The sequence below is a fragment of the Trichomycterus rosablanca genome, chromosome 20, assembly GCF_030014385.1.
Source record: "Trichomycterus rosablanca isolate fTriRos1 chromosome 20, fTriRos1.hap1, whole genome shotgun sequence".
NCBI classification, from domain to species: domain Eukaryota; kingdom Metazoa; phylum Chordata; class Actinopteri; order Siluriformes; family Trichomycteridae; genus Trichomycterus; species Trichomycterus rosablanca.
In genome coordinates this window covers 26,164,662-26,294,876 of record NC_086007.1, presented here as the reverse complement: position 1 = coordinate 26,294,876, position 130,215 = coordinate 26,164,662, and the positions used below count along the sequence as shown (strand labels likewise).

At 38.3% G+C, this 130,215-nt stretch overlaps 13 protein-coding genes, 1 long non-coding RNA gene and 1 pseudogene across 17 annotated transcripts in view; 8 read left to right on the top strand and 7 right to left on the bottom strand.

Moving 5' to 3' along the window:
* inppl1a (inositol polyphosphate phosphatase-like 1a) overlaps positions 1 to 748 on the bottom strand; it is a 27,104-nt gene extending 26,356 nt beyond the window's left edge. Inside the window, exon 1 of the mRNA XM_063017138.1 lies at positions 260 to 748. Coding sequence (XP_062873208.1) covers positions 260 to 414 — 155 coding nt within the window. The 5' untranslated portion in view covers positions 415 to 748. The remainder of the gene's footprint in view (positions 1 to 259) is intronic.
* A 3,436-nt stretch (positions 749 to 4,184) lies between these two features.
* Positions 4,185 to 7,670, bottom strand: folr (folate receptor). Of its 2 annotated transcripts, none has more exons than XM_063017186.1 (6): positions 7,567 to 7,670; positions 7,376 to 7,486; positions 6,529 to 6,658; positions 5,225 to 5,413; positions 4,919 to 5,054; positions 4,185 to 4,480 (listed from the first exon to the last, which is right to left on the bottom strand). In XM_063017186.1, exons 2-6 carry the CDS (start codon positions 7,390 to 7,392, stop codon positions 4,206 to 4,208), a joined length of 747 nt encoding a protein of 248 aa, XP_062873256.1. In that variant the 5' UTR covers positions 7,393 to 7,486; positions 7,567 to 7,670; the 3' UTR covers positions 4,185 to 4,205. The 2 variants fall into 2 exon arrangements, with proteins under 2 accessions (XP_062873256.1, XP_062873257.1); XM_063017187.1 differs by having other exon boundaries at positions 7,381 to 7,486.
* A 4,099-nt stretch (positions 7,671 to 11,769) lies between these two features.
* On the top strand, positions 11,770 to 14,274 carry anapc15 (anaphase promoting complex subunit 15). The gene is made up of 5 exons (XM_063017197.1): positions 11,770 to 11,938; positions 12,751 to 12,872; positions 13,007 to 13,066; positions 13,551 to 13,688; positions 13,870 to 14,274. The coding sequence occupies exons 2-5, from the start codon at positions 12,753 to 12,755 to the stop codon at positions 13,915 to 13,917; spliced, it is 366 nt and encodes a 121-aa protein (XP_062873267.1). The 5' UTR covers positions 11,770 to 11,938; positions 12,751 to 12,752; the 3' UTR covers positions 13,918 to 14,274.
* Positions 14,275 to 15,258: 984 nt separating this feature from the next.
* tomt (transmembrane O-methyltransferase) lies at positions 15,259 to 16,562 on the bottom strand. Its single transcript, XM_063017188.1, has 3 exons — positions 16,301 to 16,562; positions 15,662 to 15,858; positions 15,259 to 15,579 (listed from the first exon to the last, which is right to left on the bottom strand). Exons 1-3 carry the CDS (start codon positions 16,560 to 16,562, stop codon positions 15,259 to 15,261), a joined length of 780 nt encoding a protein of 259 aa, XP_062873258.1.
* Positions 16,563 to 24,404: 7,842 nt separating this feature from the next.
* Positions 24,405 to 27,071, top strand: kbtbd3 (kelch repeat and BTB (POZ) domain containing 3). Its single transcript, XM_063017173.1, has 2 exons — positions 24,405 to 24,570; positions 25,531 to 27,071. Exons 1-2 carry the CDS (start codon positions 24,409 to 24,411, stop codon positions 26,983 to 26,985), a joined length of 1,617 nt encoding a protein of 538 aa, XP_062873243.1. The 5' UTR covers positions 24,405 to 24,408; the 3' UTR covers positions 26,986 to 27,071.
* A 4,585-nt stretch (positions 27,072 to 31,656) lies between these two features.
* Positions 31,657 to 36,771, bottom strand: wdr83 (WD repeat domain containing 83). Of its 3 annotated transcripts, XR_010015520.1 has the most exons (12): positions 36,449 to 36,771; positions 35,802 to 35,922; positions 35,575 to 35,680; positions 35,210 to 35,258; positions 34,634 to 34,760; positions 34,332 to 34,399; positions 34,108 to 34,216; positions 33,893 to 34,007; positions 33,629 to 33,781; positions 33,334 to 33,513; positions 32,105 to 32,390; positions 31,657 to 31,990 (listed from the first exon to the last, which is right to left on the bottom strand). XR_010015520.1 is itself a non-coding variant. In XM_063017179.1 (9 exons), the coding sequence occupies exons 1-9, from the start codon at positions 36,549 to 36,551 to the stop codon at positions 33,635 to 33,637; spliced, it is 945 nt and encodes a 314-aa protein (XP_062873249.1). In that variant the 5' UTR covers positions 36,552 to 36,770; the 3' UTR covers positions 33,559 to 33,634. The 3 variants fall into 3 exon arrangements, 1 of the variants encoding a protein (XP_062873249.1); XR_010015519.1 differs by having other exon boundaries at positions 32,105 to 33,513; XM_063017179.1 differs by lacking the exons at positions 31,657 to 31,990; positions 32,105 to 32,390; positions 33,334 to 33,513 and having other exon boundaries at positions 33,559 to 33,781; positions 36,449 to 36,770.
* A 952-nt stretch (positions 36,772 to 37,723) lies between these two features.
* sde2 (SDE2 telomere maintenance homolog (S. pombe)) lies at positions 37,724 to 42,885 on the bottom strand. The gene is made up of 7 exons (XM_063017171.1): positions 42,770 to 42,885; positions 41,728 to 41,845; positions 41,510 to 41,621; positions 41,008 to 41,177; positions 39,275 to 39,380; positions 38,355 to 38,793; positions 37,724 to 38,113 (listed from the first exon to the last, which is right to left on the bottom strand). Exons 1-7 carry the CDS (start codon positions 42,869 to 42,871, stop codon positions 37,895 to 37,897), a joined length of 1,266 nt encoding a protein of 421 aa, XP_062873241.1. The 5' UTR covers positions 42,872 to 42,885; the 3' UTR covers positions 37,724 to 37,894.
* A 954-nt stretch (positions 42,886 to 43,839) lies between these two features.
* mrps28 (mitochondrial ribosomal protein S28) lies at positions 43,840 to 45,524 on the top strand. The gene is made up of 2 exons (XM_063017194.1): positions 43,840 to 44,072; positions 45,040 to 45,524. The coding sequence occupies exons 1-2, from the start codon at positions 43,842 to 43,844 to the stop codon at positions 45,400 to 45,402; spliced, it is 594 nt and encodes a 197-aa protein (XP_062873264.1). The 5' UTR covers positions 43,840 to 43,841; the 3' UTR covers positions 45,403 to 45,524.
* Positions 45,525 to 49,158: 3,634 nt separating this feature from the next.
* Positions 49,159 to 56,977, top strand: LOC134334283 (calpain-2 catalytic subunit-like). Its single transcript, XM_063016523.1, has 13 exons — positions 49,159 to 49,180; positions 50,568 to 50,758; positions 51,044 to 51,122; positions 51,508 to 51,626; positions 52,207 to 52,340; positions 52,707 to 52,875; positions 52,964 to 53,047; positions 53,358 to 53,446; positions 53,946 to 54,020; positions 54,233 to 54,390; positions 54,710 to 54,867; positions 55,567 to 55,578; positions 56,780 to 56,977. The coding sequence occupies exons 1-13, from the start codon at positions 49,159 to 49,161 to the stop codon at positions 56,975 to 56,977; spliced, it is 1,488 nt and encodes a 495-aa protein (XP_062872593.1).
* Positions 56,978 to 61,938: 4,961 nt separating this feature from the next.
* On the top strand, positions 61,939 to 69,288 carry LOC134334282 (calpain-2 catalytic subunit-like; annotated as a pseudogene).
* Positions 69,289 to 73,459: 4,171 nt separating this feature from the next.
* On the top strand, positions 73,460 to 90,301 carry LOC134334752 (calpain-2 catalytic subunit-like). The gene is made up of 21 exons (XM_063017201.1): positions 73,460 to 73,866; positions 74,864 to 74,933; positions 80,043 to 80,161; positions 80,784 to 80,917; positions 81,956 to 82,124; positions 82,213 to 82,296; positions 82,384 to 82,469; positions 82,861 to 82,929; positions 83,246 to 83,406; positions 84,999 to 85,168; positions 85,688 to 85,699; positions 86,440 to 86,651; positions 86,829 to 86,865; positions 87,368 to 87,433; positions 87,665 to 87,722; positions 87,801 to 87,865; positions 88,335 to 88,403; positions 88,552 to 88,630; positions 88,968 to 89,084; positions 89,184 to 89,242; positions 89,617 to 90,301. Exons 1-21 carry the CDS (start codon positions 73,630 to 73,632, stop codon positions 89,638 to 89,640), a joined length of 2,097 nt encoding a protein of 698 aa, XP_062873271.1. The 5' UTR covers positions 73,460 to 73,629; the 3' UTR covers positions 89,641 to 90,301.
* Positions 85,512 to 87,116, bottom strand: LOC134334753 (uncharacterized). The gene is made up of 3 exons (XR_010015521.1): positions 87,052 to 87,116; positions 86,387 to 86,641; positions 85,512 to 86,283 (listed from the first exon to the last, which is right to left on the bottom strand). It is a non-coding gene; the product is annotated as an uncharacterized LOC134334753 (long non-coding RNA).
* A 6,196-nt stretch (positions 90,302 to 96,497) lies between the features above and the next one.
* Positions 96,498 to 109,300, top strand: LOC134334751 (calpain-1 catalytic subunit-like). Its single transcript, XM_063017200.1, has 22 exons — positions 96,498 to 97,136; positions 99,839 to 99,908; positions 101,627 to 101,745; positions 102,053 to 102,186; positions 102,288 to 102,456; positions 102,968 to 103,051; positions 103,568 to 103,653; positions 103,857 to 103,931; positions 104,187 to 104,347; positions 104,709 to 104,878; positions 105,197 to 105,208; positions 105,655 to 105,747; positions 105,831 to 105,949; positions 106,497 to 106,536; positions 107,030 to 107,092; positions 107,199 to 107,256; positions 107,398 to 107,462; positions 107,667 to 107,735; positions 107,818 to 107,896; positions 108,087 to 108,200; positions 108,300 to 108,358; positions 108,609 to 109,300. Exons 1-22 carry the CDS (start codon positions 96,891 to 96,893, stop codon positions 108,633 to 108,635), a joined length of 2,112 nt encoding a protein of 703 aa, XP_062873270.1. The 5' UTR covers positions 96,498 to 96,890; the 3' UTR covers positions 108,636 to 109,300.
* A 2,675-nt stretch (positions 109,301 to 111,975) lies between these two features.
* On the top strand, positions 111,976 to 115,966 carry tyr (tyrosinase). Its single transcript, XM_063017164.1, has 5 exons — positions 111,976 to 112,803; positions 114,312 to 114,528; positions 114,602 to 114,749; positions 114,856 to 115,037; positions 115,352 to 115,966. Exons 1-5 carry the CDS (start codon positions 111,976 to 111,978, stop codon positions 115,594 to 115,596), a joined length of 1,620 nt encoding a protein of 539 aa, XP_062873234.1. The 3' UTR covers positions 115,597 to 115,966.
* A 923-nt stretch (positions 115,967 to 116,889) lies between these two features.
* Positions 116,890 to 128,009, bottom strand: LOC134334723 (NADPH oxidase 4). The gene is made up of 18 exons (XM_063017162.1): positions 127,953 to 128,009; positions 127,120 to 127,215; positions 126,050 to 126,160; positions 125,501 to 125,585; positions 123,536 to 123,633; positions 122,654 to 122,681; positions 122,446 to 122,518; positions 121,284 to 121,364; positions 120,687 to 120,873; positions 120,429 to 120,593; positions 120,279 to 120,341; positions 119,240 to 119,300; positions 118,847 to 118,925; positions 118,321 to 118,440; positions 118,015 to 118,123; positions 117,824 to 117,892; positions 117,524 to 117,624; positions 116,890 to 117,276 (listed from the first exon to the last, which is right to left on the bottom strand). Exons 1-18 carry the CDS (start codon positions 128,007 to 128,009, stop codon positions 117,156 to 117,158), a joined length of 1,704 nt encoding a protein of 567 aa, XP_062873232.1. The 3' UTR covers positions 116,890 to 117,155.
* Positions 128,010 to 130,215: the final 2,206 nt, after the last annotated feature.

Below are 130,215 nucleotides of genomic sequence, written 5' to 3'. Positions count from 1 at the left end.
ATTGACACCAAAATGAGTCTGGGGTAAAATAAATAAATAAAAAACACAGAAAAGCAGACAATAATTTGAGAGTAAACAAATCTATATACTGTAAACTTTTACACAACGTGCTGTACAATCAGTTCCACTGAGAATGTGACATTGGATGTGTTGTGATTTGTTTTTCACACATAAAAAGACTTCATTCATGATACAGATAGATCAAATCAATCTATTTTATTATAAAATATGTTGTTAAAGTGGTAAGAATGGTACTCACAGCAGACAGAGGGCGTAGGCTCCGGACACACTTTCACTATCCCGGACTAGGAAGCTCCCGTCTCGGCCGGCGCGGGCCAGCAGCTCCTCCGCAGCAGCGCGGCTCAGATCCCGGTGATACCAGAGCGGAGGTGCCGCTCCTCCCCCGCCCGCCATCGGAATAGATCTAATCTATAATATATATAATCCCACAGCGGAGTGAAATTATCCCGGCTTTAATACACACAAGTAAACAGAGAGGAAAGTGACACCACACTTCCAATTTTCCCCTCACACTCTCCCATTAGCTACAGGCTAACCGACTCAGTCCTCATTCCACCTACACGAACAGTCATCAAACTCAGCTAAAAGTCACACCAAAAGTCGCTGGTGAGCGTTTAAAGGCGTCATTTCAGCGTTCCGCTCCGATCCAGCCGGTAAACTGTTAAATCAAATCAAACCATAAAACTTTCCTTCTTGTTCTGTCTGGACCTCAGACTTCACGTTAGCCACCGGCTAACGCTCTACTTTCCAGCGATGTGCCATTCGATTCATTCGGTTCCGATTCACTGATTCTTTATGTCAGATTTGATTCATGTTGTTATAAACACGCCACAGAATCGACTCCGACTGTTTAACACGAATTTCACCGGAGAATAAACGAATCGAATATGAATCGAATCGAATATACACTGTTTGTTTGTTTATTAGGATTTTAACGTCATGTTTTACACATTGGTTACATTCATGACAGGAACGGTAGTTATTCATTACACAAGGTTTATCAGTTCAAGTTTTTATATCAAGCACAGTGTTTTTTGACAATTTAGTGTCTTCAATTCACCTCACTTGCATGTCTTTGGACTGTGGGAGGAAACCGGAGCACCCGGAGTAAACCCACGCAGACACGGGGAGAACATGCAAACTCCACACAAAGGACCCGGACCGCCCCACCTGGGGTTCGAACCCAGGACCTTCTTGCTGTGAGGCGACAGTGCTACCCACTAAGCCACCGTGCCGCCGAATATACACTGTACAACCATTATCTGTTTACTGTTTTTAATATGTGCACCTTCATTTTTACTTATCTGGTCACTACTGCACTTTTTTTACTGTATTATATGTAAATAATCTCTATCTTGCACTTCTGGTTAGGTGCTACTGCATTTCGCTGGCTCTGTACTAGTACTCTGCACAATGACAATAAAGTTGAATCTAATCTAATCTAAACAGATTCAAATCATTCTTGAACGCACAAACAATCCAATAAACGCAGTACACCAAATTATTCTGCTTTAATAAAATATATACTTTAATTTTCAAGATTTTATTATTAGATATTATTTTTGTTTTACTGAACCAGTTGTATTGAACGGCAGTTGCTATATCTGATGAGAATACACATCTGACGAAAATCTTGCTATTGCTACTTTATTTATTTATTTATTTATTAGGATTTTAACGTCATGTTTTACACTTTTTGGTTACATTCATGACATCGCCTCACAGCAAGAAGGTCCTGGGTTCGATCCCCAGGTGGAGCGGTCCACACTTTCTGTGTGGAGTTTGCATGTTCTCCCCGTGTCCGCGTGGGTTTCCTCCGGGTGCTCCGGTTTCCCCCCACAGTCCAAAGACTGTAAGTGAGGTGAATTGGAGACACTAAATTGTCCAAGACTGTGTTCGATATAACCTTGTGAACTGATGAATCTTGTGTGATGAGTAACTACCGTTCCTGTCATGAATGTAACCAAAGTGTAAAACATGACGTTAAAATCATAATAAACAAACAAACAAACAAACATTCATGACAGAAACGGTAGTTACTTATCACTCAAGATTCATCAGTTCACAAGTTTTAATATCAAGCACAGTCATGGACAATTTTGTATCTCCAATTCACCTCACTGCACGTCTTTGGACTGTGGGAGGAAACCGGAGCTGCCGGAGGAAACCCACGCAGACACGGGGAGAACATGCAAACTCCATACAGAAAGGGCCCGGACCACTCTGCCTGGGGATCGAACCCAGGACCTTCTTGCTGTGAGGCGACAGTGCTACCCACCGAGCCAACAAACGTATTCCATAGTAATAAAAATACACTTGATTAATTTGTAGGGTTTATTATTAGATGTTGTTTCTGTCTTACTGAACCAGTTGTCTTGAACGGTAGTTGTTATATCTAACAAGGAAACACATCTGAGGAAAATCTTGCTATTGCTACTTTAGGCCCTTTATGAAATGTTATTTACGAACTATGCGCACATTAAAATACCACAAGCTTGCAATTACTAGCGGAAAACACATATTTTACTATAAACTTCAAGTTTATGAGTTGAAAGAGTCCCATTAAAAAGTCACGACAGCCACTGGTATGAATCTTGTGTTTACAGCAGACTAATGAATCACACATGTAGATTATATTGTAGTTTTTATTGTAAATTGGTTTTGTTTTTATTATTTAGCAATAAGACCAATGACACATCTCGCCTCTTTTGCTTGTGTTAATATAAACTGTAAATAAAAAAACATTTTAATGGTTTGAAATACATGCATATGAAAATAAGCATATTTAAAAACTCAACTTGTTTAACACTGGAGGAGTTTAATCCATAACACAAGCTAAATCTTTATTTCAACTTTAGGATAGTTTTGTGCACCGGGTTACTGTGGTGCTGGTAAGGTGTAGTTAATGTGGTTTGTTTGTTTATTAGGATTTTAACATCATGTTTAACATCACACTTTTGGTTACATTCATGACAGGAACGGTAGTTACTCAGTACACAAGATTCATCAGTTCACACACAAGGTTATATCGAACACAGTCATGGACAATGAAGTATTTCCAATTCACCTCACTTGCATGTCTTTGGACTGTGGGAGGAAACCGGAGCACCCGGAGTAAACCCACGCAGACACGGGGAGAACATGCAAACTCCACACAAAGGACCCGGACCGACCCGCCTGGGGATCGAACCCATGGACCTTCTTGCTGTGAGGCGACAGTGCTACCCACTCAGCCACCGTGCCGCCCAGTTAATGTGGTAAGCTGTAGTCTAGTGGTTAAGGTACTGGACCAGTGATCAGAGGGTCGCTGGTTCAAGCCCCGCCACCGCCAGGTTGCTGCTGTTGGGCCCTTGAGCAAGGCCCTTAACCTTCAATTGCTCAGACTATACACTGTAATGTAAGTCGCTTTGGATAAAGGCGTCTGCTAAATGCTGAAAATGTAAATGTTAATGTATTAAAAGTATTAAGCAGTAATACTTAAATCTTTATACATTTACTTTCAGGGCAGTGTGGCTTCACTGCAGGTAGTGTAGGTGCAGCACATCTTCAAGCTCCTGGCAACCTGGGTTCGACTTTTACCTCCAACCTTTGTACGCTTACTTTTGTAAACGCATTATTAATCTATCCAGGATGCATTTATGCCATGTGCCCAGTGATCCTGGCATGAGTTTCAGATTGGAACACGGCCTCGGCCTGATCAGAAAGCAGTACTGCACTGCCACCTACTGGAGCCTCACAACTACTGCGTTACATTCGCTTGTCTCAGGTCTAACACATTAGAAAGTTTAGTCATTCGGTTCGGTACACCCACTAGGGGCAATTTGGAGCAGGCAGCCAACCCACCTATTAGCATATTATTGCTGATATGAGGAGACCTAACTTCTCTGGAGGTTTACCCAGGTCCCTGGTGCCTTGGACTAGAGCAAAACCAACAATACCTGTTGTACCATAGAGTGGCCTTGCAATTACAGTACTCAATTTACATTCATTTTGAAATAACTGGGGATTTTTCCCCCGTAAATATTTAAAATGTTTCAGCGTCATGGTTTAACATTAGCTTTACATTTTTATAGGCTTTTTCATTCGTTTTAGTTATGGCACAGGGTTCTCAGATCACCACATTCTTGATCCTGACAGAACTGAACTGAAGAAGAAACAGCAACTGTTTTGTTTTGGTTTTTATTTTAGCTCCAGTGCAGGAACAGAAGCAGAGTGAGCGAAAGCACGATGCTGATTGTCGTAGCTGTGACAGTCTGAGTGCCGTGGTTCAGGTAGAACTCTGCGACTTTTCGGTTGGGGTTCGGCCCTGTGAACCACATCTGCATGCATCGGTCGCTGTTTTTGGTGTAGGTGGTGTACTTGTACGAGTTGCTCCAGATTTTCTCACACATGCTCTGAGCTGTGGGGAAAATGTCGGTCCATTTGTGGCACTGAGCGTCCTTAGGACACCGATTAGTCCCTAAAAAGACCAAATAAAAACAGTTCCATGTTATTAATGTAGAGGAAGCAGAATGTGATTCTGATTTACTGACCAGTACTGTTTATACAACATTAAATACATTTTACAAATACATACGGTAAAGCAGTCTATTCATTTCTAGTTTGCTCTTTGCTTTAATTATTTAAATATCAAATTATTTATAATCTATTTATGGATTTGTGTTTAAAACAAAAGTGTAAAACATTACAATAGCTTGTTTAATGTGTTTAAATGCAATTTATTACAAACGGTTTTAAAAAGTGTGGACTAAAGGAAGAGTGGGGTCAAAGCAGTGGTTAACAGAAAAAAATGATCTTAAAGCTTTGAAAGGGTAAGATCTGGTCCTGCCCTAAAGGCCTTATTAAAGTGTGTAGTGTAGTCCCTTTGTAGGGGTGCTACAAAGGGACCTGGTGTTACCTGAGCTCCAGTCCCAGCCCTTGTGCCAGTTTTCTTTACATGTGACGTCGTCCTTACAGTCGTTATACCAACTCTCACAGTCCTCCAAACACAGAGGAACATCAACAATACGCTCCTTCCTCCAGGAACTATCAGCCTGTACACACACATATACACACACACACACACACACACACACACACACACACACACACACACACACAATTACACAATCAAACCCTTTACACTTTTTTAGACTGACATTTCATTCAAACTAAGAAGATAAAAATAAATTATATCCAGTTTTGTTGTTAGGTACACGCGTACCTGTTGTATCCAAGGTCCCAGGTGAGGAGAACATTCATAGAAACAGGTATCCTGAATAAAATGGCTTTTACACTTGTCGCTCATGGTGCCGCAGTGGTTCCAGTTAAAGTTGTAGAGGTAGGAGTTATCCTCATGAGCTTCAGCTGAAGTGTTAGCAGTACAACATGCATTCTCATGCCACGGTGAACACTGAGAAAGAAAGAGAGAGTCAGGAACATCAGCAGCAACATTCAGGTCAGAGACAGTAAACTATTAATTCCTTGATCTCCACTGACTTAAAAGTCGTCCTCTTAAATAAGGGTGTCTGCTGGAGCAGCAGGCTGGGTGGTAGCTCAGGGACCTGATGTGAAATTATTTGGTTCTCTTTATATCATGCTCACTGCTGTGTGTCATTGCAGAGGTTTAAATCTGTTTTTCAAATGCATTGACTGAGACTGACGTTCATATCTGGTGTTACACTGTGGCCTTTGAGCACCACGTTCGGCCTTATCATTAGCTGGGTGTGCCATACTAGTGGGGGTGAAAGATGACATTGCAGACCTATACTTTGCTCTGCATGTGAGTTTGCTCTGCATGTGAGTTTTGGCCTAATCTGGACCCACTGAGCACCATTCTTAACTTTCTCTGTACTCGCTGATGCAGCTCCATCCAGGTCAGTGCGCAGAATAAAGGCAAAAATATGCTTAGAATTTTTCCCTTTAAAAAAAATTATTTTAAAGAATCGTAAATGTTAATAAAGTTCTTTAATAGGAACTCAATTATGACGATCCAATCTGTCATTTAGCAGCAGCACAATTTGGATAATCATTGCGTCAGATAATCAGAAGCTTGATCGTCTTCATATCAAATGTGAACGAAGAAAAGATCTGATGTGAGAAATATTGGGTGAAACATGATTGTTGGTAACAGACAGGCTGGTTTGAGGTTCTCAGAATCTGCTGCTGATCTCCTGGGAGCTACACATCCAGTGAGTGGCAATTTTGTTTGAAGATTTCAGTTTCCCAAATGACTTGAAGTAAATGTATTCAAGTTTACAATCACACATAAAACAGAATTTCATTCCAGGAATGTTTTTTGGTCTAAAACAGTTCTCAGAACATTCATCAACTTTATGTTCTAGGAACCACATGAACTGTGCTGGAACAGAAGAAGCTGTACACTCAGCAGGTTCTGGATCAGCTAAGCAATAATGATAATGATTAGCCAGGTGTGTTAGTGATACTGGTTAACCTTAAACCCATTGTATTACCACCTAAAACACATGACTAAGACATGAACCTTCACTCTCTTACAAAACAAGTTACCTGCTTATAAAGTTCTCCCTCTGGACCCGGCTCTGTCTTCTGGTGTTTGGCGGTCATACACATGTTAAGTTTATCCAGGCAGACAGAACTGAGGGGCATTGCTATCAGCAGAGCGAACGCTAACCACGACCTGCAGAAAGAAACACAGAAACTACTTTAAAAACAAGATCCCAAAAAAGAAGGAATAATTAACTGCAGTGTCCAAAGTGTAAGGACTGGCCCTGGCTTGTGATGAATGTATTTAAAAAATTTTATATTTAATGATGAAATATTCTAGAAACTTAAATATAAAATCATAAAAACATAATACAAGTATAAAACTGTCAATAACATGATGAGTCAACCTGAAATCTTTTCTTTAAAATATGTTTGAACCATAATATATATCTTTTCATCTTTAAGCCCAAAAATATCAAGTGAGGCAACATCTGACTACAAAAACCTTAACTGACATATATATAAATTCAATCATTTTACTTGATCTACATCTTTTAGAACAAGTATGTGTTAACAACCACATTCATCAAACCTGGTGTCAAATGAACTACAAATCAAAACCACTGTATTTTACATTGTAATTTTTCATTAATTTGCACGAATTGTAAGGGAAAAAAGATTTCTGCCTAAATATAGAATTTTATAAATACAATAAAACAATAAAAACTGCAGAATTTGTGAATCCTTAAAGTATTTCATGAATTACTTGTGATTTAAGGTATTAAAAAGAAATGAATGAAATTTGTTTTCTCATGAGGAGAATTTTAATTTACATTTAGAAGAAAACGTGAGGAAATCAGAAGAATCGAGTGTTTAAAGATCAGTTTGATGTGAGAATAAAGTTTTGTACCTAACTGTTCGCTCCATGGTGTTGATTAAAGTGTTGAATCCTCTCAGCAGTGTTGAAAGATCTAAAGTGTGTTGCTGGTTTTATGAGGCACCTTCTGGTTCTGTAGAAGATCTGATAGTAGAAAACACACCGATTATGTTCAGCAGTGGTGCAGGTCAGGAGGAACGTCACAATCTGCAGTAGTTTATTACCTGCTCTGGGTCGCAGTGACCTGATCATAGTGATACTAACACACCACGTGCTCTAATCACAATCATTATACATATTAAGTTTTAACAGATAGGCAGTTTTATATTGAAATGAATCACAGGCTGAAATTTACTGCAACATTCAATAAAAACAACAAAACAATCTTTACACGTTTAGTCTGAATAACTGTTTAGTCTCTTTACCAGACAGGAAGCACTACGAGAACACGTGAAATAAAAAAAGGCCCCCAGTAAAAAACTGTAGTCAAGCCAGCCTCCACTTCAAAACGCTCAGTCAAATCAGCCACCACGTTGTTTCTAAGGATGTGAGTATACTAAACATTACGGTAATAGCGTCTGGTAACACTGATAAAAACAACATTTATAAATATAGAAATATATCAGTTAAAATATATCAGTTAAAAATATATAAATATATCAGTTAAAATATATAAATATATCAGTTAAAAATATAAAAATACATCGGTTACAAATATAAAAATATATCAGTTAAAAATATATAAATATATCAGTTAAAAATATATAAATACATCAGTTAAAAATATAAAAATATATCGGTTATAAATATATATAAAAATATCACTTAAAAATATGAATATATCAGTTAAAATATATATAAAAATAGCACTTAAAATATGAATATATCAGTTAAAAACATATAAATGTATCAGTTAAAAATATATAAATATATCAGTTAAAAATTGAATAATTTAATAAACAATTTCTTCCTGCAAACTGTATTTGGGATACAATTTCAAGTTGCTAATAACCTGACATTATTATTTTACTTTACATTTAAAGTCAACTAAAATTTAATCTTAGCTCTTTATTTTTTATTGTTATTAAAAGGACTAAACTGTTATTAACACAACAATATCACTTCATAATGATAGTACACCATCTGCAGTTTACACTCAGTTAATATCAAGCAATTCTGATGTATCATTTTTAAATAAAGGCCATTATGTTGTCACATTTCTATTATTTTAACTCTAGACTGTTATTAAAAAGAATTCTCTAGTTTCCACAGAATAATTCCACTTCATAATGATAGTACACCATCTGTAGATGTCACTCAGTTAATATCAAGCAATTATGATGTGTCATTTCTAAATAAAGCCTTTTATATTGTCAAATTTCTATTATTTTCAATATAGACTGTTACTAAAAGGAATTCTCTAGTTTCCACACAACAATTCCACTTCATAATGATAGTACACCATCTGTAGTTCACACTCAGTTAATATCAAACCGTTCTGATGTGTCATTTTTAAATAAAGGCCTTTATTTAAAAATGACACATCAGAATTGCTTGATATAGCCTAGGACAGTGGTAGCCTAGTGGGTAGAGCTTTGGACTATCAACCGGAAGATTGGTGGTTCAAATCCAGGCTCTGCTATGCAGCCACTGTTGGGTCCTTGAGCAAGGCCCTTAACCCTGTCTGCTCCAGGGGCGCCGTACGATGGCTGACCCCAGCTTCCAAACACAAGCTTGGTTATGCGAAGAAAGAATTTCATTGTACTGTATATGTATATATGACAAATAAAGTATATCTTCTTCTTCATATTGGCACACTTTCACTTTCTCCCTTAGCAACACATTTTTTTAAAAATCCAATAGTTTTAAACAGATGTCAGCAACTGAGAAACAGCGGAGATACAGGGCTCGTCGGGATGCTGATCCTGCAAGGAGGGCAGCATATTTAGAGAAGCAAAGAGAGGCATGGCACAAGCTCAGATCACAAGAAAAGGTGAAAACAGTGGCATGAGTGAGAGAGAAAAAAAGAAGCAAGATGGCCTACTGGAGGAAAGCACAGCAGAGAAGCAGAGACAGAAAGTGCAGGCTTGACAACTTAGCTACACCAAGCCAAGCTGCAACAAGGAAGAGATTTATGATAGCAAGATAGAAAGAGGTTTATGTATTCAACAGAAAATTTGTGTAACAAAGTAAAAGGTCTCCATTCTTATAAACACATTACATTATCTGTAAATTATATTTTAATATATAATTAAATATATAATTATATTTAAATATTTCAGACAGAGAAAAGCTGGAAGAAAAAAGGTCAGGAGAGAAAACTCAAAATTATACAGAGAAATTCAAAAACTGAAATATTTGCTCAACAAACAAAAAAGAAGAACAGACAAACTATGCAAAAGACTCAAAAGATGCTGCACGGTCTCAGAATCCCAGGCATCAAAAACAAGGCGATTGCTACAAAATGTCCCTGTTTCTGGATTTTTTTTAAATTTAATTTTATTTATTTAATTTTGTACTCCTGCCCTGAAATAAATATAGTGCTTATGGTTAATAATGTGTCCAGTCAACTATGTTAATTGCGTCAGCTGAGTGACTTTCATTGTCAACTATGTTACACCTCATTTTTTCAAATTTAAAATAACTAAAATGCTGCTTCTGATACCTTTTAAAGTACACTGCACATCTATACTGTTTGGAGTTTTGCACAACATCTCTTAAAACTAACAAAATGACCTGTATGGTAGTTTTATTATAAAAAAATATTCCTGTCCTTAATGACAGTGCTGAACATATCACATGTATGTCTGAAAAAAAAAAATCAATTCTTAAAATTATTTTTAAAACATCATTTTATATATGGTAGAATAGACTCAAGAGCCCTTAAAATTGTAATTTACTTAAAGTGCAGGATTTAATCAAATATCTGTAATGACATGCAGTTTGTCTGTAACATAGTTGACACACTGAGTAGCAAAAACATCCTTTCCCTTTAAAAATAAAAATTAAAAAATTAATGTTTAAGCTTTGCAACTAGTGGATATGTTACACTGAAGGAATATATTAACTTGAACCACTGATTGTTCTATTGAGAGAGAACATTGTTTTTGTACTTTTTTGGTGATGTGAAATGTATCCCAAATTATAGAATGACCCTATGGGCTTGTTAAGTCTGACGTCACACGTGACGTTCGGACCATTTCCGGGTCCAAACGCAAACAACTATGATATGATAAGATAAGATAAGGCTGAACCTCTGAACCTTTTTATATATATTGTAAAAGCAATATTGCACTAATTGTAATTTTCTATGTTTATTGTCATAAATATTTCCTGTTTGGTTAAATAATACTTATTTGAAGTGGAGACTTGGTATTTTAACTATTGATCATTTTTCCTGGTAATCAATGTATGCTGTTATTCATTAGTCCTCTTTGGTTAGCCCTTAAGAGGGCAGAATTGTATTGGCTCTATATACGGAAAATATATATAAAATATACGGAAAGAAAGAGGACGCGGAGCAATAGATTTTTTACCGTAGTTTTGTTTGTTATACGCCAATTGCGAACATATTGAGTTTTTATTTTGTTTTTATAAGAAACTTGGATTAATGGATAAGCCAATTTAAGAAGAAAGTTAAAATAAATAATGTTTGTGGAAAACTTATGGAACTCTGTGTCGCTGTCATTGGAAATTGGGTTTACAAACACGAGTCATAAACTTCTAGTCCTTCTCAATAGCGATCTGGACGAGAAAAGGTCTTTTATATATATATATATATATATATATATATATATATATATATATATATATATATATATATATATATATATATATAGACAGACAAGATGTGCAGTACACTAGTTCATGTCATTATTTAATTTCATGTCAACTCATCAAGAGGTAAGCGGTCATATTTTTAATTCATTACATGAAAACTGACATTTCTGACTCTTTGGTTTTACTTTTAATCAGTAAAGCTTATAGCTTATAAAAATCAAAAATCCAGGATATCACATGTAAATTATATGAACATATTACATGTAAATTAAAAACAGCTCGAAACACGTGTAATGAATATACAATTTGACAGTTTACATTAAATTATGAACAAAAATATTACTTCATGATATCTAATTGCAAGAAAAGCGGTAGAAAGACAGTTGGGTAGTTTTTTTCCGACTCGGACACAGCACTGTGGTATATTGAAAATACGAGGGGTCTCAGCCAACTTGGACCCGGATGTGACGTTTCATAAGGTCGACACGTCACGACTTAACAAGCGGATAGTGTTTTATGTGTGGATTGAGACACAGCCCTCCTGCTAACCTGCTGGTCTAAATAAATGTAGATTTATTAACAGTTCTGTTTCTCTCTTTGATTAGTTATTTTTATTATTTATTGATTGTATATTAGATGAGAGAATGTTTTATGTAAAGACTAAGCTGATAGAGTTGCAGCGGTTCAGACGAATGTTTGACGGGAACTGCTGTGCGGAGTTCCGTTTCTCGTAGGAGGATTTTCTCACAGCACCGCTGTCGTCAAGTTGGAGAGTTTAAATTTTTGTGCTATTTTTGCAGATTTGTCGTCATTTAGGTGAGAATAATCATAATAGTTCATACATTTGTAATACGTTTTGATTAATAAATAATAGTAATATTATGTAAAGCTGTAGTATAGTTAATAAAGTGTATAATGTGTGTAAGCAAAATATTAGAAATAAACAGCTGTGTTTATTAAGTACCTTGGCCACTTTCAACGATACACATTAAACCTTTTTATTTATATTAATTCATCTTTATATACTTATTTTCTATATTATACTTATACTATCAGATTATCTATTATTATCAATATTGTGCTTGTGTTTAGAAAATGTTCTACATTTTCCTATATCTGCACTGTGGCTCACTTTATAATTCCACTTGACAATTCACTTTAAATTTACTTTATTCACTTTATAATTTATATTTTACAGCTGTTGTAACTTATAATATATACCAGCCTTGTAGTGTTAACCGAAATAAAATTTCCATTTGCATCCTCAGGTCCTGTTTGGTGTTGTGTGTTGTCTGAGTGTTGTTGTAGTTATATATACAGTATATATATAACTACAACAACACTCAGACAACACACAACACCAAACAGGACCTGAGGATGCAAATGTTATTATATATATATATATATATATATGTTGTTGTGAATCTCTGTTGTGTGGACTATTACTTTTGATTTATGTAACTTGCTACTGAGGCCTTAATTTCCTTCGGGATTAATAAAGTATCTATCTTATCTTATCTCATCTATCTATTAATGTTGTATAAGACGTTATGTGTGTTTGTGTTATTATTGTTTATGTGAGGCATCACTGGTTTAATTCCTTGTTTTGTTGTTCCTCTGTGTTACAGGAATGTCCACCTTGTTTCCTTCATTGTTGCCACGGGTTACAGAATCACTGTGGTTTAATCTGGACCGGCCGTGCGTGGATGAAGCAGAACTACATCAACAGGAACAGCAGCACCAGACCTGGGTCAGTTACTGCACACACACGCACACACACGCGCACACACACGCACACACACACACACACACACACACACACACACACACACACACACGCAGTGTAAACTTATTCGGGCTCTGTGTTTTTGTGTGTTTACTTAGTTACAGAACATTGCAGAGAAGGACAGTAACCTGATGCCCATTGGGCGACCCATCTTTGAGGTAATTATTTGTTCAATCATCACTGATTTTATAAAGTGATTATTATTATTTTAAACAAGGTGTTACCATTCATAGAACACAATGAAACAATATCAGCAGACTGAAAAAAAAAAAAAACATTTCACCTGCTATTCGTCTTATACAAGTCCTTCCCTCAACCATCATCTTTACTGCTCACAAATGAAAACATGGCAGACCATCACGCTACATGTTGCTTCTCCCTGAACTGATTTTGGTTTAGTTTTGGGTGAATTAATAGTCAGATAAAAACGTTTTAATCTTTTAATTATTAGCTGCTGAAACACTGGTGAAATAAATTGCATTAATTATTGATATTATATAATTAATGTTTACAACCATCAGGTTGTATGGTCCCTGTCTCCAAAGCATTACATATATTTGAGCATGTGTGTCAGTGAATGGGTGAATATAGTGTTTATGAACAAAATCACCAGTAATCTACATTCAGTGATGAACTTCCTAGACATTTGAGGAGGAGGAGGAAGAGGATGATGAAGATGAAGAAGACAGTGAGGAGGACTCAGAGGAAGATGAGGACATGCAGGACATTGATGACATGAATATTTATAACGAGTTTCCTGATGATGGAGAGATTAATGAGGTTAGAATTAAATAATCCTACACTTCCTGTACAGATCGAAGGCTAGTAAAGCTATTTTGGTGTGTTAATAGTTTCTCTACAGTTCAGTAAAACAAAAATACATGCACAACACATGCTTACCAGAATGTGACAGTAATTTAATGTTCCTGCTTTTTAACACAAGTTGATTGTGTTTGTTCAGGTGGATATGGAGGGAGCGGATCAGGATCAGGACCAGTGGATGATCTAAAACATTCAGATCTCAGTCAGATCGGCACTGAACCCAGAGCTGATCTGATCATCCTGCATCTCGTACATCTCAGATGTTTGAGCTGGTGATCGAGTTTACACTGTATGATGCTGTGGAACCATGCTGAGATCATTCAGGTGCTAGCAACCAACAATTTGTACTGTTCAGGAATAACCCACATATACAAAAACCCACACACACACACACACTTTTCATTGTGTTCATTTTACTTTATACCTGTAAATACAAACAACAATATTTATTTCTGATCATAACCTGCAGTGTGTGAGGAACATTGAGGAACATTTGATGTGATGGAAGTGATTACATAATAAATAAAGTGCTTTTATTCTCTCAGCCTCGACTCGAATTAAATCCTGGATGATTTGAGAACACACATGCATATTAAAGATGTTGTGATGATATGGGAAGATTTTCTGAGAGGGACTGCAACTGTTTTCTGAATTTTTGGCAGGAAGAATTCCAGTTTAGAGTTCTAGTGCTGCTCTACGTCACTGGTATCTCAGGTGTGGTTACCAAACAGGAGAAAAGGCCCAATAATCCAGCCCCTCTCCCTCTAGCACCCAGCCACCAACCATCATCTCTCTCATAATACATCAGTACATTTTTATTTAGGGTTCTTTAAAAAAAATGATGCTTACTTATAATTATAATATTTTAGTATCAGATTATTTAGTTCTGATGATTTATGTAGCAGGATCTAATAAGACCTGTGTAAAGATTTAATAGTGATATTACTGCGTGTTCATATCTATTTCAATGATCATATTTAAAATAACAGGTGACACTGTGGCTTGCCTCACAGCAAGAATGTCCTGGGTTCGATTCCCAGGTGGAGCGTTCTGGGTTCTTTCACTGTGGAGTTTGCATGTTCTCCCCATGTCTGTGTGGGTTTCCTCCCACAGTCCAAAGACGTGCAAGTGAGGTGAACCAGAGATACAAAATTGTCCATGACTGTTTGATATTAAAGACCTGAACTGATGAATCTTGTGTAACCAGTAACCACCTGTCCTGTCATGAATGTAACCAAAGTGTGTAAAATCCTAAATAACATAAAATTTAAAATAATAATAATTATTATCTTTATTATCAAATTCCCTCATGTTGATTTAGACTCCTGGCAACCAGATGATTAGTGTTTGTGATCAAAGTGTGTTCCACGTTCTGGAAGCACAAAAACATCAGTTTGTCTTTATATTGTAGCCAAATAAGATTCTTACATTTTTCTACTAAATTTTCCCTTTACGTTTTGATTTGAACATTTTGATTAGACCTTATTTCATAATTTAATGTCATACAATAATCAAAGCTGCACGTTTTTCACTTCACACCGCGGTAGATGAGTTCGGCCATGCCGTCCCGTATACCCCGGATGTACTCGAGGGCAGCCCGGTGCACACGGTGTTCATAAAGGCCTGAACGGCGTACGTGGCGCAGAAAGCTGGGAGCTCCGGGGAACAACACATTGTCAGCGAGAATCACAGAACCTTCTCCGAGCAACCCGGACCCCTCCAGAGCCTGCAGGTCCGGCAGGTAACAGCGCTTCCAGTGGTCCATAAAGACGAAATCCAGACGCTCAATACCATAATCCTCACGCAGTTTGGGAATGATTTCTTCTGAGGGCTGATTAATCAGTTCCACCTGTAGGAGAGGTTAGAGGTCAGAATCTAAATGATGTTAATTCAAGGTAACCTTTCTTTGTACAGAGATACTAATCCCTCACCGTATCGTCATCAAACCCGGCTAGCCTGATGATCTTCTCAGCCACTCGTGCATTTTTCTCATCCATTTCCACCGAGTAGAGGCGGGCACCGATGGAAAGTGCCCGGGCGATACGCACAGTTGTGTAACCGCAATGAGTTCCCAGTTCCAGTACTGTCAGTGGGCAGTGTTCCTTTAGCAACCGGTCCAGAATCAAACCTAAACATACACATGACATCTTTAAATGAGTTTACTGTTAATTAATTTTATGTAGGCCTTATGGCTGAGCTGTTGGTGCTTCTAGACATGTCTACATTATAAAAACGTGTAATTATAGCAGCTCTATAAGGACATTAAGTTCTTCAGTACCAATCAATCAGTTAGCAATGCATGTTTATGTACATTACTTGACTTTTCTATGCAAGCTAAATCAGTTAGTTAGGGGGGGGGTCCAGATAATTTTGCCATATTGATTAATGTTGATTTTTTACAGGAAGAGCCAAAAATCAGTTTGTTTTGAGGTTTTAAAATACCTTTATTATTGTATGTGTTATTCTGTACTTCTAAACTGGACTGTTGGTTTAGTACTGAAGAATAAAAGAATTTAGCTGTAGAGTGAGCAGCTTGTTTGTGTACATGATAGTAAAGTACCTGATTGTACCTTTCTTAGGTCCAATGTGGCTGATAAACTCTACTCTGTTGCACCAGTGGTCGAATGTCTCTAGAATGCTGTCGGGATCTCCGGGCGTGGCATGTGTTAAAACGTACTCGTACACCCGCTCCTCTCTGCTGATACCCGTCACAAAGTCCCGAACCCAGCGCACCAGCACAGCCCGGTACAGCAACACGAAGTAGTAGCGGTATCGAATGATCAGAGTCAGTAACAAGGGCAGGAACGCCAGGCCGATGGCTGGAAAAACCATGTTCCACTGATCCGATCTGAAAATACATAAAAAACATTCACTTTGTGTTTGGTATTGCATATTTGACACTAAAAGATTTTAGATCACTAAAGATGGAATTATGAATGTTTTTATTCTTATGTTTTAAGCCTCATCATGACTCCTTAATTTAAATGATAAATGGCAAATATGGGATTCGTGGAAGGGTAGCAAGAATAAAACCTCTGCAAACCAAGAGGAACATCAATGCTCAGACACCTAGACACAGATTATCTCCATACCTTTTAAGTTTAATATTCTATTATCTAAGTTTTTGGACAACAAGGGTCTGATTATATCTGGCAATAAAACACAATCCAGCATTTCAGAGTAAAATGAATGACATGCAACTGAGTTAGCAACTGTGAAACATGGTGGTGGTAGTATTATGATGTGGAGCTGTTTTGCTGCACCAAGATCTAATTCTTGATATAATTAAGTTCATACCATGTTGTCACCATGTTAGTAAACATTCTACAGCATTTCATCTTTAAATAAGGTAGCACAGCATGTCAGTTCCTTTTAAGAGTAAGTAGATGTAATCATTAAAAATTAAAAATTAAATAATTGTGGATTAAAATAAATAGTTAGTCTGAAACTGAAAAAAACTAAGAATAATCTCCAAAACTTTATTGATTAGTAAATGAAGTGAAAGTTTTCAAACTCACCTTGATTATGTCCCTCACTTGTGGTCCCTGTAGTGTAGAAATGTACCTGTGAAGGTTCTTCAGCTCCTCTAATGAAGAAATAGTGAATTTATGAAGAAAACAGAGGAACCATAGTAACTCTACCGGACCAAGTACCTTTCTGTATGAGGCTGTGGGGTAAAACTGGTAACATCACAGCCAATCAGCTTACAGATCTGAATTATTAATCGAACAGTTCTTCTCCTCTTACATACTGAGTACAGTGTGAGAACCACACACCTTAATATGCATTAGCTTTAGCTGCATCTGTTATTATTGACTACTACTGGTGACTTCTCTGTGTCCATATAAAAAGGGAAAGATTGGCATCATTTATTAAATAAAGTGTAATAATTTTATCTGATGCAGAAAATGAAATTAAAAACTTCATTCATAACTAAATCCCACAGAGTACAACTTCATTCACAAACTCCATTCTGTTCCAATCTCCAGTTTCAATCTGAACAAAGTCTATTGTTTTAATATCATTTATTAATTCATTAGTAAATGCTTGATCATGGTCAGTGTGGCACTGGATTTGGAGCCTGTCACAGAAACACTGAGCCCAAAACTGAGATGCATGTTATACAGGGTATAAATCACCCAGTGAAAATGTAGAGCAGCCAGCTCACCTACTGCCATGTTTTTGTAGTCAAAAAAGCGTGAGGCAGAGGTGGAGCGTAAAATTGAGACTGGTGCTCCTGATGAAACCTGTCACTGGATCTCAGGTTAAATTATACACTCACACACACACATAGACATTAATACACACTCATACCCTCACACGCATGCACACTAATACACTAACTTAACACTTAAACATTCACACACACACACACACACACCCAACACATAAACATTCATACACATAGAGACACATTACCATGCATACACAGTATTTGTATCAGTATCTTTATTTGTTTTATTTTACTTAAGTTTATTGTTAATTCTAACCTGCATTTCCACTTTAAGTTGTTAAAATGTGAACATTTTACTACAGTCCATAGTAATCCTATCTAAAGAATAAAATATGTTTGCATTACTTATTTAAATAATTTTGCCACCACCACAGTTTATCAGGTGGATGTGATTTGGAATTTTGGGTGATTTAGGGTTGAGGCCACTACATTGTGGCTATATTCTGATACCCCAATTAAATTGCTGTCAGATCCCAAGTGGCAAACAAAGCTTTTAATAAATGCACCTCACTGAGACATGGACAGGAGACCATGAGACACCAGTCCAGTGTGTAACCTCGTTACTGGGATGGGGAGTTTAGCCCCCTGTACTTTTGAAAGGATCTCTCAGGTGCAGCGTATTACCGCTGATGTGACCCACAGTCATCTGCACCTCCACGCTCCTTGCAGTCCATCAGTGGCAAAGCAGATAGACATGGTTCTGTAATCTAAGCCCACTGCTAAACTCGAGGTAGGTGACCCTGTTACAGCAATGTGTAAAGAACATTAAAACGTATATTCAAATTTAATTTTAAATGCAGTGGCAGATCTTTATGTTCCACCTTCCAAAATAAAACTAATCCTTTTCATGACACATCTAATTTATTTATTTTTATTATTATTTAAATATTATTCTAAATCAAGTAGGAGCTGCTGAAATTCAAACTAATAGTTAGATGTAGCTGGTTTAGCTACTGTCTGGCTCAGACTCAGCTCCTAGTCTTTGTTAGTCAGACTAACTACCACTGATTTAAACTGGTTCGTCTGGGAACGTATCAATGATGGACAAGGTCACTCAAGTGAAGGAAAAGTAAAGAAGTTCTTAAATGCAAATAAAATAAATCCTGAGCTCGGTGATTTGCATACATAGTGAGTGATTTGCCTCGATGTTTTGGTTGAAATTTTCTTCTCTGCTGATTTTAATTCCTTTCTTTTTTTGCACAGCACCATGTCAAGTAAAACACTTCAAAACAAAACATGTGCAGAAATTCTGTTTTCAGCACTTCTAAACTGAAACATGAACTTTTACTTTAATGCTTATGAATGTGTTTTGTTGGCTGAATTAATGAAGGACAGCATTGTAACCTACTGTATAAGCAGAAAATGTAAACAGAACATCAAAGTTCTACATTTCTGTTTAAAATCACATTAAATATTATAGTGTGGTCCTTACCAACTAAATACAAACTAATAAACACAGTGCCAACATTTATACATGAACCACACCCAACCAATCCCTCCCTGTGTGAGCTAATGTATACCGTGTGTTGCCTCTTTGCATCTTCCCCTCAGTGTCCTCTTTTTGGTAAAGCAAAATACAGTCATCCTATCTTTAAGAAGTCATGGTAAAAAGTCCTGACCTCCCTTATTGAGATGCTATTGTGGAGTTGTGCTTAAACAAGTGTTCTTAAATGTGAGTGAACTAAAGCAATAACAAAGTTCCTTCAAACGAGTAACTTCTACAAATTAGGGTTACTCCTACTTATTGTTGCTAAATGTGCTTTTACATTACTGAATTATAGAGTACACTTGATTTTCCCACCTGGTTTATGAATGTTGGTTTACCTTTAAAAAATGAGTAAAACTGTGTTATTTATAGAAGTTGGTGAAGACCACATGCTTAATATTGAGGACCTGATAAATACAAATAAAGAATTAAAGACGGGTGCACGTTTTCTCTTGACTGTTGACTTGATGTTTGTAGGTTTCAGTATGTGAGTATTTTACTGAATGTGATTTGTAATTACAAAAACACGCAAACAGAAAATGTAGTTTTCTCTTTTTTCCTTTATTCAAATATAATATTTTGTATTAATTTACAGTAATTAATTCATTACAGTAAAAGACTTTGAGTTTGATTATCTTAAAATGTTTTATATTTACAGTAAATGCTGTGCATAATGTGATATTTTTGTATCTGTGCAATATTCTAAATTAGAAATGGATTGACCAGTTTCAGCCATAGAAAAAATATAATAAAGTCTCTTAAATAAACGTATAATTTACTATATTCTTACTCTAACACAAGTTATCAACTGTAAAGTTCTAAAAAATTTTATAGAAGCGTTAATAATACAGATATACTCAATAACTGTAAAAGGATCCTTAATCTAATTCAAAATGTATTTAAAATTTCTTAACCACTTATCTAATCAGGGTCATGCTGGAGCCTATCCCAGCATTTCAATGGGAAATAGAAATAGAATTCACCTATAGAGCAATTCAGTGTCTCCAATTAACCTGGCTGCATGTTTTGAACTGTGGGAGGAAACCAGAACTTCAGGAGGAAACCCACGCAGACACGGGGAGAACATGCAAACTCCACACAGAAAGGACCCGGACCGCCCCACCTGGGGATCGAACCCAGGACCTTCTTGCTGTGAGGCGACAGCGCTACCCACAAAGCCACCATGCCAGGTCGTTTTTATAGTAAATGTTGTCCTGGGGCCCGGGATGTATTGGGGCACAGTCGTACCTCCTCGGTTCAGTTGTCTTAATTATTTAGATTTTATTTTTATATTATTGTTACACACATCCTTGTGAAAGAATTCCTTTGAGACATAAAACTACAAATTAAATTGTGATGCCTGGTGGTTCTTCCCTATTACTGATGTAATATTCTGTCACTTAGGTTTGCTAATATCTCATCGAGCTAAACTTCAAAAGTACAAATTACAGGTTTTCTCATCTTTACATTACATTACAACCCTGGCCAAGATCAGATCCACCTTCTCCAAAATTGATGCCTTTACTTCCGGATCATTAACATCTTCATTCGAGTCGATTTTGAGCCTAATCATTCGTCTTGTGATCACTACAAACAGAAATGTGCAGACACTTATGATTAAAGTTCTGTTCTGTAATTAAAGTGTAAATATGAAAGTGATCGTGAATTCACCTGAGTAACAGAAGAAAGGTCTCATATCGGAACACAGTGCATCAGCCACCTCACTATCTTCTAAATAAGCACAGGTTTCACCCCACATGGCATTATCAGGTTGCCCAGGCATCCATGTCATGTGAAATGTGTTGGACTTGTCCACCCACTTCCAGCCGTCTCTGAACAGGCCTATCCATGTCCAACCAGAGACCATTTCCAGGATTATTGAATATTCTGATGTGTTTCTTGTGCTGGCCAGATCTGTATGATACTTTATGCAGTAACTCTGAGCATTACGCCATGACTTTTGAACAGAATAGTAAACATATGTGCCGTTTCCTGAACGTTAATATAGGCTACTAAATCAAAATAACACTCACCTACAAAAATACATAAATTAAATTAAACATAATTGTGTTTTAAGTACAAGTAGCTTTAAAAGTATGTTACTAATTACAAGAAAATAAATATAACTTATAATCAATAATCCATTTTAATGCTTTGTGTTATATTAAAATATGGTATTTAATATATTATATAAAAATTTTTATCTCATTTATGCTATATATGTGTATATATGTATATGTATGTATATGCATATGTATACAGGTCCTTCTCAAAAAATTAGCATATTGTGATAAAGTTTATTATTTTCCATAATGTAATGATAAAAATTAAACTTTCATATATTTTAGATTCATTGCACACCAACTGAAATATTTCAGGTCTTTTATTGTTTTAATACTGATGATTTTGGCATACAGCTCATGAAAACCCAAAATTCCTATCTCAAAAAATTAGCATATTTCATCCGACCAATAAAAGAAAAGTGTTTTTAATACAAAAAAAGTCAACCTTCAAATAATTATGTTCAGTTATGCACTCAATACTTGGTCGGGAATCCTTTTGCAGAAATGACTGCTTCAATGCGGCGTGGCATGGAGGCAATCAGCCTGTGGCACTGCTGAGGTGTTATGGAGGCCCAGGATGCTTCGATAGCGGCCTTAAGCTCATCCAGAGTGTTGGGTCTTGTGTCTCTCAACTTTCTCTTCACAATATCCCACAGATTCTCTATGGGGTTCAGGTCAGGAGAGTTGGCAGGCCAATTGAGCACAGTAATACCATGGTCAGTAAACCATTCACCAGTGGTTTTGGCACTGGCAGGTGCCAGGTCGTGCTGAAAAATGAAATCTTCATCTCCATAAAGCTTTTCAGCAGATGGAAGCATGAAGTGCTCCAAAATCTCCTGATAGCTAGCTGCATTGACCCTGCCCTTGATAAAACACAGTGGACCAACACCAGCAGCTGACATGGCACCCCAGACCATCACTGACTGTGGGTACTTGACACTGGACTTCAGGCATTTTGGCATTTCCTTCTCCCCAGTCTTCCTCCAGACTCTGGCACCTTGATTTCCGAATGACATGCAAAATTTGCTTTAATCCGAAAACAGTACTTTGGACCACTGAGCAACAGTCCAGTGCTGCTGTTTCTGGTTCAAAAGTGGCTTGACCTGGGGAATGCGGCACCTGTAGCCCATTTCCTGCACACGCCTGTGCACGGTGGCTCTGGATGTTTCTACTCCAGACTCAGTCCACTGCTTCCGCAGGTCCCCCAAGGTCTGGAATCGGCCCTTCTCCACAATCTTCTTGAGGGTGTCAATGATGGCCTTCTGGACAGCAGTCAGGTCGGCAGTCTTACCCATGATTGCAGTTTTGAGTAATGAACCAGGCTGGGAGTTTTTAAAAGCCTCAGGAATCTTTTGCAGGTGTTTAGAGTTAATTCGTTGATTCAGATGATTAGGTTAATAGCTCGTTTAGAGAACCTTTTCATGATATGCTAATTTTTTGAGATAGGAATTTTGGGTTTTCATGAGCTGTATGCCAAAATCATCAGTATTAAAACAATAAAAGACCTGAAATATTTCAGTTGGTGTGCAATGAATCTAAAATATATGAAAGTTTAATTTTTATCATTACATTATGGAAAATAATGAACTTTATCACAATATGCAAATTTTTTGAGAAGGACCTGTATATCCATTTTTGTAAAGTATTACATTTGAGCTTTTATTTTGAAATAAAAGTCTGTATTATTGTTTAAGGACTCATCGTGCTGAGCGAGCTTATGCTGTCCGAGGTTCTGAAACACAACATCTGTTACGTTTATATTTATTTAACTCTTGTATAGCCAGTAAATTCATTTAATTATAGACATTTATATCCAATCAATATTATATTTACATTAACTTTCAAGCTGTACTCTGAGGAATCCTTAGAATCCTCACAGCTTGAGTGTCTTCCGACCAGCTCCTATTTATTTGGATTTCCCAGTGGTGAAGAGAAGTGGTTTACCTTGGTTTCCTACACACAGCTGAATTTGTGTTGTTGCCATCTTTGTGATCATCTTACTCTGACACCATCATATATCTCATATATCTCTGCTGCCCAGTATAGACGGTAGGTTTAGTCTGGCACCTCTGCCAAGACCCTTTTTTCTGGATTTTTCTCACTTTATATTCCAGTGTAGTCATTTCCAATTCCCAATTGTGAATCCTCTGCCAAGGAGAGCAACACCCCCATCCACGTGTCTAATCTGAAGCCACCTCTTATCACCTGCAAGTGTTGGGTTTCCATACAGAGCAGCTTGACATTTGGAGAGCTACGCTCAGCTCCATGTGACCCCCACCCCATATTTTTTCCATCATATTTTCTTAATGGCATCCACCATCCTCTATTGATAACAGGTAGACTAAATGTGCATGTTTATGAAGTGTATTTAAAACTAAAGTTAAACTTGAATGAATTCAGTATGTTTAACATTACAGAAATAATTGTTGTTATAATCACACAACATAAAATCATGGTATTAAAAACGCTCTTTATGTTTTGTTTTAGTCTGGGTGGAGATGGATGGATGTGATCAGATTGTACCTGAAAGTGGCGCTGTGATGGAGTCGTGTGGTGAATTAGAACAGATGTCTGTGCATTTTGTATCTGATGGTCATGCCAACCAGATCCTTAAAGTTCTGCGCGGGTTCCGTGATCGAGGCCTGTTTTTCGACTTCAACATCCAGGTTCAGGATGAAGTCTTGCCCTGCCATTGCTGTGTCCTTGCTGCCTGCAGTGACTTCTTTAGGTACAAAGTCTTATTTTTACTTACACAGAAGCAGTTTTTAAAACAATACAGGTACCTTCACCTAAAATGAACAACAAGAATTTGCAGCAGTTTAGGAAATTCTAACCTTTTCTGATGAAGCATCTTTCACCAGATTAATTTCTTTATTTTTATGTGTGTACAGGGTGATGTTGGAGGTGAACATGCGAGAACGTGACGATGGATCAGTTACACTGAATGAACTCTCTGTACCTGCTGTTCGCTGCTTCCTTGACTTTGCTTACTCTGGTGAGATGGAGATCACAGAGGAGAATGTCCACATGCTCTTCCAGCTGTCCTCCTTCCTACAGGTGTTACTACAGATAAAGACAATAGGCACTTGTTGAGAATTTTGGGTTTGTTAAGGTTGTTGCAGATTGACTATACACATTTTAAAGACCAAATTTATTCAATGTTAGTCAATGTTATCATACACTGTGAGTCAGGAAAAAAGGGACCTCTGTACATGTGCCCATAACAATATTATCTGCTTAAAGCTTAAAACAGTATGAATTTATTTGCTGAATGTCCAGGGAAAAACTGACAAAAAGGAGCACTAAACAATTGCTGCGTAATATCTGTGAAACTGGTTATAAAGGACAAAAGCAAAGCGGCTGACCAAGAAGCGTGTGTACCTTTGACAGAAAAGCACAAGTTTAAGAACTAGTGCTTAGGCAAGAGGACAAAACTCAAACCCATCGGTCAACATGTCAAATTTCTAAAGAAACTGGGCTTTGTCCAGTAAATTGTCAGTCAGAATTATGTATTGTGACTTGGCACTGCAACAGTGACAGTAAAAAAAAAAAAATATATATATATCTATCGCAGAGGTACAGAGGTACCTTATTTGACTCACAGAGTAGTTTTGATTTTTAAATTACTTGGTATTTTCTATATAAATTTTAGTTTTTACATAACAGCCCTTTTAGTTTTGATATACTGTGTAACTACAGACAAGTGACCGATTAAAGGAAAATGCTGTTGAATTAATGCCTAAAGAAACATTCGGTTTTGGTGGATTGTGCTAAAACTGAAAACAAACTTTTACTAAAATTAGTTTTTTGTTGTGTTTGACTTTTATTTGTCACCTATCTGTGTTTGTGACTTACAGCCACGCTACTGAATTTAAATTTACTGACCAATCAGAATTCAGATTTCAACAGTAATGTGCTGTAACCTTTAAGAAAAAAAGGAAATTAATATAAAGAGAAACTCATCAGCAATTCTCATGTTCAGTGCAGATGTTAATACATTATTTGAATATTTTGTAGGTGGATGTGATCTCTCAAGCTTGCAGTGATTTCCTGATCCAAACTCTGAACCTGTCCAACTGTATCCAGCTGCTGAATGTTGCTGAGGGATACGGCTCGACGAGTCTCATGCACCAGGCCACCCAGTTTGTCGTGGCTAATTTCCATGCTCTCAGCTCCATTCCAGACTTCCTGGAGATGCCCAGAAGAACCCTGCAGCACTGTCTGGAATCGGATTCCCTTAATGTACCCGATGAAGAAAGTGTCCTGCGAGCTCTGCTTTGCTGGACTCAACATGACCAGCAGACTCGGAGAGGTTCACTTCCTGAGCTGCTCTCACTTATCCGCCTACACCATCTTCCCCCTGCCACGCTGGAGGAAATAAGCCAGTCTGAGATGCTTCTGTTAGACAGTGCTGACTGTACCAAAATATTAAAGGAAGCACTGGCACAGGCAAAAGAATTTAGTGGGTTTTTCTCAGACGCCCGTCCGTCTACGACTTCCAGTTACATCTTTGTGCACAAGACAGAGGGAAATGGTGAGGTACACCACACATTCGGCTATGATGTAGAAGCTAATTACTGGCACTGGCTTCCTGTGTCTGATCTCATTGATCTCCCTGGTTCCTCTATTACCAGTTTCGGTGAGAAGATTTTTGTTATTGGAGGATGTCGGGGTAGATGTGACAGATCTTTGCGACTTCACTTTGCAGAGTCTGAACATGATGCAACAGATGAAGCATGGTGCTTCTGTCCCATAACTGGAAACATCATGCCAATCCCGCCAATGCATCACCCTCGCACCATGCACACTTCTGTTACTGCTCTGCATCGCATCTACGTAATTGGTGGCAAAACTAAAGGGAAAAAAACACCAGCTCTTCTAGATGTGGAATACTATGACCCTCTGAAGCGCACATGGACACTGGTGAGTCCACTGCCATGTCGGATCTACTTTCCCGAGGCTGCAGTCTGTGGTTCTATCATTTACACACTCGGCTCCGAGCTAGAGACGTCTGATGCTTTCAACCCATCACTGAACTGCTTCTTCCGCTTCAATGCCAAAACTAATCAGTGGTGCCAATTGGTGGCCGAGTTTGGTCAGCTTTTCCATGCAAGGCTGGTAAAAGCTGTGGGCGTTTATGAGATGCTCTACCTTTGTGACCTGTCAACATATAAACTGTACAGTTTCTGTGCCGATAGCACCGCATGGAAGAGCGAGGGATCGTTTGAATGTGCAGGATTTAATGCTGGTGCTGTTGGCATCAGGAATCTAATTTACATCCTGGGAGGAGATTATTCACCTGACGAGATAACGGACGAGGTGCAGGTGTATCACAGTGGGCGGAGAGAGTGGAAGGATGTGGCGCCCATGCCGTGCCCACTCACCGAGTTACACTGTCAGGTGATCAGTTTTAATCGTTGTAGAGATCCATGGAGATCTGAAGCTACTGGGGTGTCAAAAACACACAAATAATCAGGATCTGTATAAATAATACGGATGTATACAAATGTTCAAGGTGTATATAAATAATCCACAATCAAGATCTGTATAATAATGAAGAGCTGTATTGAATTATCCATATATTAATGATAACAATTTATAAAAAGTAGAAATAATCCAGTGGTCCACTAATCAGCAAAAATCTGTAAAAATTGCTGATAGTGAAGAGGATAAAAGGAATTTTAAATAAGGAGCACTAACAATTCATTTTGCTATGCCATGCTGTACCCTTTGGATGGAGGTTAATAGCCAACAGGACTCAAAGCACAGCTCTAAATTATGCAACACATATTTAACAAAGACGCAGCCAGCTGGCTAGCACAGTCAATGGATCTCAACACTGCTGAGCTGTTGTGGAAGCAGGTTGACCGTACGGTACAAAGAGCTTTGTGTAAAGAGCTTCAGGATGCATGCTGTGAAATGTCTGCAGATGATCTCAACAAACTGACATGTAAAAGTTCTACCATTCTGTACCTAATACAAATGAAGGATTCTTTGATGAAAGCTAAGTTTAAAGGACTTTATATTTTCAAGCATAAAACATTCTAATTTATTTAGTCAAAGTGTTCAGCATATTTTTATTCATTTGCAATTTATTTCAGAAATAAAAGTATCTAAAATTATTGCAGTTTAATGTTTTGGCTGACCAACATGGTTGTATTTTGTAAATACAAACACATATTGATGCCTCCAACAAACTTAAAAAAGTTGGGATAGGGAAAAATAAGATATATGTATATATAGATAGACAGACATAGATAGATATAAATATTTGTAGATGCTGTTCTTTAACAGTTAGTAAAGTTACATTTAACTGTAAAAACAAATTTAATAGACAAAATGTTTTTCCACAACATCAGGTTTATTGTTACCCTTCTGTTTTGCCTAAAATCAAGATTGTTTAACAAATGAAAAATGAAGATTATTTAACATGAAATTAAATACAATTGATTTTCATGCATGATGATGGTGGATGGAGTGGATGAAGTGAGGAGTAAGTTGAAGGGTAAAGAGGAGGTCGGTGGAGGAGGAACGCTCGCTATCCGCCACCCTTTTTTTCTACCAGGTCGAATTTACGAGGTAAACAGCAGCCGCACAGCGAGCTTCAGATTCCACACTAATTCCTACAAAATGCTTCCCATTACAGCTCCTGCATTCCTGCCCAAACCAGACGAACCCTATATGGACCACAAAGGGACCCACACCTTCCGGAACGATGAATGATCCGGGACCCAAGAACCATCATGGGTTTATGTCCATATAATTAGATTCTTTACGATCAATAGGTGATGATCATCTGTGAAAGGTTCGAATAAAAATGCGTCTTTGGATCTGTGTAAGAACTACACTTACCGAGCATTTTATTAGGAACACCCATCTGGTACATACATTCATTCATTAATATCTAAACTACCCCTACCATTCAGATGAATTTTGTGGGTACACAATAACTGACTGACTATTTCTTGATACTCAAATTCACCTTTCTAAAATTGGCAAATATGAATACACAATAATATCCATGTCTCAGGTCTCGTCTGCACGGGTTGAGATGAGGGTTTGCCCTCGGTGAGGAAGAGCCAGACAGACTGACATATAAGATAAAAAAAGATGGAATATCCATCTATCTTCTCTAAATCCTGCTGTATTAAGGGGGAACAGAGGAGAAGAAACATTCCTTCCATGAGTTTCAGCAAGATGAAATCCATGAGGAGGAGAACGGTGGAAGATACAGCAATGTGTTTGGCATGTTCTTACACAGACACTGAGGAATCTGGCAAGCAGAATGGCAGGAATCTCGTATTAGTGTCACAACATGAAAAATAATGTTTATCCTCATGCTATAAAACATTCATTTAACTAATTTTATATACTGCACAGCTGGCTGAAGATCCTGAACTTTCCTTTAATCCATGACATTCAGACCTTCACCTACCCTGACACGCTCTCCAAAAGCACCTTCAGGTCAGCTGAGGTGAGTTTTCAGAAAGATCTCGACTTGTCCTGGATCCATAAGTTAAAATTCTATTGCAAATTTGGACACGAATTTTTAACCTCAGCATTCCCCTGCAGGTAATTGATTCAACCAGGTCTCTTGAAATAGTCCTGGCTTGGAGACGTATGAAAAGGGCTGATAAAAATAGAGCTTATCTATAAGAGAATGTATAGCAAAGAGTTATTTATCTACCTCTGCTGAAGCTGGAGGGAATCTTTTAAATCAAATCCAGGTTGCAAACCAGCAGATCTGCAGCATCTCACATCCAATTATTTAGATAAACATTTTTAATAATTATTTACAATGATCTTAATAACTGGTGGCTACATGTCTGGAACACAAAGGTCCACCTGCAGCCTGCCACACATAGACCTGCTGCCCACACCTATGTGCTATGGACCTACAGTTTGGGTACAAAGATAAAATAATACAACTTGAGAAACACGAAATAAAATAATGACCATTTCATTTACTAGGGAAAAGCTAATGGAACCTTATCACCCTCGTGAAAAAGTAATTGCCCCCTAAATCTAAGTGGTTCTAATTTACATTAAAAAATTTTTTACACTTTTAATGAAACCAAATGAAGCATTCGGTAACATCTTCATGCAACATCTGAAGAAAGCTGGGTCCTCTGTGGTTAATGTTTAATTTCTAGGTGTAAAATGTATTTACTAAATATAATTTTGTAAATTTACATTTTTGTGCCAGTGAAATTATTAGTGGTTGAGGTACTGCTCTAATGATCAGAAGCTTGCAGGTTTAAACCCCACTACTGGCAAGTTGCTTGCATTGCATTCGGTCACAATTGTAAGTTGATTTGGATAAAAGTGTTTACTGAATATTTTATATTTGTTTTTCCAGTATATTAATTGCATTATTTCTCTTTAGATGACATGTTCAATTTTAGACATAGCATTTAAAACATGGATAAATAACGTGATGATAATAGTTCAAAAATGTAAATGTAAAAAGTGACACCACAGTTTCAAGCTTAGATGTTTTGTTTTGCCTCTTCCAAGCTTTAAAGATTTTTAAAAAGGTATATTAACACTTTATTCGATGTCTGATCACACGTTTACACCTAAAATCAGCCAATACTGATCTGCAGTCCTTCTGTTAAACCACCTAATAAATAGTCAAACAGCAATAAGACAAGTATCGAGCCTCAGATTTGAAACAGTAGAAGAGTTGTTCATGTAATGTCTTGAACCCAGACACCAGACTCTTTCTTGCATCTTGCTTTCAGAAAAAACTCATGTTCTGTCTGCATCTCTGAAGTAACAAAGATAAACTGAGGTCAGAAGGTCAAAATTCACTGATATGAACGGAAAACTGAGGGCTGCATTTTCTCGTTTTCCTTATATAGCGCATGAGAACATATGAGCGTGCAATGATCTGCTGCCAGTCAGACACATTCCACAATGCTTTCAGTCTCCCTAAGGAATGCTGCAACCACATTTCTGATAAAATCCCTAAATTTATGTCCAGATTGAACAAGTCAGTCATCTTTCTCGGAATTTTAGGAGGATATCCTCCAAATATTTTAATCATGGTCCTTCCGCTTATCTGATCTTCATGAATCTAACCCATTCACTTCTTCGTGTCACCGGTTAGTCACATGGCATCTAAAGAATAAACTTTAGAGATCAGAGACGACCGTCCCACCTCCCTATCAACAATGTTCAATGATTTAGAGTTCAGATGCTCCAAATGATTTACTCTTGCCTCCCGATTGCTTGGTGTGACTCGGAAAAACACCTGCGAGTGGATCTTTTTGCCATGTTGATATAGGGTACAGGTGAGAAAGGGAGGGAGAACCACCCCCTGTCCTCCTGACAGAAGCATATATGAAGCAGCTTAGTTTCATTTCAGCATCATACATTGATTTCCCACTTAGAAATACAGACACATCTACAGATAGAGTCATATAGAGTAAATGGAGATGATCTCAGTACAGAAGTTTCTGGTGCTGCTGATTTGGGTCCAGGTTGGTGATGGATACTGGCTGCATTCACTGCTGGGTAAGAACAAATATTATCAATTTACAGACCAGGTAGCGGCTTCAGTGTGTTTCCTCTGGTTTTTATATTTGTGTGAATGTTGCTTAGTATTAAATATTATTATGGATATAAAAAGAAAATCAGAAATGTATATACAGCATGTAAATCACACATTTCGACTCTAGACTTTCTAGAATATGGATGTAACATGGTCTAAAATGTTTAAGAACCCATGTTTTAGTTTATTTAAGCAAAAAGGATTCTTGTGTACAATGAAGCAAATACAAAACCTCATTTACTTCTAATCATACTCCAAATAATCAAATAAATGATTATTGTCTTTCTTTGAACTTTTAATTTCCACGTGTAATTAGTTAGTCGACATAGTGTCAAGTTTTCTATTTTTTGCTACTTCACAAAGCAGGGAAGTCCTAATGCTGCACCTTTGGTCCTGCTTCATGTTTTTTCTAAGTAAAAAAGCCAATTTATTATCTATAGGGAACAAAAGTTTGCACATTTTGTGTTGTATCTTTATCCAATATAGTAAAATAAGTCATTGTGCAGTAAACAAAGTTGTTGTTTTTTATTTAAAAGAGTAATCTTCTGTTAAAATGTGGTTTTCCTGCTAATAAACACGACCCTCACTTTTAAGATTTTCATGTCAGGGATTTTACTCATCACAATAAAGCTCAAAAGTCAAACTTTGATACACCACACGTGTGTGTGATGAATGCTACCAAGCTGCCTGCTTGTAATTGCGTCTGTTTCTGCATTGGACACTGTTTTAGCATCGGACACTCAAGAACATAATGGTTCTTCAGAGTCAAAACTCCTCGAGGAGATGAAGACAGGAGGAGGTGGAGAACAGGAGGAACATGAAGGATCTGGGAGAGGATGGGCTGGACGAGCAGTACGATCACGCCGCAGTGCTGATGCCTCATGTGCTCTGCATTCCATCCTACTGCAGGTACCCACTCATCTACATAAAATAGGGAAGACATGTCTGCATATGTTGCTCGTTTTTAAAAAGATGAAAAAAATTAGTTGATAAAATCGATTAAATGAGGTACATTTTTGTTGCGTTCATACTCACAGGTACGAGATCTGGGTTTGGGTTACGACTCGGATGAGATGGTAGTGTTTAAGTATTGCAGCGGTTCATGCCCAAGTGTGCCCACTAACCATGACCTGACCCTTATCAACCTGGGCATGAGTGGCGCCCTGCCACCCGCCGTGCCCTGGCAACAAGCACCGTGCTGCCGCCCCACACGTCTGGAGGACATGGCTTTCCTCGACAACTCCCACCACTGGCACAAAGTGGAGAAGCTCTCCGCCGCATCCTGCTCCTGCATGGGCTGAACATCTAAACTCATTTTCTTCTGCAAACAGTGACAAATAATCTTGCTCAGGCTGTATATAAAACCAGGTGATTCGTGTCAGCAATCAAGTGACTGTTTAACGACTCTAAGCTAAAAAGTTTGGATTTAGCTGTGAATGCTGTATGACATGGTTGAAGGATTGCATGGTCCAGACCAGAAGATGCATCGTGTCCATTTTTATTCCAATAGAGTGCTGATCACAGAGCTCTGAATGTGGGTCGACACTGATACTGATCCAATATTCACATATTCATTGTAACCGAGCTAAATATATTCAATCTTTGGTGTGTGACACAAAGCTGCAGTGGGTAGAACTTTACTCCTAGTGTAATCCTACTAAAATTTTATTATAAATATGTGAACTAAATGACTGATTGAATTAATTTAAAGAGTTTAGGAGTATATTATTAATTGTAGCATTAGCTCTTCTGGGGAAACCGTTAATTCATGCCCTGTATGTGATTCTTTAGGGCATCATTTTCTAATTATCATTTTCATTATATATTATATTTTCTTATAATAATTTTAAAAATTGTAATTGTAACTGTATATAATCATATGTAAATAAGTCCTGCTTTATCAGCCCCATTCTGCATTTCTCAGGTACAGTAAAAAAGCTTTAATAAATATTTTATAATAAAAGTAGTAAATTCTACACACTGCAGCTTTAATATCAGCATTCTGTCCTACTTCAGCTCCTGTAAGTTTCTCATCCATAATCATCAGCATGATCAGATCAGAACATTCCTAGTAAGCTGAATAGATATTTATGTCCTATAAATTATTTATTTATTGTTACAGTGTTATTTATTCTTGCTTTGTGCTGTGTACACTGTTAATAAATCATTTTTATACTTCCATATCTTTTACATTTATTTTAGACTTTCTTTGTTCCAACAAAATAAAACTAAATGTGTTTATATTCTTATCTAAAATTATTTACAATTTTCAAAAAATACAGGGTGTATTTAAACACTTAATCCTGATCAGGGTTGCAGTGGGTCCACAGTCTGTCCTGCAAACTGCATGGTGAAGGAATTCATCATAGAGAGAGCAGCAGTCCATCACAGGGCATCATTCACTCACACACACACTCATTTATTCATTCACTCGCACACTCATTCTACAAAAACACAGAAATAAACACAACTTAATGAATGAAAACAAATAAAAAAAATATATATATTTATTTAATTACAGTTTATTATAAAACAATCATTAATTACAGTCATCATTACTTTAACTTATTCAGCTACATCGGACTCCTCAGGCTCTGCCCCCCAGATCTGTACACGCCCCTCAGTAGCTGTCAGTAGGAGAGGCTCTGAGGGGTGAAAGGACAGTGATTGGACGACGGCTTTTCCCACAGGAAGCTTTAGTGTCAGTGATCCCTGCAATAACAGAAACATAATCAAGTATCAGCACATTCTCACAGCTGTAGATGTAGGGTACATGTGGGGTGGATGTGGGGTACATGTGGGGTGGATAAAACCTGAACCGACCTCAACCAGGTCCCAGCAGTAGACGTGTCCATCCTCAGAGCAGCTCAGTACATGAGTGTCCCTCTCAGACAGACAGCAGTCCAACTTATAATCCTTATTCTGGTGTCCTGTATACCTACACACACACAAAACATACATATACTAATGCTTGGATATGTATACACGTGTGTGTGTGTGTGTGTGTGTGTGTGTGTGTGTGTGTGTGTGTTACTTACTGTCCCAGCAGTTCTCCTGTACTCTTATCCAGTAGACGAACAGTGGAGTCCAGACTGGAGCTCAGACTGCACTGACCGTCCTGACTGAAACACACACATGTGATCGGACCTGCACAACACACACACACACACCACATCCACAGCTGTGATATCAGCAAACACTTCACATATTTAATAAAGATGAACACATATCTTAAGTCCATCTGCAAAAGAAAAACACTCACTGGCAACGTAGTCAACGTGTAGCTGCCCCATTCTTAGATCATATCTTCTCACCCTACCATCTACAGACCTGATACACACAGAGGGGGAGAGGGAGAGGGAGAGAGCACCAGTGAGGTCGACACCACAACTTCTCCAGCTTGATTTTATTGAAGATGTGGATTGGGTTGATTTCAATGCCGTTCATATCAACTTTTTCAGCAAACTTTACCATATTTGGCTATAACAACTGGCATCAAAAGACTAAGCTGTGTTTATTAAAACATCTAAATAGCAGCTGAGAAGAGCTTAGATGGGTTCTGACCCAGTTAGCAGTTCATGCTCAACTACACTTAGACTGCTGACGCCGTCTTTCGCATCGTCCAGGATCTGAATGGGCTCCATCCTCCTGGAGCGGGTATCCCAACACCTGACCGTACCGTCTATAGAACCTGCAAGAAATAATATACTCTGATTAACTCTGATCACAGAGAAATGACATACTGTTTGCAAATTAGTGATCATGTTGGTCAACAGAGGTGCTTTACTGGAATTTTAAAAAGGAATGGAACTTAAAGAAGGGTAAAACCAACAAATTGGTTAGTCAAGAATGTTGTTAATGTTAGGCTAGGGATAAACAAAAACAAGCGCAAGATCATGTTTAAGATACATAACGTATGGGCTTGCATTAATGTCTAGGTCATGCATTAATGTGTTTGGACTACACCTTAGCACATTTTTTGCACAATTTCTGCTAAATTTACTGTTAAAAATATAAATTGTGCAATATCATGAAGATAAATGGTATATTTATGTTTGCTTTACTAGAAAATCTATCAAGACTAATTGATAACGAAGTAACTGTGATCTTCTGTAATGTAATAATCACAGGATAACTTACCTGAAAGCATCACAGTGGATTCTTCATTAAACCTCACACAGTTCACCTTCTGCAGAACAAAGTACAAAGCAAGTGTTCATATTCCAATATTTACAAATGCATTTCTGAACTGTGGATACATTTCTGTGTGAAACATTGGTTTAGTTAACTAGTTTTAGCGTTCATAATTGTTTTTATCCAGTCAGTTTTAGTGACTGAATGAATGTTTGTCAAATTTGTGTAATTGTTCTAAAGTCCAGCAATGTAAACCACATCACAGAAACACAAAGCTGCATCCAGAATCGAACGTGATAGAAGTGGTAATTGAGTAGAGTAGCGCATCACCGTGGTGGTGTGGTGTTTAGATTAGGTATGAGAGTTCGTACCCCTGCATGGCCGCGGATTTTACGGATCACCTGTCCGCTCGCTACGTCCCACAGGATCACCGTTTTATCAGCACTGCACGAGCACAGATGGCTGTTATCATACGACCTACAGAAAAACAACCAGGTTTTATGGAGCTGAATGCAAATGTGGTAGGTGTGTTCCAGAAGATCATCTCCAGTCTGTGCTGGACTTTAATGTACAGCATCAGTGTTTAATAATCTCTCACCCATCTGCGTCCAGAACTTCATATCCATGTCCACTGTAGGTTTTTAACAAGGTTCCTCTGCTCACACTCCATAACTTCAGACTTTTATCACTGCCACATGTCAGCAGGTAATTCCCATCAGCTGAATGCCAAACATAATCATTAAGAATCACAATCATCATGTTCATTTCTGTTTACTATTCTCTTTACATTAATCTTCTTTTGTTTAAAATCAGTGCTCTATCTTTCTATTCACTTATTTTATTCTGTTTTTGTTAAATAAGTTGAATTTCCACCATGTACAGTACAAGTTTCCAAGATTGTCTACAATTATTATTATTATTATTACTGTTTTTTTTTAAATATAATACTGTTATCACTGGTGCTTATGCAAACAATGTGAACATTATTAATCAAATAAATAATATTAATTACAATAATAAATAAAAATATTGATAGTATGTTATTGATAGTATAAGACAAAAGTAAATAATGAAAAATAATGGAATTAAAAAGTTAGTATTAGTATTAGTACGAATGAGTAATTATAAAAAACAAAAATATATCACTTAAAGTTAAATATTATCATTCAAAAAATGTTTGTAAATGATTGTATAATCATTATACTACTGTTTATATTATACTACTATTTTACATGAAACTATTACCATTGAAGCGGACGGCTCTGACAGCGGCTTGTTGACAGTCTAAAGACCGAAGCAAGTGCTGTGGAAGTCGGTCAGGTTGAGGCCGGGGCTCCGGGAACGCCATCGCTCTTAGCCTCTCTGTGTACCTAGCCACGGAAAGCTAAGCTAAGCTAAGCGATTTTTTTGGGTTCATTTATAATCTGAATTCCGACAGAACTCTGTTTATAGCGATAATAAACACCAGCGACAAAGTTCAATCTTTATTTTACACATTTAAACTAGTATATAGAACTAGTTAAACACTTCACATTTGGTTTTGTAACAGCGTTAAGTATTTAGCGCCTCGTTTTAAGAGGTTGGTTGAGTCCGATATCATACATCTAGTCAGAACGAAGTGTGCTAGAATAGTGCACTTCCTATTGAATCATGTGCACTATCTAGTGAGAGTCTGTGTTTTTTTGTTTCTTGCCGCGGTTGGTAAACTGAATGTTTTGCACATGGGCGCCCCCTGCTGTAACGGCGGTGTGAGAGTTTTACAGCACAGTAAATTGCAACACACACGGTTATTTACGTTTTCGGCATTTAGCAGACGCCTTTATCCAAAGCGACTTACAGTACAGTTACAGTCTGAGCAATTGAGGGTTAAGGGTCTTGCTCAGGGGCCCAACAGCAGCAACCTGGCAGTAGTGGGGCTTGAACCAGGGACCTTCTGATTACTAGTGCAGTGCCCTAACCGCTAGGCTACGGTTATAACACCGACGAATCAAATGCAGCAGTTTTAGTCAAAAGTAAAACACATTTTAATAATAATAAAAAAAAAAAAATAAAGTCAAACCAATACCCCCCCCATTACTTATACTAATTTACAGACTAAGTTTATGCAACATAAACCTACACATTGAGGGGGGGCGGCACGGTGGCTAAGTGGGTAACTGTCACCTCACAGCAAGAAGGTCCTGGGTTCGATCCCCAGGTGGAGCGGTCTGGGTCCTTTCTGTGTGGAGTTTGCATGTTCTCCCCGTGTCCACGTGGGTTCCCTCCCACAGTCCAAAGACATGCAAGTGAGGTGAACTGGAGACACTAAACTGTCCATGACTGTGTTTGATGTAACCTTGTGAACTGATGAACCTTGTGTAATGAGTAACTACCGCTTCTGTCATGAATGTAACCAAAGTGCAAAACATGACATTAAAATCCTAATAAACAAACAAACAAACACATTGTTGTATATGAGCTATAAAATGAACAGACTCAGAAGAAAGGTTTTTATAAAATAAAACATCAATAAAACATGAAGACAGCAAAATTCTGCTGAACTTTATTCTGACGTCAATTTATACAAGATTAGACTTTAATCCAAAGCTGATTGATTATCAGATGATTAATCAGAATCAGATTCAGCTGTATCACAAACACATTTAATCGATATAAAAAAGTCTCAATAAAAAAAAAGGACGTTTGAAGGTTTTATTTCTTCTTGTTCTTGCTGGGTTTGGCTAACAGTGCAGAGTCGATCTGATCAGGTTTCAATCCCTTGACGGAGAAGAGACGAGCAGCACGTTCCTGCAGGGTTCCTCCACACTTCAAAGCTCGGTTCATCAGCTCCACCTTCAACTTCTCCAAACCCAGAAGCTCCAACTCTTCCACGCTGTTTACTGAGAGCAGGTCCAGCTCACCGCCCACATCCTGTTACAGAGGAACAGAGGGCTCACCGTTTAGGTATTAGGGCTGATTTAGAGCAGTCCACCTTCTGCATGCTTTAGGGAAGTGAAGGAAAGCTCACAGTCATTAGGAGAACATGCTAAACTTCGAACAGGCAGCAACCTGTAGCAGTAGCATGTTCCTCCCATGTCCACGTTCCTCTTACATCCCAAGAACATGCAGAAGTTGGATTGGTTGACCCTGACCAGAAAGATGATTTATTTACCTCAGGTTCAACAGGATGTGTTTCTGTTTTGCTCTTCATCTCTGTGCTCACGAGCTTCTCTGCTTCCTGTCCATCACTGCTGCTCTCTTTCATCTCCTCTACAGGCTCCGCCGCTTTCTCCTCCTCATCTTTCTCCTCCTCATCTTTCTCCTCCTCATCTTTCTCCTCCTCATCTTTCTCCTCCTCCTCTCCTCTCTTCTCCAGACTGTGAGGAGGTGAACAGGAAGCTGAACTGGAACTAGAGCTGCTGATGGTGCTGGAAGGGCCCGAACACCGGCTTGTACTGCGCTCCCCGCTGGGTACTGTGGGTACTGCAGCTGGGTCAGTGTTACGGGAGGGGCCAGGGACGGAGGAAGAGGAGGAAGAACAAGCCCGAGGTTCATCATCATTACTGTCTGAATCAGAACTGTCTGTGTCTTCCAGATCCTCCAGTCCAGTCCTGTAGAATCAGTACCAGCACAAGGTTACTGGGAGCACTGCTTTGGAAAGACATTTCAGGTACTGGAACTAAAGAAAGCATAATATAAGTAGGCCTGGCTTACGGTCGACAGTCTATTTCATCCCAGCGATATTGGGACCAGGGTTTAATCAGAAACATTTAACCATGTCACAAAGTTGCGAGCATTTAATTTATTTAAATGTCATTGATTTTACACACCTGCCGACAATGGGCGCCGCTAAAACACCTGAACTCCATTATTATTATTATGAGGATGTTCATATACTTTTGGTAACATCGAGTGCATCGGATGTCTGTGTACTTGTAAAAGTGACGTTTATTCTGGTTCATATTTGATGCGTGTCACTGTTATAATGTGAAGGAATCACAAGGTTCAGTGTGAGGTGAAGGACATGAGACGAACTGTGGAAGTTCTAGATCTGAGCAAGTGTTTCATGAGTGTAACTGCAGGATTCTTTACCAGAAGCATTTCTTCTTGAAAGATTCAGTTCCGTCTTCTGTGGCTGGTCGTTTGCGGCTCGGTTCTTCTCCTGGCTGCACCAGGCTGCTGGAGGAGGCCTGCATTCCTGCAACCGGGAAAGAAAAAAAACACTTAAAGACTTAATTTTGAACTCCAGAACTGGATTTACAGGTTTGGCTTTAAATAATAATTACAGAGCATCACCGTAGTGATGAGTTCTGATCAAATGTTACCTGTTCTTATTCATCCGATTATCAGTACTCAGATTAAACAACTGTAGCCAGTAATCTGATTATTTCACGTTTGTAACTCGAACCAGATTTCTACTGGATTTGTACAACTGTGCATGTGTTCATCGTGCATGGAAGTGTTAAACTAGTCTAAAAATGAAAACAAGCATCTAAATGACGATTCCGACTCGATCACAGCTGACATCTGGTGCTAAAATCAACCAAAACAATAATAATTAGAGATGGGACGATCGATCGGCTACGAATCGGTATCGGCCGATTTTTTATCAAAATATGCTATCGGCGATCGGCCGATATTTCCTAAAAGTAGCCGATCCGATCGTGTGATATATAAAAGATCACGTTAAGTTAACAGCTCAGTGAATTGATCCAGACTTTGAGCTACGAAGCACCAACCATCACATCACCATTCATCAACCATCGTACAGAAACCACAGTGAAAGCTCTTACGATGTAATTTTGCTGATTGTAATATTTACTTTAAAAAGATAATTCGACCCGGTCACATCTGAGTCGATTCTATCAGCACGTTATATAAACTCCTGGTTCACTTTGGTAAATCGTGAGCGGTTCTTACTTGTGATGTAGATGAGAACAGAAAACGTTACAGAGCCAATCAGAGGCAAAAGTTTATTCATTACCAAATTCGTTAGTTCAGGATCATCTGCTGAACTTTTAGGATCAGAAAACGTTTAGCTCCTTAGACGGAACGAGTCTGACTCGGTTACAGATCTGTGGTAATAACAGTGTAATGAAGCTTTATAATGTAAGAGAGTCACACAGAATGTTCTGTAGTAGCTGGTGTTTATTTAAAACCACGACATTTAATTAATAACAGTAAACACGGAGAGATAACCGAGAAGAGAAACTTACGCTTCACATAAAACGAATCGACTCATGAATCAATGAATCACTTATAGCGATACTGTGAACAAAGCGTCTCTTCTAAAGGCACAAACACACACACGCGCGCACTACTCCGGTCTATCTTCACTGTGAGGCTCTTTTTAAGTTTATTTATTTTATTTACTGCTACCCCCCCGATTGGAAACGGCTATTGGCCGATGTCACTGAAAGGAGATCGGAATCGGTGCCAAAAACCCTGATCGGTACATCTCTAATCATGATCACTCAATATTTTACATTTTTTGCTTTTATTAAATTAGCCAGACTGTAAAGATCGACGAACACTAGGCTGCTAAAGGTAAAGAATGTGTTAGATTGCAGACTGTGCACCACGTAGTAAATCCGCCCTCACTCTGTAGTGGTTTGAAGCACTGGTGCTGTTACTGGATAGCAGGAGGACTGTGTGTGTGTCTGTGTGTGTCGAAGCACCTCATTCATTCTGTTATTACACAGTAATTCATTATTCTACAGTTAACCAACCATAATTGTGAGAACATTATTAAATCGAGCAGTTTGGTTTGGTCTGAACCACGGGTGGAGAATGCTGCTGGTATAAACTTATCTAATGGGACGTACCTTTCATGACAGAATCCTCCAGTCTCTCGGAGAGGTCGTGGCACTGCTGTTCATAATCTCCATCTTTGAAGTGGTGTTTCGGTTCGGCTAGTTTCCTCTGAATCCTCTCCAAACGCCGCTGCTCCTTATCCGCCTCACGATCCGTCTGCTTCTTCAACCACTCCGCCATCCTGCGTTCAAGCAATCAAGCTCTCAGTGCTAAAGCAGTAAGGGGGTGAAAACTTTTCATCCCAGACCCTGCATCTCACCATCTGTGCTACACTGACTTTTCTCTCGGCCCTTGTCTCCAATCTTTGCACCCTAGTTTGGATATACTCAATTCCCCCGTGCTCGACACCCAGTTAGTACAGACCAGCAGCGGCTTTTTACAGAGGGACCTGGCCCACGTAAAAGAACGTATTTGTTTGCTTCACCGACGTCCAGATAAAAGATGTGAACACAACCATCCTCCACCTCAGACCAGCAGAACCCCGATACGATGTGACGGTGCTGCTCAGCTTACTCTTTTTCATGATTGACATCTCGGAGTCTCCGCCCGCTCAGGTCTCTGCAGGCCTCGCGGTTGGTGGTTTTCTCGATCTGAGCTCCAAGAGCTCGCAGCATGGAGCCAAAACCTGACACACACATACACACACACACAGAAAATGAGATCGGAGACTCACACACATACAGTCAATAATCAATTATAATTTTTTTTTGTTGAGGGGTTGTCAAACTTACCCCCTTTTCCACCACATAGTCGCGGCTCCAGTCGGTACAGAGCACCGGCCTCCAGTTTCTGATCAGCGTCTGATATTCTACCATTCTTCTTCAGATAGAAATCATCAGGGCAGATTCTCTACAAGGGAACATCAGCAGTGTTTACATTACAATCAGTTCGCTACAGCTGGAGTTACATCTGTAAACACATTTACTCACAGACTTTCCTTTCCAGAATTAATAAAGTGTTAAATCTTAAATGTGAGGTTCAGAGCTTTAGAAGCTGTGTGTGAACAGAAGAAAACATGAATATTATTTCTGAGGTTTTTCTAACGATGCTGATTTGATTTTAAACAAGTTATACATTTTTAAATGTTCACAATTCAGTTCCGCTCTGCCTGTATTAAACATTTCCTGCCAGACGGGGGTCACCAAACCCCTAAATCTTCCACACTGCACCTTTAATTCCAATGCTGAACTTTAAAGCTCAATGTTTATTATTAATAATTAATTTTATTAGCTTATATTTGGGGAAAAACTAAATCTTTCATTTCTTTGCTGAAACAAACACATTCTTTACTGGTCAAGTATTTATATAATTATATAGTTATTTATCACAATACACTAAAGCATCACAATATGAATTAATCACATATATTAATCTATAAATAGACGATGATTTATTAAGCAGATTTTAAATCAGTACAGTAAAACATGTTTATCTTCTTTTAAACGAAACATCAGAATTGTTTTATTAAGCTTTAATATGAACATTATTTTATAACCTGTACGGAACACTGTTAAAGAGCTTTATTTTTAGATTTACTGGCGTCAAACATACTATGATTATTATTCTAATAAAACTTATCTCAATAAAAACCTTCTTACTGTTAGTAACACGTGTTTTTAAATGATAATAAATAAAATATAAAGATTTAAAGAGCGTTTTCATTAGATCAGCTGATCGTTTGAGCTAATAGCGCATTAGCATGACAGGCTACTTCATAGTTTAATAACAATAATAGAATTAAATATATAGATTATAAACAGTGATGAATGTTACCTGTGAGCTGCAGTACAGGTGTTTGAGATCATTAACGGTGGATCCGGGTGAAACTGGAACATTAATAAACTTTAAAGACGGAGAAACTAGAAACACCTCCATCTTTATTTACTCTCTCCACGCAGCTACCAAACAACTACTGTTGCGCATGCGCCTAACTGGGGCGTCTCCCAAATGAACCTGGATTCTTCTTCGTTTTCCTTTTCTGGTTTCAAACTAGTTTTTGTGCATTACTGCCACCAGGTGGACAAAGTGTGAAGCAGCGTTTAGTTGGTTGGAGAATTTACTTTTTAATTCTTTTGTATTTAAAATACGATTATTATGTAATATTAACACTAGAAATTTAATAGAAATAAATCGTATATTTAAACTATTTAACATAGTAAGATTCGTTAATCTAATGTTGTACATAAAGTGTATGAAGCGTTTGTGCCAGAACGGTAAACAATGATGGAAGTGTTTGTCCGGCTTGCTGTTTTGTAAATAAATCCATTTGAGCCACATTATACCGCAGTAGGATATTAGACAGGTATTAACAATAATCATTAGCCTTTATAGATCACACAGGACCAAATAGTTTAATACACAACATTAAAAACGTAAAATTCTGTTAAATGTAAAACGTAATGGAAAAAATGTGCTACTAAGATGCTCCACACTACCGGTACAGCTAGTGGCGCTGATACACAATAACCGACTTTATCAACCAACAAAAACTCAAGAAGAAGAAAATAGTGCACTATTAGTTAGTGCACTATTTAGATTTAACTTAATGCTCTATTTGGAACACAAAATATCACGTGACCTACCATACTACGGAAGCCTTTTAGCAAAAAAAACACCAAATATTGTGTATGTTATATTTTTTTATATTGTTTATCCAATTTAACTCAAAGTGCGAGTTAATATCTTTTTTCTACAGTTCAACGTAATTTAACTTAATTAAATCTTTGGGAATTCATTTCTGCGATTGACGTTTAAGGCTCATTTCGAAACAAGTCATTCATCCCTCTGTAGGTGACCTACATAGTGAATAAAGCCAGTGACTCTTGGATTGGGATTGAACCCACAGATGAGGAACATGGCGGCGTTGTACAAGGTTGTAAGAGGCGTGAGGTGCAGTGGAACTTTATTTAACAGCATTCAGTATAATAATAATAAAAATTATATAAAAATAAATCATCTTGTGAGGTATCAGTTCTGCACTGATGCTGATAGTGAAGGAAAACAGGAGGAGAAACACAGAGGAGGATTCGCTAATGCTTATCAGTTACATTCAGAACTCAAACTACAACAGAACCAGGTACTGATTTTAATAGAAACTACAGCATCACTCTGTTAAAATATATTTATGTTAATGTTTCATTAAATTAAGTTTATGGTCTGAATTTTAACGCTGTAAATAATTAAAATATTTTGGAACAAGTTGCTTCGGGTTTTTATTATTAAATTGGTTGGAAATATTTCACAATAATCAATAATCATGCTCAGTCTCAGGACTAAAATGATGAAACAGAGAGTTAAAGAGCCTCAGGAAACACCTTTAACATCACTGTCGGTACAACTGCTTCCATCATCCACAAGCAGAAAGTTCATGGAACCACAAATTGTCCCCAGATAGGAGCAGCACACAGAACATCTCACCACCTGCTCTCAGACTCAGGATCAGGAACGTCAAACGGGAGATGATCAGAAAGCAGCAGGAACAACAGTTACACGAAGCAGTGCACTACAGGTTCATGAGCAGTTAGACAAATCAAAAAGATGTTCAAATGTTCGGAAACAAAGACAAAATATTTGGTACTAATTCAGCTGCTCATGTTTGGAGAAAGAAGCGCTCCTTATGATTATCATCCCAAAAACACCAAACCCACAGTGAAGTGTGGTGGTGGGAGCATCGTCATATGGAGCTGCTTCTTTTGATAGTGGAGCAATAAACGTAACTGAAGGAAAAATTAATGGAGCAAAAAGAATTTGGACACTTTAGAGGAGAATCTTGTACCAAGAAACTAAATCTGGATGTTTTAACAAGACATTGAGTCCAGACAGGTAACCTAGGGGATTTGAAGACAGGAGGAATGGATCAAAACTGAACCACAATGCTGCAAAAAGCAAATTATTTCTTACTGTAGACACGTCAAAGCCATAGCTGCTAACAGCAAAAGCACTTCTCTGGAAAAGTGCTGTCCAGTCATTGTACCTGTGTGTAAAATAAAACAATAGTTCTGTAACTCGTGAGTTTAAACTGTTGATTCTTTTCTTTTTTTAAGGGACAGAGGACGAGAACTCGTACCCGTTCCTCTGATGATGGCCAGTCGTTTGCAGCCATGCTGCGTAACTCTGCGTTCATGCAGATGGGTCCAGCTAAAGACAAGATTGTGATCGGTAGGATCTTTCACGTGGTGCAGGATGATCTGTACATCGACTTTGGAGGAAAGTTCCACTGTGTGTGTAAGCGCCCGGACGCGGACGGCGAGAAATACCGACGAGGCAGCCGTGTCCGTCTCCGCCTGGAGGATCTGGAACTGACCTCACGGTTCCTCGGGGCCAACAAGGATACCACCCTGCTGGAGGCAGAAGCCGCCACCCTGCTCGGTCTGATCGAGACTAAAGACGCTAAAGAGAAAGAGTGATGATACCAACCATGAGGATTCGTCATTATTGTGTTTGGATAAATGAAATGACGATGGTTTTGTTTAACATTTTGCACGTGCAGAAGGTGGACTGACATAATAAATAAATGTATTTATAAGTGTGAGTGTGTTGCTCTGTGATGGGCTGTTGGCACCAAACCACTGTGACCCTGACCAAGATGAAACAGTTAAAGTAAATGAACGAATTTCATGAATATCAGTAATTGTTTAATTTTAGTGTTGAGGTGAATAAGAAAGAAGAGATAATGAATGACTGGGTGGTTTCATTGTTTCTCACAATTATTTTATTTATGCTTGTCCCAAAACTTATAAAAACCTCTCTTTAAACAACAGTGTCTGATCTTTTGACTAAAAAGTCTGTAGAAGGCTTTACTATAAAAGCAGAGGCTGTTATATACACCAATAGGGGGCATATTGTGTATATGAAAATGACCAGATAGTAATTTATCTCATTGCTGCTGCAACAGTGACATCTACTATCCGGCCGAGACATCAGCAACGGAGGGAGTGGGGGCTCGGTGTAGGGATCCTCCACTGGGTGGTGAAAAGAAGAGTCTGATGGCTTCACAGCTGTGCTGGTCTATTTCTTGCCAGCATGAAAGTTGTGCATGAGGCAATGGTTGAAAATACATAGAGGGATTGAAAATAATACAAATAAAAAAAAGTGAACCCTGGGTTAGTGCTGATTAGGGTTGAAGAATGTCTGTGTCCGGCTCCATACACAGACAATAACTCACCCCCACGGCTGTGGTTAGATTGATCAGATTAATTTACGAGGTACTGATGCAAAATTCCAGCTTATTCAAAGTCTTCACTTATTTTGTCTTCAAGCTGTATGATCTTGTCAGAATAATTGAGAATCAGCAGTAAAAACGAAAGAAGAGTGGCTTATGTGTTCTGTAGAATATACTGTTCTGTTCTCTCACTGATGTTGTAATGAGATTAAAGATTCTGGAACATTTATATAATTTCAGCAGTATACAAGTACATATATAAATAAATTGACGTTCCTCCCAGAACCAGGGTGCAACACAGAACACAATATACACAGTACAAATAAAAACAGTGTAATAAGTACAAGGTACATTTACAGACTTAAAAAGTGAAGGAGACAAAGAGAAATACAAGTGTGGTGTTGGCCATTACACTTCACATTTTTTGTTGGGGGCCAGATGTAGAAAAAAGCAATGATGGGCCACAGACTGTGTAATAAAACAACATTTTTAATTTGTGTTACTGATGATCCATCTTTAACAGTGATGTTACAATTTCTTACTAGTGAATAATCCTAATGGGAACATGATTACACTCCTTCATTACACAAACTGTTCCCTGCTAAATTTAATCATACACACTTCCCTCTGAAATCAATGACAAAATGTGAATGTGTGCCTGAAATATTTCTTTGGAATTTTGTTTGGCGCCGACGTGTCTATCTAGAAATCAAGGAACATTAACCTAAGTGTAGTGTTGTTAATGTTTTGAGTTATGGGGAAGGAAGTTGGGGAGCGTTTCGGGTGGTTTAATGAGCAAATGGCCTTCATTTATAAGCAACAATTAAGGCTTTGTATAGCAGCAGACAGAGAATAGTGTGCAAAAATCCAAGTGAATAATCTAAAACAGGTTTTTCCTGAGGGCACTGAACCTGTACCCACTTTCATATTCTTTACATCAGCGTCTCTGTTGACTGTTTTCACCGGGTGAAACCGAGTTTAGTCTGAGCTCTGAGGAGGGGTAATGTGGTTAGTAATTATGTATAGTCATGAATGTTTAGCATTTAAATGTACAGCAGGTGTGCTGCAGGGAGGGACCAAACCATTCATACCCTCTACTCTAAAGCGTATAAAGCTGAACAAAACTTACATTTGCATTGTGAAACTCGTTCAAGCCTGAACACATATCAGGTCTTACTTCTCTGTCTTCTGTGAATCTTCTAATTTAACATTGACAAAAAGATTCACTTTAAAAGCGTCCTGGAGGAACACGTTCATACAGGACCGTACAGATTATCTATAGAACCCTCAAGGTGAGTTCTTCTGTTTATTCAGCATCACGTTTATTATGATATGACTGTATGTGCACTTCTTTACTGCTGTACTAACAAATACTCATTAAATGATGTGAAATGATGTGGCGTATTAGAACCACTGATCATTTTTTGATGTAAGTTTCGATTTCAAGAATAAAGTGGAAATTGATGGACAGAAGGATGCACAGATGTCTTAGGTTTAAAGAAGTTTAAAGAAGCCCAGAGGAAAAGGAGCATCTTAATTTATAGGCAACCAGAACCTGCAAGTTCTGCTTCAACAAAAGAGATGATTTTCTTAAAGTCCGCGGTGTTAAAGCGACAAAAATTGGTCTCATATTTAACATTTATTTGATATTCAAAATTAAAACCTATTACACTTGCACAACTGTTTCATTTTACATTTACATTTTTACATTTTACATTTTCTGCATTTAGCAGACGCTCTTATCCAGAGCAACTTACAGAAGTGCTTCCATAGTGAACATTTCATTTCTCAAGTTTAAGTAAACAACAGTCGAAGAACACAAATCTGCTGAAACCTGTTAGAACCAAAGTGTTTTTTGTTTGTTTGTTTTTTTGGAAATGAAAAAAAAATTTTAGTAAATAAGTACAAGTCAGCTTAAGTGCTTAGTAAAAAGGTGATGAAGGTTTTTAATCGTTTTTTAAAGACAGGAAGAGACTCAGATGTTCGGACAGACAGAGGAAGTTCATTCCACCACTTGGGTGCTAGAACAGAGAAGAGCCTTGATGCTTGTCTTCCTTTAGTCCTGGGTGGGGGCTCAAGTCGAGCGAGCCTAGTGGCTTGGAGGTTGCGTGGTACAGAGCGGGGTTTGATTAGGCCTCGAAGGTAGCTTGGGGCTGGTCCATTTTTGGCTTTGTAGGCGAGCATCAGTGTTTTAAACTGAATGCGTGCAGCTACAGGAAGCCAGTGAAGAGAACGCAGCAGTGGGGTGATGATGAGGCAGCAGTGGGGTGATGTGGCAGTGTTTGGGCTGGTTAAAAACCAGACGGGCAGCTGCATTTTGAATGAGCTGCAAGGGTTTAATGGTGGACATGGGAGCTCCTGCCAGGAGGGAGTTGCAGTCGTCCAACTGTGAGATTATAAGTGATTGGACCAGAATGTTTCAGCTTCCTTATACCAATTATAATAATAATCTGATCAGTTCAGACACTGGTGCAATTTAAAACGAATAGTGTGCAGTTGTGCATTGTGCAAATCATACAGTACTGTGAAACCGATACAGAAGGAGAACTTTACCAAATCCTGAGCATACCAAATTTTATTTAATATAATAATAAGTATAATGAAACACATCTCCAGTGCAGACAAACGAAAGACAATAGTGCAATGACCTTAGGGGAGAAGGAATGGGGGAGAAAAAAAACAAGGTTGCAATGATGAGGTGCATAGACAAAGGTACAAGGTACAATGACAAGGTGCATAGACAAAGGTGCATTGACAAGGTGCATAGACAAAAGTTGCAATGACAAGGTGCATAGACAAAGGTATGATGACAAGGTGCATAGACAAAAGTTGCAATGAAAAGGTGCATAGACAAAAGTTGCAATGAAAAGGTGCATAGACAAAAGTTGCAATGACAAGGTGCATAGACAAAAGTTGCATTGACAAGGTGCATAGACAAAAGTTGCAATGACGAGGTGCATAGACAAAGGTACGATGACAAGGTGCATAGACAAAAGTTGCAATGACGAGGTGCATAGACAAAGGTACGATGACAAGGTGCATAGACAAAAGTTGCAATGACGAGGTGCATAGACAAAAGTTGCAATGACGAGGTGCATAGACAAAGGTACAATGACAAGGTGCATAGACAAAGGTGCATTGACAAGGTGCATAGACAAAGGTACAATGACAAGGTGCATAGACAAAGGTGCATTGACAAGGTGCATAGACAAAGGTACAATGACAAGGTGCATAGACAAAGGTGCATTGACAAGGTGCATAGACAAAGGTACAATGACAAGGTGCATAGACAAAGGTGCATTGACAAGGTGCATAGACAAAGGTACAATGACAAGGTGCATAGACAAAGGTACAATGACAAGGTGCATAGACAAAGGTACAATGACAAGGTGCATAGACAAAGGTGCATTGACAAGGTGCATAGACAAAGGTACAATGACAAGGTGCATAGACAAAGGTACAATGACAAGGTGCATAGACAAAGGTACAATGACAAGGTGCATAGACAAAGGTACAATGACAAGGTGCATAGACAAAAGTTGCAATGACAAGGTGCATAGACAAAGGTGCATTGACAAGGTGCATAGACAAAGGTGCATAGACAAAGGTGCATAGTCCAAGGTGCATAGACAAAGGTGCATAGTCCAAGGTGCATAGACAAAGGTGCAATGATGTGGTGCATAGACAAAGGTGCATAGACAAAGGTGCAATGACGAGGTGCATAGACAAAGGTGCATAGACAAAGGTGCACAGACAAAGGTGCAATGACAAGGTGCATAGTCAAAGGTGCATAGACAAAGGTGCATAGTCCAAGGTGCATAGACAAAGGTGCAATGATGTGGTGCATAGTCCAAGGTGCATAGACAAAGGTGCATAGTCCAAGGTGCATAGACAAAGGTGCAATGATGTGGTGCATAGTCAAAGGTGCATAGACAAAGGTGCAACGACGAGGTGCATAGACAAAGGTGCATAGAGGCATAGACAGGTCTGAGGTAGTGTTAGCAGATTAGGTTTAAGTAAACAAGGAGCGTGGCTCAAATATGGAGTCCAGTTAAAGTGCATTTGCAATGAGAAGGTACAGTCCTATAAGTTTATTTGAGAGAAAACTAAGTACCTGTAATGTGTAGGGTGCAGGCACACCGCTGGTAAGTGACAACTTCAACTTTTATAAATCCTCCTGCACCACGTCATACATTCACTGGTATGAGGTCTCATAGTATGTAGGTTTTTGTAGGTTGTTTATTTTTTGCTGTATGGTTTTTCTATATCTGTACTCTTTGCTACAGTTGACAGGAATGTGAATTTAGACTGAGACAATAACTTGTTGGCAACAGTATTACACCCATGGTTGGACGACCTAATCTTTTTGTAAATTCACCTCTCTGTTCACTTATTTACTTACTCCCTCAGATCTGCTGCAGAAGTTCAACATGTCAGTCTTGTATCTGGACCAGGACTTTACTGCTCTGCGGGCAGAGTGTCTGAAACATAAAAAGCTTTTCTGTGATCCCAAATTCCCTGCGGAGCCCACATCTCTGGGCTACAAGGATCTGGGGCCCAATTCTAAAAATATCCAGGGGGTGGTGTGGAAGAGACCCGGGGTAAATGCACATAAATATTTATTTAAGATTTAACAATTATTGATACACCCACATAGTGAATGTTGCTCACAATTCTTTCTGTACCAAACTCTTCTCCCACAGTGCAGTGAATGAGTGAGTGTATGAATAAATGTAAACAAATCTGAGTGAGTGAGTGATTTCCTGGGATGAACTGAAGCACTATTCATGGTGTTTTGGGATTGTTACTGCATCCACCACCCTGATCCACATCAGTTTATGCACACTTGAATAAACTGTCTGCTGGTATTTTCCAATGTCCTGCAGGAGATCTGTTCCAAACCCACAAAGCCACAGTTTGTTGCTGAAGAGGCCACCAGGAACGATGTTATGCAGGGAGAACTCGGTAAAGGCATTCAAAATTATTATTGTCCACAACAGAACAATACATTTTATGGACACATGATTGTATGCTTGTAGGAAATCAAATGTCAAAACAATTTCCCCTTGCAGATATAACAGCCTCCAGTCATTTAGAATTGTGAAGTTTGTCTGTGAGAATTTGTTTCCATTCTGTCAAAAGAACATTTGTGAGGTCAGATTGAAATGTTTCATGTTTGACAAGAAGGTCTGGCTTTTCATTAACACAGTGTAACTAAAACACCTACATTTATTAAGTAGAAAGGTTGTCCACATACATTTGCCATACAGTACAGTGTTGATAGCTAGCTGGTGTAAATGTTACTGATGGGCGATTTATTTTTCTGTATGAAAACCTTTGATCTTTACAGGTGATTGTTGGCTGATGGCGGCCATCGCCTCTCTCACGTTAAACCAAGGCCTACTGAGACGGATCATTTTTCCTGAACAGAACTTTACAGACAACTACGCTGGCATCTTCCACTTTTTGGTAAAGTTGCACCAGACCTTTCCCTGAAAACAAGTTCAGGTCAAAGGTTTGCATACATTTCTGCAACTGTTCTTTCTCTGTGGCTTAATTTTTCGAACACATACTGTATGTCTTATGTCAAAAAAACTTTCACTAATTTAAGTGCACACTTATGCTGGCCTAACACTGCTGAGATGTGGGTTAGAGGTTCAGCTGATGCTCTGTTTGGGGTATTCCTGCCTTGAACTCAGTGTTTCCTAGTAAAACCAGACCCATCATGACTCCTACCAGAATAAAATGACATGAAGTCATGATGAAATGAAGAGATAGCAACATTCTTCAACCACCTACAATTCAATAACAACTGCTCACATACTAGCATAACAATCAAAAAAGTACTTGCTTTATATTGCATATTTTAGCAATGACCTGAAAGTCTCATTCATCAAACAGGCAACTTGTGTTCGCCTTCCAATATCAGGAATTTCATGTCACTGGAGAGTAACAATAATCAGACTAATGATTCTCTAATACTGAACTATCGTGGTTTTCAGAACAGAAGGATGTGAGATGGTTTCTGAATGAATCTTCTTTTCCACAGCTATGGCAGTACGGTAAGTGGGTGCACGTGGTCGTTGATGACTTGCTGCCCACCAGAGATGGGAAGCTGCTGTTCGTGCATTCAGGAAACAAAAGTGAGTTCTGGACTGCTCTGCTGGAGAAAGCGTATGCCAAGTAAGTCAGAGTAGAAATGTGTACGATATGTCTTGATGCATGCTCAATAATCCGGGTACACAAATCCAAAAAGTTGAATCTGTTCATCTGGACACATCTTCAGTCTAAACTGGTGGAAACCTTATATGCAGTTGATTTGCATAATGATCAGTTTGCATAACTTGTGTCCAGGTGAACTGATTCAACTTTGTGGATGTGTACAGTATGATTTCTCTATATCATGGCTTCATACTGATAATATTCATACTGATATTAACTGTTTAATATAATTTCTGTTTACACCATGATATCATCAATAACAGAGTTAGCTTGAAGCTTAATGCCTTGAAGAGTTGTGGGTTGTTTGTAATTTTTTAATTGTGAAAGGGTGAACGGCAGCTACGAGGCTCTCTCTGGAGGCTGGGCTAACGAAGCCCTGACTGATTTTACTGGAGGTATTGGTGAGCGTTATACCCTGAGTGAAGCACCTTCAGATCTCTTTACCATCATGAAGAAAGCAGTTGGTCGTGGTTACCCACTCAGCACCAGCATATCTGTACGTTTCATTAAGATTTTTACAAAACTAAAAACAAAATAAAGTATACAAACTATTAATGTTAAAGATCAGATGTGTTTTTGAGCAGGGTCAAGGTGCACAGGATCGAGAAAAGAAAACCAGTGAGTGTCTGGTAAAAACACATGCGTATTCCGTCACTGGGAATGAGGAGGTAAAATAATACACACACACACACACACACACACACACACACACACACACACACACACACACACACACACAGACACACAGAGAGAGAGAGACACAGACAGAGCACTAATATTGGCTTCATACATGTTGGAGGAGGCATGTACCTATTTGCAGCCCTTATGGGTGGGTGTCATATGGCTCAGAAATTGCCACAGAAAACTGGACAGTACTAAATCGGGATTCAGAAACGTGTGCTGAGAACTCTAAGATCATCACTAGATTAAATAAAGGTAAATGTGTATCATGAGTGCTAATAATTCTGACCTCCACAGGTCCGTGATGCTGGTGGGATGCTGCATAAACTGGTTCGTCTCAGAAATCCATGGGGAATGTTTGAGTGGAATGGAGCCTGGAGTGATAAGTCAGTTTCAAAAACACTAAACTCATGTTATAATATAAGTCAAATTCTGATTTATGTTGAGTCTTATTCATAAGTTTGTGCACCCTTAATAACACTGTAATTAAATGAATAAGAATTTATAATTATCCATCTAACCATCAGAGCAGAGTTTCTGCTTTTTCTGATCTGCTTTTCAGATTTAATATAATCAGATCTCTATTTTGTAAAGTTTCATTTGTTTTACTTTCAATGTTTTAATTTATTTATTATTTTAATATGAAGTACAATTTGATGTATAAAAGAAATATGATTATCTGTTATTTGATTTGTTTCCTCTGATATTAAATATTTATGAACATTAATACTCAGAATTTAAATTCATATTGATTAGACCTTGAGGTTTTACAGAATCTCTGCACCAATAAACCTTCTATAATATTGAATATACAGTAGTCTCTATTTTTTAAAAATTATTTAATAACATTTGAACTGATGAATTGTTCCTCGTTCTGGTCCTCAGGTCTAAGGAATGGGATCAGATTCTGCCAGAGCAGAAATCTAAGCTTGCTTATTCAGCAGATGATGGAGAGTTCTGGTAAGACCAATTGTCCTTTATTTTACTGCTCTATATTTTATTTGATTTATATTTTAATTTATTTATTTTGATTTTTTTTTTTGTGCATTTTTCTCTTCTTTCCCTTAATCTTATACAATCCCTTGTTGGACTTGCTACCTCCACCACCACATGCACTACACTCATGCCTACAGACCCTACAGAGGACTGATGAATGGTTCTCTCTCTTTCAGGATGTCTTACTTGGATTTTATTAAGCACTTCTCATTGCTGCAGATCTGTAACCTGACTCCAGATGATCCCAGTGAAAGTGAAGGACTTTGGAATTATTATGAATTTGAGGGAACCTGGAAAGTGGGCAGTACGGCTGGCGGCTGCAGTAACAACAAAGGTGATTGGATGAAAAGCTTCAGTTTCACTTCACAGTAGAGTGTAGTGTAAATAATTAATAGCAGCTTTTAATTCTTAATAATCAGATGATTAGACCATGATTTTAGCTCAACATAGCCAGGAAAAAAACATTTACACTTAGACTTGATATCAAAAACATTATTTATTTTATGTATATAGTATCCATGTACTTTTCCTCCAATAACATGTTTTTTTAAAACACATATTTGTTTATGATTATAAATGAATACTTTTTTTGTTTTTCTTAATGGGTACAAACTTAAACAACTTGATGTGATGTGTGTAAATGTTAACTGCAGAACTTTTTAGCACAAACCCACAGTTTGTTGTGAAGCTGGACATAGACAGTAATAAAGATCAGAAGTGCTCGGTTCTCGTGACTCTGATGCAGAAAAATTACCGCCAATTCAAGCAAAAAGGAACTGAGAGCAACTCCATCGGTGTGGTGATCTACAAGGTACCAAAGTTCATGAGAACAGTTAGCAGAACAAAAATGAAATGTGTTTTATCAGTTTATGAAAAACAATCTGAGCTGTGCACTATAATTATTAAAACTTATAGATAAGATACTCAGAAAGCTTCCCTACAGTAATGTCACTAGAAAAGCATGCTTGGTTCCTTAATACGCCCACCAGTTACTGGTCCTTATATATAATGTTAATGCTACAATGAACTCATTGCTAACAGGTGTGAAAATATTCTATTAAATTAATTATATGCTTCCAACTATGTGGCATCCATGAAGATGTAATGAGTTTGGTGTGGAGGAACACTTGGCCATTATTGTGTGTATGGCCGTTGTATACATAAACAATGGGCTCTCACTTACACAGCAGTGTTATACACTATCCCACCGCCAAGACCGGAGGCCTCATATGTTTTTGGAAGTATGTACTAACCTGTGGTTCCCCTTGGCCATCATGGGTGTTGACTGCCACTGGTTGAAAAAGCAAGTAAATCCAAAATGAAACAATGCAAATAGGTAAAGAACAGATAGATAAAAATCTTCTCTAAATACAGTATTCTTATACAAGCTGTGAAGATTGTGAATGTCATTAACGTTACTGTTGATGATTGGTTGGATGATTGGTTTTGTTGTTATATAAAACAGTGTAATTTTGTAACATTGTTCTTGTTTTGTGTGTTTGTGTTCCAGCTTCCAGAGAAGGTGTGTATGGTGTGTTTGGTGTAATGCAGTGCTTTAGACCAGTATATCTCTAACATCCTACAGTTACTGACCCTTTCCCCAAAACACCCCACCTACCTCCTCCAATGGTAACAGAAGCATAAAAGCCTATCCCAGCTTTTTCAATGGGCTCAAGGCACACAGTAACACCCTGGCAGGGCACCACTTCATCGCAGGGCAGACACACACACACACACACACACACACATACACATATATATTCACCTATAGGGCAAATAACCTTGACTACATGTTTTTGGTCTGTGGGAGAAAACCGGAGCTCCCGGAAGAAACCCATGCAGACATGGGGAGAACATGCAAACTCAGCACAGAAAGAACCCGCCCCGCCCCACCTGGGGATCGAACCCAGGACCTTCTTGCTTGTTAAATTAATTAAGAATGTGAAGTGTATTTTGCATTTTAAAAATGGAATTAACTTTTGTTTTTTAGTTTAATGTTTTAATTTAATAAACTTGCTTTAATGGATTTTTAAAAATAGTATAAAATAAATTTTTATTTTTAAAATCTTTAGGATATTTTAGCATTCATTATAAGCAATTCATTCTAAAATTCTTCAATATTGTTAGAAAAGAAAACGTAATTTTACATCTACTTTACGGTATATGTAAGGATGGAGGGGAGGGATTTCCGTTTTTTTTGTTTCCTGTATCACTTTTCATTTACTATCTCTTTGTATTCCTTCACCACTCCCACTAAAACCTCAACCAGCAGCAAGGGGAAGATTCACTATTCAGCCTTCCCTAGATCAGACACGCCCAACAGGTGGTTTAGCAAAGGGCTATTGTGTTTCCACCTTTCATCACGTCCTACCACAATGACTTAGCTATGTTGTTTATTTAATTTATATATATATATATATATATAAGTAATGTCAGAAAGGATCTTACTGAAGAGCTCTGTGATTTTACAAGGTCAGTTTATTTGATATGTTTCCTACTAACATTTTTATTAAGCTTTTATTATTGTAAAGTAAAAACATCTCGGGGCAACAACAGCTCAACCCTAAAGCCACTTAAGCTTACATAACAGGCTTAATATCTGATTCCATTGTTTAGTAAGGGTGTCTACATATCTTTGGACATATAGTGAATTACACTGTATTGTGTTTGTGTGTGTGTGTGTGTGTGTGTGTGTGTGTGTGTGTGTGTGTGTGTGTACGCAGTATAAAGGTCGTTCCGATGTCCGTCTGAGTTATGATGATCTGAAGACTTTGAGTCGTGTGGGAATGACAAAGTTCAGCTATGACCGTGAGGTGTGTGGACGCTTTAAACTGAGCCTTGGAGAGTACGTCCTCATCCCCTGCACCTTCAACCCCAACCAAGAGGGTAGCTTCCTGCTGCGTGTGTTTTCTGAGAAGTAGAAACCAAATACAACTCCTGGGCATGAAGTGTTCTAAAGAGATTTTAAGACACTGTGACACTTGGTTTGTTTTGAAGGGTAATAATAAAATTTTAAACTTAATATTTAATATTTTAAATTTTAAAATCTGTTAAACTTACAGAAAATTATTTAGCATAGCAATAATTTTAATCAACAGTTATGTTACTATGTTAAAGGAGCTTTTTTCTGTGATAATGCACTTAAAAAGTTGTGATAAGGTTCTTCTGTTCTGTTCATTATTATTTTAAAATTGGTTTGTGGACTGTATTATTGACTCCAGTAGAGATTTGATTTTGCATATAGCCTAAATCTAAAGTCAAAATGAAACTATAAATAAAAAATAAAATGTGATCATCTCTAAGTATTTTTTTATTAAATCCCTCACTAGCATCCAGACATTCTGGCCAAACAGCAAATCCTAGTACCACCTTCCCAGCAGGTGATCTGGACAGACATTATGGTCCAAAGCAGCTTGATTTATCTGAGTTTAATAATATTAATGAGGCGTAACAGTAAATTCATCGCCGACAAGGATCCTGGACATTTAACTTACACATACAAGAAGAAAATATGTTTACTTTTACTTGTCAATAAGACTATTCTTCTATTCTTCTCCTGCACTTTTTGACGTAGAAACACCAAACCTAGAACCCGACAGCCACCAAGAAAGCTTTTGATTTTTTGAATAAATAATCTTACTGATTTTGCATAATGCTTTAGCAGACATGATTTTTCCCTACAGGAACAAATAAAAGAAGCTGTGAGCAAATCCATTCTTCTCTCTGTCCTCTCAGATTTCTTATTCATTATTAACTATGATCACACTCAATGCCACATGGTACATATCTATACATTTTTAAATACTGGAGCCATTAATATCCAGGCAGGCAAATGTCTTTGAGCTGTAAATATCTAAACAGCCAAAATTGCTTGGTGTATAATATCATCCACAAATATTAAGACAGTTAAAATACCTCTGTACCATAAGTATTCATACATAAAGATTGCCTTGAGCCATAAACATTAAGACATCCATATGCCACTAAGCCATAATTATTAAAACATGTCCCTAAGCCATAATTGTTGAGACACCTAAACGTCCCTAAGCCATAGTACTGAGAGAACCGTATGCCCCTGAGCCACACTCTGTCTGCACACTATGCCCTTAAACCATACATATTAAAATACCCGAATTACCTTGGTCCATGAGTTATTAGACACCAAAATTTTCCTTAAGTCATAAATACAGACACCCAAATGCCAATTTAAATCAGAGGATGAAACTCGAAAAATCAGATTTAAAAGGGATGATTCTCCTTGGGCGGCCTTGAGGATGATTGAATGGATTAAATTAGAAATAAGAAGCACAATGAAACTAACAGAAAGTTCATTATGCTTAAGACTGTAGTAGAATAAAGCGCAATTGTAAGTTTGCCATGGAGCAGTAACAACTTTGGCAGCCTTAAGGATAGTCAATTCTTCACGTGCAGAAGGTGGACTGACATAATAAATAAATGTATTTATAAGTGTGAGTGTGTTGCTCTGTGATAGGCTGTTGGCACCAAACCACTGTGACCCTGACCAAGATGAAACAGTTAAAGTAAATGAATGAATTTCATGAATATCAGTAATTGTTTTATTTTAATGTTGAGGTGAATAAGAAAGAAGAGATAATGAATGACTGGGTGGTTTTATTGTTTCTCACAATGATTTTATTTATGCTTGTCCCAAAACATATAAAAATCTCTCTTTAAACAACAGTGTCTGATCTTTTGACTAAAAAAGTCTGTGGAAGGCTTTCCTATAAAAGCGGAGGCTGTTATATACACAAATAGGGGGCATATTGTGTATATGAAAATGACCAGATAGTAATTTATCTCATTGCTGCTGCAACAGTGACATCTACTATCTGGCCGAGACATCAGCAACGGAGGGAGTGGGGGCTCGGTGTAGGGATCCTCCACTGGGTGGTGAAAAGAAGATGGCATCACAGCTGTGCTGGTCTATGGTTCTTTTTGCCAGCATGAAAGCTGTGCATGACGCAATGGTTGAAAATACAAAGAGGGATTGGAAATATAATAATAATATAATGATACAAATAAAAAAAAGTGAACCCTGGGTTAGTGCTGATTAGGGTTGAAGAATGTCTGGGTCCGACTCCATACACAGAAAATAACTCACCCCCACGGCTGTAGTTAGATTGATCAGATTAATTTACGAGGTACTGATGCAAAATTCCAGCTTATTCTAAGTCTTCACTTATTTTGTCTTCAAGCTGTATGATCTTGTCAGAATAATTGAGAATCAGCAGTAAAAACGAAAGAAGAGTGGCTTATGTAGTTCTGTAGAATTATACTGTTCTGTTCTCTCACTGATGTTGTAATGAGATTAAAGATTCTGGAACATTTATATCATATATTTCAGCAGTATACAAGTACATATATAAATACATATATAAATAAACTGACATTACTTCCAGAACCAGGGTGCAACACAGAACTCAATATACACAATACAAACAAAAACAGTGTAATAAGTACAAGGTACGTTTACAGACTTAAAAAGTGAAGGAGACAAAGAGAAATACAAGTGTGGTGTTGGCCAGTACTCTTCACATTTTTTGTTGGGGGCCAGATGTAGAAAAAAGCAATGATGGGCCACAGACTGTGTAATAAAGCAACATTTTTCTTTTGTGTTACTGATGATCCATCTTTAACAGTGATGTTACAATTTCTTACAAGTGAATAATCCTAATGGGAACATGATTACACTCCTTCATTACACAAACTGTTCCCTGCTAAATTTAATCATACACACTTCCCTCTGAAATCAATGACAAAATGTGAATGTGTGCCTGAAATATTTCTTTGGAATTTTGTTTGGCGCCGACGTGTCTATCTAGAAATCAAGGAACATTAACATAAGTGTAGTGTTAATGTTTTGAGTTATGGGGAAGGAAGTTGGGGAGCGTTTCGGGTGGTTTAATGAGCAAATGGCCTTCATTTATAAGCAACAATTAAGGGTTTGTATAGCAGCAGACAGAGAATAGTGTGCAAAAATCCAAGTGAATAATCTAAAACAGGCTTTTCCTGAGGGCACTGAACCTGTACCCACTTTCAGATTCTTTACATCAGCTTCTCTGTTGACTGTTTTCCCCGGGTGAGTTTAGTCTGAGCTCTGAGGAGGGGTAATGTGGTTAGTAATTATGTATAGTCACGAATGCTAAGCATTTAAATGTACAGCAGTAAGGTGTGCTGCAGGGAGAGACCAAACCATTCACACCCTCTACTTTATAAAGCGTTCTAAACAAAACCTACGCATTGTGAAACTCGGTCAAGCCTGAACACATATCAGGTCTTACTTCTCTGTCTCGTCTTCTGTGAACCTTCTAATTTAACATTGACAAAAAGATTAACTTTAAAAGCGTCCTGGAGGAACCATACAGGACCGTACAGATTATCTATAGAACCCTCAAGGTGCGTTCTTCTGTTTATTCAGCATCACGTGTATTATGATATGACTGTATGTGCACTTCTTTACTGCTATACTAACAAATACTTATGAAATAATGTGAAACATTTAGAACAAGAAAGAAAATGAGCTTTACGTTGGCGTATTAGAACCACTGATCATTTTTTGACCATGTAAGTTTTGATTTCGAGAATAAAGTGGAAATTGATGGACAGAAGGATGCTCGGCTGTCTTAGGTTTAAAGAAGTCTAAAGAAGCTCGGAGGAAAAGATGCATCTTAATTTATAGACGACCAGGACCTGCAAGTTCTGCTTCAACAAAAGAGATGATTTTATTAAAGTCTGCGGTGTTAAAGCGACAAAAATTGGTCTCAAATTTAACATTCGTCTGATATTCAAAATTAAAACCTATTACACTTGCACAACTGTTTCAGCTTCCTTACACCAATTATAATCTGATGCTGATGTGCCAGTAGATAAAGGATTTCTTTATCTAGTATATAAAATATTATAAAATATTACACTGTAATGTAGACATGAACTGATATAATGCAATTTAAAGTATAGGGTGCAGTTGTGCATTGTGCAAATCATACAGTACATACAGAAGTAGAACTTTACCAAATCCTGAACATCCTTTAACATGAGGAGGTTGTTGTGGTGACAATATTTCAACTTTATTCTCAAAATGATAACTTCCTCGAAATAATTTCAAAAGCGAAACTGCAACCATATTTTTATTTAATATAATAATAAGTATAACGAAACATCTCAAGTGCAGACAAACGAAAGACAATAGTGCAAAGACAATAGGGGAGGAGGGATGGGGAGAAAAAAACAATAAAAGGTGCTTAGTCAAGGTGCATAGACAAAGGTGCAATGACAAGGTGCATAGACAAAGGTGCAATGACAAGGTGCAATGACAAGGTGCATAGACAAAGGTGCAATGACAAGGTGCATAGTCAAATGTGCAATGACAAGGTGCATAGTCAAATGTGCAATGACAAGGTGCATAGACAAAGGTGCAATGACAAGGTGCATAGTCAAAGGTGCAATGACAAGGTGCATAGTCAAATGTGCAATGACAAGGTGCATAGACAAAGGTGCAATGACAAGGTGCATAGACAAAGGTGCAATGACAAGGTGCATAGACAAAGGTGCAATGACAAGGTGCATAGTCAAATGTGCAATGACAAGGTGCATAGTCAAATGTGCATATGTCGAATGTGTCATACATTCACTGTTATGAGGTCTCATAGTATCTGGGTTTTTGTAGGTGGTTTATTTTTTGCTGTATGGTTTTTCTATATCTGTACTTCTTGCTGCAGTTGACATGAATGTGAATTTAGATGGAGACAATAACTTGTTGGCAACAGTATTACACCCATAGTAAATTCACCTCTATATTCACTTATTTACTTTTTATTTACTAAATTATTACTTATTTACAGATCCACTGAAGAAGTTCAACATGTCAGTCTTGTATATGGACCAGGACTTTACTGCTCTGCAGGCAGAGTGTCTGAAACGTAAAAAGCTCTTCCGTGATCCCAAATTTCCTGCGGAGCCCACATCTCTGGGCTACAAGGAACTGGGGCCCAATTCTAAAAAGACCCAGGGGGTGGTGTGGAAGAGACCCGGGGTAAATGCACATAAATATTTATATAAGATTTAACAGTTATTGATATAGCCACATAGTGAATGTTGCTCACAATTCTTTCTGTACCAAACTGTTCTCACACAGTGCAGTGAATGAGTGAGTGTGTATGAGTAAATGTAAATGAATCTGAGTGAGTGAGTGATGTCCTGGGATAAACTGAAGCACTTTTCATGGTGTTTTGGGATTGATACTGCATCCACCACCCTGATCCACATCGGTTTATGCACACTCGAATAAACTGTCTGCTGGTGTTTCCCAATGTCCTGCAGGAGATCTGTTCCAAACCCACAAAGCCACAGTTTGTTGCTGAAGAGGCCACCAGGAATGATGTTATGCAGGGAGAACTCGGTAAAGGCATCCAAAATTATTATTGTCTACAACAGAACAATACGTTTTTAAAAGGTATATGGACACTTTATTGTATGCTTGTAGGAAAGTTTCATGTTTGACAAGAAGGCCTGGCTTTTAATTAACATGAATTCTGCCCCTGTTTGAAATAGGTGTAACTAAACCACCTACATTTATAAAGTAGAAAGGGTGTCCACAAACATTTGCCATACAGTATATTGTTGATAGCTAGCCATCACGGCTGGTGTAAATGGTACTGATGGCCGATTTATTTTTCTGTATGAAAACCTTTGATCTTTACAGGTGATTGTTGGCTGATGGCGGCCATCGCCTCTCTCACGCTAAACCGAGACCTACTGGGACGGATCATTTTTCTTGAACAGAACTTTACAGACAACTACGCTGGCATCTTCCACTTTTTGGTAAAGTTGTACCAGACCTTTCCTTTCAAACAATAGTGAGTAACAAAGGGACATTTCTGCAACTGTTCTTTCTCGGTGACAATGTTCAGAACACATACTGTACTTTTTAGGTAAAAAAAAAACCTATATATACTGTATGTACAACCTAATATATCTGTTTAGGGTGTTCCTGCCTTGAACCCAGTGTTTTCCAGTAAAACCAGACCTGTCATGACTCTTACCAGGATGAAGCAAAATACCAGCAAATGCCTTACAATAACCTACAATACAATACTGCACAACCGCTTAACAACACTCTAAAACACCCGAAATACCATATCAACCACTTAGCAACACACTAACATAATAGTATACCAATAAAAAACAAACAAAAGTTCCTGCTTTATAGCAGCTATCCACAGAAGCCACATACTAGTGCATATTTTAGCAATTACCTGAAAGCAGGGTTCTTATGTTCTGCTACATACGGAACACTAATGAGTACTGTTCATACAAAAAAAGAATTCATCAAACGGGCTCGTGTTCACCTTCCAATGTCAGGAACCACATTTCATTGAAAAGTAACAATAATCAGACTAATGATTCTCTAGTGAGCCAATCAGAAGATTAATGAAAACCTTTGTCCTGGTCGGTTCAGTACAGGACGTGAGATGGTTTCTGAATGAATCTTCTTCTCCACAGCTATGGCAGTACGGTAAGTGGGTGCACGTGGTCGTTGATGACTTGCTGCCCACCAGAGATGGGAAGCTGCTGTTCGTGCATTCAGGAAACAAAAGTGAGTTCTGGAGTGCTCTGCTGGAGAAAGCGTACGCCAAGTGAGTCAGAGTAGAAATGTGTACGATTTGATTTCTCCACATCATAGCTTCATATTCATACCGATATATTCTGTTTTGGATTGTAAAAGGGTGAACGGCAGCTACGAGGCTCTCTCTGGAGGCCAGGCTAACGAAGCCCTGACTGATTTTACTGGAGGTATTGGTGAGCGTTACACCCTGAGTGAAGCACCTTCAGATCTCTTTACCATCATGAAGAAATGGTTACCCACTCAGCGCCAGCATATATGTACGTTTCATTAAGATTTCTTACAAAACTAAAAACAAAATAAATTGTACAAGTTATTAATATGAAATATCTTAGACATACAGCAATATTCAATAAAATATTCTTTACAATAAATAAAAAATAATTTGATGTGTTTTTGAGCAGGGTCAAGGTGCACAGGATCGAGAATTAAAAACCAGTGAATGTCTGGTGAAAACACATGCGTATTCCATCACTGGGACAGAGGAGGTAAAATACACACACACACACACACACACACACACACACACACAGCTCTAACTTTAGCATTGCTGACTTAAGATTTGCTTCAGTATCACAGAAACCAGAATGAATAATAAGTACCTGTGTAAATCTAAAATATTAAGAGTAAAAATATTCAGACACTATATTAAAATGTATTAATTTGAACATATATTTAAATACATCACATTCTAGATAGTAATCCTGATGAAAAGCACAGGACCCAGTTTAATGATAAAATAAGTTTATTAGGAAGATTACACACAGGAAGCATTGATCATGGTGAAGCTTAAGGAGCTTCCGAAAGTTCTCAGGGATAAAATGAGTAAACATTACTTGAATGGAAAATCTACATGTGGATTAGCTGCTCTTAATAAGCTGTATCAGTGAGTAACTGAGTGAATGCGTTAGTGTGTTATGTTCTGTACTATGATAATGCAGTTAATTATATGAGACTCAGTTCTGGCTGTGCTGCCAGCCTGATCTGGCGCTCTACAGACACAGTTGGCTGAATGATGGAATTCCTCCTTGCTGCTGCAACAGTGTAGGAGTGGTGGAAGAATACAGAGAGTATAGTGTGTTCCTTCATACAGGTTAAATCTCTCTGTAAGCATCCTTTACTGTCTGATGTGAAGAAGTGACATCAGTTGATGGAGGCATGTACCTACTTCCAGCACTTTTGCTGCACATGCAGGGATTGTCACAGAAAACTGGACAGTACTAAATTAAGATGCAAAAACTTGTGCTGATTGTAAAAGGTAAATAAAGGTGAATGTGTATCAGGTGCGCTAATACTTCTGACCTCCACAGGTCCGTGACAGGTCCGTTGGTGGGACGCTGCAGAAGCTGGTTCGTCTCAGGAATCCGTGGGGAAAGTTTGAGTGGAACGGAGCCTGGAGTGATAAGTCAGTTTCAAAAACACTAAACTGATGTTATAAAATAAGTCAAATTCTTATTTATGTAGAGTCTTATTCATAAGTTTGTGCACCCTTAATACCAGTGTAATTAAATGAATAATTTATACTTATCCATCTAACCATCAGAGTTTCTGCTTTTGATGATCTGCTTTTCAGATTTAATCTAATCAGATCTTTTTTCTTTTTAGTAAAATTAGATTTCATTTGTTCTACTTTCAATGTTTTGATTTATTTATTATTTTAATATGAAGTACAATTTGCAGTATAAAAGTGATATGATTATCTGATATTTGATTTTTTCATCTGATATTATAAATGTATGAACATTAATTCTCAGTATTTAAAATCAGACTTTGAGGTATTGAATATTGAATATAGTCTCTGTATTTTTTTCATAGATGTTATTTAATATTATTTGAACTGATGAATTGTTCCTCGTTCTGGTCCTCAGGTCTAAGGAATGGGATCAGATTGAGCAGAAATCTAAGCTTGCTTACTCAGCAGATGATGGAGAGTTCTGGTAAGACCGATGGTCCTTTACTTTAAATCTCTATATTTAATTTTATTTATTCATGTATTTTTTGTTTGCATTTTTCTCTTCTTCCCCATAATTATATCCAAACCCTTATTGGACTTGTCACCTCCACCACATGCCCCACACTCAGACTGGTGATGGACAGACTGGCTCATGACTCTGTGCTACAGGAAAACTGATGAATGGTTCTCTCTCTTTCAGGATGTCTTACTCGGATTTTATTCAGCGCTTCTCATTGCTGCAGATCTGTAACCTGACTCCAGATGATCCCAGTGAAAGTGAAGGACTTTGGAATTATTATGAGTTTGAGGGGACCTGGAGAGTGGGCAGTACGGCTGGCGGCTGCAGTAACAACAAAGGTGATTGGATGAAAAGCTTCAGTTTCACTTCACAGTAGAGAGTAGTGTAAATAATTAATAGCAGCTTCTAATTCTTAATAAGCAGATGATTAAAAAAAACAAAAACATTTACACTTTGATATCAATGTAGTGTCCAGGTACTTTTCCTCCAATGACACATGGTTATTTAAGGACATATTTGTTTATGGTTATAAATAAATACTTTTTTGTTCCTCTTAACAGGTACCAAGTTAAACAACTTGATGTGTGTGAATGTTAGTTGGAGCTATAATAAATTAGCTTTATTTTTTTATCTTGTCTGCAGAACTTTTCAGCACAAACCCACAGTTTGTTGTGAAGCTGGACATAGACAGTAATAAAGATCAGAAGTGCTCAGTTCTCATGACCCTGATGCAGAAAAATTACCGCCAATTCAAGCAAAAAGGAACTGAGAGCAGTGCCATCAGTGTGGCGATCTACAAGGTACCACAAATAAATACAAATAATAAATACAAAAATAAATATAAATAAATATTCTTATACAAGCTGTGAAGATTGTGAATGTCATTAACGTTACTCTGTTGATGATCTATTGTTGTATAGAACAGTGTCATTTTGTAACGTTGTTTTTTGTTTGTGTTCCAGCTTCCAGAGAAGGTGTGTATGGTGTGTTTGGTGTAATGCTGTGCTTTAGACCAGTACATCTCTCATATCCTTCAGTTACTGACCCTTTCCTCAAAACACCCCTCCTACCTCACCCAGTGGTAACAGAAGCATAAAAGCCTATCCCAGCTTTTTCAATGGGCACAAGGCACATAGTAACACCCTGGCGAGAACCAGGGCAGACACATACACACACACACCCATTCACCTATAGGGCAATTAACCTTGACTGCATGTTTTTGGTCTGTGGGAGGAAACCGGAGCTCCCAGAGGAAACCCAGACAGACATGGGGAGAACATGCAAACTCCGCACAGAAAGGGGATCAAACCCAGGACCTTCTTGCTTGTTAAATTAATTAAGAATGTGAAGTGTATTTTGCATTTTAAAAATGGAATTCACATTTCTTTTTAGTTCAATGCTTAATGGATTTTAAAAAATAGTATAAAATTAATTTGTATTTTTAAAATCTTTAGGATATTTTAGCATTCATTATAAGCAATTCATTCTAAAATTCTTCAATATTGTTAGAAAAGAAGTATTTTTACATCTACTTTGTATGCAAGTAAGGATGGAGGGAGAAGGATTCAGTGTTTTTTTGTTTCCTGTATCAATTTTCATTTACTATCTCTTTGTATTCCTTCACCACTCCCACTGAAACCTCAACTAGCAGCAAGGGGAAGAGTCACTATTCAGCCTTCCATAGATCAGACACGCCCAAGAGGTGGTTTAGCAAAGGGCTATTGTGTCCCCACCTTTCATCACGTCCTGCCCCATTGACTTAGCTAAGTTGTTTATATATATTATATATATATTATATATATATATATATATATATATATATATATATATATGCATATACAGGGGTTGGACAAAATAACTGAAACACCTGTCATTTTAGTGTGGTAGGTTTCATGGCTAAATTGGACCAGTCTGGTGGCCAATCTTCATTAATTGCACATTGCACCAGTAAGAGCAGAGTGTGAAGGTTCAATTAGCAGGGTAAGAGCACAGTTTTGCTCAAAATATTGCAATGCACACAACATTATGGGTGACATACCAGAGTTCAAAAGAGGACAAATTGTTGGTGCACGTCTTGCTGGCGCATCTGTGACCAAGACAGCAAGTCTTTGTGATGTATCAAGAGCCACGGTATCCAGGGTAATGTCAGCATACCACCAAGAAGGACAAACCACATCCAACAGGATTAACTGTGGACGCAAGAGGAAGCTGTCTGAAAGGGATGTTCGGGTGCTAACCCGGATTGTATCCAAAAAACATAAAACCACGGCTGCCCAAATCACGGCAGAATTAAATGTGCACCTCAACTCTCCTGTTTCCACCAGAACTGTCCGTCGGGAGCTCCACAGGGTCAATATACACGGCCGGGCTGCTATAGCCAAACCTTTGGTCACTCGTGCCAATGCCAAACGTCGGTTTCAATGGTGCAAGGAGCGCAAATCTTGGGCTGTGGACAATGTGAAACATGTATTGTTCTCTGATGAGTCCACCTTTACTGTTTTCCCCACATCCGGGAGAGTTACGGTGTGGAGAAGCCCCAAAGAAGCGTACCACCCAGACTGTTGCATGCCCAGAGTGAAGCATGGGGGTGGATCAGTGATGGTTTGGGCTGCCATATCATGGCATTCCCTTGGCCCAATACTTGTGCTAGATGGGCGTGTCACTGCCAAGGACTACCGAACCATTCTGGAGGACCATGTGCATCCAATGGCGGTGCCGTGTATCAGGATGACAATGCACCAATACACACAGCAAGACTGGTGAAAGATTGGTTTGATGAACATGAAAGTGAAGTTGAACATCTCCCATGGCCTGCACAGTCACCAGATCTAAATATTATTGAGCCACTTTGGGGTGTTTTGGAGAAGCGAGTCAGGAAACGTTTTCCTCCACCAGCATCACGTAGTGACCTGGCCACTATCCTGCAAGAAGAATGGCTTAAAATCCCTCTGACCACTGTGCAGGACTTGTATATGTCATTTCCAAGACGAATTGACGCTGTATTGGCCGCAAAAGGAGGCCCTACACCATACTAATAAATTATTGTGGTCTAAAACCAGGTGTTTCAGTTATTTTGTCCAACCCCTGTATATATATACTGTATATATATATATATATATATATATATATATATATATTAGTAATGTCAGAAAGGATCTTACTGAAGCGCTCTCAGGTCAGTTTACTCGATGTGTTTCCTACTAGAACATCTTTATTAAGCTTTAATTTTGTAAAGTAAAAACATCTTGGGGCAAAAACAGCTTAACTGTAAAGCCACATAAGCTCAAATAATGAGCTTAATATCTGATTCCACTGTTTAGTAGGGGTGTCTACAATCTTTGGACATATAGTGTATGTGTATCTCATTTACACTGCATTTTGTGTGTGTGTGTGTGTGTGTGCGTGTGCGTCTGTGCAGTATAAAGGTTGTTCCGATATCCGTCTGAGTTCTGATGATCTGAAGACTTTGAGTCGTGTGGGAACGATAAAGTTCAGCTATGACCGTGAGGTGTGTGGACGCTTTAAACTGAGCCTTGGAGAGTACGTCCTCATCCCCTGCACCTTCAACCCCAACCAGGAGGGCAGCTTCCTGCTGCGTGTGTTTTCTGAGAAGTAGAAACCAAATAAAACTTCCGGACAAGAAGTGTTTGTCTGCACAAGCTAAAGCTAAATCATATTCATTAAATTAAAATAGAAATTTTAAGACACTGTGACACTTGGTTTGTTTTGAAGGGTAATAATAAAATTAATTATCTTACAGAAAATTATTGAACATATCATTTCACACAGTAATGTACTGTGTTAAAGGAGCTTTTTTCTGTGATAATGCAAATAAAGTGTTGTTAATGGAACCAGTCAGCTTGATGTAAAAAGGTTCTTCTGTTCTGTTCATTATTATTTTAAAATTAGTGTAGTTTGTGGGCTGTATTATTGACTCCAGTAGAGATTTGATTTTGCATATAGCCTGAATCTAAAGTCAAAATAAAACTATAAATAAAGAATAAAATGTGATCATCTCTAAGTATTTTTTATTAAAACCCTCACTAGCATCCAGACATTCTGGTCAAACAGCAAATCCTAGTGCCACCACACCAGCAGATGATCTGGACAAACATTTCTGGTCCAAAGCCATCGTCTGCAAGGACCCTGGACAATTAACTTACACGTAAAAGAAGAAAAGACGTTTACTTTCACTTCTGTTTAAGACTGTTCTTCTCCTGCACTTTTTGACAGAGAAACACCAAACTTTGAATCCAACAGCCACCAAGTGAGCTCTTGATTTTTTGAATAAATAATCTTACTGATTTTGCATAATGCTTCACAGACAGGATTTTTTTAATAATAATAATAATACATTTTATTTATATAGCGCTTTTCAGGACACTCAAAGACGCTTTACATAAAACTAGTCATAAAAACAATCAAAACAATAGGAATCATAATACAAAATTAACACACACATCAATCATCAACAAAATAATAACAAGGAAAACAGAGAAGGAAAAAAACAACAAGACAGTTCATTAAAACAAAGAGATACAGAACAAACAGCAATAAAACATACTCTAAACATATAAAAAGTAGACAAAACAGGACAGATTCACGTACTGAGGTCACTGTGATGAGTGGGGAGGTCACTAAAAAAACTATAAAAATTTAGAATCCAAGCATAAAATCTATTAAAAAGAATAGCAAATTTTTTAATAGTTACAAAGGTGAGTTTTAAGATGCGACTTGAAAGTGGACAAGTCAGGACAATTTCGTAAATGTTTGGGGAGAGCATTCCATAAAGATGGAGCAGCTATGGAAAAGGCCCTGTCATCCCAGGCCCGGTGCTTAGTCCTAGTAGGTATAGACAGTAAGTTAGCCTCAGAAGAACGAAGGCTACGGGAGGGATTGTGATGATGGAGCGGGTCAGCAAGGTAGGAGGGGGACTGATTATGGAGGGCTTTGTGAGTGAATAAAAGAATTTTGAACTGAATACGCTGCACAACGGGAAGCCAATGAAGTTTTTGTAGCACATGTGTAATATGTTCATGGGAGCGAGTATGAGTAAGGAGACGTGCAGCTGAATTCTGGAAATACTGAAGTTTTTTTAGGATTTTGTTAGATGTACCATAAAGGATGCTATTGCAATAATCAATTCTGGATGTGATAAAAGCATGGATCAGGGTTTCGGCAGCAGGAAAGGAGAGCGATGGACGGAGACGTGCTATGTTTTTTAAATGAAAGAAAGCAGTTCTGGTAATTTGATTTACATGGTGTTCAAAAGAGAGATTGCTATCAAAAATTATACCAAGAATCCGGATGGTAGAAGATGGAAACAAGGTATCATTTTCAATGGTAAGTTGAAAATTGTTCGTGGTTTTTACAAGGGATGTAGGACCTACGATGATCATGTCAGATTTTTCACAGTTTAATTTGAGAAAATTGGCTTTCATCCATGATTTCATCTCCATGATGCAGTTTGTCAGAGTAGAGTGAAGTGCAGTATTAATGGATTTGGAGGAGATGTAAAGCTGGACATCATCAGCATAGCAATGAAAATGCAAACCATGCCGACGTATGATGTCACCAAGGGGAGCATATAAAGAATAAACAGAAGGGGACCAAGCACTGAACCTTGGGGAACGCCTTGGGATAGTGGAACGGTGACAGAACTACATTTGTTAATATTAACAAACTGCTGTCTGTCTGTGACAGACAGCACAGACTTACAGGAACAAATGGAAGAAGTCGTGAGCAAAATTCATTCTTCTCTCTGTCCTCTCAGATTTCTTTATTCATTATTAGCTTTGATCACACTCAAAGCCACATGGTACATATCTATACATTTTTAAATACTGGAGCCATTATTGTCCAGTCAGGCAATTGTCTTTCATCTCTAAATATCTAAACAGCCAAAATTGCTTGGTGTATAGAATTTTCCACAAATATTGAGACAGTTAAAATACCTCTGAACCATAAGTATTAATACATACAAATTGCCTTGAGCCATAAACATTAAGACATTCATACTAAGCCATAATTATTAAAACATGTCCCTAAGCCATAATTGTTGAGACACCTAAACATCCCTAAGCCATAATACTGAGAAAACTGTATGCCCCTAAGCCATAGATATTAAGCACACCCTGTCTGTACACTATGCCCTTAAACCATGCATATTATAATACCCAAATTACCTTGATCCATGAGTTATTAGACACCAAAGTATCCCCTAAGCCATAAATACTGAGATACCCAAATGCCAATTCAAATCAGATTAGATCATTACTACTAATTATAGTTCTGTTTACAATTAACTTTGTCTTAAAGCAAAATCAATACTGATTATTCTAAGGATGAAACTCTAAAAGGAACCAGATTTAAAAGGGATGAATCTCGTTGGGCGGCCTCGAGGATGATTGGATGCATTAAATTAGAAATAAGTATATAGACAGTAACATACCAAATAAGAACTGACAAAAAGTTCATTATACTTAAGTCTGTAGTAAAATAAAGTACAATAGTGAGTTTGCCATGGAGCAGGTACAACTCTGGCAGCCTCAAGAATAGTCAATTACTAATTGCTAATTAGTCATTAGAAGTTAAATGACATTATAAAGCTTTCTATACCTCCAAATGAATCTTCTGATCAACATTTTTTCACTGGAACTTATGACAGAACTAAAATTGTGTGTAAAATTGTTCCCCAATCACAATCACCCAATCAAGTTAAAGAAATCGTTAAAATTACAAGAGCATTCGGATTACAAGGGCATTCGGATTACAAGGGCATTCGGATGGCTCAGCGGTCTAACACCAAACCTGTCGGTGTGCAAGCACAAGTGGATCTACAGTGAGGTCATTGGAAACAACTAGATTGGGTGAAAAAAGCAAGAATACTAAAAAATAAATAAACAGAATTACGTAAGTCAAGTGTGTTTCAACTTAAATTAAAACTTAAATCAAGTTACTTGATTCTTTAATAATATGTTATGTTCTTGGTTGGGGAAAATATTATTTACTGCCTTTACATTAATACTGATGAAAAGGGCAGATGTAGTCTAGGGGTTAAGGTATCAGACTAGTAATCAAAAGGTCCCTGGTTCAAGCCCCACCACACCACTGCCAGGTCGCCACTGCTGGGCCCTTGAGCAAGGCCCTTAAACTTCAATTGCTTGGACAATATATACTTGGATAAAAAGCGTCTGCTAAATTCCGAAAATTTAAAAGAAAACACTTTTGATGTTATAAATTGTGTAACAGCGCCACCGCATGGATGAGAAAATAACCCAGTGCTAAACCAACCCCATTCTCTCTTGCATCACTTTTCTTAAAATGTGCATCCACCCCCTAGTAACTTACCTTTTTAGGTAAACAAGTATATGGTTTTGAGCAAATGGAACAGTTGGTGAATTTACAGAAGTTTATCTGTATGAGACAATGATATATAATGATTCTGAAGGTGATAATACGGCACACTTTAATATAGCGGTAATTAAGTAGGGATCATCCAAAACTGCTCTTAATTTACTTTATAGGGACACTATGTAGAGGATGTAGAGGTGTCTTATAAACCCTAAGTAGTGCACTGTATATAGATGAGTGTTGTATTTAGGATCGAACCAGCCCAGCCCTGTTCAACCTTCTTCCTGCTTCTGAAATCGAAGCTGCGCACCAACTTTAAACTTATCACATTTAACCGTCACTTTATAATAAAAATAAACTTTTTCATATAAAATCCCTCAGAAAGCTAATGTAGAGTGCATTTATAATCACTTTAACATGTCATTTAATAGTTACAGATGATAGAATAAAAGAATCTGGATGTTGTGGGCAGTAAAGTGGTTCGAGATGAGACCCCACCCAGCCTGGGCGGAGAACCTACTAACTTCCTTATACTCGCTTCTCCAGTCTCACTTCTACATTCACTCACTTATTTTGTCATTCAGATCACTGAAAGAAGGAAAACATGTCGGGAGTGGCATCAACCTTGGCTCAGAAGAGAGCCCGGGCTGCTGGCTTCGGTACCAACGCCAATGCCAATAAGTACCTGAATCAGGATTTCGAGGCTCTGAGGTCGGAGTGTTTGAACCAGGGCAGATTGTTCTGTGATCCAGAATTTCCAGCTGAACCTCATGTACTGGGCTTCAATGAACTGGGACCAAACTCATCCAAAACCAGAGGGGTTCAGTGGAAGAGACCCAAGGTGAGTGCACCAAAGAACTGAGGCGAAATGTTGGAAACGGTTCCGTCATTTCTTTGAGGGAAAGAAATTGTTTTGTTTTTGCGTTTTTGCTTGTTTTGTTTATTATAGTTATATATATAAAAAACAACTTTGTTTTCATTGCTTCCAGCTTCTGGTGAATAAATGTTTGTTTATTGTTGATGTAAAATGGTAAATGCTACTTTAATAAATGTTGGAAACTATTTGAGGTAGGTGTGATATGAGTTGGGAAAATAAATCATCAGGTATCTTTAATGTTTTGAAAAAATACATTTATTCATACATTATCTTGCTGATTATAAAGGCATTATATATAGTTATTGGAAACATTGTTGATTTTTTGTTTATTTTAGCTGATTTGGATTTTATGTTAAATTAAATCATATAACCTTTTACCTTCTTATGACCCACCCAAAACAAAACTTGAGTTTGAAAAACCTGACAAATGTGTTCAGTTATGGGTTAAAAGCTTGATGTGAATTTTTGGTTGAACAGAAGAAGTAATGATTCCTTAGAAGCTTAGAAAAGCTTTGAAGCGACTTTGTTCTGTTGGAGCAATGCAAATTTGAGGTTTTTCAGAATAATGAACTGTGAGGCAGCTTTAAACAGGATGAATTGGAGTTGGAGCAAAACTGAAAAACAATGAATAGATACAACAATGTTTATGCAACTTGAAAAGCAATATTGCTTTTAAGTATTTTATATGTGAATATTTTATTTACATCGAGGTTACTGTGGGTCCGTTTTACATTTTCTACAGCGGTGTAATTTAACTCCTTGCATTGTTAAGAAGGTTGCTGGAGGCTAAGGAGGTTTACTTTCATATGTATTTAAAATTAAAGCAGTCCAGGATATAAATGGTATTTGTTGGCAGAATTGGATAGGAATTGATGGGAGTGAGCAGTTTTACCCAACGCCTGCAATTCTATTGTTAAGCAGAATCATTAAATGAGGTGTGTTTGTATTTGCTTCTTTGCAGGACTTATGTTCCAACCCTCAGTTCATCATTGGAGGGGCAACCAGGACCGACATCTGCCAGGGAGCGCTGGGTATGAGCCATTCATTATTCTGGGTGTCAGTGTTTGTTTGTTGCCAGTAACACCAGGTTACTTCACAACATATGAAGTATGAATCAGGAAGTGATGGTCTACATGGACACGCACACACACACACACACACACACACACCGAGTTGTCAGTTAAATGAGGTGGTAATGTATGCTTGTCCTGCTGTAGAACCGGTTGTGCAGGGGTACTTGAAGCAGCTCTTTATTTTAAAATGATGTTGAAATATCTCTGAGTTAGTATAATTACACTATAAGCCCAAAAGTATGTGGACAATCCTTTTAATGTGTAAACTAAATTGTTTCAGCCACACCTTTGCTAATAAACATATTAAGTACATTATATACAAGTTAAGTACATGTCTTAACTTGCTGCCTAACTTCACAAAGGAAACGGGTGGTCACGTCCATATTAATGCTCATCCTCATGGTAGTCAAATGGGACAAACTTAACCCAACTCATGATCAGGTGTTCAAATACTTTTGTTCAAAAATGACTAAAATTTAGGATTTCTAAAAATGTAGCAAGAGGGAAACAAGAAGAAAGAAAAACAGCTATAAAAGAAAAAATAGATAAATATATAAATAAATAAGACTGACACCTAAATAATCTGCAAAATCATTAAAATCAGCTTTATTTTTTAACATTAACATCTAAACATTTTGAACCACAAGGTTTTTACTATATCTGGTAAATATGCAAATGCTGCATTTTATAGTTATATAATGTTTATAGAACATTATAGCAAAAAAGCATTAAATTACATAAAGTCATTATAAAGGGAACAATAAACTCCACTCCCAAATGTTTGAGGTTTACCTGAACGCTATAGGCATAGATGTACCCATACAGAAGCAGATGATGTTACTATTGTCAGGTTACCATAAAGTTGTTTACAACTGACATGATCACCAAGAAGCTCTTTAACAATCCCCTCCTCCACTATTTCACTTAAACGCACCTTTAGATCAAACAGAAGATCACTGGTAAGCAAAATAATAGAACCTGATCGGTGGGTTTCATTGTGTTTAAAGTAAACAATAAGGAAAAGCTTCACTGCAGGAGAAGGAAAAGAAGGAGGAGGAACGGGTGTGGCTCTGTGCTGAGTAATCAGGAAAACACGAAGGAGCGTCGCCTTCCACCCAAGTTCACCGTTACATTCAGTCAGTTCCCACCTGGTTCACACCTTAGTTTAACCTGGTTACAAAGTTTGATTTGGTGTGTCTTATTTCAGCTGAAGCTTGTAGGTGGGTACAATGTGTTAGGAGGTGTAAAGCCAGGTCGTTACTGGCTTTCTTACCGCCGGGCGCTAATGGTTATGTTTATGTAATGTCCATGCACCTTCTATATTTGTAAGCCCAGCCAAGGATTCAAACCCCAGGAGCTTAGGCACTGCTGTTGCTAGCAGCTCTTGCCATTACGCCACACAAACCACTCAAGTAATAGATATTAGATAAGTACAAATAATTATTTACATCTGTGGTTGAATAAAGTCTGCTGGTGGGTTCTGGGCATTGTGAGTGTAGTCAGTGCAGATTCCCATCACATCCAGTAGTGGCCTCAGGTGGGTGAAAAGGTTCATGTCAGAACCACATCGGGACAAAAAACAGAAGGTGCAGTAAATCGTGCAGAGTATATCTTGAAACTGTCAACAAGCCTGAGTGATCGGATGTGAGAGGCAGAACAGCAGCAATCAAAAGCTAGCGTAAATAGTTATGGTTTTAATCTGGACTTTAGAACAAAGTAAACGTACTAAGCTGTATAGATAGTCAAAGGATTTCGTAATTAAATGCAGAATTTAATTGGCAGGCACCCACTAGGCAGTGCAGAGATAGAACAGGACTAGTATGATCAAACTTTCTAGTTTTAGTTAGAACTCAAACTGCCGTGTTTTTACCCAACTGGAGCTTGTTTATGGATTTACCAGAGCATCCAGTGAGGGCATTGCAATAATTGAACCATCAAGTTAAGAATGCATGGATCAGTTTTATCTTCATTAAAGGAAATACATTTCTTATTTTTAAAATAGTACACATACAGTGTCATGTGTGTATTGAAGGAGAGTCTGAATCTATTGTAACACCCAAGTTTTGGGAGTTACCAGTGCTGGGTGTCACCCAGAAAGCATTAAGTTTTAGCACCAGTGTTATACTCCGGTGCTGTCGTCCTACCAGTGGAACTGGTGCATTGCTGAAAGCTGAACTGGATGTTGTTTGAAATGTCACGAGTTAATAATAATCACATCTTTGTTATATCTGATTCCTGATGTGGCAGTTGGATTAGTAATCGTGATTTAGTTACGTTAAAGATATTTATATTAGTTTGTTTTTGTTATTTTGTCCAACACCCCGTGTATATTAGAAAACATCACTTACTACAAACAACTATAATAATTCTGTAATTACAGTGTTTCTACACAGCAGTGTTACAGAACAGAAAGATCAGTGAGGATTCAACTAGATTATCGTCATATTACACAATAAACACACACACACACACACATACTCACACACAAATATTCCCATAACATAAAAATAGGAGCTATATGACATATATCCTACCTTTGTAAAGTGTGAACACAGCTTTGTATTAAACCTTTCAGGACCTAATAGTTAGGTTGTGGATTTTGGGAAGCTACTGTTTTTCTTTTTTGATGTTATGTTACTGGTCAGTCTGGAGGCCGGATACTGAAACTATAGTGACCGTACATGGTTCTCATCACTGACAGCTTGTTTTTTGTAATGTTGTTATTCGCTTCTTCACATAAGCATGAGATTCAAGCCAGTCTGTTTTAACAGGTACTTTACAAATTCTTGTGAATTTTATGAGGTGTCTTGACGTTTTTTTGCCTCCCCTGTGTTTTGTCTCATTTGCATTGCTGGGGGTAAAACAACAAAGATTTTACAACAGATCCCAGTGTAAACAAAGCAGAAATAGATAGAACGGATGTTAGTGTACAGGGCAACTAGGCAGAAGCAGAAATATCTGTGCTTGATCTTATCTGTGTCTATTTGGTTATGTTTCTGTTTCTCTTGTTTTAAAGGTGCTACAGGATAAGATAATAGCAGCATGTCATTCTCAGTATGTCATTCGCCTCTTTTTATGATATAAATTTAGTTGCTGTATCTGATTCTTCTATAAGTTTAAAACTGCATTATTAACAGTCCTCTTGATCATAGATGTAATTATAGATACTATAAAAGAAACAAAACTAATTTAGAGTTCTGCCTTCCAGTGCTATTTATTATTTACTGATTTAAGCAAACTGAAGTGTTCTTTTTGGCAGCTTGTAATATTCTTTGCAAACGCATATGTTGTGCCCTAAAAAATCTGCAAGCCGGCCTCATTTTTCTCCAGATTTAAAACTTTGGACATGATAGCAATATTATCTCAGTTTTGTTAAGACAAAGATGCCTGGCATCATGTGGCACCACATTCCAGTAAAATATTATGAACAGTATCTGTCCCTCTAAAAGCAGATAACACCTCTGAATGGGCAAAGAGAAATTGATTGTCATGTGGAACTACTTACTTCTCATGAATATTCAAGACTAGCCCCATAGCAGAGACCATTATTGGACTTTAAAATAACCGGCACCTTGTAGTGCTGTCTGGTCTAATTCTGCGAATGCAGTGTTCTTTTATTAAAGAGGAGAACCTGGGCGAGTGTTGCTTGTGCTAAGTTGACGAAAGCATCTCTAGTGGGCAATCTTTAGCGCTCTTTGTGTCTGTATCAAAGTATCTGTTGTATCTGTTTTTGTTCTTTGAAATGAAGGTGGTATGTTTCATTTAGCTTCGTTTAAGGTGTGTATAGCTCCTTCAGAGATAAATTACATCTAACCTGATGCAAGCTAGTAAATGTTTCCTTGGAATTTCCGTTGCGCATTCTTGTCTTTACAAGCTGTTATGCAATTTTAGTAGTCAAGTACCTGTCTACTACCTGGTCTGCAGCCGTTAAATTCTGAAATGAATGGGGTATTAATAGATTACATTACAAAAATGGTATTTGTTTGTTTAATAATTTGTTATGGTGCACCACCAGAACTACTGGCTGGACCGGTGAGACCAGGGTCCAGTCAGTTTGCTCTCAATTTGGGACAGTTTTTAAACATTATAAAAAATCTGTTTAAACTAGAAGACCTATAGGAACTGTGCTAACAAAAGGCGGTTTAGTGCTAACAAGCATGACTGACAAACAATGCTAAAAAACTGAAACAGTATTAATACGTTTAAATCCTGTTATGAACCTCTGAGAGAATGCTGGACACATGTTGATTAATTTCAGATGTACACGATTACTGGTGTAAACATGGCGTATTGCACTTTAAGTCAACGGAGAACAAAGGCTGTTTGATTTAAACACAATTTGTTAAATTATATAACTATTTTTATGATAAAATTCAATTGAGGACATGAGTGTTTGCCCCCATTTGCAAACAGGAACTCATTTTACTGGTGAATTCCTCAAAATTATGCAGTGCAGGCACACACACACACACACACACTGGTGGAAGTACAGTGGTTGGATGGCGTGCCTGCTGGTGAAATTTCGGGGGTTGGAGCTCTTTAGGCAGCAGGAGATTTGCATGTCTCGTCCTCTGCCCAACCAAACACATCTGTTTTTACATTCCACACACACACACACACACACACACAAGCATGCATACACACACCATGCATATACTACACCCTACATAGTTTAAGAACGAGTCAGCACTAGTACAACTCTGTGTGTGTGGGAGAGAGATAAATCACGTCTTGCTCTCAGCGATTGTCACGTCTGACACTGAAATTAAAATCTGAAATGTTTTCATTATTTCTCTCAGAATCATGCCCGCTGTTTTGTGACACAGATCTGATTCGATCTGCTTTGTTTCCTGAAAGGTTGAAGTACTTTTAGTACCTGCACTTTTGTTCTGAGACTGAGTTTTTTTAGAGGTTCAGTTCAGTATTTTTGGGTATGTGTGAAAATGAGGCGATTTCTGATCCATCTTAAAACGAGGGTGGGGTTTGTTTTGTTTTGTTACCAATGTGAATCGGTGGATCTGATTGTATATTCATGTCTGATATTTAATTAAAAGCATTTTCTCTCAGGTGATTGTTGGCTCCTGGCAGCTATCGCCTCTCTCACCTTGAACGAGGATGTGATGGCGAGGGTGGTACCTAGAGGTCAGGAATTTGGAGGCGGCTATGCTGGAATCTTTCACTTTCAGGTACAGTGATGTTAACCAGATCATTAGACTCTGCATGAGTCATGTATAAAAGAGAGTCTGATTAGATTAGATCTGTTTTTAAAGTTCAATTCAGTTCCTTTTTACTACTGTAAAGGATGAACAAAGCAGCACATGGGGCTGCAGAAAACCTGAAATCAACCTCAAACTATGAAGTGTTTTTATAGAATATTTATTTAAGGAGTGGAGACTTGATCACACATATATTAGGGTGTGACTGTAAAATATGAATAATAAGTATATATAATAAATCATCAGCATCTCCTCACAAACTTCTCCAAATGTTTAATATTGTTTGAAATGATGTTTGGCCCTGTAAGATTACAGGATGACTGAGTAATTTACAGTGAACCACAGAACACAGATTTGGAGCATCTAATAATCATCTGGTTTATTTAGAATGAAATTCTTTTATAAAATATGAGTTAATAAAGATTAATCCATACAGAAAATGTATCCATAATAATAACAGCAACAATAAACTCTTAATAGAATTTTGTTAGATAGATTTAGTGTCAGTATTGGTATCAAAAAGAAAAAAAATGCTACCCGTGGTACCGTGTAATTGTCTTTATTTTAATTGTTTATTTATTTAATTTTACAGTTTTGGCAGTTTGGTGAGTGGGTGGACGTGGTAATCGATGATCGGTTGCCGGTGAGGGACGGAAAGCTGCTGTTTGTTCATTCGGCAGACAACAATGAATTCTGGAGCGCTCTGCTGGAGAAAGCCTACGCCAAGTGAGTGTGTTCGGTTTTGCTACCCTAAGCTGAGATGTTTACATGCTAACACACATTCAGCGTAAGCTAAAGTGAAGTCGTATTTAGAGAGAAGCTCAGAGCTGAATTGTTAAAAATTCAAGGACAGTCGTTTCTCTCTCTCTTTCTGCTCTCAGACTGCAGAGTAAATGCAATAAATGTTTTTGTAAACAGGATCGAGTCTGTGATGTTGACTTAAGGCTGCTCATACTTAACATGAGTCGACACAGAGCTCAAATCTGGAAAAATACCAGTAACATTCTGGAGCTTCGTATCAGCCAAACTTTTTCAATCAGGCCATTTATTCTAGCATAGCTGCTCTGAATGTTCTGTGGGTTGGACGAAGCCTGAATGTTGCCTTACACTGAAGGTTTTGTAAGCTCAGGATTTAGGTGTGTGTTCACATGTGGCTTTAAATAAAGCTCATACACCCTGTGGCTCTGTCCCATTTAGTTATCACTGCGTTAAATAACATAAGTCACAAGCTGTAGTGTCATCACCATTTGAATGGACCTATTAAATGAGTATATTGTGAATTGGAACGCAGCACCTGATCTTTTATTTATAAATGCAGCTCTGTGTGTAGCGGCACAAAAATTCAAGTTTATTTATAAAACGTCTTCCACACACAGTGGCACAAATTGAAAGAAAGTTAAAAATAAATCAAAATAAAATTTTAGACAAAGGCATTTTAAAAATGGCATCATTGGGTGTTTGTTTGTGCAGCAGTCTAATAAATTATCTGTCTGCAGAGAGCTCAAGCTTGAGTTCAGCAGTGTCTGTCCAGGTTTCCAACAGACACAGTTAGTCATGCCTGAGAGAGGAAAGGTCGGATAGGGTTTCTCCTCATTACAGAGTAGCTTTGTCCTATATGTGAAGAGTTTAAAAATCCGCTCCTTTAAATAAATGTTAGGTGTTATGTTTTTTTAAGGTACCAGAAAGCTGTAGTTCATCCCAACATTAGCTTCAACGATTCTGTATTACTGAATCTCGATAATCATCCCTGTGTTCACTCTGTAGGGTAAACGGATCGTACGAGGCTCTTTCAGGAGGCTCCACCACCGAGGGCTTTGAGGATTTCACCGGCGGAATAGCAGAAAGTTATGAGCTGAAAACTGCACCAGCCAACATGTTCCAGATCATCCAGAAAGCGCTGAACTCTGGAGGTTTGCTCGGATGCTCCATTGACGTCAGTCACTCTTCGTTTATTAAATACTCATAATTAATTTACATTCATTCCTTTTTTGGAATATTTATGGACTGATTCTTGTGAGTAGATCACAAGTGCTGCTGATTCAGAAGCCATCACTCGGCAGAAGTTGGTGAAGGGACACGCCTACTCCCTCACCGGTGCTATCGAGGTACAACCATCAGCATTTCTCTCTCTTATAATGCCAAACTACATTTGAAAAGGTCAGAAACATATAACATGCGTGTGTTGTATTTAGGTGAATTCTCGGGGTGGGTTAGAAAAGTTGGTGCGTATGAGGAACCCATGGGGTCAAGTGGAGTGGACCGGAGCCTGGAGTGATGGGTAACACACACACGCACACACACACCACACACACACACACACTGCAACTTCAGGTCCCAACATAAAACATTAACTGTCTGTAAGTAAAATGTACATGGAAACAACAAATAATAAAAAGAAGTTTTGTGGTAGGATTGGGATATTTGGTCACAATGTTCAAATATTTTTACAGGAGTAATTGTGAGGTATTAAAACCCAACATTACTGTACCTATTGTAAACTGTGGTGGTTGTAGTACTATGTTCTGGTGGATTGTCTTATTACATTAAAAGATAATTGAAAGATGAAGGAAGAACCTCGAAATCCTTGATTCTAATTGTGACTATAAAAATGATTAAAGATATTAAAAATATTATTTATTTATTTCTTATTTTATTGTTTACTTTTGCAGTTCGTCTGAATGGAACTCTGTGAGTCCTTCAGAGCGACCAAATGCCAACGCAGAGGACGGAGAGTTCTGGTACTGTATCATTCTTTTATACTAATATTAAGTTTATTTAAAACAATTATAATCACCCATTCAAATCAGACAATTTGATTATATACTGAATTATTATCTCTGGCTGGAGGCAGCCTGAGTGCAAATTCAAATCAAGCTCAAATTAAAATAAAAAAATAAAAAGTTCAAAAAACGAAAAAAACTAAATAAAGATGCATAAACGTAACTAATGAAACAACAGTGATTTTGAAGTTGTGTCCTACTATGCCTCATAATGTGTGTGTGTGTGTGTGTGTGTGTGTGTGTGTGTGTGTATAAATCATATACTTTTCTACAGGATGGCGTTTTCAGAATTCATGCGTCAATACTCTCGTATTGAGATTGTTACTCTGACCCCTGATGCTGTCACTTCTGATTCTGTGAAACCATGGAGCGTGAATAACTACAGCGGAACCTGGAGGAAGGGATCCACTGCTGGAGGGTGCAGGAACAACCCCTGTACGTAACCAAGCTTAGATTGTACCAACTCCCCACCAGAACCAACCATCCACACTGATGTGTAAAACCAACCCAAATAGTTCCGTCCCTTAACCACTGCACAATGCAGCTTTCATTGTGAAATCTTTACTTGTTATGGTAATAATTCATATTCACACACATTTGGATTGAAGTTCTAATAAGCTCTGTAAAGCTCTTAACTGGGTCTGAGCACTGAGTGGATACGGTTGGGTTGAAGACACGGTTCAACACCACTGCTGTATATTTGTTGTGCAGTCTGACATGTTACGCAGCGGCGCCACACCCTTTTTTATCATCACCATCTATTGTATGAAGTAAACAGGTTTTCATCAGGTTCTTTATATGTGGCAAAGGGGGTTTATAGTAGTGAACAATAGTGCTGCCTTCAGCTCTATTTCCTTACTACAGTTATCTTAGTTATTCTTAGTTCCTTACTTATCTTAGTTATTCTTTATGCTGAATTATTTCTTATCAGGAATCATCTGTAATTATAGCTTTAGGTTGTAAGTGTTTGGTTACGGTTGTGTCTGATAAGATTTAACATCGAGCCCTGTGGCACCTGGGGAAAGATAAACATTTTCTCTCGCAGTATCAGCTATTGTACCCTGTAAAAAAACAAACAAACTTGGTGAATGACATATAAATAAAGGATTTTTACCAAACCTGGAAAGGTTGGGACAGTTAGTGAAATGCAGTTAAAAGATGATGATTTAATGTTTATTTAACAGGCAAAAGTAGAAAGAAACTAAACTGTTTTCATTATATTTTATAAACACATTTAGAATTTAATGCTTGCAACACACTTCAAAACAAAAAGGGACAAAAGCAAAATAAAAGTAAGCGTATAAATCATTCTGTTATATAATTATTGATTATTTATTTAGTTATATCATAGCTGGTTATTACATTTTTTACCATAGTCCTAAAAATTCTAATTTCTGATTGGCTGGTTGGTGTTTATTAATATGTTATAGCAGGATGTTTGTAAATTAGATCCAGTTGAGATGCAGATGAACAGGGATCAGTTTCTCAGTCACTATTTACAACACTGTTGGGTTGTGATGCACTGAGTGTGTGTGTGTGTGTTGTTGAGTGTGTGTGTGTTACTGGTTGTGTATATAAATAACTGGTTGTGTGTGTGTAACTGGGTTTGTGTGTGTGTGCCTGTGTAATTTGTGTGTGTAACTGGACATATATAACCGATTGTGTGTGTGTTTGTGTAACTTGTATGTGTGTTTGTTTAACTTGTGTGTGTTTGTAACTGGTTGAGTATGTGTGTAACTGGATGTGTATATAAATAACTGGTTGTGTGTGTAACTGTTTTTGTGTGTGTGTGTAGCTGGTTGTGTAATTTGTGTGTGTGTAACTGATTGTGTGTATATATAACTGGTTGTGTGTGTTTGTGTGTAACTGGTTGTGTGTATACATATATAACTGGTTTTGTGTGTGTGTTTGTGTAATTTGTGTGTGTGTGACTGTGTGTATATATAACTGATTGTGTGTGTTTATGTGTAACTGGTTGTGTGTATACATATACAACTGGTTTTGTGTTTGTGTGTGTGTTTATGCAGACACGTTCTGGATGAATCCTCAGTTTGTGATTAAGCTGAACGAGGAAGACGACGACCCCAGTGATAACGAGACGGGCTGCAGTCTGGTGGTCGGTCTGATCCAGAAGAACCGGAGGCGCCTGAGGAAGCAGGGAGAGGACATGCACACCATCGGATACGCCATCTACGAGGTCAATAATTAAAATCCTAATTGAATTGGCTAATCACTGCTGTTTTTATTTACTTTTTTAAAAATTGGGCTTGTAGTTGAAGTGAATTATGTAAGGATGCAGATAGAATCAGATACTGTATAAAGATCCGTTATGAGCTGAATCCTCCGCTGCTGTGAGAAAGTGAAACAGGAAGGGACAGAATGGGTGGAGAGTGGAACTGTGGGGTGTATGTGTGGAAGGGGGGTTGGTACAGGAGGAGGTGTAATTGTATATTTTGAAGGACAACTGGATCATAGTTACTTAAGGATGTTCCTTCAGGAAAAGTAAAATATTAAAGTGTGTTTTCACTCAGCAGTCAGCATTATAAAGCATCACATTTATTCATGAATGTGTAATACAGCCAGGAAGTGATTAGCATTGACATGTTATACCAGGTTATAAATACATGTGATTCAACTTATTAAATATGTAAACTTTAATTAAATATTAGAAATTTCTTGTGTCTAACAACCTTTTTTCTCTTTCCTGTTCCCACAGGTTCCTTCTCAGGTAACACACTCAGAACACCTCAGTAACATCATGTTATCATTTCATCTAAAATGTTGTTTAGGTTATCTAAAATACACAAGTCAGTTGATTCCCTTGTTTAGTTGATTTCCTGGGTCAGTCGATTGAGTCAGTTGATTCCTGGAATCAGTCGATTCCCTTGTTCAATTGATTTCCTTGGTTAGTCGATTCCTGGAGTTAGTTGATTCCCTTGTTCAGTTGATTTTCTTGATTAGTCGATTCCCTTGGTCAGTTGATTTCCTCTTTCAGTTGATGCCCTGGTCAGTTCATTCTCTTGGTCAGTCAGTTTTCTTGTTCACTCGATTCCCTTAGTCACTCTATTTCCTTGTTCAGGTGATTTACTGGTCAGTCGACTGCCTTGGACAGTCAAATCCCTGGGTTAGTTGCTTTTCTTGGTCAGTCAGTTCCCTGGGTTAGTTGATGTCTTTGGTCATTTGATTTTCTTGTTCACTCAATTTTCTTGATCAGTCGATTTCCTTGTTCAGTTGATTCCCTGGGCAGTTGACTCTCTTGGTTAGTCTATTCCAGGGCAGCTTGATTTACTTGCTGACTTTTTTCTGTTGCTGCTGCAGATATAAATACTTAGATACAGAAGAACTGTAGTCAATCACAATAATAAATTATAATTACATTAATTACAATTATAATTTATTATGTTACTTCACTAACCACATTTCTGTGTTCCCGTCCTGCATTCTGATTGGTTCTCTGGTGTTCCACAGTTCCAGGGTCAGATGAACGTTCACCTGGATAAGAATTTCTTCCTGACCCACGCTCAGAAGGCTCGATCTGAAACCTTCATTAACCTGCGTGAGGTTAGCACCCGATTCTGTCTGCCGGCTGGGGAATACCTCGTCGTCCCTTCCACCTACGAACCCAACAAGGATGGAGACTTCTGCCTGCGCGTCTTCTCCGAAAAACAGGCTGAAACTCAGTAAATCATTATTTACAATTATTTTAAAAGATCTTTATTAGTAATCTACTGTTTTCAGTGCAGCTGCTGTACTGATGAACATCTAAAGAAATCCAAAGGGTTCACAGACTTTTTCTTGCCATTGTGTTTACTCTGATATTTAATGCGCATGATATTAATATATTTTTCTTCTTGCAGACGCTGTGATGATCCTGTCGATGTTGTATTAGATAATGTGAGTTAGATTTTTTTATAAATATTTTAAAAAAGAACAATTAAAATCTTGTTTTTAAATAATTAATAATGAATCAACATTATACTAAAATATTTTACTACATTTGTTTGTGAATACAAACAAAGTACATGGAGGTGTTTTTTGCCAAAGTCGAGAATAAAACTTGATGTCATTATGATAGTATACCTGGTAGGCTGGTGAGATGTAATCCAGGAACCCCCCAAAACAACTCTTTTATCATTTCGGAGCTGCTGGAACACCACTGTCACTGTTCACTGTCAAGCAAGCTTTACATCAGAATGAGCTTAGAGGATGCTGTGCCGCAAAAAAAAGTTTTTGATTCTTAATCATTCAGTCAGAGAAAAAAGTTGCAAGAAATCTGAAGATATGTGAATAGATTTGTTTGCAGTTGTTTTTTATGCAGCTAAATATTTTTCTTGTACTGTAATTCTAACTATTAATAATAATAATAATAATAATAATAACGCATGAATGGTTTTAGGAGACGGTGTCGGATGCTGAGGTCGATGCAGGATTCAGAGGATTGTTCACCAAACTTGCAGGAAGTGTACGTGCACTTTATCATTACTCACATCTCGATTAATTGTGACTGCTGAGTGCCTGAGCAGAACCAAAACCCAAAATACTGTGGTGCCGGTTAATAACATTGATAATAATAACATTGATGTGAATGAGGTAGAAATATATATATATTTTTTTTTTGTTAATAATCATTAAATTAATGAATACATTGTGTGTGTGTGTGTGTGTGTGTGTGTGTTTGTGTGTGTGTGTGTAGGACATGGAGATCTCAGCTCTGGAACTCAGATCCATCCTGAATAAAATCATCGCCAAACGTACGTACATGCTGATGAAACCTTTCTTTTAAAAACTCAGCATGGAAGTGATCCTGCTCACCTGTGTTTATTTTTTAGGAACCGATATTAAGACGGATGGTTTCAGTCTGGACACGTGTCGCACCCTGGTGAACCTGATGGACGTATCCTTAAGTGCAATCCCTACTGAGTTCCATACTACATTTGAAAGCAACTTTAGCCCAAGAACTGTTCATCAGAGCTTCCATTGGAAATTGGCTGCTCATGTCATGTGCTAAGATTACTGTATAATGCAAAATGTGTCAGCTGAAGTGGTCTAAAGTGCACACAATTGGACTCAAAAGCAGTCACAAATAACAGTGCTGCACAAAGCCCATTACAGCCCATCAAAAATCTTAGAGATGGATTGGAACCCAGACTGTGAGTCAGGTTTTACTGACCAACATCACTACAGTTTTATTAATGCCATGTGGGTGAATGGTAGTAAAAAAAGTCAAGAAAACTACAGGCTGTCAGCAAACGACCCAGCAATAACAAGTCGACATCACTGTATGTGGGTTAAATGATACAAAAGCTTTGTGTTTTTACTGTATAATTTTTGTTATTTTGTTATTTCCCTAACTGAGGGATCAGGACAGCGGGAATGGAAAACTCGGGCTGTGTGAGTTCGCTACACTGTGGAAGAAAATCCAGAAGTACCTGGTGAGCTCACACACACACCTGATTTTTTTATCTGTTTTCTGCAGAAATAGTCAAGATCACGTGTAAATAGCATGTTTTCGTGTGATTGTGTGTAAATAACGTGTTCAGGTATGTAATTAACATGTGTTTTATTGGTGATTGATGTTAGGATATCTATAAGAAGAATGATATGGATAATTCTGGTAACATCTCCACTCCGGAGTTACGCACAGCACTGAAACTAGCTGGTGAGTTTGACCTCGTCCCAGTTTAGTCACGTCCACGTTTGCACTCTAACAATAACTCAATTACTCTCAATAACACTAGTACACATGGGCTGTGTCTCAAACCACAAACTACCACATACAACTGTACTACATCATATTACTGAAGGAGCTTCACATGCATAGTTATCGGATTCTTCAGTACTGTGGTCGGATGTATTTTGAACCACTTTGGGAACCCCATTAGTAAACGATACATTTGTTTATTTTAATTATAATATTAATATTTTGTGCTCCGTTAGTGTCCAACAATTGTGAGGCTAGATTTTGGTTCCTGAATAAATCTTACTTTTTTTTGTAGGGTTCAGTCTGAATGACACCATATTCCAGATGTTGGTGGCTCGTTACTCTTCGCCGGATCTCACTGTGGATTTTGACGACTTTGTGGCTTGTCTGATGCGTCTGGAGCTCATGTTCCGTAAGTTTAATCTCCTAATCTGTACTGGCCATGCTAAAATTCACCTCTGTAATTTTGGAAGCGCCTAGAATCTCTTCTGTTCTTCTTCCTCTGTTTTAGGAATGTTCAAGAAAATCGATGCTCACAGCTCAGGCTTCATCGAACTCGATATGCAAATGGTTAGTACAACTAAAAACATTCAGTCTTATGATGACGCTTGTGCTTCCTGTACAGAAAACAAACTTCTGCACCTTTAAATGCACAGTTTACTCTTAATTATTTCAGTGAATAAAACATATTGGTAAAATGTGGCATTTGCAAAAGATATGGCACATTTCATATTTTATTATTTTATTTAATAAATAAACAGTAATAATGCATTAAAAAGTGTAGAAGTGTATTTTTTGGACTGGAGTTTGAGTCGACTCGAAGTTTATCATGGGGTGCACAAACTTTATCCTACGACTGTATTTTTTTTAATTAAATAAGTAGTGTGTATCTTTATGTATATGATCTTTATGATCTTGTGTGTGTGTGTGTGTGTGTTCTACAGTGGCTGTCTTTAACAATGATCTGAAGCAGCTGGAACAGTTCAGGTGTTCATATGTCCAGATGTTCCACATCCTGTTACTTCAACGAAATTCACATGGTCACTGTTACTTCCCAGTAAATCTCCGTCTGAATCGGGAACAAATATTCATTTTTTTATCTGTTAGCTCTTCTGAACATTATAATCTGGTTCCGATTAAATAATCAGGTTTTTATAATAACTGTTTGATGTTCAGATTTGTGTTGAGCAGGTGGAGGTGATTCTGATTCTAAAACACATATTTTAAAGGTTTAAAGGAAACTGAATTAAAACTGTTCATATAAAACTGTTGACTATGAAAAAACTATGAAACTGCCAATGACTAACCTGGAATATCAGGAGTTATGGGAATTAGGATTTGGTATTAGGGATAAGAATTTGGGGTTAGCATGTTATAATTAATATATTTGCAGTTATTTGTAATGTTAAAGGATTTTAATGACTTTAAATGACACTAGGTTACTCACTATATAATAATATTGATTAAATTTATTATTAAAATACATTTCGGAGAGTTCTATTTTTAAATGTTTACCTTGTAATAGATCATTCTGCATTGTTGTTCTGGACTTCATGTACTGACTGATGTATGTCAGTTTTTTTCCTTCAAATTATTAAACAGTTTTTAATAAAGAATTTTGCATCCAAATTTAAAGTCTTTACTGTGTATAAATAAAGTAAATATTATAAAGAAGTTCTGTTTTAATGTTTATGCCCTGCGATGGACTGGCGCCCCAACCAGGGTGTTACTGTGTGCCTTGCTCCCATTGAAAAGCTGAGATAGGCTCCAGCACGCCCCCGCGACCCCCATTTCGACCCTAATTGGATAAGCGGTTAAAGTCAGTGTTTTAAAATTTAAATAGGAAATTTGAGGTAAATTCTAAGTCTAAACAGTTTTTTAAAAAAGTATGGAAGTAAATCTGTCTCATCAGATTTTGAAATTTAAAAGCCTTTGAATTTTGATTACTGAACTTTAAGCCTTTGAATTTTGATTACTGAACTTTTTTGCCTCAGAATTCAACCCACACATTTTACAATAACTCATTTTCACTTTCATTTTTTGATGTTAACAAATTCAAAATCAAAAATTCAAGTTTATAAAATTCAAATAATATATATTCAGGTTGCTCAAATTCGATAGGTCAAATTCAGATCACAAAATTCAGATTAAAAAATTCAGACTAAACATCCGGGACACGCAGGATGAGCAATCGATTCCAGAGCCGTAGAGAGAACAGAGTAGCGACACTCCCATAGAGAACCGCTGTGACGGGGGCGGGACATTTCTCTGCACAGCTCCGGGTGGAGCTCTGTTCATTTCCACTACTGAGCAGCATTTTCAGCTGTATGTTGCTTTGTTTTAAAGAAATAATGAATTTGATGTCATTAATATACTTAATACTGTTATTGTTTAGCATTTGCTCAGCACTAAATGTTACATGTTTATCTTATTTAATAGGTATAACTGAATTTAGCTCATTCAGTTAAGCTTAATTAATGCCACTAGAGTCTTTTCACCTAAAATGAGGTGATTAATCAAGAGTCTTGTTACAGAAATGATAATAAAACATTAGAGCCATAATAAATCATGCTACTTTTACTTTCACACTTAAGTACATTTGAAGGTAAATACTTTAGTACTTTTACTCAGTGAAGTGGAGGTAAAGAGTATTTTACTTTTACTACTACTTTTACTGGAGTAATATTTTACCTTGGATATCTCTACTTTAACTCAACTACATGGTTTGTGTACCTTGTCCACCACTTACATTAGACAAAATGAACTAGTGCATATTATTATGAATTAATTCATGTATTACATGTAGGAATGAATTATTAATCACTCATGAAATAAGAGATGAATGAAGCTATTTCATGTACCTGCACAATAATGTTAAAGGTACGGTAGTGTGTTTATAAATCTGTTCATTCAGTGCAGGTAAACATTATGAATCCAGCCACATGGCTCAGTGTTTAACCAAAATGATGATTATTATTATTATTATGAATCCTCAGGAAAGTGAAGGGAGATTATAGTTTATGCAAAAAAAAAGAAAGAAAAAAAGCTCTTTAATCTCTGTACTGTATATTGTTTATACTACTTAATGATATCACATTATGTAATGTATGCTAATATAATGTACTGTGTGTTAACAAGAACAACCTATTAAGTCATTATAAAAATCTTCCACTTCATATACCAAACTGACATTAAAGCAGATGCAGTAAATGTAAAGGCAGGTGAAAATACCCAGAAATTGTACAATATTTTATTATTTGCCTTTTAATATTTCACTCACTGCTGCTTGTCCCATGACAGCGCCGGGTTTGTTTGGAACTACTGGAGGGGTACATAAACCACGTGACCGCGAGAACAAGAAGTGTCGCAACTCTCTCTCTCTACGGCTCTGCTGTAAACGAAGCCGCTTCGTTGTCACTTGATCGCTGGAGTGTAACTTGATTGGCTGGGTGTCGGTTCGATTTGAGACAGAATCGATCAGAGCCGTAGATAGAGAGAGTTGCGACAATCCTTGTTCTCGCCGCCACACGGTCACGTGGTTTATGTATCCATCCAATAGTTTCAAAAAACCCCGCGCTGTCATGTTCTCATATCCCAGCTAGCACAATCATCTGGTCCAGCTCCCTCTTTTCTATCGGCACAGTCGGCCGAGTGTCAGAATCGGCCAGAATCAGTGTAGCCAGATCCGGTCCAGTTGTTACCACAGCTGGGTTTGGCTGGTGCTCGTAGAGACGCGGAACAACGTCACCATAGCAACAGTGCGATGCGAGCCGTTAAAAAAGAGGACTAATTATTTGTTCGTGTTTGGTAAATTAACGTTGAATCTTAACATTTTACTTAGCAAAATGTAAGCAGAAAGTCTATTAATGAGTTTTGGATTAAGATAGAGAGCAATTTGGAAATGGAAACTGTTAGGTAATGTTATCTATTGAGTTTCAGGTTAACTGGTAGTCTGAACTAATACACTTCAGGTAACGTTAGCTAAAAGGTAAACAGTTTCTTGCATTAGCCAACAGCTGCAAAATAATTAAAGCTCATTCAATAGTGTATTAAATACTTAATAATAATAATTAATAATATAAAATACTTATTTCCACCACTGTATATATATATATATATATGTGTGTGTGTGTGTGTGTGTGTAAAATATTTATGGTATGTATGTAGGCTGTATTAGTAGATGTAGTTGTAGTAGTAGTATGTTTAGTAGTATTGTGTATGCGTAGTATAGTATGTATATTTACAATATTGTTCACTTTGATAATTATCATTCTTATATGCAATTATATGTTATTTTCTATATATAATATTAATATAGTTGTCATTTTGTTTCACTTTTATAATTTGTCTTATTTTTAATATTCTGATTATTATTATTATTATTATTATACTTGCTGCAATTATCTTAATAAAATACTTTCTGCTGCACAATCTGTAGTTAATCTGTAGTTAATCTGTAGTTAATCTGTAGAATAAATGTATTATTTTATCTATGAGGATGTGAAAGGAGAAGAAAACGGGAAATAAATGGTATCGCAGTGTTTTGGGGGCAATTCCGGCCCAGCTGCGCCGGAAGTGGGCCACAATTACAAGGCTAGCTGGGATGGGACAAGCAGCAGTGAATGAAGTATTAAACACTAAATAATAAACATTTGTACAATTTCTGGGTATTTTCAACTGCCTTTACATTTACTGCATTTGGTATATGAAGTGAAAGATTGATGTTTATAATGACTTATAATGAATAGATCGTTCTTGTTAACACACAGTACATTATATTAGCATACATTAAATAATGCCATATCATTAAGTAGTATAAACAATATACAGTACAGAGATTAAAGAGCTTTTTTTCTTTCTTTTTTTTTGCATAAACTATAATCTCCCTTCACTTTCCTGAGGATTCATAATAATAATAATAATCATCATTTTGGTTAAACACTGAGCCATGTGGCTGGATTCATAATGTTTACCTGCACTGAATGAACAGATTTATAAACACACTACCGTACCTTTAACATTATTGTGCAGGTACATGAAATAGCTTCATTCATCTCTTATTTCATGAGTGATTAATAATTCATTCCTACATGTAATACATGAATTAATTCATAATAATATGCACTAGTTCATTTTGTCTAATGTAAGTGGTGGACAAGGTACACAAACCATGTAGTTGAGTTAAAGTAGAGATATCCAAGGTAAAATATTACTCCAGTAAAAGTAGTAGTAAAAGTAAAATACTCTTTACCTCCACTTCACTGAGTAAAAGTACTAAAGTATTTACCTTCAAATGTACTTAAGTGTGAAAGTAAAAGTAGCATGATTTATTATGGCTCTAATGTTTTATTATCATTTCTGTAACAAGACTCTTGATTAATCACCTCATTTTAAGGTGAAAAGACTCTAGTGGCATTAATTAAGCTTAACTGAATGAGCTAAATTCAGTTATACCTATTAAATAAGATAAACATGTAACATTTAGTGCTGAGCAAATGCTAAACAATAACAGTATTAAGTATATTAATGACATCAAATTCATTATTTCTTTAAAACAAAGCAACATACAGCTGAAAATGCTGCTCAGTAGTGGAAATGAACAGAGCTCCACCCGGAGCTGTGCAGAGAAATGTCCCGCCCCCGTCACAGCGGTTCTCTATGGGAGTGTCGCTACTCTGTTCTCTCTACGGCTCTGGAATCGATTGCTCATCCTGCGTGTCCCGGATGTTTAGTCTGAATTTTTTAATCTGAATTTTGTGATCTGAATTTGACCTATCGAATTTGAGCAACCTGAATATATATTATTTGAATTTTATAAACTTGAATTTTTGATTTTGAATTTGTTAACATCAAAAAATGAAAGTGAAAATGAGTTATTGTAAAATGTGTGGGTTGAATTCTGAGGCAAAAAAGTTCAGTAATCAAAATTCAAAGGCTTAAAGTTCAGTAATCAAAATTCAAAGGCTTTTAAATTCAAAATCTGATGAGACAGATTTACTTCCATAAAAAAGCCCTGTCTAGGGTATTCCTGCACTGTACCCACAGCGACCTTGACCAGGAAAAATCACAAATTCGTTCGGTCAAAACAGTCTGATAACTCTTAATATCTTAAGATCCATTTTTATATACTTCTGTTATGAACTGCGACCTGTCTGGGCCATTTCCTACCTTTCGCCTAACAACAGAGCCACTGCGACCCTGACCAGGACAAAGCAGTGGTGAATTAATGAATCAGTGATGAAACAGTATTTCATGACTCTGTAGTGTGGAGGCGCCCAATAACATCAAACATCCACTACATAGTGCGAACACAGTGGAATTGAGACGCGCCCGAGCCACGTCACGTGTGTGTGTGGGAGGGAGGAAGGGAGGGAGCGATGGTTATGACGTCAGCTCATCCTCTGTCTCAGTGCTCAGTAATGTGAGTGCAGGCGGCTCCGCCCTGAGGATCAGCGGAACATCACATAGCGGTAAGTTCATCACAATCCTCTATTATTTCTTCTCCAGCGTCTTAATCTTCATCTCTCATATCTTCACTTCCACATAAAATCTTTACTTTTAATAAAAGAAGTGAGAAATGAAGGAAGCCCTGCAGGAAATCCGCTGTTTAATCGGATCTTTTTAGTGCAACGCAGCAGCTTGTGATGTTTTTTTTGTATCTAGTTTAAGTGGCGGATTGATACAGTCTAACTGTGATTAAAGCGTCCACTTCCGCCCCAGTGATTTTCATCAGCTTTCATCTTTTATTCAGTTCAAAATGTTTACTTTGTGCTGAATAAAATAGGTTAGAAATGTGATTTCTTCCTGTCAGTTAATCATTAAACCCTATCAGGTAGACTGTGTGTGAATCAGCAACTTCTACACACACACACACACAATATATATATATACAGCAGAGTAAAGGACTGTGTGTTTGTATTCAGTTTGTATATACAGTGTGTGTGTGTGTGTGTGTGTGTGTGTGTGTATATGTGTATATGTGTGTATATGTGTGTGTGTGTGTGTGTGTGTGTGGGGGGGGGGGGGGGGGGGGGGGGGGGGGGGGGGGGAATTGTATTGATCCACATCCACAGACTGAGTGGTGGATGTACATTAGCAATTCAGAGGCAATTTGGCAAATGTGGGGCTTGAACTAGTAACCCTCTGATTACCAGTCCAGTACCAGTACCACCGCCCTCAGTCAGTAGAACTTTCTCTATCACTTTCATGCTGAGCAGCACATTTCTCAGTACTGTAAAACAAAAAAAACCAATAAAATCCAAGTGCATAATTTAGACATTTTGCATAACAGAAGCTAAAACAGCTGTTACAGATGTTTACAATAGACATAAAGGAGGTGGATTTGTGTTGTTGAAGGAATAACCTTCAGTAAACATGAAGATAAATAATATATTTCTGAATGACTATTATTTTAGATGTGATGACTGGTGCAGTAAGACTCCTTCTCCTGAGTCTGATTTGTAGGCATCAGTTAGCTTTATTTTTAAACCCTTGGTCAGCTGCCTAATGGAGCCAGTGATTGATTTTGAGTGTTAGCACAAGGTTTTAAGAGTCAAAGTATTTATTTTCCTCTGGAATTGTCATCAGATGACAGATCCTAATGACAGCTGTTTAACTTTATTAGTCTAAATGAGTCAATTAAGTAAAATTGTAACTAGATTTGCTGCAGAGGGTGTGTTTACTTCTTTTCCATGGGTGTGCAAACCTTTGCATTATTCTGTATATAGTGATTTTAATCTGTCTGTAATTAATTGTGTTTGTTTAAAGCTGCCGCTGCTACAGGAACCTGCAGGTACATTCACACACCTGTATGATGTCATTCCACTTCCTGTTAACTAGACCTGATCTGACTGTCTGGTCTCACTAAGCATAAAATTAGATAACTTTGCTAATAATGCTGCTCAGAGTGGAGATTATATATTTAAAAATCTAAAAACACTAATTTATTATTTATTTTTCATATTTTTTGCTTGCTTGTTAGCTGACATACCCAATTAAGCAGGTAACACTATGACAGATCCAGACACAACTTCCTTTTAAACATCCAATTTTTTTTATTTTGACAGTATTTTGACTGACTTTAATGTAACTGGTATCATTTAGTGGAAAAAAAAATGTAAATGGAATGTTTTTGAATGGTTGTTCCTAGGATTTCTTTCAAATAAATAGCACACACACACAATGGTTGTTTTATGTTATTGCCGTGTTGCTGTGCAGTATGAACGTGTTTGGCGGGATGTCAGTGAGGATCCATCATGATCGTTTGCGGGCGGAGGGCGCGGGCAGTAACGAGCGGGCACTGCCCTTCCTCAATCAGGATTACGAGGCTCTGAAACAGGAGTGTGTAGAGAGCGGCTGCCTGTTCGAAGATCCCAGTTTCCCTGCACTGTCTTCAACACTGGGGTACAAGGAACTCGCCCCCAACTCTTCCAAAACTAGAGGAGTTCAGTGGAAGAGACCCACCGTGAGTGGCATACATACACAAATTTACTGCATACATACACACATATATACACACGTAAGTTTCTGCACTTTTATATTTTGGTTGGAAACCAAGAGATCTCTCGTACCCACACATCCTTACTACAGATTGATTTGGTCTTAGCAAAATCCTATCAAAATTAATTAGTAGAATATCAATTAGAACTGACAAATCTGCAAAAAAAAGTTTTTCAGTTACTTGTTCACAGCATTATATAAAGAAAATGTAAAAGATGAACCAGGAACGGAGAGACTGAGCAGGAACAAAAGTGTCAGGAATGTTGAAATGTACACACATAAAGCTGTTTATATAATCACTCTCTGTAACGACTGTAGAATCTTCACAGTGCAGTTCATTCTCACAACCAAAAGTATTGGACACAGCATCAACTGAGTTCCTCCTCTGTACCTTTAGTTTGTATATTCTGACTTTATGAGGTGCATGTAGTTAAATGTTTGTTTATTATTACATTATTATGTGTGTGATTCATGAGCCCAAATGATAAAAAGGCTGGATCTAAAAAGAGACTGAACTGCAAAGAGAAACAATCTTAAAAACATAAAACCAAATCATGTTGGCCTATAGGATGTTACTACCTCAGTTCCAAAAAAGTTGGGACAGGATGAGAAATAAATAAATACAGACAGCATGGACTTTTCTTAATTCCACTTTGATCTGCATGATCCACAGCTTCATTTGTTGTGGCATTTTAACTTATGAACATCTTGACCAGGTGATACAATCAAGGTGTTTAAAGAAGAACACTCAGCATTAATTCTTGACCTTTATAACGGGGTAGCAGTAGAGACTCTCCAAATAAACCAGTGAGTAATGTACTGGTTGGTGTTGGAGGTCTCTGTATCGGAACTTTCATCACAGCAGGAGGAACAAACAATTTCCTTTTTACAACAAACACTGAAGCAGCAGGATGAACGATATCAGAACATCTTACAGTGTATCACAAAAGTGAGTACACCCCTCACATTTCTGCAGTTATTTAAGTATATCTTTTCATGGGACAACACTGACAAAATGACACTTTGACACAATGAAAAGTAGTCTGTGTGCAGCTTATATAACAGTGTAAATTTATTCTTCCCTCAAAATAACTCAATATACAGCCATTAATGTCTAAACCACCGGCAACAAAAGTGAGTACACCCCTAAGAGACTACACCCCTAAATGTCCAAATTGAGCACTGCTTGTCATTTTCCCTCCAAAATGTCATGTGATTTGTTAGTGTTACTAGGTCTCAGGTGTGCATAGGGAGCAGGTGTGTTTAATTTAGTAGTACAGCTCTCACACTCTCTCATACTGGTCACTGAAAGTTCCAACATGGCACCTCATGGCAAAGAACTCTCTGAGGATCTTAAAAGACGAATTGTTGCGCTACATGAAGATGGCCATGGCTACAAGAAGATTGCCAACACCCTGAAACTGAGCTGCAGCACAGTGGCCAAGATCATCCAGCGTTTTAAAAGAGCAGGGTCCACTCAGAGCAGACCTCGCGTTGGTCGTCCAAAGAAGCTGAGTGCACGTGCTCAGCGTCACATCCAACTGCTGTCTTTGAAAGATAGGCGCAGGAGTGCTGTCAGCATTGCTGCAGAGATTGAAAAGGTGGGGGGTCAGCCTGTCAGTGCTCAGACCATACGCCGCACACTACATCAAATTGGTCTGCATGGCTGTCACCCCATAAGGAAGCCTCTTCTGAAGTCTCTACACAAGAAAGCCCGCAAACAGTTTGCTGAAGACATGTCAACAAAGGACATGGATTACTGGAACCATGTCCTATGGTCTGATGAGACCAAGATTAATTTGTTTGGTTCAGATGGTCTGAAGCATGTGTGGCGGCAATCAGGTGAGGAGTACAAAGATAAGTGTGTCATGCCTACAGTCAAGCATGGTGGTGGGAATGCCATGGTCTGGGGCTGCATGAGTGCAGCAGGTGTTGGGGAGTTACATTTCATTGAGGGACACATTAACTCCAATATGTACTGTGAAATACTGAAGCAGAGCATGATCCCCTCCCTCCGGAAACTGGGTCGCAGGGCAGTGTTCCAGCATGATAATGACCCCAAACACACCTCTAAGACGACCACTGCTTTATTGAAGAGGCTGAGGGTAAAGGTGATGGACTGGCCAAGCATGTCTCCAGACCTAAACCCAATAGAACATCTTTGGGGCATCCTCAAGCGGAAGGTGGAGGAGCGCAAAGTCTCGAATATCCGCCAGCTCCGTGATGTCGTCATGGAGGAGTGGAAAAGCATTCCAGTGGCAACCTGTGAAGCTCTGGTAAACTCCATGCCCAGGAGAGTTAAGGCAGTTCTGGGAAATAATGGTGGCCACACAAAATATTGACACTTCAGGAACTTTCACTAAGGGGTGTACTCACTTTTGTTGCCGGTGGTTTAGACATTAATGGCTGTATATTGAGTTATTTTGAGGGAAGAATAAATTTACACTGTTATATAAGCTGCACACAGACTACTTTTCATTGTGTCAAAGTGTCATTTTGTCAGTGTTGTCCCATGAAAAGATATACTTAAATATCTGCAGAAATGTGAGGGGTGTACTCACTTTTGTGATACACTGTACATTGGAACACTGATGACCAAAGAGATTTCAAATCTACAGTAAAAAATATAGAGTTTTTTTCTAATAATTAAAATGTGTTTGTTTGTAGGAACTAACAGCTGATCCTCAGTTTATCGTTGGTGGAGCAACTCGGACCGATATCTGCCAGGGGGCTCTGGGTGAGTAACGATCTGATGATTTCTGAAGAACTTTATCTCCAGACAGACCTGTTTACACGATAAGCTGTGATTACATTATTGAGTCTGTTTGTTTGCTTTGTTTACATTTTCCCCAAATTCAAATGTCGAGAATACCTATTGCACCCAGTATCTATGCTGCACACATCACACACACTCTGTCCGTGGAGGGTCTTGCATGTGTGTGTGTGTGTGTGTGTTACATTGTGCATACTGGATTGTTTGTGTTAAAGAAGAAGCTGAGTGTGTCAAAGATACTGAGCCTCAGCATTACCAGTAAATATAAACCAGATTCTACTGGTCTGAATTGTCAGAGAGACTCCAGTGTGTGTTACTAGTGTGTTAACTGTATGTACAGAGTAGTGTGTGTAGATAATGTTTGCAAAGTGGGCTGTGTGTGTGTACGTGTGTGTAATAGAAGCTGTATGGGAGTGTCCTGGATTAGAGATTCTTTTTAATAAGGCCCCTCAGAGTGTGTGTGTATTGTGTACTCTGTAATTGTGTGTATAGTGTATTGTGTTTGTGTCTGGGTGTTTCTGGGGGGGGTGTTGGGTGGTGCGGAGCTGCCTTTCTGATGACTCAGAGATGGTTTGGCAGCCAGCCATCACTTACATTGTTCAGTGTGTGTGTGTGTGTGTGTGTGTGTGTGTGTGTGTGTGCATTAGTGGTACATTAGTGATATGTATTGTGAGTGAGTTTTAGTAGTATTAAGTGTGTGAGTGCGTGTGTCTGTGTGTGTGCATTAGTGGTGTATATTGTGTGTGTGTGTGTGTGTGTGTGTGAGTGTGTGCATTAGTGGTACATTAGTGGTGTATATTGTGAGTGAGTTTTAGTAGTATTTAGTGTGTGTGTATGTGTGTGCATTAATGGTACATTAGTGTTATATATTGTGCATGAGTTTTAATAGTATTGTGTGTGTGTCTGTGTGAATTAGTGGTACATTAGTGCTATATATATATATTGTGTGTGTGTGTGTGTGTGTGTGCATTAATGGTACATTAGTGGTATATATTGTGTGCAAGTTTTAGTCGTATATAGTGTGTGTGTGTCTGTGGATTAATGGTACATTAGTGGTATATATTGTGTGCAAGTTTTAGTAGTATTAAGTGTGTGTTTGTGTGTGTGTTTGTGTGTGTGTGTGTCTGTGTTCATTAGTGGTACATTAGTGGTGTATATTGTGTGAGGTTTTAGTCGTATATAATGTGTGTGTCTGTGTGTGTGTGTGTGTCTGTGTGCATTAGTGGTACATTAGTGGTGTATTGTGTGCGGTTTTAGTCGTATATAATGTGTGTGTGTGTGTGTCTGTTTATTAATGGCACATTAGTGGTATATAATGAGTGTGAGTTTCAGTAGTATTTATTATGTGTGCATGCGCATTAATGGTACATTAGTAGTATATAATGTGTGTGTGTGTGTGTGTGTGCATTTATGATACATTAGTAGCATACAGTAATTTGTGTGTGAGTTTTAATAGTATTTAGTGTGTGTGTGTGTGTGTGTGTCCGTGTCTGTGTGCATTAATGGTACATTGGTATATATTGTGTGTGAGTTTTAGTAGTATGTGTGTGTGTGTGTGTCTCTGTGGATTAATGGTACATTAGTGGTATATATTGTGTGTGAGTTTTAGTAGTATTAAGTGTGTGTGTGTGTGTGTGTGTGTGTGTGTGTGTGTGTGTGTGTGTGTGTGTGTGTGCATTCAGGTGATTGTTGGTTACTGGCAGCCATAGCGTCTCTGACTCTGAATGAGAAGCTCCTACACAGGGTGGTTCCTCATGGCCAGAGCTTCACCAACGACTACGCTGGTATCTTCCACTTCCAGGTACCACAAACTCGTACCTACGATCTGCACTTCTCACCCCACATGAAGCTCGTAGTTTATTACATCTTAGATACGAGCGTACATAAACATTAGAACCAAAACCATCCTCATCATCAGCATCTAGTAGATGTTTTATATCCAAAGTGACTTACATTGTAATTGACTACAATACAAGCAGATGAGGTTTATGACAGTGGTGGGGCTTGAACCAGCAACCATCCCATCAATAGTGTCACATTTCAACATTTCACAAAGATACTTTGACTCTCCACTCTTTCTGTGTTGTGATTGCGTTGTTATTTTGTAGTTCTGGCAGTTTGGTGAATGGGTGGACGTGGTGATTGATGATCGGTTGCCGGTGAAGGACGGTGAGTTGGTGTTTGTGCACTCAGCTGAAGGAACCGAGTTCTGGAGCGCCCTGCTGGAGAAAGCTTACGCCAAGTGGGTGTGAAAACATATTCCAAACATATTCCAAGTGGAGGCCAACCGTTTCATTTAAACTCAATTGTGAGTCTGTGTGTGTGTGTGTGTGTGTGTGTTAGGTTGAATGGATCATATGAAGCTCTTTCTGGTGGTTCCACCACTGAGGGGTTTGAGGATTTTACCGGTGGGGTATCTGAGATGTACGAGCTTAAGTCTGCACCTCGAGATCTGCACCGAATCATCGCCAAAGCTCTGGAGAGAGGATCACTGCTCGGCTGCTCCATAGACGTGAGATCATTCACTATGCCATCATGGTGCCAACCATACTGCACCAACCATCCAGTATCAATCACACAAACACACAGTACCAGTCACACTGTACTAACCATATAGTACCAATCACACACTACCAATCACACAAACACAGTACCAATCACTGCACCAAATACACAGTACCAATCACACAGTACCAACACCACTATTTTCACTCCACCAACTACACAGTGCCAGTCACACACTGCACCAATCACACAGTGCCAATCACACACTGCACTAATATCACTCCACCAACCATACAGTGCCAATCACATACTGCACCACACAGTAGTGATGGATTGGCATTCTGTGCAGAATTTACTTTTCCTTTGCGCCCACTGTTATTGGTATAGATTCATGATCCACCACTGCATAATGAAGATGAATAACAAGTGCCGCATCTGAGAGAAGTTAAAACTAAGATTAAAGAGTATTGATTACCCTGTGTGTTTGTGTGTGTGTGTGTGTGTGTGTATGTGTACAGATCACTAGTGCATTCGATATGGAATCGGTGACCTTTAAGAAGCTGGTGAAAGGTCATGCCTACTCAGTTACAGCACTGCGAGAGGTAAGACACCGCACCTTGTTGACTTTCAGATTTAATTATGTTTAGTACGTTTAAACTCTGGATAAGAGCGTCTGCTAAATGCTGAAAATGTAAATGTAAACCCAACAACACTTTTATTAATCCCAACAACACTGCTGTACCTGATACACTCATACCAGAGCAACAATTATTGTAAGTACAAGATAGGCGTATTTAATTAAGTGCTTGCTAAGTGTTTAATAACCTGTTGTAATATATACAGTACATACTCTATATAATTTATGTCACCTGGTATTAATTATATATGAACAATGAGTCTCGACCACCACCAACAACCTGACTGGTGGCTTGTCCCTTCACAGAGCACTGTCAGTGGCTACTCAACACGGACACCATCAGCTCAACATCTAATAGATCCGTCACCCTAAGAATGCTTCAGAATAGGAACAGCCGTGCACATTTTGAGGGAGGGGGATGATTTTAATGTTTTGGCTCATCCTTGTAAGCGTATTTGTGGTGTGTGTGTGTGTGTGTTAGGTGAATTTTCGGGGTAAACGAGAAAGGCTGATCCGTGTCAGGAACCCGTGGGGGCAGGTGGAGTGGACGGGAGCCTGGAGTGACAAGTGAGTCGACCAATCAGCACGAGCAAAATTTTGAATTGATTTATATACAGTAGAATTAATGAACAACAATATCGTAACAGCACGAATAAAACCAGTCACCATGATAATTGTAATAATAAATTAATAAATAAATGATAAATGCTGGAACTGTCATCAGGACTTGATCTAAATGTGGAGGTTTTGGTGTTGTGTTTGTTCTTCAGTTCTTCTGAGTGGAACCAGGTGGATCCATCTGATAGGGACGAGCTGAACTGTAAAAATGAGGATGGAGAGTTCTGGTGAGGATCTTTCACAATAAAGTAGAAATATTTACATTATTTTGTATTAGTATTAGTATTATATACAACAGTTTGTTTAAATAGTTGAACTGCTCACTGAAACACTTTTTCATAAAGTGTTGAACCTTGACCAACAGCCGAACTGTTCCTTAATGTTCCTGTATACGTAATAAAAAGAATTAATATCTCATCTTTCTGCCAGCAGCGGATTACTGGTAGCCGTAGCTAATCTAAATCATGTCTGTTTTTGATTAGGATGGCGTTTGATGAGTTTAAGAGGCAGTTCTCCAGGCTGGAGATCTGTAATCTGACTGCTGATGCTCTGAGTGACGATTCCCTCAGTTACTGGAACACTGTTAAGTTTGACGGAAGCTGGAGGAGAGGAAGCACTGCAGGGGGCTGCAGGAACCACGCCAGTAAGATCAATACCTATTAATATACCAGCCCAATAATATCATTTTGTTTATTTTATTTTCATTAACCGTTTTGTGGTGGTCAGGGTTGTGGTGGGTTTAATTTTCCCTGAATCATGGGCATCCTGTCCGTGGTTTGTTACTGCATTGCACCCAATCCATCACAGGCCAATCATGTCCGTTTGTAGGACTCTAATTTCCAGTGGTGCTGTTGGACAGTTAGTCGTCTACATGTTACCCTGGGCAAATGAAAAGCTAAATAAATGTTTTGATGTCCAGAGGTGAAACCAGAGCAGCGGTCGTGGTGTATTGTCTACCTCTAATATCTGTCTGACTGATGTCTAATTGTCGCTCTGTGTGTCAGACACATTTTGGATAAACCCTCAGTATAAGATCACTCTGCTGGAGGAGGACGATGAGCCAGATGATAACGAAGTGGCCTGCAGTTTCCTGGTAGCTCTGATGCAGAAGGACCGGAGGCGTTACCGAAGACAGGGCCAGGACATGCACACCATCGGCTTTGCCCTCTATGAGGTCAGAGAGGGGCAAAATCACTACATCTTTTATAGTGCATAAAATGTATGATATCCAAAAATGTTGAGACAGGATGTTAAATCCTATTACAATTATAAAGTTTTACAAGTATCAATTTTACAATAAAAGTAAATTTGACAATTAACCAATAAATATTTGGTCTTTGTTGCTTAAATACAGATCAAAAAGGATGTACACATCACTGCTTTATGTTTTTGTAGCATTTCACATGTCCCAACTGTTTCCGGAACTTTCATAAGTGTTTACGACTCTTTGTTGCTTTGTAATCACTTTGTTCTTGTTGTTTTTTTGTTTCAGGTTCCAGATGAGGTAAAATGACTTGACTCTCTTGGATCTGGGTTCTGCTTATGTTTTATTAGAATGAAAGTAATCTCATTTTATTCAGTTGTTGTGGGTAAATGTACTTTTGTAGCGGGACCTATGAGGAATGTAAATAATTCTAATAATTATGACAATTATGAAGATTGTTATTAAGAGATTATAAATTTAGACAGATTTGCAGTAACAGAAACAAAATTGACCTTTAATATAAAAACAAACTCAATAGAAACACATTTCCTGGTCCTGCTTTAATCCAATTTAGTTTAATTACCAACTACTATTAACAGATAACTACTATCTGAATATTTTGTATTAAATGGTTAAGTACATTACAGTCTTTTAATCTTAGTTCAGTGTGTAAACTATTTTAAATTAATCTGATTATTATAAATTGGCATCAGATCGAATCTGATCTCTACTGTTTATTTCTTCAGTTCCGCGGTTGTCAGAATGTTCATCTAAAGAAGGAATTCTTCCTGCGTCACTCATCTTGCGCCCGGTCTGAGACCTTCATCAACCTGCGTGAAGTGAGTATACAACTATTTCTGAGCCAGTTATACTACAATGAACATAAAAAGATAAACAGTTATAATGAAAATAACCTTCATAGGTGAGTACAAGACTGCGCTTACCACCAGGGGAGTACCTCATCGTCCCCTCCACTTTTGAACCGGGTAAAGAGGCCGACTTTGTCCTGCGCGTCTATACTGAGAAACAGTCTGAAACTGAGTGAGTTCATGTTCATTCATTTAGCATGAATAGTTAGTCAAAAGCTTTGTAGAATACACAAATGAGCCAAAACATTAGGACCACCCCCCTTCTTCCTTCCCAAAGAAAAAGATAGCTAGATGAGTGGGTTGAAGTATTTATAAAACAGCAAGGGGTGTCACAGAAAACTGTGGTGAGTACCCACGGACAATAGTCCAAAGAGAGACACTTCGAACTGTGTACGGGGCTGCGTGGTAACACACCAGTTAAATCAGAACCGAACCCCAGACGAACAGAAGGTCAACTGTTCTGACAAATAATGTGGACAAGCCGGGTATGTGTGCATCATTTTCCTTAGGAAGAGATGCACCAGGATGCACTTTTTTGGCATATTAGGGGTGTGGTCCTGATGTTTTGGCTCATCAGTTTATAACAAAGAGCAGCATTTGTCACTAAATAAAATAGTTGTAACGATCAGTAGGTTTTAGTTAAATAATAATTAATAAATAAAAGTAAATGTAAAAAAATAATAACGTGATTGTATAATGGTTCTATTATTATATTATAGAGAAATGGACGATGGGGTCTCCTTTACTCTGGAAGACGAGGTATGAACTATATTTTAAAATATATTTTTGTGAAAGCTGTACAATAACTGCAGTAGGTGTGTAATGATTAATTTGGTTAATAAGAATTTTTATGTACAGTTCTCACCATGTCTCACTGATTACACTTGCATTTATTAATGTGATACATCCGCCACACAAAATAGTTCCTATTTTTTCTTTCAATGTAGCAGCACACAGCAAAACAAACTAAATAATTACTATCAGAATAATTACGATTAGAATGGTCTTACTGGTTTGAGTATCTTTTTTTCCTTTTTGCACCCAATTTGGATATGCTCGATGCCCTGCTCACTCGAATGACCTCTACCTGTATTATTATATGTATTAACAGAGCATTGTTGGAATTTGTTTATACACCGCTTGAGATATAAAGGAATAAATACTGAGAATTTACTGTTTTAGCATCACTATGGAATACATTAAAAAAGATCTAGAGTTGTCCTGCTGAGGTGTGTTTTATTTTCTTGTGTAGGAAGTCACTGAGCAGGACATCGACTCCTCGTTCAGAACCATGTTCAGCCAGTTATCAGGAGAGGTAAGATTATATACAGTGGGGGATTATACTGCGGGGCTCTGGTGGGGGACTGCTTGTGTGGAGGTTTGGGGGATACTGGTATTGAACACTTTCTCTCTGTCTGTAGGATATGGAAATATCCGTTTATGAACTCAGGACCATCCTGAACAGAGTCGTCTCCAAACGCAAGTTTATATAATTACTACAGATATACACTGGTGTGTGTGTGTGTGTGTGTAAGTGAATGATGTGTGTAAGTAGCAATGAGTGATGTGTGTACATGTGAATATGTGTGTAAGTAAATAAATTGTTTGGGTGTGTTACAGATCGGGATCTGAAGACTGATGGCTTCTCTCTGGAGTCGTGTAGGAGTATGGTGGCTCTACTGGACGTATCCTTCATCATCTCACCATCTCACAACAATCATATTTAAACACACGTATACAGTTTATTGCATAAAGCTCAATTTTTGTCTCAGTCGAGCCTCAAGCCCAGTTCTATAGTTCCAGTATATAAGTAGTTTTAGTTGTAGTAGTTTAACCCTCCTCCTCACTGTACATGTGGTCAAAACATCCTTGATTTACGTGACTCTTAGAAAGATGGCAGTGCTCGTTTGGGACTGGTGGAGTTCCAGATCCTGTGGAATAAAATCAGGAAGTTGCTGGTGAGAGAACATTCATCAGAGTTTATTAATATCCAGAATCAGAATAATCACTGACTTGTTTCTTCCTGCTCGCTCACTGTAGGGAATTTTCCGTCAGTTTGATCTGGATAAATCGGGCACCATGAGCTCATACGAGATGCGCCTGGCTCTGGAGTCAGCTGGTAAGGATAATGGTTCCTCTGGTTTTATCTGAAAAGGTTAGGATGATGTGAAGTACGATAGATTAAATCATCAGAATCAGATAAATGATTAGACAACACCAGGAATTTTATTTAAAATAAAGTACTGTTATAAATTGTGATAAATTTGATTATCCTTTTATAAATAAAAACCTTTTCTTTCTGTTGGCAGGATTTAAGTTGAATAACAAGCTGCATCAGGTCATGGTGGCTCGGTATGCTGATCAGGAGATGATCGACTTCGATAACTTCATCTGCTGCCTCGTTAAACTGGAGGCCATGATCAGTAGGAACTCTGTTTTATATAATATTCATATTTTAGAGATACACATACAGACAGATTAAATCAGTGGTATCATGTGCTAATAATAATGTGTTTATACAGGATCGTTTCAGCAGCTGGATAAAGATGGAGAAGGTGTTGCTGAGCTCAACGTCTCTGAGGTAATTTAATCATTTATTTATGTATTTGTACTTTCGTTTATTTATTCATTTAAAGTCAAATCAGTATTGATTTCTGCATATTTTCTTGTTCTGTGACTGATTAAATGTGTACGATGAGTGGAAGTTTATTGCGAGTTTTTCTATGGGAAAAATACAAAATTTTGAGTTTAACCATTTTTTTATGTAAATAAATATGTAGACACACATTATTTGTTGAAATGAGCTGATCTGACCCCTTTCTGTGTAACAGTGGTTGTACCTGACCATGTGTGGCTGAGGGAATCGACCACATTACACCTGATTCAGCTGCACCTGAGAATCAGACCTGTGGAAGAAGGAGATCGGATCTGATCGCTTCAGAACCTAGTGTATTAATATTTAATCCAGAGATAAGAAAGAAACATGTTTTTATTTACTGTAATGTTTATTAAACCACTCAGAAACTGCAGAATTAGAAAGAATATGCAACACAGCGAGCTTCAGCTAGTAAAATATAGACGACAGTTTATTTATGTTTATTTTGCAGCTGCATGTTTACCGAAACTAACCAAAAACCCACTGTGCCTAATCACATGGCGTCAACTAACCTCACTTTATACACATTCATTTTATTTATTCTGATTATTATTAATATCAATTATAAATGGCTTGTAGCATGTTACTGTATTTAGGAAGGTGCTCGGCGTCTTCAGTGCGTAATACTGACACATGATTTGGTTTGTACTGATTATCACATTCTATATCACGATATTTAATTTTCTCAATCCACATTATATAACATCTGCTCAGCAGATCACTCCATGTAAACACCAAATATATGTGGCCAGTCACTTTGCCATGTCACCGTAGCCTTAATAATTATTCTTGAAGGTTTTATTGAATTTTAGTGTTTAGGATTTCTCATGCAGTGCTGCTTAACATTAAATTAAATTAATAACCGAATGCTGAGTGTGGAACTGTGTGGTATTTTTTTGTTTGTGTCTGTGTCAGAGGCATAACTAGCACTTCATAGCACAAAAAGTATTGCTGTTTAGAATACATTTGGCTGTGCTTAGTGATTAAGGTACTAGACTCTTGATCAGATGGTTGCTCACAGATCTCATTCAAATAATGTGGCATGATTTTAAAACATGATGTAAACTTTTCTCCCAACTGCTTTATAAGTTTATAGGAGCTTCTACTTGGTATTTAGTGTTCAGGATTTACATACATTCCTGGCTGGACTGAAAATTATCGATCAATTTGTTAAATGAAGAAAATAACCAAGTACAACAGTAAATGGTGAGATTAGTTTGAGCAGTGAGTGTTTGTCTCATCAGCAGGTCTCGATGTTCCTCTTGTTGGATCCACTAGAGTGCGCAAAACCTGCTGTAAATCAAACAGATGCTTCACTCCTTTTCACACACTTACTGTACACACCTGAGCCCAACAGCTGCAACCTGGCAGTAGTGGGGCTTGAACCAGCAACCTTTTTGATTACTAGTCCAGTGCCTTAACCACTAGGCTACAACTGCCCGTCTAACTTTCACTTTTCACTTTGCATTAGTCCATCTCAAATGAGACCAAGTGCAAAGAGGTTGGTCATTTTTACTCACAGACGTTGCTGTGGAATTTCTCAATGTTTTAATAGTTATAATGGGTAAAAAGATAATGTTTCTTTTATACCCTAGAAGAACAGCATTGCCTGTTACTAGTTCACCTCTTTCCCTGTGTTTTTTTATCATTCCACAGACTTTTTGGGAATGTGTTGCAGGAATGTGATTAGATGGAGTCAAGCGCCTGATCAAAATGTAAAAAAGGTCTTGCGACTGACCAGTCAGCTGATGACCTCATGTCCGATCCAAAATGAACATAGCTTTAGAACCTAGTCCTAATTCTGACTTGGCTTCTTCTGCTTTTAGATGTTCTCTTTCCCTTCAAATTCAGTAATGTTGCCCACATCATTGAGCACACTCTTACAAAGTTTGTGGCACTGACGTTAGAGATGAGTTTTGCTTTTAGCAACTATACGGCTGTATTTGAGAATGGGATTGTAAATTATTTGCTATGACCTTTATGATAAACTGATCCTGACCACATTAAATGCCACCATCAATGAATGACTGAAGGAAGAACTTTTGGAGGAATGGTTGGTTGATCATGCTCCCTCTCTCTCATTCTTTCTGCTTTAGAGGGATTAGCTGCTTCTCGTGCACCAGTACTGTAACGTGACGATCTTATGATTTAATTGAACCAAGAGTAACACACACAAGAGACCACATGATACTCACACATACACATACACGCCTTAGGGCTCGGTGATTAGGAAGAGTTTCTCACAATTTTCTCTCTTGAGCCATGTGCAACGATACATTTCTGCAACTGTTTTTTTTATTGTACCGTATAAGTAGAACACCTATTTTCTTTAATGACTTTGATTTCAGGAGTTCACTGGTTAGAAAGGAACTCTAAAAAGGAAAAATACACATGCATTAACTTAAATCAATAATTCGGCAGTGTGGAAAGTTTAATAATGTCATTTTAACTTAGCTTGTCTGTGAGGTGCTTGGATGGTTAATTGGTCTACTACACTAGACCACTGCCTTAATGGATCACTGGCTATGACTGCTGGGAAAAGGGGACTAAAGCTGGTGACATCTGTGTGTTTATATAAATAGGTCTAGTTTAACTGCACTTATTAATAGTACACAAGGGTGGTATGAAAACACAAACCTTCACCTTAAGCTGAGAAGTTTACTAATGGTCTATAGCTAATGTCCTAAAATGAATCATACAGAAAACTATGCAGGATTTTTAAATTGTGAGTCTATCAGAGGTGGAATTAGACAACTTATTGAGTGGAATAAGTAGAAATTGAACCACAACGCTGCAAAAAGCTTTCTACTTTCTACTTTGTGAGAAAGTACTGATGTTATTTATTTGTAGTGTCGGAATACTTGTATGCTTGTGCTTATAAAGACGTCCTTTGTCCATATTGATAAGTACAAAGTAACTTTCAACCACTGCAGAAAAACATGCAGAAGGTGAATTGGCACCAAACACTGCATTAACGCCGGATCTAGATGTAGTCTAGACTGCTTTTACTTGCCTTACTGGTGAAGCACATTACAGATCTCAAGATTCCAATATCCCATTTAATCATTTTTGCTAACATCGTCCTGGTCATGATCGTGGTGGGCCCAGCACTACCATAAAACACATGTCACAGGACATCGAACACAGGAGTAGCCAGTCCACCTTCTAACGTGGGGAGAACATGTCAAATTCTTCACAGATAGTGACAAGCATTCCAGTGCCCATATTGCTGGCACCTTAATGTTCTTAATGTTAAGGGTGGAACTTAGTTTTTGTGTAGTGCACACACACACACACACACACACACACACACACACACAAACACACACACACACACACATGAGGTTTCATTCACGCGATTCTTCAGAAGCGCGTGAATCCCAAATCCTGAACCCTGGGGGCACTGCACGGTCTGATCCCAAACATGTGATGCTGTGTGTGTGTGTGTGTGTGTGTGTGTTAGAGGTGGAGTGATGGAGAGAGCTCTCGTACCCTTTACTTGGACCATTTGGTTCTGATGCTGCTCTCGGATGATCTCCATGATGCCTCCTGTGTCTCTGTGCGTCCTCCTGCTCGCGCTGCTGGCGCCCCGCTTATCTCGCGCTCAGTTCCCACGAGCGTGCGCGACCGCCGAGGCTCTCGCGACTAAGACCTGCTGCCCCGCGTGGGCAGGTGACAGCTCGGTGTGCGGCGCGCGTTCCGGACGCGGGTTCTGCCAGGACGTGACGGTGACGGAGCTCCCGAACGGGCCGCAGTTCCCGCACAGTGACGTGGACGACCGCGAGCGCTGGCCGCTCGTCTTCTACAACCGGACGTGCCGGTGCGCCGGTAACTTCATGGGCTACGCGTGCGGCGAGTGCAAGTTCGGCTACTACGGCGCAAACTGCGGGGAGAGGCGCGAGAGTCTGAGGCGCAACATCTTCCAGCTGTCGGCGGCGGAGCGGCAGCGCTTTATCTCCTACATCAACCTGGCCAAGAACACGGTGAGTCCCGACTACGTGATTGTCACCGGCACGCGCGCGCAGATGAACGACAGCGCGAGCCCGATGTTTGCCAACATCAGCGTGTACGACCTGTTCGTCTGGATGCACTACTACGTGTCGCGCGACGTGCTCCTCGGCTCCGGTAACGTCTGGCAGGACGTGGACTTTGCGCACGAAGCGGCCGCCTTTCTGCCCTGGCACCGCGTCTTTCTGCTCTTCTGGGAGCGCGAGATCCGCAAAATTACCGGAGACTTCAACTTCACCATCCCGTACTGGGACTGGAGAGACGCCTCCGACTGCCAGGTCTGCACCGACCTGCTGATGGGAGCGCGCAGCCCCCTGAACCCGAACCTGATCAGTCCCGCCTCGGTCTTCTCCTCCTGGAAGGTAAAAACTCGTGTGTGTGTGTGTGTGTGTGTGTGTGTGTGTGTGTGTGAGGACTGGACTGTATAAGTTGAGGTAATACTGGATTACTAATCATAAGGTTGCTGGTTCAAACCCCACTACCCCCAGGTTGCCACTGTTGGGCTCTTGACCCTCAATTGCTTAAAAACTGTATACTGTAAGTCGCTTTGGATAAAGCGTCTGCTCAATGTAAAGAACCTGAACATGACAGACCTGATGCGTCCCAAATACCATCCTATATACTTTAATAGTGTGCTAAATTAGACTTCGACTGATGGCCAGGGTGGTTGCAGGGGCCACCAGAGGATATGATAGAGGGGCCAATTACTTTCTGCCCAAATGTGCATTGTGGGCATTAAGAGGAAACAGTCGATATTCAAAAGAATTCAACATTTTATTCATGCAGTTTTCTTGAGTTTGATGTAAACAAATCAACAAAGAATCACCATTTCAGGCATTTGCTCTGCTTAAATGTCATTTATTCAGTCCTTTTCTTTTTCATATTCAATTTGAGTTACATATACTGTATTCCTAGGGGGGCCGTGGGGGGGGGGGGGGGGGGGGGGGGGGGGGGGGGGAGCTTGTTGTCCCAGGTGCACTGGCCCCCGCTGCCCTGACCATGCACTGTATTGAATAGCATGTATATTCTGCTCCCTATATCTCTCTTTTAATATATATTTTTGTCTTTGGCAAATATTTCTATTATGTATAAATAAAAGCATATTTATGAAGTGTATTATTTAAACGTTATACTGGTGCACTATCCAGGCCCAGAGATCCCAGTTAGTGCTGAAACTAATGCAACCCTGAACAGGTGAAGTGAAAATAAATAAAATTAATTAAATGTTTGGAAAATTTGCAACCTAATGTTCAGCGCTTTTGGCAATGTTGGCTGGTAAAACTGTAAAGTAGCCTTCAGCACATTACTGAGCTTTCTCATGCCCACATGTGACTTACATGAGGGATTCTAGTGCCAAGCACACACACACACACACACACACACACACACACACACACACACACACACACACACACAGTGGGTCTTAGGAACAATTTATCCAAAGCAGCTTCACTTAGTTTCAGTACATTTTATTTTCTTGTAAATCCTACAAAAAACATTTATGGAATTTTTTAATCTTTTTTCTTATTGCCAATGTTATCATTTCATTCTTAATTTGGTGTGTTTTTTTACAGCTTATATTTTTTTGATGTGTTATGACTTTTACATTTTCTTTTTTTACCCATCTTTTTTTTTTTTCATCTTTTTTCGCCCCTTTTAGAATTTTATTTTTATTTTTCTCTATTTATTAACTTTATTATTATCTTATTTTTCATGTTTTTTTTAATCTGTTCTTCTTTTATCTCTTTATAAACAGCCTTGCCTTGTATTTGCATTTCCTTCTTTTCTTTAATCCATTTTTTTCTCTATCTATAAAATAACACATGCACAAGGCTAGGCAGTAATGATCCTCTTACATGTATGTGTGTAGGTGATCTGCAGCCTGCCCGAGGTGTATAACGAGCGTGAGGTGCTGTGTAACGGCGAGCCCGAGGGTCCCCTGCTTCGTAATCCTGGCAACCATGACCACGATCGTGTCGACCGGCTACCCACCAACGATGATGTTGAGTTTGTACTGTCACTCAAACAGTACGAGACCGACACCCTCGACCGGCGTGCCAACATGAGCTTCAGAAATGTTTTAGAGGGTAAAAACACACTTACCTTACAACTAAGAATAGACATTTGTGCTTAAAAACTCAACTGTGTGTTTGTGTTTAGGTTTTGCAGATCCAGCGACGGGCATTGCGGTGACGGGTCAGAGCACCATGCACAATTCCCTACACATCTTCATGAACGGCACTATGTCATCAGTTCCAGCATCAGCTAATGATCCTATATTTCTACTGCATCACACTTTTATAGACAGGTAGTGTATAGGTAGTATATGCAAAGAGTAAATCTCTATATCTAGAGTATATATTTGTCCTAGATATAGATACTTTATTAATTCTATATGTGTTTGTGTGTGTCAGCATCTTTGAGCGATGGCTGCGTCTTCACCAGCCCCCTCGCTCACTCTACCCAGAATCCAACGCTCCCATTGGTCATAATGGAGGCTACAACATGGTTCCTTTTATACCTCTGTTTAAAAACATGGATTACTTTATTAACTCCAAAGAGCTTGGATATGAGTACACCTACCTACTGGATCCCAGTAAGACACACACACACACACACACACACACACACTTTCATGCTTAGATGGTCACATGTGATATCATCTTACTACAGAGAGTGGTTTAGCTCAGCTGTTGCTTCTTGAATCAGTTTGGATTCATATCAGTGTGACTGAGCAGTTGTTGCTTCTAGACATTTCCACTTCATAATAGCAGCACTTGAAGTGGTCCAGGCCGCTGTAGAAGGACGGAAATAGAATGTGCTGACACTCTAGTACCAATGTCTGTCTAATTACAGGTCAAATCAAACTCACACTCTCACATTCTCTCTTTTCTAATGTTCTTTCTGCAGCTCAGCGCTTCATGCAGGAGTTCGTCTCTCCGTATCTGGAGCAGGCGCAACAGATCTGGCCCTGGTTACTTGGAGCCGGAATCCTTGGCGCCCTGGTCGCCGGGGCTGTCGCCGGGGTCATTGCTAGGGTCGTTGGCGTGACACGGCACAGAGGGCCTGACAGGAAGAAGCAATACGGAGAGAAACAACCTCTACTAAACAGCAGCGAAGAGGAGACTACAACCTCATATCAGACCTCACTCTGAACACACACACACACACACTTACACACACATTAAAGGGCTTTTTTGTGGTTGAGTTATTAAGGGGGTTGGGGATTGTGGTGGAGAAAGGATCTTGCACAAGAAAAATATGGGGGTGAGTGTGCAGGTATGCAGTTCACACTCTTATCATCATCGCTTTCTTCACCCAAGCTGGGTTGGCAATAGGACATGAGGATACAGTATATACCTCGGCCACACCTGAACCCCTCCATGTCAGGCTAAGTAAAAGATTTTAGTCGGAAATGGTTAAAGTTTAGCAAATTATTCTGGTTTTGTCCATTTTTATTAATGTAAGTTTAATGAAACACACACAAAAGACCCAAAGACTTCTGTACTGTAATTATGTGACTATTTACCGCATATCATGTTTAGTCAACTTCAGAATTTAATGGTGCTCTTAAATGGATGTTTATATGATTAATTAAATAAAATGTGATTGAATATTTACATATTTTGCAGTGCTGTTCTGTCATATTACTTAATGTGAACATAATTAAGGTATGAAATAGATTGTAATAGATTAATTTACATTTCTTGTCATAAGGTCATTAAGTTAAATATAGGAAAGGCAGGACAGTTGAAATTCCTGTCCTGTTAAAATCTATGATCCGTGACCTTATGTCCTATTATGAGACATAACTGTGTTTACCGTTACCGTCAAGCACTGACTGTAGAAAATAATGACACAGCCGCTGTGAGCAATAAATAATACAGTATAACTGTTATCTTAAGTGACATACAGTTGTGTCCATAAACAGCTCAAGAAATCGAGACTGGGGCAATCTGGCAGTGGCAGGGCTTGAACCAGCAACCTTCTGTCTACTACAAACCACACTCTAATGATCCTGCATTTTGTCCCTGTGCATTATGATGTAAACACATTTTCAGAAGATGGAAGCTATTTGGTGTCACCACATCTGTACATCTACAGTACAATGCTGCAACCTCAACGGAAAACAAAATTACACCTGCATTTTTTGGCAGAAATGTTTGGGTTCTTTTAGATATATTGATGCATTTGAAAGAAAAGCCTTGTTATGGGCAGTTGGGTGGCACAGCAGCCTCAACGCCCAAGCCATCACAGCTGAGACCTGAGATTTACCATAGTAATAACCAGGCATCACAATCATCACGCAGGCAAACTGAGAAATACAGTAGTAGTGGACTGTAGAATCATAAAAAACAATCAACCAAGTCAGTCATTTTTTCCTAAATTATAGTTTCGTAGGAATTAATACAATATACAAATATATACATTTAAAACAACAGTACACAACATAAATTTAAATAAATGTAAACATTTCATAATGATTAAATAAAACATACAAATTATGCAGTGCTTAAATAAAACTCTCTTTGGTTTAAGTCCAAGTATTTTTGCTCTTTCTTAATCACTTCCTGAAAATTGTTGTTCCTGAGAATTGAATCCATTTATTCTCTGGTCGTTTCTCCTGAAACAGAGCAGCTCGGTGGTTGTCTTTCCTTCGACTGCATTAACCTGTCAGATTCTTTTTTAACTGATTGTGCTTCGTCTCCTCACATTAACTGAAGGACTCTTTGTTAAACTCAAAAACAGTTCCTGAGGCAGAGAATGAGTTACAGAGTTTGTGTAATTCGCTCGAGATGCTTTTAGGACCACAGCAGAAAACCCCCACTTTCTTACTGCAAAAGAAACAAAGACAGTTCAGTGAAAACGTTCTTATCCCCAAACTGGTTACAACCTGGAATTTATATCAATCTGATTAAGAGAAATCTTTGTTTTTAGATCAGAGATACATTCAACTCATGGCTAAATATACTGGGCTTTTAAATGTGATGATTTGACTACTTTTAAAAAGACCCACTAGCTGGTCGATGTTAAAATATGTGCTTGTCCCATTCTTTAATGTATTTTATACAATATACTTACTGATTATTGGCTCGTCCTATCTCCTGAAAGAGGTTCCTCCAACTGGGTCGACCAGTTAAAAGCCTGGAACTGAGAGGGCTGTAGTTGTCCCATGTGAAGCTCTATATTATTACAATAATATATAAAAATGTTTAAGTTAAATGTGTCAATCGAACATGATTTGTTAATGGCTTGGTACTTGGTATTAGAGAGAGAAAGAGAGAGAGAGAGAGAGAGAGAGAGAGAGAGAGAGAGAGAGAGAGAGAGTGTGTGTGTGTTTGTGTGTGTGTGTGTGTGTGTGTGTGTGTGTGTGTGTTTTACCTTCAACTCTTGACTATTGGTGAGATAGAGACGAATATTCAAAAAATCTGGTCGATTTTCCGCCCACAACTATAGAAAGAGAGGCTGCAGTTATTCTATTAACCAGCAGATGGCACCACACCAAAACGCTCACAAATGTACAGTACGCAGTATATGCATTTCTACATTTAAAGTGTGTGTGTGTGTGTTACCTTGTGATGTACAATACACAGCAAATCAGCAAACCATTGGAAACACTGCAGGTCTCGACACACCCACACAAAGTATAATCTTTGTAGCTTATACTGCCGCCAATCATCACTGTGGAAAGCACAAACACACACACACACACACACACACACACACATATATATTGTATACAAATGCCAATAGGTTAAAGGGTTATCATTCTGTCAAGTTAAAATGTATGCAGTGTGTGTGTGTGTGTGTGTGTGTTTGTGTGTGTGTGTGTTTTACCTTCAACTCTTGACTACAGCTGAAGTGTATGCAGTACTTACAGCAGGGTTTGTAGGACACAGGCGAAGGGTGTAACTCCAATCCCTCCAGCCACACACACACTTACTTCATAATCAAACACTTCCTCAGACGCCGTGCCGAACGGACCGTCCACGTACAACCTGGAGGCAAAAACCAGAAAGTACAGCAACCAATCACAACACAGCTCTAAAACTGTCCCAACAAATTCATTATAACACACACATACACACAAAGCCGTGTATACAGCTATAGACAATCCTTTTAATTAGTGGGTTTGATTATTTTATCATACAGCCATCAAATGTCTGGAGAACAAGACTGGTATTAGAATGGCTTATATTTAGTTATTAGGGGATGAAACCAGCTACAGATTACACACATGTACATGTACACACACACACACACACACACACTGTTTGCACACTATAATCCCAAAAGACCAAAGAAGTCAGAAGGTCATCACCTTTCACCACCATGTATTTAGTAAGATAATGCACCTGCACAAAGGGGAACATTTTCCCACAACAGAAACACACAGGGACGTACTTGGGGTATGTGCGCTGGTGCATCATGGCTAGGATTTTAGAATGCTCCAGCTCAGGCAGCATGAGTTTTGAAAAACTTTCTATAAACACAGAGAGAGAGAGAGAGAGAGATCAATTACTAGAACTGCTCAAAAAACAGAATGCAACAAAAACAATGTGTGTACAGTATACATGTGTGTGTCCATATATCCATGTGTGTGTGTTAGTGAGAATCTGTTTGTGTGTGTTTTGTTTACCCAAATGTAAGAGGTACCTGGGGGTCTAATAGAACAGCATACCATAAGAGTGATTTAATGTGTGTGTGTGTGTGTGTGTGTGTGTAGGTGTGTTTGTACTTGTGTATGCATGTCTGAGTGTCTGAGTGTGTGTGTGTGTGTGTGTGTGTGTGTCTCACCAGTCCAGTCTCCAACCACCCGTACATGAATTCCAAATGTGTTTTTGTTCTGTGTTGGGCACTGAAGAGAAGAATCACACAATGAGTCAAATATTCACACACACACACACACACATTTAAACCTTCTGGAAACCCCCCACTGTGCATCTACAGTCCGATTACATCATTAACTCTTAATCACAGCAGGCTGAACTGAGTTTGCTAGAACTTTACCAGAAGGGAGCTGCTTTAATCAAAGCGGCAGAAAAACACAAACTTCAGTAGAAATGCGGGTAATTGTTCCAGTAAACACTCCTTACTCAAGTCAAAAACAAAAGTTTAAGAAGTTTATAAAACTATTTAAAGCTCTAAACTCCAGCTGGGCACCTACACGGGCAACGATTGACTCATTCATTAGGTTGGATGCCAGAGAAGATTCCTTATAAATGCTACAATTACGACCCCTGCTGGCTGATCGCTGGTGCTGCACAGAGACGGGGGATCATGGAGATCGGTGCGTGACTCTCCATGCGCGAGACCGAGCCTCACATGAACTAAAAATGCAGTCGGCTACTGCACGTGTCAGCGGGGTCAACACAGATATAATCGGTTACGTCTAAGGGGGGGTAGCCGAAGCACTGCAATGGATTGGCGCCGTGTATAGGGTATTTCTGCATTATGCAGTGTTTCCCAATAGAACTGGACTCACTGCAACCAGGATAAAGTGCTTTATAGAAACAAAAGGGAAAATAAAAATAAGCCAATTGCAATTAGCAAAAATATCAGCCTAAAATGAAACCTGCACCCTGTAATGCACCCTGTTTACACGTCTTGCCTTTAAAACACATTCACACACTTACATACACAGCCACACACACACACACTCATACACACACACACACAGTCTCACACACTCACACTCACTATAGTCAGAGTGAAAACATGATTTTCAAATGACGACACACTCAGGCAGCTCAAGCAGTAAGTTATGATGAAACACACACACACTGTCATAGACACACTCAAACACACACACTGACACACAGTCACACACACTCACCGCTGTCAGAGTGAAAGCGTGGTTTTCAAATGACGACACACTCGGACAGTTCAGCAAGATGTACTGAAACACACAAACACACACATACACGAATGTAAAAATACTAAAACTTATCTCAGGTGTATTCCAGAGAAAAAGGGAGTGACTTACCTGTCCTGGACGGGGCTTAAAACCACTTTTTAACATGCAGACCTCTATTACATCACAGGGGTGCCTGGAAACGGAAACCACGGTAACAGGAGAACTACCCCGCCAATAACGATAGACCCTCTCGGCACAGTAAAGACTGAGGGGTGCCAGGACCCACAGCCACGTCTGCACATACACACACACACAGTGTTAACTCTCATATATACACACACTCACATAATCAAACAGACACACACAAACTTATTACTAAATACAAACCTCTGGAAAGTGAGACTGAAATTTGGCATCTTCTCTACACACTTTTGGTGACATATCCACTGTCCCCATGCACTTTTCTTCCTGCAGATCTTGATTCGTCAAAGTGGCTGAGCTTACATTTGTCTGATTGGCTGATACGCAGCCAGGTGGGTGGGCATCCACGTTCGTCTGGTACTTTAGAGCCCCACTGTGGGACAGACAGATGTATGTGTTTAATTTTTTTAATTCTATTTTTGTATTTTTCCCCTTTTGCTCCCAATCTAGTCGTATCCATTTCCCCCAAGGGTAACTTCCTACTGCAGACCCCCACCCTGACCAAGGAGAGGTGCAGACTATCATGAGGCCCCAGACAGCAGTATTGTGTATGGATAGGCATCCACACCTATCATGAATAAAACATCTCTCATGCAGGCACCTTGACCAGCCAGCAGGGGCTGCAACTGCAGGAGCAATAAGCAACCCCATCAACCCCTCCCTCAGGCACAGCCAAATTAAGAGTTTGATATCATTAGACCACTACACCACCCAAGTCTAGAGATCGAAATGTTTAAGTGCAAGTGTGGGTGTGTGTGTGTGAGTGAGTTTAGGTGATCTTACCCCAGTATGTGCATCATCAGTATAATGTAGAACACAATGAAGAGATTGTGAGTGTACCAGAAGATCTCATAGTTACACACCCTACACACACACAGGTAAGCAGTTACAAAACTAAAAACAATAAAGTAGAAAACTTTCATAAATACTTTTCATAAGGAAAGGATGAGAAATGGTAGGAAAAGAAATATCAATACATAAGAAATTAGTTAAAATTTAAATAAAGAAATAGGTATTCACATGGCGCAGCAGTAAATTACGCTATCCTACGCTGCATACAGACATGATTGGCTATCAAGTAGTGGCCAAGACCTCATGATGGATTTCTGTCCTGTCTGGATTTCTGTCCTGACCTAGTGATTCTGGAGAACCGGACCCAGTGTGACCCTGACCAGGACAAAGCAGGGGTAAAACATGAACATAAAATTAGGTGAAAGGAAGGAAGGAATAAAAGTGACATGCAGGTGAGATGTTTGTTCTGATAAAGGAAATTGTCTGAGTGTGAAGTGAGGACATCTGAGATCAAATGAACGGGTTATTATAAGGGAGGTGTGATTGTAAAGGGGGGTGGGGATGGGGGTAGGATTAGCTGGGTTAAGGACAGATTTGGGACGAGAGCCATCAGTCAACACTTTGAACCCTTGATGACACTGAGCTTTGAACACAAGCAGGTCTGAAGATGCTCGAGCCTGAAGGATGTGTTAATCAGAGCAGGGTTCACTAAAACACCACTAATTACAAGGAGTGTGTGTGAGTGTGTGTGAGAGAGAGGTCAGGTAGATAATGACAAGTGTGCACTTGTACTGTAGTGCTATTACCATTTATACAAATAAGGAGAGAAAAAGAAGCAATAATTAATTATAAAACAAATGAACATGAATTTAAATAAAGACATATTTAAATAAGTGTAATAATTTAAGTAATGAAAAAGAAATAAGAACAAACTAAAAATTACAAGAGGGATTAAAACTATAAAGAAAAAGAAAACATAAAATTAATAAAAACGTCATGTAAAAAAAAAAGAATAAATTAATAAACCACTAAATAAATAAATAATAAAGTCAACATTAAATATAAATGGCATGTACGGAAAAAGGATAAATAAAATACAAATGGGAAGACAGAAAGTGAGATTAAAGGGGAGAAATTAAAGCGATGGATTTACCGTATGCTCTGTGAAGACGCTGTGAACATCAGGAACAAAATCAGCACCAATAAAATGCCAGTAATCCCAGGAACTGACCAACAACATAAATGAAAACAAAAAACAACAATTCATTTACAATTCAGCTAGAAATTCAGTTTATCAATCTATCCATCCATATGTTCATAAGTCTGTCTACCTACTGTATCTCAGATGGATGTTTGCATACCTGTGGTGAGGATGAGAAGACGGGGATCCTGCAACAAACATAAACATGACATTAAAGTGTCATAAAGCTGATAGAGAAGATTATTATAGGGCAGCATATACACAGTATAAGCAACATCATGGACAGTACACATGTATGTGCTACTGAGGTGGAACATGGACATGAACGTGGACAGCATGTCATGTCAGTCTGGGACTTTATTTCTGCTTATTTCTTACTTTATTTTTATCTAAAAAACACACTTTTTTGTCCAAGAACCCATTCATTCCAATTTTTGTATAGGTTTATATTGTGTTTTCTGAAAATATGCCTGGTTAAAAATAGACATAAAGCTGCTTATATTGTTTATTTGATAGTGATTTTTAGAATAAAAAAACATTTGTTATCTTGTCGAGTCCTGAAACGTTTTCTCCTGCATGGTGGCTGCATGATGAATAATCCAGTACACATTATGCTTAAAAAGACAGAAAGCAAATTTAAATATGTTTATAAAGTGCTTGGCCCAGCCCTTTCTCAATCTCACACACAGACCCGTGATCCAGATCCATGCTGGTACTGAGCCAGTGTGTGTTTGCACTATTTAGGCGACTTGTACCAGATGTTACATGAATTCCAGTTTGGTTCATTGTGTCTTACCAGATACCAATAATGTTTTCCTACGTTAAAGTTTTCCTGGGTGCTGCTTGTGTGCCTGTATGCAATGTAAAAACAGGTTTGATGCCAGACAGAATTGATAAATGTTGTGTGTGGGAGCAAAATGTTAAGAAAACATGATAATGTAGTGAATGTGGGTTTAAGACACGTCAGTACTGTGTGTTTAGGTCATTGTTATGATAAAATTACTTTTAGTGCTCTGCAGAGGAGTGTGTGTGTGTGTGTTACCTGCCCCCGGTGATGTGCCACATTGATGTCGGGAAACTCGTCTGAGAATCTGTCTGAGAAGTTGACGGCATTTACCAGGTGAGCACCCACATGAACCACTGAGGTAAAAATACAAGGGTACAAAAATTCCCACTCAGGTAACAGAAAATTATTTTTAAAAGTATGCATTTGTTTAAGGTCTACAGGTCCAGCTTTGTTCTTCTTATTATGAACAAAGTTTGTCTCGGCTGTGCTTAGTAATTGTTGACATGGTAAAAGCAGGAAAAGAAAAAGACATAGACTTCCCATCTTTACTGCTCACAAATGCAAACATGACAGACGCTGTTGCAAAATGTCTAGCATCTCCAGACACCACTGCTGCAGATACACTAAATGAACAAAAGTATTGGGACACCCCTTCTAATAATAGAATTCATGTGTTTCCGTTGCTAACAGATGTAGTAAATCAATTATATAAAGAAGATTGTGTGCTTCAATTGTGCCGCAACAGTTTAGGGAAGGCTCTTTCCTGGTCCAGCATGCTCTATTAAAACAAAGCTTGGTTTAAAGAAACTCCAGTGTCCTGCACAGAGCCCTGACCTCAGCCCTACTGAACAGCTCTGGAATGAATCGGAACATCAACTAAAGCTTTCAGCGCCTAGCTATACAAATGCTATTTTGACTGATGGGCACAAATTCCAACAGACATAATTTAAAGTCTTGTGAGAAGACTTCTCAGAAGGGTGGCTGTTGTTCTAACTGATAAAATCACACAAAGGTTACTCAATTTTAATATGGTTTGTTTTGTAAAACAAGCTAATGATTAAGAGTCCAAATACGTTTGGCCATATAGTGTAAATTAAAAAGTGTTTTAAAAGTTTATATTTAACGTTGTTCACTGTTTTTCCCACAGAAAAACAATATAAAAAGGAAGCCAGTGACTGACGAATCCCTTTTTACGCTGCCTGCACAATAATCAGTTTCAGAGAATGAAATTCACTCCAGAGCTTCACTCGACTCCTAAAGCCTGGAATCAGTGAATCAATTCCATGTCCAACTAACCAAAGCGAAGAGCTTTCATTCATTTATCTCAAATAACCTTCTCATCCTGATTATGGTCTCAGCAGAACCTGAAAACTGGGCTTAAGGCAGAAATACACCCTGATCCTTCACAAATCATCACACACACATTTACTTTTCCACTCTCTCACACTGCAGGGCAAATTAAAGCAACCAATCCACCTCCTGGATACTTTTAGGAGAGAACTAAAAGAACTAAAAGAACAGCCCCCCCCCCCCCCCCCCCCCCCACCCCCCATCCCTGACGCGCGCGCGCACACACACACATTTCAAAAAAGAGACCTCTTACAGAGGGCTTGAGGAATGCAGAATGAAGGATCTGTTCAACAGCTGATCCGTGTGTGTGAGTGTGTGTGTGTGATTTTTTGACCTGTTTACTATATTTGGGTTTATTGGGTTGTTTGATGTCATGTTACCATAGTAATATTCTGGACTGAAATGTTTGAAGTGTAATTAGAACAAGAATGCATTGTGCAGAAACAGGAAGTAAAGTCGTCTGAATCATGTCATTATTGAATCTCTCTCTCTTTTTCACACACACACACACAGACACACGCACACATGCACACACACACACACACACACACACACACACACACACACAGCCTTTGCAGCAGTCTGTGGCGCGACCAAGTCTGGAGTCCCAGCAGTGTCACCAGCCTGGTTGAGAACTCAGCAGACACAGATTAGCGTGTCTGAGGAGGGGAAGGATGGATGGGATTTACCCTCTTGCCAGTGAAGCAGTGACACCAGACTTTTGACTTCCACTGTACCCCCACTGAGCCGCACTGGAGTTGAGGGGCATTTACCTGACCTGCTGCACCCCTGTGCTGCCCTAACTGTAAGTAATTCTGTTTGAACGTTGTTCAAATTCACAAATTATGAAAATTTTTACCGTTAACCAACCTGAAAAAATACAGATGGAGATTCCACACGCCACATGGAAGGTTTTACTCTTATCCATCAGTCTACGAACCTTTCTGCTCTTCACCTGAGACACACAGACAAAACAGACACACAGACTTACTTGCAGAAAACCATCAGATATCTGCAGGAACATGAGGAGGTTGCACACACGTCAAATGTCTGATAATGGAAAAACCAAAACCTTCAAGTTTACGTAAGTCAGTCAGTAATCAGATTTCTCAGACAGGTGGTGGGATGAGCTGTGGTGAATTTATAAGATTTATTATACACGTAATACATCTAATACACTACATGGCCAAAAGTATGTGGACACCGAATCATAAATTTGTTTAACAACCTGTGCAAAATCATCCCCATTAATATACAACCCCAACCTCTAATCTTCTAAGGAAGCTTTTTACAAGATTTAGAGTGTGCCTGTAGGAATTTGTGCCTATCCAGTCAACAGTGTGTTCAGACACTGATAAAATGCAAACACACATTTATAATTCGTCGTTTTAGATGCTTGATAGAGAGTCTCTGTCTCACCTGAGTTTTTCCTTTCAGTACAGTCAGGATGGATCTGCACATGGGCAAAAGGACGAGGCTGCAGTTCAGGTTCAGAACAGACGCTGATGCTCGACTGATGCAAAGTCCCAGCTGATACATACACACACACACACACACACATGCACACACGCACACAGACACCATCTTTAGTGATCATTTCACCCTGATCAGGGTCTCAGTAGGTCAGTTGCCACCTGGAAACACTGAGCACAATGAGCAATCCACCCTCTGAATGTTTTTGGGTTAAAAGCACCTAACCCAAGTGAAAATAAGTGCTGATAAATTAAATATAGTACAATGTGTGTGTGTGTGAGCTTTCCTGACATACTGCTGTGTGATTTTTTGTTCTTTCCTTCAGAAAAGTAGACATGTCGTCACACGCCTGCTGCTACACAGACTTCCCATAAGAAACACACACACACACACACTGAAACACCGGCTCATATTGAAAACTCAATGTGTTTAGTGATCCTGTGTGTGTGTGTGTGTGTGTGTGTGTGTGTTTTTGTGTACGACAATACCCCAGCTCGTGACAACAATTACTCTGTTTTGTGTCATTCCAACACACACCGGATACAGAAACAATGCAATGACTCAATCTGTTTTCCACTCAGACTGTACAGTGGTGTAAGTCCCCCCTTCTGATTTCCTTTATTATTGCATATTTGTCAAACTTAATGCTTTTACATAATTAAACAAAATATAATAACTGCTTGCTCAACCTTCAGCAGCAACTAAAGACTTGATATAGTTGTATAATTGTATAGTTTTTACTACAAAATGCTGTAATAGCTTTTTGCCAAACATAATAACATTTTTGTTGTCCAAATTGTTCCAGATTTTATTAGTCTGTGAACAGAAAATGATTCCAAAATAATAGTCCTTATTTTTTCCATATTATGGTGGATTTACTAACACGTGTGTTCGTTTACTACACGTTTACTAACATTCCTAACAGCCTTCAGAGATAATGGCTCTCACTGTGTTTTTGTGGAGTCCACAGGATTGATATGCTTTTGTGTTTGTGTGTGTGTGTGTGTGTTTCTTACCCCAAGCATGTTGTAGAGGTAGTAGTACCGTGCATCACTGTAGTACATCATGAATGTTCTCCAAAAGAGCCACACACTTACACCCAGCCAGGTGACCTAAACAGACACACATACACAAACCTAATATTATCTGGATGCAATTAACAACCCCATTTATAAGCATTACCACATTAAAAAAACACCATCCTTTATCAAACAGAAAAAAATCCCATGACAAGATAAGATTAATGTTTTAACGAGCCAACTCTATTGTTGCTTGTATTTATATAATTATATAAATCTGATGACTGCAACCCATTTCCAATAAGTAGGCACAAGGGCATGTTAACTACTGTATTACATCATTTTCTTTCTTTCTTTCTTTCTTTTTACAGAGTTTTGTAATTGAAAGCTAAGGTTATTGCTAGTTATTGCAGAAGGGTAAGCAGTAAAAGTAGTGAAAGCATGGCTTCCTGGTAAGAGAGTGCATGTGTTAGACTTGTCTGTCTGCAGTCCAGACTTGTTTCCTAGTAAAAAAATTTGTTGCATGCTATTAACCACAATACACACTAAATGTGAAGCATTTCCATTTTCCAGTATGTTTTAAAACAAACAATGAAGTAACAACGAAGTATGATGTGCATGTATGTATGTATGTATACAAGTAAAAAACAATAAAGACAATTAGCTGAAACAATGAATATCTTGTTCTTGCACTGACAAAAGAATTTGCAAATCACTGTTGTCTGTTTTATTTACATTTTCTGTCCCAATTGTTTTGGAGCCTCTAGGATGAACTCAGTCCTATAGGTGGTGTGAATGTAAGTTTGATTGAGATGTGTTGTTGTTATTACCAGAACACAGTGTTTTCCTCCCTCGTTTGCCAGCCAGCTCTTCACAGCCAGACCCATGATGTCTGCAGCGCTCGGTCCCGCCGGTCTTCAGTCTCGGTTAACCTCAACACACTTCGGTGAACTTCTTGTTTCTGTCCCGCACCGGCCGGCTTTTTTGGTTTTTAGACACCCCCACCCCTCTCTACCCTTCCTTACCCCCACCGGAGCGCTATAGGAGGGGCGAGACAGAAGGAAAAGCCCATCGGCGAGAAGGAAGAGGGGAGAGGGGGCAGTGTGTGAGAGAAGCTCTTCCTTCATGTCCTGGTGATACATTACATGACCAAAAGTTTGTGGACACCCCAACACTGCATCCAGAACCATGTGGATTAACATGGAGTAGGGCTTTGCTTGCTACTGTTACTGCACCCATTGTTCTGGGAAGGTTTTTTTTCTAGATTTTGGAACATGACATTTTTCCATATTCAAGAGCATTAAAGAGGTCAGGCACTGGTTTTGGTTGATAAAGTTTGGCTCAGCAGTCTGATTTATCCCAAATGTGTTGGGTGAGGTTGAGGTCAGGGCTTTGTGCTGATTAATCAGATTCTTTCACACCAAGCTTGCCAAACCATTTCTTTATGGACACCTTTATGTGAGACCTGGCTGTTCTAGATTGGCCCAAGGTGGGAATAAGTAAATAAATGGCACTGGACTAACTTTGACTACATTATGTATTATGTAAAGATAAAATAAAAAAAAATTAATGCACATGTATGATGTTAAGACTCAGCTGGAAAAACCTCACAGTGGACTCTTATTAAATGAAAAACCCCATTAACATGTAATGTCTAGTCTTCATTTAGACATTATCTAATTAACATCACATCACACGTTTACATCTTGTAATAGATGAGTACAATTTTGCATCCTTGGTTTGTCAGACAAAATTAGACAAAGCACCTAAAATAAACACTAATGTAATATGTGAGTAAAACACGTATTACATCGGCCCTTGGTTTGCATAGGGAAAGGGGGTTGCTTTGGTTTAAAACCACCTAATAAAATGTGCACCCTAATAAAATCTAATTAATGCACATCCTGTAGAAAACCTCCCAAAATCTGAGAACAGTATATAAAACAAAGTACAGACAAAATGCTTCATTTCTGGTTCAGAAACAAACGAACCCACAGTCTAATAGTAAAGTTCACATTAAAGTCAGACCAAAAAGTGGATTCATTGTGCCTGGGGATTGGATTGCGTCTGGAGATCTGGACCAGCAAAAGTCTTTCACATTGTGTGCAATAGTATCTTGAGCTGTTGATTTCAACACCATGAACTTGCTTCAGGAACATTATGTTGTGCAGAGGAACGCAGTGCATGGAACCCTGACTCACCATTTCAGTTCATTAGAACATTCTGTTACTCTCACATACCTTGTTTATTTGGAATTTATTTCTTTTTTACCTCAATCACAATCAATGAAACGTAGTGAAAATAAATGAAAGTGTAACTGCTAGTGGGCTCAAACTTTTGGTTCAGTAGTTCACCCACGCCACCTAGTGGTCAGTGTTGTATCTTCTACGTTATTTTAGATTCACGGTCAGTTTTGGAGGGCAATTAAAATACCTGTACAGGACTACAAGTAATATTTTAAAACTATAGACAGATGTAACGACAGTCTGGGCATGGACCAGTTTCCTCTGATGTTTGCATCTCAATATAATAAGCTATTATTATTTTTTTTTTTCTAGTTCATGCTGTCACACTGATTCTAGGGAGGTGAGTTATAGTCCTGCATGTTACTAACACAGTGATGTCTACTATTATCTGTTATTATCACTATCATTTTCTAAAACTCTGGCATTTGCACAGCCTTTCTGCTATAGAAAATAGCCAAATGTGACTGTTTCTCTTTCACAGCTGCATGCTTATTTAAAGATGTGCACTATTACAGTGTAACACTAGATGGCAATACAGGGTTGGGTAACGTTTGAACACTAGTAAACAGCATGTTTTGATATAATGAAATTTAAATGTAACATATTGGACAAACTAAGACAAAGCATTAAACGTGTGAAATGTGTATTTTATAGCAAAATAAAGACTCAATACATTTAAATACACAGTGTATGAATAGACCTTCTGTGTGGCTGGTCAAAAAGTAAAGACTCATTTTATATAGATTCATTTTATAGTTTTAATTATGTCTAAGAGAAATGTGTCCTATATTTTAAGGTTTTCACTGTTTGCTTTTTGTTTAAAACTGTTTGTTTATGGTTTCCAACC

Bases quoted from the DNA above. Each gene is read 5' to 3' on its own strand.
- kbtbd3 (XM_063017173.1), top strand. From the start codon at position 24,409: ATGTTGGAGGTGAACATGCGAGAACGTGACGATGGATCAGTTACACTG. The intron at 24,571-25,530 runs GTGTTACTACAG...AATATTTTGTAG, and splicing joins AGCTGTCCTCCTTCCTACAG to GTGGATGTGATCTCTCAAGC.
- LOC134334723 (XM_063017162.1), bottom strand. From the start codon at position 128,009: ATGGGTCTGGCTGTGAAGAGCTGGCTGGCAAACGAGGGAGGAAAACAC. The intron at 122,682-123,535 runs GTAACACACACA...TGTTTGTTGCAG, and splicing joins TGGCACATCACCGGGGGCAG to GATCCCCGTCTTCTCATCCT. The intron at 120,342-120,428 runs GTAAGTCACTCC...TGTGTGTTTCAG, and splicing joins TTAAGCCCCGTCCAGGACAG to TACATCTTGCTGAACTGTCC.
- LOC134334283 (XM_063016523.1), top strand. From the start codon at position 49,159: ATGACGAGGTGCATAGACAAAG. The intron at 50,759-51,043 runs GTAAATGCACAT...AATGTCCTGCAG, and splicing joins TGGTGTGGAAGAGACCCGGG to GAGATCTGTTCCAAACCCAC. The intron at 52,876-52,963 runs GTACGTTTCATT...GTTTTTGAGCAG, and splicing joins CACTCAGCACCAGCATATCT to GGTCAAGGTGCACAGGATCG.
- LOC134334751 (XM_063017200.1), top strand. From the start codon at position 96,891: ATGAACGTGTTTGGCGGGATGTCAGTGAGGATCCATCATGATCGTTTG. The intron at 97,137-99,838 runs GTGAGTGGCATA...GTTTGTTTGTAG, and splicing joins TTCAGTGGAAGAGACCCACC to GAACTAACAGCTGATCCTCA. The intron at 103,654-103,856 runs GTGAGTCGACCA...TTTGTTCTTCAG, and splicing joins ACGGGAGCCTGGAGTGACAA to TTCTTCTGAGTGGAACCAGG.
- anapc15 (XM_063017197.1), top strand. From the start codon at position 12,753: ATGTCCACCTTGTTTCCTTCATTGTTGCCACGGGTTACAGAATCACTG. The intron at 13,067-13,550 runs GTAATTATTTGT...TGAACTTCCTAG, and splicing joins TTGGGCGACCCATCTTTGAG to ACATTTGAGGAGGAGGAGGA. The intron at 13,689-13,869 runs GTTAGAATTAAA...GTGTTTGTTCAG, and splicing joins ATGATGGAGAGATTAATGAG to GTGGATATGGAGGGAGCGGA.
- tyr (XM_063017164.1), top strand. From the start codon at position 111,976: ATGCCTCCTGTGTCTCTGTGCGTCCTCCTGCTCGCGCTGCTGGCGCCC. The intron at 114,529-114,601 runs GTAAAAACACAC...GTTTGTGTTTAG, and splicing joins CTTCAGAAATGTTTTAGAGG to GTTTTGCAGATCCAGCGACG. The intron at 114,750-114,855 runs GTAGTGTATAGG...TGTGTGTGTCAG, and splicing joins CATCACACTTTTATAGACAG to CATCTTTGAGCGATGGCTGC.
- folr (XM_063017186.1), bottom strand. The intron at 5,414-6,528 runs GTAACTTGTTTT...TTTCTTTCTCAG, and splicing joins AGGGAGAACTTTATAAGCAG to TGTTCACCGTGGCATGAGAA. The intron at 5,055-5,224 runs GTACGCGTGTAC...GTGTGTGTACAG, and splicing joins TGGGACCTTGGATACAACAG to GCTGATAGTTCCTGGAGGAA.
- LOC134334752 (XM_063017201.1), top strand. From the start codon at position 73,630: ATGTCGGGAGTGGCATCAACCTTGGCTCAGAAGAGAGCCCGGGCTGCT. The intron at 82,930-83,245 runs GTACTGTATCAT...ACTTTTCTACAG, and splicing joins GCAGAGGACGGAGAGTTCTG to GATGGCGTTTTCAGAATTCA. The intron at 83,407-84,998 runs GTACGTAACCAA...GTGTTTATGCAG, and splicing joins AGGGTGCAGGAACAACCCCT to ACACGTTCTGGATGAATCCT.
- mrps28 (XM_063017194.1), top strand. From the start codon at position 43,842: ATGAGGAACATGGCGGCGTTGTACAAGGTTGTAAGAGGCGTGAGGTGC. The intron at 44,073-45,039 runs GTACTGATTTTA...TCTTTTTTTAAG, and splicing joins TCAAACTACAACAGAACCAG to GGACAGAGGACGAGAACTCG.
- sde2 (XM_063017171.1), bottom strand. From the start codon at position 42,871: ATGGAGGTGTTTCTAGTTTCTCCGTCTTTAAAGTTTATTAATGTTCCA. The intron at 41,846-42,769 runs GTAACATTCATC...GTTCCCTTGTAG, and splicing joins ACCTGTACTGCAGCTCACAG to AGAATCTGCCCTGATGATTT. The intron at 41,178-41,509 runs GTAAGCTGAGCA...GCTTGAACGCAG, and splicing joins GATGTCAATCATGAAAAAGA to GATGGCGGAGTGGTTGAAGA.
- wdr83 (XM_063017179.1), bottom strand. From the start codon at position 36,551: ATGGCGTTCCCGGAGCCCCGGCCTCAACCTGACCGACTTCCACAGCAC. The intron at 34,400-34,633 runs GTCAGAACCCAT...TGTGTGTATCAG, and splicing joins GAGCATGAACTGCTAACTGG to GTCTGTAGATGGTAGGGTGA. The intron at 33,782-33,892 runs GTCGGTTCAGGT...CTGTTATTGCAG, and splicing joins ACTGCTGGGACCTGGTTGAG to GGATCACTGACACTAAAGCT.
- tomt (XM_063017188.1), bottom strand. From the start codon at position 16,562: ATGGTTTTTCCAGCCATCGGCCTGGCGTTCCTGCCCTTGTTACTGACT. The intron at 15,859-16,300 runs GTACAATCAGGT...GTGTATGTTTAG, and splicing joins CCACATTGGACCTAAGAAAG to GTTTGATTCTGGACCGGTTG. The intron at 15,580-15,661 runs GTGAGGGATTAG...CCTCTCCTACAG, and splicing joins CCGGGTTTGATGACGATACG to GTGGAACTGATTAATCAGCC.